The sequence below is a fragment of the Ammospiza caudacuta genome, chromosome Z (genome assembly GCF_027887145.1).
Source record: "Ammospiza caudacuta isolate bAmmCau1 chromosome Z, bAmmCau1.pri, whole genome shotgun sequence".
Taxonomy (NCBI): Eukaryota; Metazoa; Chordata; class Aves; order Passeriformes; family Passerellidae; genus Ammospiza; species Ammospiza caudacuta.
Window position 1 is genome coordinate 74,437,685 of NC_080632.1, and position 144,179 is coordinate 74,581,863.

Genomic DNA, 144,179 nt, shown 5'->3' on the forward strand with positions numbered 1-144,179 from the left:
AATATTTAGCCTTCTTAGCAATTTTCAGAGTAATTTTAACCTGAGGCATATTTAAGATTATTCTTTCTGTCTGATTTCTTTTATGATGTGCCTTTACTTGTCCTTATCTAACACAATTGCTTTTAATTAAGGTAATCTGGATGTGGACTTGGCAGCTGTTGCAGTGGGGTAAATCACATCCAAGTCCTTGAGTGCAGAGCTGCAGAGAGGAAGGAGATGTCAGGGTGCCAATTTACAAATGATGAATAACATTCTGCACTTCTACATTAGTGCTGGGTGTGTTGTCAGCTTCTCCTGAAGCTGACACAGGGGCACATGAGGCCAGATACATCCCATCTAAGCCATGGCACTTATCTGAGACATCTAAACTAGGAGCTTGCTTCACGTTGCCTTCATTTCTAATTGGAGAGTACAAGCACATCTGGAAGGTAATTCAGTAAATTGGGATCTGGCAGATTTCCCGCAGGTGCCCTCAGCTGGCTCCTCTGACTGTGCAGAGGATGGAGGGTGTGCTAGTTTATGTGCCCTACGTTGGTTCATAGTTACATGAGGAAATGCAGGCCACCACCCTCTGCTTCTTGATGGTATTTTCACCTTCAGGTAGGCCCCAAGGCTTTGCATACGTTGAATAGAAACAAATAGGTAGATAGATAAGTAGATAGATAGATAGATAAAGATGGAAACCATAACCAAAGAGCCATCGAGTTTTGGAGAATTGCCTCAGCCAAGGAGAGCAGTGTGCATCAGGGTCATGATACCATTAACACCTTGTGTAGCACAGCACCCACAGCTCTAAACTCACCCACAGTTTCCTACTACTAACAGGACGACAGACAACTTCTTTAGGTCCACTTGTCTTCTTGAAGTCCAGAGAAAAATTCTATGTATGGCCCTGAATCCAAAACAGGGAGAATGTGCCAGGGTTTCTTCTGTATGTGAGAATTTAGACTGTTCTTCCAAGAAGAAGATTTTTATGTATTTATCAGACATAGCAATTTTTTCAGTGTTTCAGAATGCATTACTAATATGCTGCTCTGGGCTTGAGGAGCTGTATAGCAAGTTAGGGCTACATCCAAATGGGAATTCAAGGATTGCAATGCTGAGGCTTGCACAGCTAAGGCATTTAATCTCTGCAGTGCAGTCCAAAGCTGAAAGTAGCCTTTGTTCCCCTCTGCAATGCACAAGGATGAACAGGTGACTAAAAATCAGATTCAGAAGCACATTGAGTAGGCACTCATATGAATCAAAACTAGGAAAGTCTGAGGACCACAGTGTGGCTACAGTCATTTGCTGTTTAACATTAAACCAACCATTATATATGTAGTAGTACTTCAGGATCTGGCAAAGGACTACTTTTCCTTCTGAAATATAAGGAGGCAGAGTACCCTTTCTGTTTCCCTATGTCAGTGTGACACTAGTAACCCTGTTGGCTGAATTCATGACCACCTTATTAACAGAGCCTTTAATTCTTATGTACTTTTAAAGTACTTTAACAGCAGGGGAAAGCCAAAGGGTTCTTCTCAGAAAAATAATAACCAAATGGGATGATGTTGCAAACAAGGCATGAGGAAACAGAAGCTGTGTTTGGTCTGTGTGTGAAGGTGCCGTTTCAATGGCTGCACAATTCCCACAGCAGTTTTGCAGTGCCAGGAAGAGTGAGTGGGCAGCACTTTGGACGGGGGTGCTCACGCAAAGATCACAGGAGAAATGCTGGCAGCACTTCCCCTCTTGTTGTTTAGGGCTGTGACACAAAGTGGATGTGGTAGGATCAGTATTCAAGAGGGAGTACACAAATAATCCCTTGACTGAAAATAGTTCCACCAAGATGTTAGTCATCTGGGGTAGGGCCCAAACCACAGCATACTGATTGAAGAAAGCCTGGGGCCTTGCCTAATCCAAAAGATGCGGCAGAAATAAGAATGGTCTGCTCTGCTGCCATGCACTGTGGGAGCTGCAGCATCTCTAGATTTGCTGTAGTTTATATAGACAATGTTACCTATCAATGGAAAAAAAATTCTATGCTTGTTGCACAGCTTCACAGTCTGGCTTACTGTGCTTCTCCAAGGGAAACAGGAGTGGGCTTTGTCGTAAGTATTTTTGTTATTTTAGTTACAATTTAGATTTAAAAGGGAATCTGACAAGCCAGGATAACCATATTTGGGTTAGAAGCAGCAAAAAAAAAGCCTGAACCTTCAGTTGGAGGTAGAATCACCTTTTGCAATGCTAATGGGGAAAAAAATTGTCATTCAGAATAAAGGAAAAGATTTATTAAAGGCCAAGCTTAAGTGGTTTTGAGAGTCCACTTGACTTCCAAATGTTAACAACAAGCGAGCTGCTTCTCACATGAAATTTTTGCCCTGCTACTCTCAGAGACCCAAACCTAGACTGAAGTCCATATTTGATGCATTTTGGGCAGGTGGTCTATCTAAAATCTCTGCAGCAATTTTCCTTCTTCCACAAAGGGATCTTGTTTGCATGCATGGATTTATACTCAGCATGCCCAAGTACTATTACAGCTAATATAAACTATTTTTGCCATTAGTTATGTTGGGAAATTTGATGTGGAAGAAGAACTTCACTGCATCCCCATGATAGGCACAAAACCTATATCCCCCAAACCAGGCAATAGAAAACATTTAATCTCTATTGTGAACCAGAAACCTATTTCAGAGTCTTCCTTTATTTTTAACTAATGGAAAAAATATAAGCAGGGCATACTTTGTAGTCTTATTTTGGCATTATCCATATTTGTTTTCCCTCAAGAAAACTGGGGAAATGCAATCTAGATTAAATCAACATGTGCATGTGTTCAAGTTGTTGCTCATTTTGATAGTATTAATTAATGTGGTGTTGTCAAACCAGGAGACCATTTCCAATCAGTCCCTGCTTGTCTCCTCTGGGCCAAAAGAATGAATAATTTCCATCCTGAAGCGGCCATGTCCATTCTGCTCAGACAAGTAAACAAGCAGAAAAAGGGCAGAGTATTAACCCCTTGGAGTTATTGCTATGTGTGTTGTCTCTTTCAGAGTGCCTGTGCTGTCATGCATCATTGCAAATGCCTATTCAAGACCTGATGATATCCTGAGTGTCTGCAGCATGAGGAAAATTCTACAAATCAGAGTTCAATTATAAGAACAGCAGTACAGAATATAGGGCCAGCAGAGATATGGGTAGTCTTGCTTTGATTTATTTATAAGCCAAAAAAAAGAGATGCTGATTAAATGATTCCTTTTTTTTTCTTTTGAACATTTCATATATCTGCACCAGTCCCGAGTTTGGAAAAACATTTCAGTTTTTAACAGGAATTAGAAAATATCAGGAGTTTGATCCTTGACTTGGCTTTCACTTTTATTTCAGTCTGGGGAAAGATGATCTCAATTGCTTCTTTGTCTTTCAAAAATTTTTAACTTTTATTGGTGTAAATAAATGAGGTTTTATGAGCAGCGCATATTTCACAATTATTTTAATTGAATCATCCCTTTTTGTAAACAATGATTTTTATGAGAATTAACCAGAGTGACTAGTTTTGAAAAAGTTGTTTTTCAGAAGGAGGTAACAGTCAAATTCTCATGCAAAAAATTCATCCCAAATCTGTGATGATATTTTATATGAACCTTCATAGTTTCTGCAGCTGTGCCAGTAAGTGAAGTCTGTTAAGATGTTGGCTGACACTGATCACATTTGAACATATTTCAAGCTCCTGTTACTTTAGCTCTGATCAGTGGGTTTTGGTGTGGTTTTTTGTTTGTTTGCTTCCTTGGGTTTTTTTTTGTTTGTTTTTAAATGTTACATTACTTTGTCATTGTTTATTTGGTATTTTGTTTTGTTGGTTTTTTTTAAACCTTAAAATTGATTTATATATATCTGACAACTCATCCTGCTTCACATATGCTTAAAAAGTCTAAAAATATATATAATTGTTATGCTGAGGTTATGTTATGCTTTGAAAATAGATTAGAATAAATCAGTATACTGCTCAAAATCCCAATTTAAATATATCAGTAAAACCCCATGATTTATTCAAATAGGTGCAGCTTTCTTTACTGGAAATACTTGCATGAATTTGTCTTGCACATGGTAAGCAACAGTGCTCCAAGGTGGATGGTTTTATACTGAGACAACTCCATCAGGGTTCTCTCAATGTGAACCATTTTTTTCTTGCTCTTCAGCTGAAGTGTGTGTTTTAGTCATATGAATGTTGGAAAAATTTGCTGGTGTCAGAGACTGTGATTTAATGAGCGTAGATTGTTACATTTCCAAAGCCAACCTAATCTGTCTATTTTGCACAATACCATGAGATAATTGTTTTATAATATTATATTTCCTGAAGAATTATGTAGTTCTGAAATTCATTAGAGAGTTATAAAGATTCTAGCTGGGTATATTTGTAGTTTAGCATGGCTGCAATTCACTTATATTTGCGCTAGCGCGTACGCGGCCCTAAGTCCGGCTAGCTGAAGGGGTGAGAGCGGCCGACGCCCCTACGCATCGGAGGCCAGCCCCCCTTGGCGTCTTGGCCTTGGGCTGGGCTGGATCGCGGAATCGGACTGCTTGCGCTACAAGGGACGAATGAGGAGGCGACCACTTGCTAGGGGAAAACACGTCGGTTTATTGGAGAATCCCACAGCAGAGGGCAACCAACAGATGGTAGAACCCCCAGCAAATGGCAAGGAACAGAGGGAACAACAAGGTTTTAAAGTGAAGGGGTGGAGAAGGGAGGGAAACCCGGCAAACCAATCCATGAATAGGTAGGGAGGTACAAAACATAACTGACATGAGGATATAGCCACTAAATGTAAAGCAAAGGAGGGGCCCCGGGACACCAGCCAACCACAACCCCCAGGGGGGAGAAGTTTCTAGAAGCTTGGGAGGAGTGGGGGTGATTGACTGGGCCCAGGGGGGAGGGAAGACTTACTTATAAGGTAAAGCCTGGGAGGGGAAATTACGTAACATAAGAGATTGGCAGTGGAGGGGGAAGGGGTATCCATGGTAACTTAACTGTCAGGTCTAGAGTGGCGGGAAAACTGTGTAGGGAGGAACCATTTAACACAGAACAGAGGGGGAGCATACATAAAATAGGGGAGAAAACTGGGGGACTTTAAAAACACATCACAACAATATTAAATGTCCAATCCAGTCTGTATGAAATGAGTCAGATGTTCTCTGTTTTTTGCCACGATTAAATTCAGTGCATGTAACTGAGTAGAGAAATGGATTGATATTTGGTGAAAAATCTTTTTCTACTAAACTAAGAATAATTCCAATATAAAAGAGGCAAAACTATTTATTATAAACATTTAGGCGTAGCTAAGATAATTATGATATGTGAATACTCCAGACTAATGCAGGTAGTTCTCCTACCCACAATACCCATCTCCTGTGGGTAATTAACATTAACATGTAGAATAATATCCAAATATTTTTGTCGTAAGTATCCTAACTCTGCGATGCAGGTCACCTTACAAATATTTGTTCTGTCTTACAGTTAATTCTTTGAAAAAATACTAACTTTTGTCTTTCTCAAGGCAATATTTCTTTATCTTATTTGGTGAGTATATGAAGTATATTAAGTTATTATGCTACACTGATTTACAACAAGTTTTGTTTGACACAATGAGGAAAGTAATGCAGAGTAAAAAAAGATGCTCAATTAATAAGGTTGTGGTAACTGCTCAGAGATGTGGAACTCTGCTTGGGCACGTACAGGTAAACTGTGGAAATAATTTGTGTGAAGAAACTTCTACACAAGCCCATAAAGTACAGATTTATCATTGAAATCTACCTGGCTTACACTATGATTGGAATGTTATCATCATCAAATATATATACTCCATGCAAACCTATTAAAATACCTGTTGATGCATTTTTCTCAAGTAGAACAAGATTGACCATAGCTGTTATCATTCCCTTAGTCCTGAATTTAAAATATGTGGTGTCAACAGTAATATATCTGGGAGCAGAATCAGGCCTGGTGAGTGCTCTTGTAGAATTCTAAAATTTCTTGATTAAATTAAGGGTCATGCTCTCCCAGCCTCTTGTTTTGATTCACCAGAGAGAGTTATTTGATCTCAAATATTTACCTCAACACTTTCCAAGACACAATGCCATATGAAAGCAAGGGCTCACAAAGTGAGGCTGGTGCCTGGAGGGACTCCTCTTTGTTTAGATTGTAAACACTCTGTGGATTGTATCTTAACACATATTTTTATGTTGATATTGCATATTTATATTTATATAAATAAGTGTTGTGCTTAATTCATCACAGTTATGAGTCATTCCTTCCAGAACTCTATTTGATTCAAGTACTCTGATTCTCTGTGACTGAAATCTTACGCTACTTCTCTCTGTATGGATTGGAATTAGATGGAAGGCAAAAGTAGCCCAGGACATTTAATGATAGAAAATATTGTTCAAAAAATTTTTGGATGTTCTAGAAAAAGGAACCCTTTAGAGTTTGTCTTGATTCTCTAAAGTCTGAAAATTTATGTTTTTAACTTCAATTGGCATAAAACTTGCCCTGAGAAATTTTCATTTTGAGATTTTATGCTACACTGACTTCGCAGAGACTCAAACGGGAGTAGCAATGGAGTGGACTGGAACAGCATCCAGAAAATGCTGTTTTCTGCTGTGTTTACGTTCACCTTTGCTGGGCACATTACATAAAAATCCCTGTTGTAACACACTGGGCTTTCAAATACCACATAATAGTGAAACTTACAAAAGAATATTCAGTGGAATAATCACATCATCTTTTTTTCCCTTAAAGTGTTTTTATTTTTTTTTTTTGTGGCAGGCATAGGCAGGGCAGGTCATGATAGACACAATGAATGACAAAGACAGGCATGACAATTTTTGAATCTGAGGGAAAAGATAAGGGAAAGACTGAAACTTGCAACACCATCAATGTGGACAAGAGAACATTACAGTGAAGGGCAAGTCTGTGACAACTCATAGATATAAAATAAATGTCCTGGGAAACTTGCTTGAAAAGACTCAGTCCCTGTGTATTGCATGCACAGTGGTATAACTGCAGGCCTCAAACAGAAATATGAATGTTCTAAAAATCAGGGAATGTAACAGGATGCCCACAAAAGTCTGCTAAGGGTGATGTAACACCTGAAAAAATTCTAGGTATAGAATAAAATAAGTGTATTGTATTTTCAGAGCTTGGAAATTCCTGTGATTCTAAATCTGCTCTGCTGTTAATAACCAGGATGATGTGGACTCTTTATGAGGGAAATCTAGTTGAACATGACTTTTCTTGGAGAAGGAAAATGTCATGCTCAGTGTTCCGTGTGTTCTCCCAGTCTTTTCCTGACTTAGGAGAAGAGGCTGCTGTGTGCTCTGCTGTGCACACCCCAGGCTGAGGACAGCCCTTAAAGTGTGGGGACACCTTGAGGAAATGTCCTGGTTCTTTCCATGTGCTTGGAGGAGAGCATGGGTGTGTTTGTTTCTGCAGTGTTACACAATTGTAATGAGTCCGTGGCATATACACTTGTGGAAAAAGCTTTAAACACTGCATTCCAGAGTTCTTCAAGTGTAATGCTGATATTTGCTTCCACAAAGAGAAGTTCTTTGTAGGCACATAGAAGCAAATCAGTCACCAGTCAGGCTGTCAAATACAGATTGCTGCTTTAGTTGGATTACTGCATTTAGAATTTCATTCTCTTATTTATATGAAATTGTGAAATTGCTTGTTTTTGAAATACTTGTTCATAAAATTATATTTCCAAGGTCTTTATGGTTTCCCAAAACTCAGTTTAGAGACAGAAGGTGCCTCAGTAAAGCAATGACAACAAATTCAAATAAATACTACTACTACTACTACTATTACTACTAGTAGTAGTAGTAATAATAATAAATGTCACCTGGTCAGAGCAAACAAGTAGCTCACAATCTCAGTGATGGAGAGAACGTGCTCTGGATGAAAGACAGTGCGCCTGTGCGGCACAACACGTCCAGTACAGTTCTCTGCAATACAGGATGGTGAGTGATTATCTGAATGAGGGTTATTAGGTCTGTCCAGTTTGCCTTTGAGCTGCCTGTTCTGCCAGGGACTCTCAGGGCCTTCCCCATCAAATGCATCATAGCCCCATGAGGCAACTTGTGACACGGCAAGAACCACCAAAATAGGAGCAGACACTGCTCACACCCACGTTCCTGGAGTGCTTGCAGTGAGTTTCTATTTATCTTGGGATAGCTCACCTAAGCATTGCTGACCAACAGCTCAGCTTTGAGCTGTGCTGAATCTTGCCATACAGGACCAGGAACAGTTTATAAGGTCTAAGATCTCTTGTTGGGGTGTTTGGTCAAGCTTCTTGATTAGGTTCTCCACCCAAAGGAAGGTAGCGGAGTGGAACACACTCCCCAGGGAAGTGGACATGACATCAAACTGGCCAGAGCTGAAGAAGAGTTTGGAAAATGCTCTCAGGCAACCTTGTGAAAGTCCTGTGGCTGTCCTGTGTCTGTAGTAGAAACTGCATTATGAGTTGGGTAAGAATCATCTCAACTGCAGCCTGCAGCTCCTACTGCCCTGCAGAAGATGCAGTAAACTTAGTCCTAATCAAATGATAAAGATAAAAACATTATTACATAAGTCCCATTGCCTTAACATATCTGTCCATTGTGTCCTTTCTGTATTCTGGGAGTAGCTTTGATGTGGCCACTCCTTTTATTTTGCTGGGCTTAGCACTGTCAGCACATATTTTGATAATATGCATACACATCAAGCAAGGTTTTCTACAGGGTCTCTGAAAGGAGAAGAAGGTGGCATTGAGACTGAATGGATGGAAACTGAAGGATGGAAACCTTATAAGTACCTCTGGAATGAACCAACTTTTCCCTCACTGTAGGGGCATGGATTTTCCTGATTTAGCAATTGTTTACGCTGACCAGAGCACGCAAAAAGGCCTCCTCTGCTTTGGTTGCAGCTACCTTTGATTGCTTCTCTCTTCCTCTCAACATGTTCCTTATGTCATGCATTCTAAGTGAGAAGGCAGAGAATCTGCATTTAGGGAAGTAAGGCAGAAATCAGAAACTTCCTTTAAACAGTGTAGGTTATGCAGATGCCAGGTTACAGTCATTGGTGCATTTTATGCAATCTTCTGGAAGCAGTCTGGTCCTTTTCCTAAGTAGGACAAAGGCAAAGGCAAAAATAGGATCTAAATTACTGACCTAGAAATCCAAGATGGTTACTAGAGCAATCTTTGAAGCAATTGTATACATGTTAACTGGGTCATATAAATTTGTGGTATGACAGCTCATACAAGGAAGTTATAAATAGATGTCAAGAGGAAGCAGCATAAGAAGTGACAAATATGAGGCAATGCAGGCAGAAAGATGACCTTTTGATTCTATTCTTCCCTTTTTAAAAATATTTTTTTTAGCAGAAGACGTTGTTAGGAAGGGTGGTTCGGGGAATTTAATGAAAGCAGCCCTTCCTCAGTCAGGAAAAACGCAACCTCTGACATATGGATTCATCAGATCTCTGCTGGCACCTTGTTTGCTGACCTGGTGACAGGGAATCTGATGTGTGCTAAGGTCCTAGGTGTTCCTGATTCCTACAAGTGACTGGAAGAGAAAAGAATGAGGGTATGACCTTGAAACTTCTCTAATCTCCAGGGACAGTTACATCCTTAGGGATGTTTATTCCTATGCACAAACAAACAAAAATTTGACTTTTGAGGTGTATTCCCACTGTATGCAACGCATAGAAAGAGCTGATTTTAAAATAGGGTAAACATTTCAAATACTCTAGCGATTAAGTTATAAAGTTTCTGCCTCAACGAAAGTTTTTAATTGCTTTATACAGAACAAATTGCTATTTAATTTCCAGCACTGATGGTGAGGGGACTTTTCCTTCTTGTTTGCTGTGGATTTACCAACTTGTGTTCCTGATAGTTTTATCCCACAGGTGGTTGCATGTTAACAGTGACTACCAAGACCTTTCTGACAAAGCATTCACTGGTTGCATTGTCTCTCATCTGCACAATATATGCTACATAATCTAAATATGGTTTTAACCAGCTTGTAACACCACACCAACCAGCAAGATTATCTTCTGTCACAGTATTTTACAGAAGGTTTATATAAGAGATAGTATATTTAATAAAAATACAATGTTTAGCATAATGCTAGGAAGAGTTATGAGTTCCAAGATCACTTCTGAAACTTCAATCTTTTAGAAATTTCAATCTTTCCTGAGCCATGTTGAAAACTGATTTAAAGGTAGCATTGCAAATACTTATTTGAGAATGAGCTATAGAGAAGGTAATACAGCCCAGGTTTCTCATGCTGGTGTAGTTCAAATGTGATATCTCAAAACATTCTGGGATATTGATGATTTAATTTCAACATGTCCTTGGGGATGAAGCTCATCTGGATGCAGTAAGCCAGCACAAGGCCACCTATTACTGAGCTGCATGGTTATTACTGTGTTTTGCACTGGCCTGTTGCAGAACTGACTTATGTCCCCATCTTTTACTAGCTAATCTCCTCAGACTTTTATTAGCTTTCCACAACTGGCCTTCCTTGTTCAAAGTAATCTCTAATCTTCTTCACCTTGTTCTTCCGATACTTGAGAGGTTGCTTTTCTTCACTCGCTTGAATCCTTCATTTTGCACTTGATCCAAAGTGTGACTCTGAGCCTAGCCCTGCATGAAACAGAGCACGTTGCATGCATGCCTGGGCTGCTGGGGCCCTGGAATCTGGAGGAGGGTGGCCGTGTCAGCACGCTGATGCCAAGCTCGTTACTCGGGCGTGGTGTCACACTGCGGCTCTCTCCTGCTTCCACGGCACGCGCGGGTGGCCTGGCGCTCTGCTCTGCCATGCAGACAGACCAGTTTGGGTATGTGCTAGCTCAGGTCCTCGCTTTGCACACCCTTGCACGACGCAGACACGCTTTCCAGTTCTGTTCAAAGGGCTCTGCCCATCCTGAGTTCTACACAGTCTTTATTGTTAAAATCGCGCTGATGTTAACTGTTGCTAATTATCTCATTGTTTGATTGAGTGCAAAGAAGTCTTCACTGGAATACAAGACTTTTTTTCACCTACACATTTTCTCGGTGGAGAACAACATGCTCGGGTGTTCTGGGAATCCTGCCCTCACAGTGTTGCTGGATTATACACACCTTGTAAAAGCATTTATATAACACAATTGCAAAAAAAGAGAACGTTGCTGGATTACACACCAGAGTGACTCATCTCAGGTACAGAACTTCATGTAAAAGCCAAGTCAATTTTGTTATGACATAATTTTTAACATGCAGAAATATTTACATGTTATTACACATCTTCTTGTTACAGCACTGACAATTATCCAGGTTTCCAGGCTGCTATATACGCTGCAGTGCAGAGTAGAGATCTGTCACAAGAACTTCTGTTTCATATGAAATGTGCTGCATTTAGATAGACAATTTCTGTTGGTGTTTCCTGTCTCAGCAGAAAGCAAGCAAGACGGAAAAGTTCATTTGCAGAAACAGCAAAAAATCATCTTCACCTCTCGTAGCCCGAACTGTGTGAGCTTAAGCTGCTCACCATATCCCGGAATCCAAGCCTTGCCCTTTCCTACTTTAAGTGCAAAGAGGCACGTGTGATGAGACAGACCGGTACAGTCATGGGTGTGAATCCACAGGCTGCACTGGTCTGCTCCTTCACACTGCACAGTCACGTCCCTGAGTGATGCACTCTCTACTCTGACACAGGGAGCTGCATGGGCCTGGCCTTGTCTCGCTCCTTGTCCAGGTCAGTGGGAATCACAGGCAGAAGGGATGTACTTCAGCAGTACATGGAGGGCATACAGTGGTAAAAGGAAGGAAAAATCACTGTGACTCAGCCATTTAAATCTGCATGTTTTACCAGCATTGTTAACCCCAGGTGGTTCAGATTTGTCATCTTTCTCTTTATCCTGAATTCTTTTGATATTTTCCCTGCTCTCTTCTCCACCATTCAGTTACCACGCAGCTACATCAGCTCTGGGGAGCTCTGTGCTATAAAATGGAGTATAGTTTGGAAGTGCTCACTTGAACTTTCTTCAGTACAACATATATCTGTTTACGCAGGTAGAAGCTTTTAGACTGACTAATTTTCCTGGAAAAAAAAAAAAAAAGAGACAAGCAGTGAATGAGCTTATGGAGTACTTTCCCAGTTTTCTTCAGGTATGACAGTCAAGAATTTTAAACCAAGCACACCTACCCCTAAGGCAAAACTCTCGAGCATTATAATTACAACTGATGAAATGGATGGCAGTCACTCCTTATCTAGGGTGAAAGATACTGCTAGGCATACCACATGTCTCTAAAGGTCATTTGTGACCTATTCCAATGATGTAAGTCTCAAAGGGGAATAAACTGAAAACCCCAGAGAAGTCTGAGTCCCTGGTGTCCCAGAAAGCCAGCGGTCAGAGAGCAGAGTCATCAACACAAGCCTGAGGACTTCCCCTGCTGCCCTGGAAGACAAATGCTTCAGCAGAAACAATGACTTTCACTTCTTAAAGTAGCACACACATAAGGCAAAGTGCATGACTAGATGCAGTGTGATCATTTTACACTGACAGAAGAAAAACTGGACCTCTCACTAAAGCAGACATCCATCTATGGAGAGTGATATTTTTATTATTATTTCTCCCCAAATGCAGAGAAATAATGACAAAATAAAATAAAATAATGATTTTTTTTTTTTTTCAGTGCTGCTAAACTGCTTCACCATCTTGGAAAAGTGAGAGTATTTTGATTGTTTTTTGGCAGTGTAGAGAAGGTGACAGCTAGACCCTTGTGCTAGCCATGGCTCCTGGGAGACATGACAGTAAAGCTAGAATTGATTTGGCAAGTGTGGACTACATTTATCACTGCATAAAGCATAAAAATCGCAGTAATTGTTTGGATTTTAATGGCAGTGTTAAATAATTGAGAGGAAAAGCCTTACTATAAATACACCTGAAAATGTTCTTTTCAAAGAATTAGAGATTCAAGGTCTATTGAATTCAATGGAAAAACTTTGCTGTCCAAAATATCTAGATGATGTATTGTGGATGTATTAGGACCAGTTCTATAGGTAGTGCTATTCAGCTCAACTCATTTGGCTTTAACCATGCTGAGTTCTTTCACTGCATCTGAGAATTTTGGGTTAGATCCAACATGAAATTGTGATAGCAACGGGTTTGGTGCCAAAGCAGCTAACTCCATCTGACTCCCACAGTGATATCCTGGATGGAGTGATATTTGTGTGGGCTAGCTTCCTGCAGTGTGTGGGAACAGACAGGTGACTGACAATGGTATCCTCAAACCCATAAACTGTTGAGAGAGAGCCCAAAGAAAGAGTTAAGGATGAGAACATGCTCTGGGTGGTTAGGTGGGGAAGTCTAGATTGTAATTTTGTAGTTAATTATGCTGTTCTTCCCCTTTTGTCAAACTGTATGTTGTACTGGCCTATTACCCATCTCCCATACTGAGCTTAAATGATTGTAACCACGTGGATGCTATCCTTTATTTAAAAGAAGAACCTTGTTGAATGTGCAGCAATAATTAGGAAAAGCGTATTATGAATAATTAGGGCCATGAATATGAATAATTTAATTTATTTTTGGAAGTAAATACTCTTTTTTTACTTAAGAGCTCAGAATAAGGGAGAAGTCTGCATGAAGGTGTTAGCTGGTGACTCAAAACTTCTTGGTTTTTTGTTTGTTTCAGTTTTCTCAGCATCAGTCTTCCATCTTGACACCATCTTTAGCACTAACCCACGCCCTCGAATGGCGCGCACACTTACAGACATTGACAGAAGTATGTCAGGGGGACATAACAGATATTGACACTGTGCCTGGCTCAGGCCATTATTAACATTTAATTGCTGATAATTTTTTAAGCTCCTGACAGCAGTGTGGGATGGATGTGGTATGTAGGTAGAACACCTAGCAACACAGCAAACAAGGATATTGGAAGTGCATACCTGAACTGGATGGAGTCACAGGTTCCTGTCCTTAATCCTCTTGCTTTATAAGGTGATTGTGGAAAGGTTCACCCATGAATCACACAATGCTGTCATCCTTACTTATCTGTTGGCAGACTCTCTGAGGGCATGAATGTTATTGTAGCAGGGGCCTTGCATTAAACAGAAGAGGATTCTTTGGCTGTGTGAACCCAACAATACAACCCAGTTTACAAATTTGTAAGAATGCTGAAAAAGGAGCAAGTCCAACAAATGGGAAGGATAGTGAAGTTTGCATCATGCTTAATTCAAACTAATTAACTTTACTGGGAAAAGGGCTATTTGGCAATGTGGCAAAATAGTTTTTGAGGCCTGTGATGGCTTTTCTGCATGGCCTGCAGAAATGAAGGCTACATTGCAACACCATTGATTTCTCCTCTTTGCTCTAGTCTTACCTATATGGCAAAATATTTTCTGAATGCTTCTTAAACTTGAGAGGCCTAGGATGTCTCAATGTTTCTTTCTTCGGGCATCCAAGAGTGGCCTTATGCAAAAGACTCATTTTCCAGTGAATCTATGCTCTCTGAAATCTGGCCAATAGTCTCTTACCTCTTCTGCAGAGTCCTGTTATGGTATGGCAGCAAGAGTTTGCCCCTGAACTTCCTGGGAGCAGCACATTTCAGAATTTAAAAGCAATTGTTGTGGCTGGAGCATGTCACACCAAACTGTTTGCAGTGCATAAAGCAGCACTATAAATAACTATCATGGCAACAAGTGACCAGGGGATCAGGACTGTAGAAGCTGGTAACAAGATGTTTGGAGATCACTTCCTTATGATGCTCAGAGTAACTGCAAGACTGAAAGAGTAGACAATGTTTGGAAGGAAAGTTTTGCAGAATGCCTCTTGTCTGGGATGCCTTAGAAACGTGATCTGCAGACACTGACCTCTGACAGCCACCGATTAAAACGCAAGTTCTAGAATATTTCTGCACTTCAACTTCCCTTAGGAGCTGTTGTACCTTGCACCAGAACTGATTTTGAGACCCTCCCATCTAGTCAGGATCTTGAGCAAAAAGGATCTTTTATTAATTTGTTTTTGAAGGCTGGTAATGTATGGCTTTTGCTCCAGTCACAAGACTCAGCAAACCCCACATTTTGGCGCTTCCCTTTCTGGATAATCGCTGATGACAGAGCTTAGGAGAGAGTTAGGTATGCAGCCCAAAGAAAGAGAATGCTTCTTACCATGCATTGTTGCTTCCTTTTGCTGCCTAGTGAGCTAGAAATGCTTCCAGTCAGTGCTGGGAAGGACCTGGCTGGATGCCTCCTCGGAAGTGTGTGCACAAATACTGCCTAAAGGAGCACTTGGGCAATTGCAGGTAGGTCTCATCTCACCCATTTGATGTGCAAGGTTTCATACTGGAAGAAATTGCAGTGATCAAAATGAATGAGCTTCAAGTTTTCTGGGTTTGGGTGGGAAGCTGTGAGTACAAAGGATGACACCCAGTCCCCCTTTGGCACAGGCAAGGAAAGGCAGTTCCAACAGGTAGCAAAGTGATGCCTGTTCCTCCTGCTTCATGGCTAGTCTGGAAAGTCTTTCAGACTGCAGCCGCATGTTGCTGTGAGTAGTGCCTGGCTGTTACCACCTGTTTTCCCACTGTGGGATCACCACACACCTGTGCAGTCCCTACCTACATCCTTTGGCATGGGAGAGCTCCGCCGGGGGTTTGCTGCTCCTGGAAACCTGTGCATGGCTGCATATGCTGCATGCATCAACTCATGGCGTTCCAGATGAATTTACTATTTTGTTTTGGGGGCTTTACTGTAACTGCAATAGGGGATGCATATCCAAATTCTGCCTCTGTCACACTAATATTTTGTTCCTTGGAGGTTTTGTACATAGTACCTGTGGGTTTTGATACCTAGAGCTTACGTATAAATATCACTAGCATTGTTTTCACTAACCCTTCCCAAGGTGTGCAAAGTTTGCTGGAAGACCTCTGAGCATCATTCCCCAAATGCTTGGAATATCAAAGGCCCATGTTAAAGCAATGCAAAAAATCCTTCAGTTTGACCTTCAAAAACCAGAGTAGCAGGCTTCATTGCTTGAGGCCACAGGAGATGCTATTGTGCAGGTCAGGAGAGACCCGAAATTAGTGTTACCAGATAAACACAACTGCAAAGCCAATCAGTTCAGACAGTTTTCCTTCTTTGAGAAGCTCATTTTTAAGTTCAGAGTACCTCTTGAAAAGCAGTGAACCAGAAAGAGATTAGGAATATTCCTAGTAAGCCTGTCACTCTGATTTTTTGTTATTTTTCTTATTTTACATATAATTTTACATATAATGTTATTTTTCTTATTTTACATATCATGTAAAATACAATGTAGAAATACATATTGACAGCTCCTCTGTGAATATGCACCTCTCCTTAAGTCCCTCATTAGAGAGGGCAGTAGCCCTATGGTTGAAAGACTAGATTTTCCGTATGCCTGACAAGCATGACTAGATACAAATTTTCAGGAGATCAATAAACCCACAGAGTTTTCAGCCTTTTTGTAAAAAAAAAGGAACTGAGTTTTTATGGAATTGCAACCCTGACTGGGGCTGGGCCACAGGGAAAGAGGCAAGATCTGCTGAACACATGGTTTAGGTGGGACTTAATCATATTGCTGTCATATAAATATAAAATGTATGTTTTCTAGATAAGGAGGTCAAAATGCCGTAAGACAATGAAATGACAATGAAAGGCTGACAGTTAGTTATACACAGACATGCATTTACTAATCCAAGAAAGGAGCTTTTCATTGTTTTAGGGCCTAAAATACTTAGATAGACTTTCTCCTTAAAAAGGAGACTTTCTCCTTTCTCCTTGTCAATATCAATCTCTCCTTTCTCTCTTGTCTGTGTCTATATTGTCTGCTAAGGTCAACAGATCCTCAAAATGGGATCTCTCTCATTTTCAATTTGGTTTGCTAATGAATGCCAAGGAATCTTGTCTCATGACTTCAGGCTTTTTGATAATTAGAAGCATTGAAAGCAGTAGTAGAGAGATTCAAAGTGCTGAGGGGAAAAAATAAAGGTTTTTCTTTCTTCAAGGGTCGTTTTGTAGTATTTTTTCATGGCTATCTTTGAAGAAATATCAGCTTTCCAGAGATATGCAAATAGAACATTGTCAATAACAATGATGCTTTATTGCTTGACATTTCCCCTGGTATTTTATTGCTCTACTTTTTTTAAAAAAAGCAGTAATCCCTATCAGAATGTGCTGATAAGGCAGATCTATCTTAAGCAAATACATTGCTTTCACATATGGCCTTTTCTTCAATAAACGTTTAAACTCTCACAAGAGCTTTTGGATATTAATCATTACATAATTCCTGGAGGTTTTCAGTTTAATTTGCCTTTTCAATAGCTTCAGTGTTGGCACTCTGTCCTCCCCAAAATGGTAAAACTGCTTGCTGTCAGACTGTGAAGGCTGTTTTGCTAGAACAGGGTGATAGCAGAAATACTCTTGGCATGGTGTTTCTGTAACCCTTAAGGAATTTCATGATCTTCAAGATGGACAAGATAAATCACCAGTGAAGTGTTGACAGCCCTGAAATATTTAGGGTTGTTAAATCTAGAAAGCAGAGGGCTTGGAAAACTTGAAGGCTGAGAGAGGCAGGCAACGAATTGTATACAATCCCAGTCTTTTCTTGTATTAGAGCATCTTGAAATGTCTCCCTGTGGTAATTTTTGTAAATCATGAAATGTGGCTATGAGATAGATGCAAGGCATAACAAAGGAAACTAAGATTTTTAAAGATTTTTAAACATTTTCTTTAATTTTAAAATTGTAAGTGGTGCTGTGAAACAATTAACACACATGTGTGAATACCAGCGAGGTGAAATTACTGGCATATATGTCCTAATCCTAAAAAATGTTTCAAAGAGTTTTGGTGTTAGTCTATTTTAGGACTGTGGGGTGAGGTTAAAGAAAGATTAACTGGCTAAACCTCGATTTAAACCTAACACAGACACAGTTTATTGCTATTTACCTTGACTTAGTAACAGACAGGGTTTGCTGCTGATTACAACTGACCTCGCAGTGACTTCATATTGTCATCAAACTTGTTTGTAGCAGCTTGTAGAATTTCAAGAAAACCACTTCTGCAGAAGATGAATATCCAGGCTGCTGCCAGCTGCTGTGAAAGCTGACATACAGTGCTGCTGTCTCCTGCAGATTCCTCTGAAGTTTGACTAATGGTTCTTACAGTTGTTGAGGGTAAAACAATAAACAAGTTTTCAGAACTTTTTTCATAACAGGTTGACCCTGAAGCAGGCTGATAGAAGATGATTTGTGAAAGTTTCTGACACTGATTCTGAGCTGCAAAATGTCAGAGCTTCAACTAATATTCATCACACTCGAAAGTTGATGAACTCTGCCAACTCTCAGCTGTGCAGACACCCTTTTACAGTATTCTGTAATTCTTTTCTAGACTTTGATATAAGAGAACCCTCAGAACAGTTTCCATTTTAGGTATCTTGACATATGTTGGAGTTAAATGTAGTGGGGTCACGAAAGTGCTATTCACTTTGACGTTATTTATTTCCATAAGGATACCACAAGAAGCATATGCAAAGTGATAGCTATGACTCAAAATTTTAAGACAGTCACCTCTTTTAAGCTTTGTTTAAAAAGGAAGATTTTCAACATTGTTCAGTAATTACTGGTGAGGGTCTGTATGTACTTCTGGCATTGATGCTGCTGTTCCAAGGCACCTACAGAAACGCTGTATGTAATCCAAGCAATAGAGAAAAAAATCTCTTTGTGTTGTACCACTCTTTTGAGCATCTTTTACCCATAAAAACAACAACTATACTTTTTCTAAAGAACTGGATTCACCCTGGCATTCCCTTCTGTAGCAACAATTTGTGTGAAGTTGCTCTTCTGATTGTCCAGAACTGCTCTAATCTGTGAATTTCATTTAAGATACCTATTATTGGGGAGCAAAAATGATTTTTTAAAATGTTTTCAATAATCTTCACATAGTTATTGTTTTTAATTCAGATTTTCACTTTCAGCAGTGTGTTGAACTAAGCTTCCAGAAAAGTATTCAAAACCTGAGGGCTTGCATTTTTATCAACAGCTTTGAAATGTTTGAAGTGGAAAACCTTATTTCTTCTTCCTCTGTGCTTGTTTCTCTTTTCATGTGGCAAGAAGCTGTGAATCACCCCGTGCGCAGATTCCAATCACTTGTCTCTCCCATGCCTATCTTTATACGGATGGCAAATAAGAGTCAATACTGAGTAAGTGCATGGAAGTGCAAGCCACGTTGGAGTATCAAAATGAAAATTTACCCTACTTTTGGCATCACTTTTCTGATCCTCAGATTTCCCCAGCTTTATGAGTATGATGATACTAACTGACATTTGGAAAGTTTCTTAAGATTTCCAAGTCCAAAGTCCTGGTTAGATAACTGTCATTCCACTCAGAAAACCCCCATACATGGCATCATTGTGCCATTGCAGAGGCAATAGCAGTGGTAACAGTGTTTGTGAGTAAAAAGGGAAGGTTGGTCCTTCTTGAAGGTATCCATTGACAAACGTACTAATAAGGCCAAAGCTGAGATCAAAGACTATCCTAGAATTCATGGCATATTTATGTTTTATATCTTTAAGCTTTGATATGACTTCCTACTAAATTCTTTTACAGCTTAGCCTTGTAGAAGTCCCAGATTTCCTGGTTTACATGCTTTCATTTAAAGTGGATTGCAGTTGATCCGTCTGTTTGATGAGACTATTGTGCTTTTGTCTTACTGGTAATAAAACTTCTGGGGGTAGGACATTGTATGTTTATCTGGCTGTGGCAGGAAACACTATCACTAACTCTTGAACAAAGGGTCCTTCTATTGACTGCATAAATTATTTTTTCCAGAGCAAGAGAACAAAGATTTCAGACAGTTATAAACAGTAAACTGAAGGGCAGTTTGGGGTCAAAGGGCAAAAAGATGACTCAGATTTCTTTTCGTCATGGTTGAGAAAAGGTACAAAAAAGCAGATGAAAACCATTGGTGTTTCCTTCAGAGCATGTATGCCATGTTCTGGTCTGACATCTCCCAGGGACTGCAGACCTCAGAACACATCTCTGCCCTCTCCAGCCAGCATACTGGTCTATGTAACCAAAAGGCCTTGAATTGTAATAATAAGCTAACCTATTTCTGCTAACAAGATATGAATATTAGTCGCCATTCAATGCAGAAAAAACAAGTCTTTGTTTTACAATGCTCCAGTTGGAACTGTGACATTGTACTGGAAGTGACCCCAGAAGTGAGAGTCCATGCCTTGCATGCGGGCATTGGAAAAGTTTCTTGTGCATCACAGCCTTCTGCAGCCCATTATTCACAAAACATTTTCTGAAGCCTTTTAACACGTCAAGACCTTTAGTACTAACCTCCAAAAATCACAGCAAAGCAATTTGGAAAAGGAGGAGAGCAGGAAAGATTACTGCCAAGCCAGTGTTCACAGTCCTGCAAGAGCCAAGGGGTTGTTAGGCGATAATGCCCACGGAAGCCTAGAAAATAAATGAATCCACTTCTACAGAATGATGCACTGCCTTCTCTGCTGCCAGCTGGACTTGGAGGAACAGTTCCTCCAGGAGCTCCACTGGAGGAATAGCTCCTCCAGGCTTACCACTGAGAATATGAAAAGAACTCTCTAATTAGACAGTGAGAAACTTTCAAAAAGCTTTGAATTTCCTTTCAATGAGGTGTGTTTTTCTGGTCCAGGAAATACCTCTTTTATGTTTTAGGTTCAGATCACAGTGGAGATTTTACTTTCACCAAAATGTAAGTTTACATCTAAATGAAGTAAATTTGTAATGTCCTTCTGGGTAGTTCATATCAATGCTAGAGCATAGTAAGATGTAAGTATTTTGAAATGTACATCCTTAACATAATTCCTTAACACAATTCTTCTAAGATCACTCATGTTTAGGCCCTGTGTGAGCTTTGATCCTCACACTATGAAAATCCTACTGGACACCCTAACAATTATTTTCTTAACAGTGCTACTGTTTCCAATGCGTTATGATAACAACAATATTTGGAGCAATAATAATAACTGGTATCAAGACCAAAACCTTCACAAAACATTTCCAAGGAGTTTTGTTGCCTTACATTTTACTGCAAAACAATGGTGTGCTAAAACAATAGCAAAGATTTGGCAGAAAAAAAATTGCTGCAAATTCCATATGTGAGGAGTGGGATAAAGCATAATGCAAGTTCAGGAGGACCATCTTTTCTAGATGCTTTTGATGCATTTTATTTCAATGCCAGCTGGTCTTGGAAAGCATCTATCCATGTAGAAGTATCCTTTGGGAGGACAAACTGCATTAAAAGCATTTCTATTATCAAGAACCTTCCTGAGTGAGGTAATTGTTCAGTACACTGTGCTCTTTTTAGGATGTGATGCATTGGAAACAATGAAGATTGTTTTGAGAAAGCTGGGAAAAGCAGCTTTTTCTTCCTGTGAGAAAATATATAAAACAAGCAAACACACATGTACAAGTAGATATAAAGTCCACATTATTATTACCATTTTAAAACACATTAACTCTTTGAAAATATTTGATATGAGTTTTTGAAATGTGATGGGATGAGGTGAATTCCCTTGAGATGAACCCTCCTAACCTGGCATTAGCTGAGGAACTCCCAACAAGGGCTTTCTAGTGAATCTCTGCCTGGGAAGTTTGAACAAATCTTGGACTATCTGTTTTCAGACCTAAAGGCAAACTCAATTTTTTTTCCCCATGAACTTATTATCAAAGACTTTAAGTGAAAACTGCAAGAAAAGATGACAAATCAGTTTAGAGAAAGAAGGAGAAAAGTTCTTTAAAATTGAGGGCTCAACTGCAAGGAAGATGATACTAGAGCTGATTTTCACTTGACTTTACTCCCTTAAATATATTTCCTGTGGTGCTGAGATACTGATCAGCATACTACAGATACTGTAGTCCTGGTACTGCTGACTGTGGTGGATCTAGAGAGACCCACAGATTTGCTACATGCCATACCAGTGACAGAGCCCTGTGTGGAAAATTTGTCATTTTTTCCTCATGCCTCGCTTTTGCCTGTGGATTTTTCCACAACAGTTAGAGATTCCAAAGGAAATAAGAGCAGAAACAAATAAATGAATGGACTGCGGTTAGAAAAGGAAATGTTTATTCAAACACAAGAATAATGCTGGTTGTAGAAATCTGGATGCTTCTCAATGTGTTGTTGTTTCTGAGGACATCCAAATGGATGCTTACTTATGGTGAGAAGTATCCAAAAAGTCCACAGTCATATATCATATTAATTCATCTGTACTCAAAGTGGTATTGAATTTTCTCATAATTCTGTTGTGCTATAGACTTAGTCTCTCCTTTTCTATTTGCATTCTGGGTTTTTTCAGATACAGAGAATATTTCATTTACAGTTACTAGGAATCCAGCACACATACTTTGTGTTCTCTGTGTACTAGTACTTGTTAGCACATAATAACAACAGCATATTACAGAACTGTGTAGGAATGAAAAAGAAATTCACCCTCTTGTTTAAGTACTTATGTATACAGTGTGTGACTGGAAAGGCATTGTCATTAGGGTAGATTATATGCATTTTGATATGCAAAATTAATCTGTTTTGAGATAAATGGGCTGTAAGATTCATCTGTTTAGTACACTGGAAAGTAACCAGCAGCAATTTAATTTTCAGGGAGTAACTAGAGATCAGCTTGGAATAGAGCAGCAGTTAAGGATATTTCAAAAAACCCCACATCATCCTCTCCCTAAATCAATATTCTTCTTTCCAATTTCTGTCACTTATATTGACCTCAGAAATCATGGCATTGAGGTACACAGCCTGAAAAAAATAAAAATAACAATGATGGTAATAAAAGCACCTGAGAACTGTTACCACCACAACACAAAGCTGAGAACATTAGTCTTTCTTCTCAGTGTTTAGGGTAAACCAGTGACCTCTAAATTTATGGACAGTTGTTTTAGGTTCAAAATTTAGTTCAGAACATATACACAAAAATGTTTTTTTTTCTGTTAACTGATTTTAAAGAATTTCACATTACCTTACTTTGAGATGAGTTTAATTTCTGTCATTACTTACTTTCTGAAATTCTGTAATTATTTTATGTCTGAACGTCCCCTATATTAATTTCTCCTTTTATTTATTTTCCATTCCACACTACAGTTGAGCTGGAAAATTGATGCTGTAAAATTTTTCTGGGTAATTTCCATGATCTTATGTGATGGTGGAAAAGCAGAATGACTTGAGGTCTTCCTCACCTTCAGGGCACTCACAGTCTGTAATTTGAAATCCTGAAGGTCAAACCACCTCCTCTGGATGAGGCCAAGAGAGAAGTATGGCCTTTCAGCACTGCAGATGGTGTCTGAACCATCAGAGAGCCTTCCACACTGCCAAAGGGTTTCTTAAAACATTCTGTATAATGGTGTTGAGTAAAAATGCTCTGAAATCTCAGCTATTTTTGCTAAGTAGAAAGGTATGGTTCAAGTTGAAAGTAGATTGACGTTTTTTCTAATCCTCGCTCCTTATACATTCTCCCCCCAATTTTTCTCATCCATAATGCAGATGAGGTAGCTTTTCTTTTTAAACGCAAATTTTAGTTAATTTTAGTAATTAATTAAATGTCAGCCATCTTGACATCAGGCCCATGGAAGATAATGAATCTTTATAGCTATTTTAGATAATGTTAAACAGTAACATTAGCTAGAAATAAAAAAGAACATTTACAGAGCATGGCTACATCAATTTCAGACCTTTTTATTCTGCTATCTTTATGAGTATGGCAGTACAGTATAATGTATTTTCAGCTTTCAACACACAGCGTGGGAAGAATCCTGTTTCAATGAAAGAGATGTGATCATATATTCTACTGCTTAGCACAGTAAATCAGATTTGTGCAGTACAAGAGCAGAAGTCAACAATGTTGTTTCAATAGTAGTAGTAGTACTACTACTACTACTACTACTACTACTACTACTACCACTACCACTACAAATTTCTAAACTTCTCTATGAAAATCCTTGTCCAAAACCACTTTAAGCAATATGGCCAAAATTACATAGAAGGATTTTTCAGTGAGGTTGCTAAATCTGTATTTAGGTATCTGCTTGACTTTCCACTGCTGATAGCCAGAGTGTGTTGGGTTTATGTCAATTTTTGTACAGAAATCACTAAAATCTGTGGGATAAGAAACACAGAACATCCTGAGTTGGAAAGCACGCACAAGGATCCCACTCCTGGATTGAGTCCAACTCCTGGTCCTGCACAGGACCACCCCAAGAATGTTTTTGTGTCCCTGAGAGTGTTGACCAAATGCTCTCAATTCTGCTAGCCTGAGTGTTCACCAAAAAGATGTAACTCATTGGATCTAGAATTGCCAATGTGTTTTTGTTGATCCTGGTATATGTGCACCTGGGATACTAAATCATGCTGATCTAGAAAAAGCTGTCAGAACTAAAACCATCCCACCCTTCATGCTCATCAGCCCCAGACAAGCAAAGTTGTTAGCTTGCACTTCAGCTTGTCTCTTGGCTGTTCATGAGAATGAACAGCCTGTGGTTTTAAAGTAAAGTGGAACATTTTGTTTTGAGAATCTGTGACTCTGAGAAACTTGTGAGCGGAATGAAGAAGAGCAAGAATAGCCAAATACCATGTCAGTGTCTCATGTTCTCTCAGTGCTGATCCCCAAGGACAAGCTGTCAGTCAGGTTAACCCCTCTGCTCCCAGATCCTCCTGTTCCCTGAGTGGCAGTGAGTGGCAAGATACAGCTCTCTAGAAGTCACCACCATTACTTACTGATGACTCACAGCTGCAAACTTCTTGAGTCCCTCAAGGAGAAGAGAAAGTGAGACTGAGCAAACCCAGGGAAAGGAACAAGAATTACAGGTTTCATGAACCTTCGTGGGAAACCATCACACTGGTTGGGCCCATTGTGACACCCGAGGGTAGATTTTAATACTGAACCCAAGTTATGAAATGGATGACAAAATCTTTTATGATGCAGTTAGGTTCATTCTTCATAGGGAGGAGAAAATTAGAAATAGAAATTATTAGAATTTCATTAGAATTAGCAGGAGCTACATTTAAAAGTACTTCTGCAGAGTATAATCCATTAGTAAGGAATAATATAATGGTTTGTTTTATAACCAAATCATGTATGCAGAGTAAGGTCCCCAGGGTGGTTGATGGGATAGAAGATGTTATTCTGGCTGAAAAATGTGGTTAGTGAAGAACTGAATTTAAGGTTAAATGTTAAAATAAAAGGTTTGAAGGCTTGTCTCACAGCAAAGCAGAGAAAAGACATAAATGTGCCATTAGTGCAGCTGAACAGTTAGAAGAATGTTTGCTGTTCAAATAGTTGTAAAAATGTAATTTCTCTCCAGAGAAGTCTCCCTTGGTCTGGTGAGGCACAGGAGCCAAATGCTGCGATGCAGGCTTTCATACCCTTTAGGAGAGGGAAGGGAAGAAAGGGAGATGCTGTGGTTCCAGTATTGATTGCTGTGCTGTGCATTGTCCCTGAACAACATGGAAGCAAGGAATGAGACTCAGGATTTCTCTCTCGTGGGAGAAAGCACTGTTTGTTAGAATGCAAGGCTGCATGTCCTCCTGCATGGCCTCTTCTACCTTATTAATTATTTCTTGCTGCAAAGATGCTCAGTTTTGCTACTGGGGAAGCAGTTTCCCCAGTGTAGCAGGGCTACCAGCTCGGGCTGAAGCCCTCTGGTGTCTCCTCTGGTGTTTCACAGGCAGGTGCTCACTGCTGCTCACGCCTCTAACCATAAAAGAGAGTTTTAACCTGGCAGGTGCCTGTGATGCCTCATAGGAAAAGGGTTAAAGGGTTCCCTTTGCACATGCCCATTTTCCATGGACACATTTGCATGAGATCTGACATAATTAAGAAAGAGCTTCCATTTAGGTGAAAAGAATCTCCCTCTGGTAAAGAGCCACTTCCATGAAAGGAGATGCATGGAAACAAGAAGGTCTGACAGGGCTGCCAGTTCCTTGACATGCTGCTGAAGAACAACATGCTTCCACTTTTAAAATTTTTTTTGAAAAAACAAATAAAAAGGTTAAGTTTCTGTCAACCCCAAGAATTTTTGGAAACTACATCTGGTCCCAAATACTTCAGGTATAAACAATACCCCACATAAAAACATTGCCTCCTTTGAGGGACATGAGTGTAAGAACAGCTAAATGATTCTTCCTGAACTGCTCAAATATTTATAAATTTTTGGATGTAAAATGGAACCTTAGATAAAAAGAAGGTATGTTTAGTAATTTCAGACTCCTCAGATCAAGACATAATGTAAAAATACGCTTTCACACCTGTAGTATATTAAAACTATTAACATTTTCATTCAAGTGCTCCTAGCTTTGTCAGTGATAAAAAGGTTCAGAAGAGACCTGGAATGTTTTTTACATGGTGTCACGCAAGAAATACATGTGATCTTCTGACACTGGGACGGTCCTTGTAAGTTTTTAGTAAATACTGACTTAATTTTCCCTATGTTTAGCTGGCATAGGCTACGGTAACCCTGGCAATCAGCGCAGCATGGAGTCAGTGGGAAAGATCAAAGAGAAAGATTGCTGTGCAGCACACATGGCCCTGTGCTGGCGCTGACGTCAGTGCTGCCCGTTATCTGTAAATGGGCGCTCGCTGCAGACACGGGCAGATCTCTGTGGCTGCCATGTGAGCGACCTGGGAGTTGGACTTTGCTCTCATCTGAGATTAGGAACTTGAATTCTGAATGGAAAAAGGTCTTTCTTCAAATTCATATGCTATGGCGTATAAAGGAAAATGTCCCTTTGCTGCCTGCTAGTATAAATGTTCAGGTTGTACACTTATAATAGGATGCCAATTGCTAATACTCCTGAAGCCACATTACTTTACCTTTTGTGTACAATGCCTACAGCCATGAAATATATATTGTCATTTAGCAACTGCCTAAGGAATGTGATTTAGATAAAAGAATATGTTGGTATTATCAAAGTAAAAGCAATAGTGCTTGAGAAATTAGTTTTATGGTCCTTCAATGGATGTCTGAATCAATACCTTTAGTTAAGACATCAGATGTTAATTGCTAATGTCTTTTTGTTCCCTTCCATATGTTGTCCTTTCTGATTTATATTACATTATATGACTTAGGCTGTACTTTGCCTGTGGGATGGAGGTACTCAGTGTTTGCTTTCCCTTTCCTTCCTGTAAAAGAGGGGATTGCAATCCACTTGAGACTTTAGGCTGGGAGAATGATGGACAAAATATCCTAAGGAGTAATGCAATTACCTGTGCATCCTTAGAGGGCTCATGTGGAGTTTCAATCTGACTTTGAAATGGGAGCAGGGAAATGAGTTGGGCATGCATGGTGGCAGCTGGAAGGGCAAGGCACTGCAGCGTTTGCTGAAAGCTTTGGAACAACCCAAGCAGAGCCTTTCCAAACTGTCTCTGCCTCTGGATTTTTACTTTTATTGGTGCTGACCCTTACCTCTCAATTACCCTGGAACACCCTGTAATTCCACTGAAGTTATAGTTTTGTGAATTATTTTTAAGGAACTGTACCACTACCTTTGTTCCAGGATAGAGACTAATTCTGCTTATTACAGATTCTAAAAATGTATAAAGAAGTACAAAGTGTTTTAGATATTTGCTCTTTGCATTGAACTTCATGGACTTAAGTTTAATTTAAACGTATTCCTAACATGAAGCATCCTGTTCACTGCGTTATAAAGAAAGGAGTTTTCACCTGAAGTTTTTAATCCAAAATTAATTATCTAAATCCCTGTAAATTAGGTGGCTTTGTTTCTAGAGCTGCTGAGCCCTAGATATACTCACTGACTTCATGCAATGATGAAGCAGCTCATTAATGCCCAAATTCAAAATCCTAATCTCTTAATAACAAATGAAAATGCATTTAATATTTCAATTTCATTGACTTGTGATGTGATATTGCCATAAGATTAATCATGATCCCAAAAGAAAAAAAAAACCAATATTCTGTAAAGAGCAATGGAGCAGGAATAATGAAGATTAGGAAACACTTCTAAAGATATTGTTGTGAAAAATTGCTATCTTAACCTTGCTTTGTAATGTACTCTATGAAGCCAGCATATTGTGGAGTAGCCAGAAGCATTTTCTCTATTTTATTTTTACAAAAGCAGATCTCATTGGAGACTAATTATAGATCCGTAACTTTGTTCTGTACCAGAAAGTTGTGTGGAACATAACAGTGGGTTTCTAAGACTAGTTTCAGTTGCAGCCTTCTGTGTGCTCTGGACTAAAGGCTTTAGTCTAATCACTTCCTGTATCTTTATAGCATTAACTTGTCACATAGGCCTTCAGGAAGTCAGGCTAGAAGAAAATTTCCTTTTCAAAAATATCTAATATTACTCCACCCTGCTAAAAGGCACCAAATTTCTTTTTTTCCCCCCTTCCTTCTTATTTCTAAAGATCCCCCAAGTTTGATTTGGTGCATCTCGTACAACTCCATCCTGTGGATCTGACAAATGTTTGTGATTCCTTCTAATTACTTCAAAGCAGAGATCTTTGAAAAGTTTCAGAAGAAAAAACTTACCTGAATTAAGATGACAGACATCATAGCATTTGGGAATTATACAAAAGTAATAGAGCTGCATAGATATTTTTGCTAAGAGGCAAATATTTGTGTTACAAAGGTCCAGAATCACTGTGGCATTTGAATAGCAAATATCTGGTTTCTTGTGCATCTTGGATTTTCTTACATTTTTACACTGCTGAAATAGAAAAAATTTTTGGTTCTTTAACTGTGAAGTTTAAGGTAAGGAAAAAACCCCTTCGTAATTACCATGTACTTAAGGTGCTGGGCTGCTGCATAGAAGAAAGGTAGCTCCGGGATGGTGAAAAAAGCAAATGACTACTGGTAGTCGCTTTTAAAGAGAACTTGAGCTCAAATTATATTTTGGAATGGTAGAATGGTTACCAGCTGCAGTATTTTCTGCAGTGGACACAGAAGAAAAGCTCTCTGAGAAAAACACCAGAGCCAGGCAATAAAAGGTCATTGTCCTTTTCACAGTCTTACCTGCACGCTTCTGTCCAGTTAACCTCCTGCAGGACAACTTCAGACAGCACCTGAAATTCATGTCTGTCTGTCTGTCCCTCCAGAATTACACAGAATTACAATGCCTCAGGCCTGGGGTGAACAAAATTCAACTCTGCGTAAGCTGCAGCTCTTGTAGTTGTTACTGTGTTACCTTGCTTTACTTACCAGAGAAGTAAAAATACAAAAATATATAAAATGTTTGCAGCGCTATGGTAAAAACTACATCATAGTTTTATCTTGGATGTCTAAGGTGAAGAAGTACAATTTTTATGCTCATGGCTTTATTAGACTCTGCATTTTTGGGTCACTTTTCCTGTCACTGTGGTTTAATTAAACAGCACTGTCTAACAGTGTGCATCAGCGGTGTCAGTGGAAAAGGAAAAAACACTGAGCAATGACGTTGTATTGACGCCGTAAGCCAGACACAAGTGTCTCAATTAGATGCTGATTTGAGGAATGAGAGGTTGTTGACTTCAGGGCCAGAGAATATGTTCTTGTTTTCTTTCTTTTGATGTAGGCTCCCAGCAAACAAAACAGCAATGGTACAGAGGAAGTCTACGGAAAATATTGCCACAATGCTCATAGTAGCTGTAGGAGTTCACTGTGTTCTCTCTGTCAGTGTCATTTGTGGTCCAAGCAGCAAGGAAGTGAGCTGATCAAAAGGAAGATGCAATTGTGGTCTTTGTCATTATACTGGCAGAATAATCTATATGGCACATCTGTGGATATCCTGTCAAATAAAACAAATGCACAAAGGCTTTGCGGCAGCATTGCGGACACGTACGGACTTGAGGACTTGCCTCACAGTTAATCTTCAGGTGCATCTTCTCTGCATCTGTGAAGTTGTCTGGTTTAAAAACAGTTATTATCAGGTATTATGGATTCACACAAAATGTCACACATTTCAGAAGTTCAGGTGTTGATCATACTTTACTGCAATATGAATGCTTTGGTTGCTCCTTACCCAAAAGAAGGCAGGATAAGGATATTTAACACCCATAGATACTCCCACTGCATAGGGTGATAATATGCTTAACACTTCTGAACATTGGACCTTGGAAATTTTAAGGTGATGTCCAGGTGTCCGTCATGCAGTCACATCTAAGACATTCTTCAGAGAAGAAGAGTAGAACAAAAAATGCCCAGGGATCAGATTTTCAGACGCATGCTATTTCTTTTGTTCCAGCGAGCACAGCAAAGTTGGAGAGCAAGTTAGGCTGGCTGTGGGCTACCAGAGACAGCCACAGGTGCACAGAGTAGGCACTGCCAGAGCCCCCATTGCCTTAGGTGTGAAGTGCTTAGCTGAGAGAAGCCTTAAGTGTCTGATTTGAGATGAGTTCTTGTGTAAACCAGGAAAGAGCTAAAGTGGGAGAAATTAGTAATTGAGGTAACACTGTTCAAGCTGGAAAAGAGAAGGCTCTGGGGAGATTTTACTGTGGCCTTTCGGTGCCCAAAACATAGGGACAGACCCTTTAGTAGGACATGGGCTAATAGTTTAAACTAAAAGAGGGTAGATTCAGAGGAGGTACAAGGAAAGCTTTTTCTTCAGTGATAGTAGTGAAACTCTTGAACAGATTTCCCAGAGAAGTGTTGGATGTCCTGTCTCTGGAAACATTCAAGGTCAGCTTGAAATGGACTCTGAGAAACCTGATCTAGTTGAAGATGTTCTGGCTGGTTGCAGGGCGTTGGACTAAGTGACCTTTAAAAGGTCACTTCTAACTCAAAATATTCCATGATTCTGTGAATTTTATGCCTAGGGGCTGCTGTCTAGGTCATTGTTTTATTCTTGCACGGGGAAATGGGAGAAATACAAAATTTGCGCAAATGTGCCAAAAAATGACAGGTAAGCCAATGAGCTACTCTGCGCTGACTTGTCTCTTCTTTCCTCGCCATCAGAGAGGAGTTTGGTTGCCAAGCTAATTTGTCTCTTTAACGCATTTTAAGAGGTCATAAATGAGGTTATTGCCAGGGATACAGCCATCCTAGAGGAACTAGTGCCAGGATCCTTTTATCTATCCGTTGACTGCGTGCTTCTGGAAGAGCCGTCCAGGCCTTGTGCCAGCCTGCCTGTGCGTGGGTGTATGAATGAGGAGCAGGTTGTTGCTTCAGCAGCTGCTGGGAGAGAGCTCTGCCTCCCTCTGAGCCCAAAGGCGTTAACCCTGAAGGGCTCAGTTACTGGAAGTTGCGCACACACGCTGACAAATGCCCCCCTACTCTTTTTTTTTTTTTGTTAGAGTTTTACTGAAAAGGGTTTGTTATTTAAATAAGTATATAAGGGATTTATTTTTGCAGGAAATAATATCTTTGTAGAACATCAAGGAATTCTTTGGCATATGGTGTTAAACCATGAAAAGACCACGATCTTCCAGTGGTCTTATATCCAACATGCAATACATTCCCTTATGTGTTAATCTGGCTATAAGTAAATTAATCAGGGTGGAAGCTGTTCCATTTTTCTTTTAAATAAGGATGTATAATGAATATGTAATAGAGAATTCTAATCTTGAACCAAATGTCAAAGGAAAAATTTGATTTGCATGACACTCACAAGCCCTAGATAAAGTTCCTAAATAGCTGAGCGACTAACTCCTATCCTATTTTTAGGTACTAGTAAACCAAAGATATTAAAAGTTTTTGCCTTGTTTTCTCCTTACAGGTCTGTTTTCTGTAAATAAATCCATAGCAGTACAGAAGCAGAAAACTCCAATATTTAAGAACACAGGTGGCAAAATACCATGTGAAAAAGCATAAATGCTGTTCAGCATGAAGAATAAATCCTGAAAGTATACAGACTAATACTGTAGTCCATAAGCTACCTTGATTTCACATTTACAAGTAGAAAAACACTCCTATCCTAATACCTTATTGTTATCCTAACAACGTACTCTGAACACCTTTAGTTCCCACAGATAGCTGAAAAAAAATTCTGATCATGCAAAAACTGTGAAAAACAAACATCTGCCTAAATCAATTTTAACTGCAACATATATCTGGTGTAAATGGTCAGAATTTAGTCAAGGGTGCCTGGAAGAAATATCTTTATGTTAGCACTTCTTATCCTGTGTCCTTTATCTTATACAACAAGGCACTAGTTTGTAGATTAGAGAAATTAGAGAAGCAAAGTGAAAAATAAACTTGTTGATTGGTATTCATCAGAACAGCCATGTATTAGGAGAACCTGAGCAAGAAACTTTCCTTTCAAAGGAAAGTTTGTTGTCCAAATTCCAGAATTATTTCTATAAATCTAGTTTTTCAAAATGCGTTTTGACAAATGGAACCTTTGTAAGGATTAATTTAATGAGACAGTCAGCTTTTCATGCCTCTCAATTGTGCCTCACAAAAAAAGTTATTTTCAAGCAGACTCCTCTTTATTTCCCACGCAAATACACACGTCAGTCACCTCCACCCAATGTGAGCACATAATTGGGGCCCAGGCAAAATTATTGTCTCTGTGACTGTTTTGGAGGAAGTAGATGGAAATAAACCTACATTTTGAACAAATCTCTGAAATATGCCCCTCACATCAAAGTGGTAGCAGCTATTTTTTTCACCAAAACAATATAAATCTAATTTGATTTTAACCCATCACTTCTTGCAAACTGCTCAATGAAAATTTTCAGATATTCTCATACACAATGATACAAATGTTGATGATAGCTACATTGTGGGGTGAGAAGGAAGAACACATAAATATATATTCATAGGTGAAGGTGTTGCATATAAACTGTTAATATTATTAAGCTGATTTTTCTGTTTAAAGTAATAAATTCAGTCCTATATGCTTTAAATTGCCATAACACTGGAAAGCCTAGTCATGAGGTTAATTCCATGGCTACCTATGCTGAGATCATCTTACATTTTTCTCAATGCATAAAGGTTGTATTGCAATGAATGCAGAGGAGGTACCTGCAGGGGAGTGATTTGCTACAAAAATTTTATAAGATGTTATAGTTGAAGGATGATCTAAATTGTACACAGTAGATCTGCTGTCTCCTTTGAGTGCAGAGGGAGCTTCAGCAGCTGCTCAGGTCCTGTGATGGCTCTCCAGTGATGCAGAGCCAGCACCAGCAAAGGTGCACCTCATTTTGAATGACCAGAATCCAGCAGGGGTGGCCACCTCTCACACAGACTGAGCAACAGGAAAATACTGAGGTGAAAGAGGAAGAGACATCTCTGTGCGCTCGGGTGTGTGTGTAAAGCAATGAGGCTTTACATTTAGTATACAATTCTGCTGGTGAAATGTGTTAATCAAGGTAACTGCAGAAGAGGAAAGGGAAAAATGAAATTGGACTAACCCTTTCAGACAAAAGAGGTTATTTCTGGATGTTTTAAAAACAGAAGGCTCCATGCAACACATCTGGTTTTTGTGGATCTCCTGTTGACTCTAGAGTGAGTGCCACACTGTTAGTGGCTACAGAGAAGCTGAGATGAAATTAATATGCTAATTATAGGGGTCTGGTGTGTCTTTCCACTTTGATGTATATTCTCCTTTGTGACGTTTCTTACTATTTTGCCTATGGAGTGAATTCTGTCATAATCATGTGGAAACAAAGTGGAACAGCTGGAAAATGAGAGCCTGTACACTGCATGAACCTGGATGGGCAAAGAGAATGTGCCATTATAACCTAGGAAAGTTGGAAACAATTTCCTGCTAGACAGCACAGAAACAGCTACTACAGAATGCTGATATCTAGTTTCTGTTCTTTACAGTAAGAACCTGTCATGTTTAGGAGAGTTATGCAGGTTGTGTGAAACTGCAGTAGGGTCCAATATATAAATTATTAATCACATTTAACAGAAAAAAATCTCACCAGTTTCCTTGTTTTTTACAACTTCTACCTCTGTACTCTCAAATGAAATTATTTGAAGAACACATTTGTGAAGAACAAACTCCCACTTCAACGTTACGTATGTTTATATAGTCAAATTTGGTAACTATGGGAGTAGGTGGTGATATTACCAGATCTTGTCCATTAATTTTATTTTAAGGATGAGAAATATCAGAGAAGCTAAGGCCAGCATTTTCAAAGTACAAAAGTTTATCTACTTCTGTGATTTTCAGTTAAGTCCCTTTCATAAAAAAAAAAAAAAAAAGTGAAACAACTTACTCTATGGAGTGTTAGAGTCTCTAAGTTCAGTTGACAACCCTTCTAACTTTCAAACCAGTTGAAGGTCCACAATGACTCTATATTTCCAGTGCCTTTAAAATTGTTCTCAGAATAGCTGCATGGTAGATACCTAATATTAAATTTCTCCAAATCCGGATGCTTCTAAAATAGATTTATGTGAGTCTTTTGAAACCAGCCTGTGGAAAAAATCAGGTTTTTCTTGTTGTCCGGTCTGCTACTAAACCCACTGACCTGTTTCCTCAGAAGTCTGGTACAGATTTCTGTTTTACAGTACATGGAGATAGTGATTTTTCATCAGCCAAGAAGCAAATGCCAAAGTGTAAGAACGTACGTCTCTATGCTGGCTTAGAAAACAGTGCCAGATTATGAACTGAGTAATCATGCTTTATGTAGCTCACTTGTTCAACAAGTATTTTGGAACTAGTGCTCCAGTCTGGTTTAGAAAATATTTCTTTTACCTACATCTTTTTCTCAAACACAAAAGCTCGTTTTTATCAAGAAACTTGGGCATTTTTTTTGGTTCATTTTCATTATAGACAATGTTGTACCTAACAATCCAGCTTGCATTTCATAGAATCTAAAGCTGTAGAATCAATCATAGAATCACAGAATCATAGAATCACAGAACTATTGAATCATAGAATGGCCTGGACAGAAAGGAACCTTATATAATGACCATGTAATTCTGCCCATGTAATTCTGTAGTTCTGAACAGGAACACCTTCCACAACACCAGGCTTCTCACACCCCCATCCAACCTGGCCTTGAACACTTCTGGGGATGGGACATTCACAAACTCTCTGAGCAACCTGGTCCAGTGCTTCACCACATTCTTAGTAGAAAGTTTCTGCTTTCTTTCAGTTTAATAACCTCTTTCTTTCAGTTTAAAACCCTCTTTCAGCTTCTTGTCCTGCTCTTGCAAAAGTATCTCTCCATAATCCCTTCAGGTACAGTTGTGGCTCAGCATAAACAAACACTGAGCCAAGTTTAAAACAAAGATTTTAGAGTGAAAATTTCTCTTGTTCCCATAATCACCTTAACTTTCTCTGAATTATTTAATTACTGTGTTCAAGTCTAATTTTTGTGTAAGAATCAGATTATTCTTCATGAATGGAGCAATGTGGACCTATCTGCAGTATTTTACATCTTGAATGGTTGTGTATAAAATAATTATTTCAATGCCAAAGATCAGTAAATGCAAGTCTTCTATATATATCCACATATGTTAACAGCAAGTGTGTTTCCCGATAGGAAACTCTGCCATGGAAAATTTTGTGATATATGTATGGGAATTCATGAGGTTTATGTGTTAAAATCCTTAGGGTCAATTAAAAGACTGTCACTCACTGTTAGCACAACAAGGTCGTGTGCTTCAGAGGAAGCAGCTGCTCATGAGAAGATATTTCATCTTCTAGAGGAATTCAGTTCATTTGTGTAGGTGCTGCTGCTGTTTCCACTTTTATGGACTATGTAGCCGTTGGGATTTAAAAGCCCTGGTAGCCAGCCTTGTGCAGCCCACAGAGCTGAACTGGCTGTGCAGACTGCGTGTCCTGCTTGGCTCCAGCCTCCCCATGTTGCAGCCTGCATCTTGCACCAGGAAGCAAAATGAATATAAATAAAGGCTGTGGAGAAGAACTGGAGTCAGGACATTACCAAGCAACACGGGGACACAAAACTGTAGGGAATCAAGTTTCATCCGTGCTGTTATTGCTCATAGAGCTGTTTGTTTTCAGAGAGCAATCCATGTGCCATGAAGGTCAGAGATAGCCTTTTTTTTTTTTTCTTTTTAAGATAATCTTTATCTTTCCTTTCTGGAGGTTTTGGTTTGTGTTCAGAATGAGAAAAGAGAAACAGATTTGTATAACAAACTGGCTGATGCGCATCTGCACTTGAGCTCCAAGGCTAAGCAGCTATTTATTCTAGCATAGTCTAGAGCCAAACAAATGGGACTAATTCTTATTCCCATCCTGGCCAAGCCCAGATTGCTGAGTTTGGTGCCAGAGGGCTCCTGCAGGAACGAGTGTCAACTTCACCTGGGTCACCGACAATCCTTATCTAGGCACAGTGTGGTCCTGGGGCTGTCACTGCCCTTCCTGCCTTTGTGCTCCTGTGGAGTTAAAATAGCAGATAGTCCATGTAGCATCTCTGGTACTCCTCAGCTTGTCTGCTCCCATATATCCATACACTCTCCAGCTCATTATTCTTCACCTATCTGAATGGTCAAAGGGATCTCTGGGGATTTTTAGGAAGGGACTGATTTCTTTAGGGCTAATTGCTGAAGTGTAAATGTGCCCATCGTGGTGAGAAGGCTGAGGAGAGCAGAGAAGCCACGCTGCTCACAGCCCTCTGTAGTGCTGGGGTGAGGGTGATCTTGTGGTTAAGATGTGGAAAAGCAAACAATGGCTATGATACAGACTCTATTCAGGTATCATCAGCCTCTATCTCAGTGTTTCTGAGGGAGCAGCTGTGACAGTGGCATGTCCCTACCTTTTACATCTCTGGTAAGAAGTAGGACAGCGTGGGAATGTGGATGAATGTTTCTAGGTGAATGAAACCTGCAGAAACACATCTCCATTTAATTTTTATCTGCATTATTAGAGATTGGAGTGATCTGAGCATCTCACTGAGCTCACACTTGGGCCCTGATTTGAATCCTATTGTACATATTGCCAGGAACAGAGCAACTTATTGCATTTCTTTTCAGAAGAGTAGAAGTCTGAATGCTGTCCCCTCATAATTAGTTGATCTGGTTTTAATTTGCTCTGACCAAATCCCACATTTTTCTGTGAATGATTTGCATCCTGGAGGAACTATTCCTCCGCCCCCTCAAATGATGTTGCAACTGGAACAATGCTTAGAACATTTATAGTGCTTTTCTCTCTCTCTCTCTCTCTCTTTTTTTTCCTTAGTTTGTTTTGGTTTTTTGCTTGTTGGGATTTTTTCTTTATTTTCTTTTTTTTTCTTTTTATAAATGGTCTGTGAACTGCTTTTTATTTTATAGTTTCACTGTCTATTCACTATTTTTAAGGCATACATGGGGACACTTTCAGCTATAGCTATTTAATTTTCTTTGAAAGTGATCTAAGTTTGATTTTTTTTTCCAAAAGCATGTAGGGTTTTTCAAAGGAAATTATTCCCTTTTCTAAATATTAGCTCAAAATCAGGTCATAATTAACCAAAGCTGTAAGTCATATTCAGTGGGACAGCTATCAGAGCAAAACTCAAGTCAGCTTCTTCTCCCTAGCCCAAATTTATTCTGTCCAAGATAAAAGACTTCAAAAGAGTTTACATCGGCTTAAGGGTAGTGTAGGATTAGGTCCACAGTCCTACATTTACTGAAGGCATTGCAGGTGAACTTGGAGAGCACCTTCTTCCTCAATCATATCCTTCAGGCACAGAAAGTTACCTCAAGCTGCATGTTAAGTATTTAATTATGTTTCAGTGGGAACATATGATTATTCTATATTATTGCTTCTCATTGCACAGCTGTCACTGCTACCTTCTGCTGCTGTCACTGGTAAGATTTATACCATTATTTGAGAACTAAGCTTGCAAAATTCTGTGGCCAGGCTCCTCATGAAGGGGTTGTGCAAATTTTACCCTTAATGACTGTATACATATGTATACAAATACTTTATATACATATAAAATGTTTGAAATTGTTGAATTATAGCTTGAAAAGCCTTATAAATAGATTTAAATCAAGCACAGTGGAAACGATAGCACAAGAATTTGTGTTTGCTGAATAGATTCTTAACAATTCCACAGTTCTGGTGCTGAATTTATTTAAGAGATTCTCCTCTTCTAGACTTTGCTGTTGTAAAGAGGTGGACACAGAGGGAGCTTAGATAACAACATTGACAAAAGAAATAAATGTGGTAGCAACTCCATTCCAGATCAGGAATCAAGTTCCACAATACAGCAAAAACCAGAGGAGAAAGAACACTGCTAGAATGAAGGAAAGAGTTGCACAAATATATTATGAGAAGATAATCTGTGTTCATGATATGGTGTCATATGGTTTTTTTTTTTTTTTTTTGTAAGCCTGTAATGTTAATTTCCCATGACCCCTTTTTTTTTTCTTGGTAAGACTATATAAAGAATATAAATTTTAATCTGATATACAGGTTTACTAGAGCACTATTGAATTTGCTTGCCAAAATCTGCTAGCTTCTTGTTGCTCAGTTAAATAAACCAGATAGCCCCTGAAAAAATTAATGTAGTGTGGGTGTGAAACAGAAGGAAATATAGCTGCAATGTATATGTATATTCACCTGCAAACCCCTTATAGACTTGTGAATTCTCTGTTCTACCCACTCAAACACAGAAACAAATAGATTTAACATCCCTGGTTTTCTTTCCAGCAGCATCCATACTGCCAGCTGTCTGGAATCTCATAGTGTAGATGAGGGTGTTTTATGTTGCTACTTCTCCTTGGAAAAGATATTTATGTGGGTGGACAAAACCTTTTTCATGATGTACAATCCACTTTTTGCAGCATATCATCTGGTGTACTCTGAAAAAACTTCATGGAAAAAAAGGGATTTCTCTAGTTTTTGGACTTTTACCTGCAGGTTATTGAAATTATTTTACAAATAATTAAATTCCTCTTCAGAGACAACAAAAATCTTCTCCAATAGAAAATGTGAGGTAGCTGAAACTTGGGTATGTGCCAGATGTCCACTAACAAAGTAATCTGAAGGACAAATAGAACAAAAGTAAATAACCATTCAAATGCTTACTTTGCACAATGGTGAGTCACTGCACAAATGCTTTCGACATACATCCTTTTTCTGAAGCTGCCCAATTTAACTACACATTGTTTCCCAAGTGTCTAGGATATGCATAGCTGGGAGAGATCTTAAGAAAACCACTGGAGAAATTGTATTGCTTGGAAGGGAATTGGCTATATTGACACCAACTATAAAACTATCTGTCTTAAAATCCACCAGTGAAGGACTTTGACAACCATAGCTAGCTTTTTTACCAAGTGGTAGATGGCCTTTATTATTGCAATAAACATTCTTGAAAGCTGCATGTTTTAACAGAACAAATGAAATTGAATATTTTTCCTGCACCAGTGGGCAAGAAAGACAATTGAACAATTTCTTTTTGCTTTCCTAACCTAAGCAGCCCAACTGTTTCAAGCTACTCATCTTGCCCTGAGAAAGTCCTTGGAAAGTAAACCAAATTTGCTTTCTCAGCTATTGTGCAGTTTCTGGCATAGTTGGTGTTAGGACTGAAGCTGTTTTTGCAACACAAAGAAATTAAAAGAGCAACAACTGATTTGCGAGAGAATCTTGCAGAACTAGGTTCATCATGCATTGACGTAAAACACACACATAGTTTCACAGTATGTGAATATCCCCATCTGCCTATTTCATCACACTGAACTTTGGGGCCTTCAAAAATGGGCTACTTATATCCTGTTTCTTTCTACTTTACAGAAATTAAACCAAAACCATCACAGTGAATTTCATCAATCCCCAAAGTAAGTGCAACAAACGAAATTGAGCTCTTCAGTTATCTCATAGGCCCAATAGTCTCAGGGTAATGGAATCCATAGCATGGTTTGTGTTGGAAGGGACCTTAAAGATCACCTGGTTCCAGCCCCTGGTGGGGACAGGGACGACTCGCACTAGACAAGGTTGCTCTTTCCAGACTCTAATCAATTTGGTGACCCTCTCTGGAACTTGCTCCAGCCGGTCCCTGTCCCTCCTGTTCAGAGGACCCCAGCTCTGGATGCAGTGCTCCAGGTGGGTCTCAGCAGAGCAGAGCAGAGGGGCAGAATCCCCTCCCTGCCCTGCTGCCCACGGGGCTCTGGGTGCAGCCCAGGACACGTTTGGCTCTCTGTGCTGGGAGTGCCATGGCTGGGCCATGTGCAGCCTCTCACCCACAGCACCCCCAAGCCCTTCTGGGCACGGCTGCTCTGGGGCTGCTCATGCCCAGCCTGGGCTGGCACCAGGGGCTGTCCTAGCCCAGGGGCAGCACCAGCACTTGGCCTTGTTAAACCTCTTCCTGTAGGCCACTACTTAGCTTGTCCAGGTGCCTCTGGATGGCATCCCATTCTTCACGAGTGTCAAGTTGGTGTCATCTGCTAATTTTCTGAGAGTGCATTTTATCCCTTTATCTACGTCATTAATGAAGTTATTAAATAACATAGCTCAAAAATGGACCCCTGAGAGACTCCACTTGTCACTGATTTCCATCAGGACTCCAAGCAATTCATCATTCTCCTCTGGATGTGACTGTGCAGCCCCTTTCCTATCCATCTAACAGTCCACCCATCATACCCATCTCTAATTTTGAGAGAGGGATGTTGTAGGTGACCATGCAAAAGGCTTTACAGGAATTGAGAAAAATTATATATTTAGTCCTTCCCTTGTCCACAAATGTGGTCACTTCGTCACAGAAAGTCAGTAGGTTGGTTATGCAGGACTTGGTGAAGACATGCTAGCTGTCCTAAATCACCCCCTGTCCTCCATGTTTCTTAGCACAGCTTCTAGGAGTATGGTCCATGGTCTTCCCAGGCATAGAAGTGAGGTTGATAGGTTGGTAGGTCCCGGAGTCATGGTTTCTACCTTTTTTACAGCTGTGTACTATGTTTTTCTTTTTCCAGTCTCCTGAGACTTCACCTGACTGCCATGACTTTTTAAATATGGACAGCTAAAGCCACACAGAGGAATAAAAATTCAACCTGAAATTGGCAGTGGAAAATAAAAACGTAAAATATTAAAAATAAGGTTGGGCTGTATTTTACTTCAGCTGGTATGAAAAACAAATTCCAACCAATTTCTATAGAATTGGCTCTAGCCAATGTACAGTTGTATGAGTTAGCCACAGAATATAACCACGAAAATTCAGCATTCCCTTTAGAAACATACTTGTTGCTGTATTTGAACTCACCGAGCTTTCTCTGCTGCTCCATGGAGTCTGTGCAATCAGTGCCGTGCCTTGATGCAGGACAATGGGTGTCTGGTCTCCTTTCTGGAGATCAGGGGTTGCAGGGACACCACAGGTTAGCAGGGTGTGCAGAGGGCCCCACGACTGCTGTGTGTGGTCTGGGCTCCTCCAGTCCTTACCCTGCTGCAGTCTCACTCAAGTCTGAAAGCAGGGGGAAGGCAAGAGCATAAAACATTACTGGGACACCTTAAATGCATTAATGTCATATTCTTTTGCCATGTCCTTTAATTCTCTCTAAGAACTTTGCATGCAATCAGTTCCTCTGAAGTAGTTCATACAAATCTGAGTAAACAGACAATATGTCAACAGAAAAAGGGCTGTATTAAATAATTCACTTGAGAACATCCACAGCCTACTATTATGAGCATTAGCTTTGGGTCAGCACAGTGTGTTGAAATGGTTTGCATCTGTAGGAGTTTGGCACCCTGCAGTTTGCTAATCTCCAGGCATGCCTTTATCTTACAAAATAGTTCATCTTCCTCTGCAAAAAAGAATTACCATTCATTCTTTAAATCAGGAATTCCTAATATTTAAAAGTGCTTTTATGATGTGACATCTGAGTTGCAGTTGAAAGAAGAAAAACTTGTACTAGGAGCCAAACAGCTGCCAGAATTAAGCCAAGTGTATTTAATTTGAAAGATGTAGCAAGTCTGTAAAGCTGTAATTTCACAAGATTTAGAATCCCATCTCTTGAAATCAGACAGCAACATTGACAGCTTCACATTTTTTTAACTTTTAAAAAAGTATCCTTTCTTAGATCTACGTATAACTGTCAGCCACCGTCCTTTTAGTTCATGATTTTCCAACAAAGACATAACAAATATTTTGCACCCCTATTATGTGATTTATCTCTATAAATATTTTTTGTGTGTAAACTGAATTTTTAAATCTTTGATTTCAGTTTGTAAAGCATGAAATAAACCATTAGTTTTATTTGTATCAACCTCCATAATAACATCTGTGCTGTGCTTGCCAAAAGCCCCATTAAAGACATATGTGTTTTGACACAGCAGTTCCTGTGACAGAATCTGTACCAGTCACTAGCAGCTGCAGCTACAGTGGTTGCTGAAAATTAAACTAAACAAACAGAAAGCTACTTAAAAAATGTGGTGTTGATACTCGTCTAGAGTTTTGCAAAGTAAAATTTCAAGATTTATCTCAAAAATAACACTCCTTAAATCCTATTTTCAATCAGATTGAACCCACAGTTTGCTAATTTGTGTGAGAAGGAGGACACATTATTCAAATCCAGCTTGTTCTGGTGATTTTGGAATCCCTCCATACATAATTGTAATACATAATAATTTGTAAAGGATGTTTATTTTGAAGCAACAATTCTCTTGGAACAGAGGTTATATGATTCATGCATTGAAAGCAGAAGAGAGAGAAAAGAGAAGAGAAGAGAGAAGAGAAGAGAAGAGAAGAGAAGAGAAGAGAAGAGAAGAGAAGAGAAGAGAAGAGAAGAGAAGAGAAGAGAAGAGAAGAGAAGAGAAGAGAAGAGAAGAGAAGAGAAGAGAAGAGAAGAGAAGAGAAGAGAAGAGAAGAGAAGAGAGAAGAGAAGAGAAGAGAAGAGAAGAGAAGAGAAGAGAAGAGAAGAGAAGAGAAGAGAAGAGAAGAGAAGAGAAGAGAGAGAAGAGAAGAGAAGAGAAGAGAAGAGAAGAGAAGAGAAGAGAAGAGAAGAGAAGAGAAGAGAAGAGAAGGGGCTGGCTCTTTTTCTCTTTTTGCAATAGCAGCCTCACTATTTACCCACCCTAATAATATGTGTTTGAGAGACTGGATTTTTAATCAGATAAAACCTCTGGCCTTGTATTTAATATTTTTAATATATGAAGACATTAGCTGAGCAAGCTGATGGAGGCTGCTAAGCAAAATTCACTTGATTTACACAAAAAGTTTCAATGAGTCTAGTAAAATTCTTCAAAAGTGTAGGGGAACCTTGGGAAAAGTGAGATTAAATGAACAGGAATACAGTTCATGAACAGTTTAGATAATTTAGTGAGGACAAGGAAAAGAGGACAGTAGAGTGACTTCACAATATTATCTAAAAAGAAGAATTGAAACCACAGCTCTGCTTAGAGAGAAATCTTGGTAATATCACAGGGGTCTTCTGAAAAATAATAAAAAAAAGTCTTTTTAGTCTTTTTCAGAAGACATACTTCTTTTCTTTCTGTCCTAAGCACTAACATTTATATTTTCATAGCACATATTATATTTTCATTACCTGTTGTATATGAGTCAATACATTTATGCAAATCATAATAGAATAACACACAACATAGAATGAGAAATAAGAGGTTTTTTTGCTCAGTTTGTCTCTAGATTCAACACATTTGCCAAACACACTCTTATTAGGGGAGGAAAGAAAATCTGATGCAGCCAAATCACAAATTATTCACTAAAATTTAGTCATACATTGTAAAATGTTCACCTAATTGCCAACTTGAAAACCATTGTGATGAAGCAAATAAACCTTCAGGTCCACGTTTTATTTCTATTATTACACTTAAGTATTGTTTCTCAGTGTGTGCAGTGTGTAACATTGCTTTTATCAGGGAACTGCAGCTATTCTGGACATGAGAGGATAACTTCAGTAGCAGAGTAAAATTTTGATGAACCAGAAAATGTTTTGTGATCAGAGGAGAGTTTGCTTCTACTTTTGTGTTCTGGATGATAAATAATGAATTTCTGGCTGGTCCTTGCCTCATCTGGACAGGTTCATTTTTACAAATACTCTATTATCACTTTACCATGTTTCAGAATGCAGCAACCCAAAAAAGAGCATACCTATATAATTTAAAGACAGTGTGCTGTGGAAATAAATCTCATGGGTTTGTGAGAAAAAAACATGTGCATCACGCCCCAGGCTTCAAGGTGAAGTGGAAATGCTGAGAGAAGCTTTCCCTATCATCCCCTGTGGAAGAATGGAATTGCAGCTACATGACCTGCATTATATTTTCCAAGTGGCCAAAAATAAAGATGGGATGTAGCCAGTATGAAGAGGGAACAAAACCCACGAGATACGTGCTAGCTCCAGGTCATTGTCTTGGTTATATCTATTGCCTGAAATATTAAGAATAATATGCTGTCTACCAAAAGTTCTTCTATTTTCTTCTCTAAGGTACAATTGAGTAAATGAAGTTTTTATGGAGAACAGTTATTTTCAGTTATCTTACTCAGAAAAGTCAACTTTATTTTTCCATTTTGCTTTTTTGGGCAGCGTAACAGTGAGTCACAAAACAATCCAAGATACTTTTGTAAATGGAATACTGTATAATGGCATCCTGATATGACATCCAGCCCAGAAAATCTCAAGATAAAGTGAGATTGTTTAGCAGAACACAAGTGGGAACTGTGTACTTCTAATTTAAAAAAAAAAATAATTCTTCTTCAGAATAGGCTTTTTCAGGAAAATTCTGATAGTTGCAATAGAATTGCTGCTTTCTATAGACCTTCTCCACCCTACTTCAGTTGTTGTAAGACTGAGTGATTCCTCTAAAGTAAGAAATTGGCAGACTTCACTTTAATTTGGACTTCTTTCTTACTTTTTATTTGTCCCCCAGAAATGAAAAATTACTACCTAGGATGTATCAGATATAAAACCTCAAAAATGTGACTAGGTGTGCCAATGAGGGTCATATTCTGAGAAGATATTTCCAGAGAAACTCTTCAAAAGCTAATGAGTTCTGTACATGACTTAGGCAAGAGAAACATTCCTAGACCCTAGCTGCTGGTAACAGCTCAAGGATCAGCATTCCTGAGGTACAGGGAAAAGCCTTCTGTGCTCCTGTATTTGGCTGTCTTGGTCTGAAAAATAGGTGCCTGCCACGGGAGGAGGGAACCTTCCTTGGAACGGAGAATATGACCTCCTCCCTTCTGAATTATTATAGCTTTGAAAACATACGGGAAAAGGAATAACAATTTTTTGTTAGTGTGTATAAGAAGGCAAACAAACAACACTGGCAGCAACAACAGCAACCAGAACCACAAATCCGCACAGCCGCCGGCCGCAGGTGTGCTCCCCTTCGGTGCAGCTCCGGCCGCCGCCAGCAGGGGCGCTGCTGGCTCCTGGCCGGCGAGTGCCATGATTCCTCCATGCCTGCAGGCGGCGCTGTGGCTTGGGGGCTTGGCCACCTCTTTGCCAGGGGTGATGGTGGCTGGGCCAAGGTGGGAAGGGATGGGAAAAGTTTGCTTTACAAACCCCCAGGGGTCCCAGTGACCCTCTGGATGGCAAAGAGAGCTGCAGCAGGGACCTTGGAAGAAGCAAGCTGGATCTGCTTGGATGACAAGATCCCAGGGCTGTAGATGAGATGTATCAGAAACTCTGTGGCTGTAGCAAGAGCACAGCCAGCAGCCAGCACTGGGAGAGGATCCCTTGGAGGTGATCCCTAGAACAGAGTCTAGAGAGAGTTAGAAAATAAAGAAAGTTAGAAAATAAAAGCCTTTATTAAAAGGCCTTCAGAAGGTACACCTTGGGCAGTGTAGGAGCCTCACAGTGGCTACCCCCAAGAAGGACAACAGTCACTAGTTTTCTCAGACAGATATAATTTTGGTCTGTTTGCATATCAGAGGTTAATTGTCCAGTTATAGCTCCAGACAGTGAAGTCACTTTCAGTTTGCTTCCACCATCCTGATTCACTCTTGTTTTATACCTTCCAGGGCCTGAGGCAAATGATGTGACCTTGGTTCCCAGGCCCAGAAGGATTGTTTAGTCTGACCAAAATGTGAAGAAAGCTAACTAGCATTCTGTATAGAGTTCAAAGTTGTACACTAATGCAGTAGAGAATCTGAAAACTATAAAAGCTAAAATCTTGAGGCATCAGATGGGGAAGGGTCTCAGGATCCCGGGGTTTGCCCTGAGACACCCTGAGAAGCTGAAGGGTCCCCCTTGGGGAGGTCGGGTGTGGATGAGGTCCCACAGCAGCGGCTGCTGCTGTGAGCAGAGCTCCGCTGGCGGGAGGAGAAAGGCGACGGAGCCAGAGCCCCGCAGTGGGGGCGAATCGTCCCCAGAGCGGCCGTGGCCTCTGGCACCCCGAACACCAAAGGGAGAGCCAGAGCGAGCCAGGAGCTGCACCCAGCCCCAGCCCAAATCCCGCCATATCTCCTCCTTTCCCAGGAGAATGTCCCTCAGCTAGGATGGTAAAGCCTGCCGCACTCCTCCTCCCCTCTGTGGTTACTTTTGTTTCTCTTCATTATTGTTTCTTTGCAACAAATGCGAGAAAATTCCCTAAGATAAAAAAAGGAAAAATCCTAGCCTCCAGCACTGGTGCTCACCTCTTCAAGCTTCAGCTCATCAACCGCAAGCCAGGTTGGCAACAATAAACATTGATGATTTTTCTCACATACTCTAAGGACCTCCTTTTACTTCCGGTTTATACCAGTGCTAGGAGCTGCAATCTGTAATTTGGGAAAAAATTCAGTAAATGGCCCTATAATTGGTGATGTTGAAGTGTGATGTGATCTGTGAGGAACTCAGGTAACTTCAGGCACCACTCCATCTCTCAGAGGGGCCAGGCAAGGGGCAGGGCCAGGACAAGCTTTATCTGCTTCATGTTCATTTGTTTCTGTGCATGCACCTTAACCCAAAGGCCATCTTGAAACAGTGCGGCATCATGGAAGGGCTCTTGCCTGACCTAAAATCACATCACCATTTTTATTTTCCTGAGATACTCAGGAAAATTTCTGAGTGCCTTCTGTAAAAGCAACACAATTTGGAGTAATGGGAAAATGCAACCACGTTACTTCTGACTTTTGCTGCCATCACTGTTAGTAGATGCCTCAATTAAAATTTGTATCTTACACAAGAAAAGCTATGATACAAAAACATCACTGTCCGGACTTTTAACAGTGTATTTTTTCTTTGTCTTTTGCTCGGAAATGGTTGAGTCATGTTGGCTACACTTTTCACAAAAAAATTTCACTGGAGGCAGATAAGCAGATAAGAAAGTTGATGAAATGTTGTGCTAGACAACATGATAAGTGATTAAAAAAAGATTTTTAAAGCAGGCATAAGATATTGTAGCTTTCATGTGTCAGAAAATGTAGTAAAACTGTAAGATAGTAGGAAAACCCAAAATATTATTTAAATCTTAAAATGATGCAAGGGAATGATTTTTTCTTTCCTGAAGCTGGAACGGAATGGGGGGATCTGGGGGCCCCTGTCCTGAGACTGGCAGCAGGAAGGGCCACTTGCCCCTGGAAGACAGTTCGATGTGGTTCATGGCAAGATGGCAGAAGGTGCAACCTATATTTCATAGTTTGGCTCTGAGATCACCTGGATCCTTGTGCCCATCTCTTCCCTTGCAGCAGCATGAACCACTGCTGCATGGTGACATTTGCTAATTCAGTGCATGTCAGCAGGTGGATTTTAGCTGATATCCTAGAAAAAGAACGTTGACAACTGGCCACAGTGGCCCTCTGACACAGCTGAGGTGTGACTCATGCTGGAGTCAGAAGTCTGGAAGTGGCTCCTTCCCTGAGACAGGATGTTCTCTAATGCCAGATTTCTCTGTGAACTATTCATTTGTCTTCTGAATAGAATTACTCGTCCAATTTTTCTGACTTTGACTTTATAGTGAATATTCTAGGAAAATAACTTTTCATCAGGCATCTCTCAAAACCCAGTTGTTTTCAACAGACAAAAGGACTGAACGATGGTGCTAGGCAAGAGAGATGTTCAAATCGCACAGCCCTTTTTTTTCGCACTCATCAGGTCATTCATGGCAATAGCCATAGAGGGTAAGAAAATGGACCTCAGAATCCAAATACTCTGCCTCTGTAGCTGTGCAAATATGTACAGATGTTGTCTATTCTCCTCCTCAAGTGATGGTGATGATCAGTGCATGCAGACTCTCAAACTGGTTTAGAAGTGTTTCATTGTGTTAAATCTGGCAGTGAAAGTGGTGTATCTGCTTATCCTATTTGCTGTAGAGAAGGAGGACTCCTGGCTTTTCTGAGTCTTTTCTGGCCTGAAGCTTTGTGTGTGCCAGATCTCAGGCTTCTCTTCAACAGCCCAACCCACTGCGTTTCCTTTAGCATGTTCCCACAATTCATGTGTTTTGGTTCTCATGTTTTTGGATGCCTGACTGCTCTCCTATGCACTCTTCTCATTAACACCAAGCTAGTGAAGCTTCCCAAACAGCACAAAGTGCTGGGGCTCTGCCAGTGCTAAGTAGAGCAGAAGGATTTCTTCTTTGGTGGGGTATATTCCTCCAGCTGGAAATTTGAATTTTCTTTGCAGTATCACCATGGGAGCTCTTGTTCTTCATAAGGATGAATAGCCTGTACTTCATAAGGATGTTGAGATCCTTTTCTTCAGCTTGTTGTTCTTGTTCCTGTGCAGTTGACACTTTTCTGCATATGCAGTTTTCTGGTTTGTCTGACCTGTTTTGATTTCTCCTTATCTGCTTCAATGTGACAACTGTCAGTTTGTGCAATAAACCTCCTGTCTGTTCTCCTGCCCAGTTACCAGTAAGAATACTCAACAGGACAGGACCTTTGACAACTCTCTGTTGCTCAACTTGCTGTTATCTTCTTTAGGAATATATATCTATATCTACTTCTTCATCTATGTATATATCTACATATATATAACAATCCAGTAACTGTTGTTAAATCAGATGGTCTGCAATGCCTTCATTCTAACTTTTATGAAAAAGCACATTAATGCTCTTTTCATTGTTTTAGTTTGAGAATTTTGAATTTTCAGTATTAACTACTCACCAGTTCTGAGGTTGTTTTGGTCAGGGTTTTGGATTTTTAAGATGTTACTGTTTTTCTGTTTGGATTTGTTTGTTTGTGGGTTTTTGTTGTTGTTTGGTTTTGTCCTTTTTTTCCTTTTTTTAAATGCTAGTTTGGCAGATTTATGTGGTTAAAAAAATTAAATCTCTAGAAGGATGGGCTCTTTAATTTGCTCCTAATGTTTCTAGTTTGGAATATCATCCTTTTGTCTTTGGTATTAGACAGATGGTTCTACTGAATCTTCTTAGTGAATATTGATATAAAGAAGACAGTAAAGGCTTTGGCTTTCTCCATCTCATTTGGCAATAGCTTTCCTTCCTGCTGAACATGTGGCCACTGCTCATACTGGTTTTCATTCAGCTTCCTGAACAAATTTCTTCAAGTCTCTCATTAGCTGCGTCTCTTTCAGGTTTCTACCATAAATACTTATTTACACATGTCCTCAGCAATCTGTCCTAGCTACCCCTTCCTGCATATTTGTTTTTTGTGTTTGGCCTTGGGGAAAGGCCCCTCTGCTCCTGTGTCCCACCTGTGTAATGGGGAATTTGTTACGGCCCCCACTTCTTCAGAAGATTAATAACTCATTGTAACTTCTTTATTCACTTGCAATTGTTTCTCAGCTCTGGTGCCTGAAATTTTTGAACTTAGTTCTTGGAAATCAAGAATTAATTTTTTTCCCCTTTTCTACTCCTGTTTCTTTTTCATTTCCAAAAACTACAATTTGATTATTTTTCACTCAGTCTTGCCCTGGTTTTCTTCTTCTACTCTGTTAGGATACATACTTGGATACTGTTTTTGCCATCTTTGACAAAATACTCATGCATGTTCCAAGTACTCTTTGGATATTTCATGTTTTACTGTATTTTTCTGACAAATGTTCTTTTCAGATGTCTTATATTACATTTATCACCTGTATGACCGTGCAGCAGTACAAGAGGGAACATCTGTTATATTTGGCAGCCATGATATACAGCAAGTAAATTTCTTATGAACAATGCCATAAATTCAGGCAAATTCAGCTGGAAGTATCAAGACTTCTCAAGTAAATATTGCAGAATAAGTCTGGACAGAGTAATAAAAATTCCAAAATGAGACAGAGCTTGAGCTAAGGGGGAATAGGGTGAAATACACTGCTTTTCATGGTCTGTACTTTTCAGGATAAAGCTTCTGACCCACTGAAATAAAGGCCATAGAAAGAAGGAAACTAGGCAGAGACAATGTACAAGTACACTGAGTAGCTATGGGGAAGTTCTGAGCAAAGAATTGAATCATGAATTTGTCTGGTGTCACATGCCTGCTATTAAATACTAGTGTATCAGATAGCTAAAATTAGAAAAGAAAGTAGTTTTGCAATGCCTCTTCAGTAGGTCATGCATTTGTTTCATTTGTTGACTGACACTGTAACCCAGTTAGTGGTGTGTGACAGCTGCTGGTTTCTGGTCTTACAGTTAATTGTGCTAAGGCAGCACCACAGGTTTCAGTTCATGCAACCTCTCCACCTCACATGGCTTGCTTTTAAGGTTTTAAACTCCATGAAAACTACTCATGGAGAGGAATTATTAATTTCATTAATGGTAGATATGATGTAAAAAAGATGCATAAATTGGAGGGAGGTATAAGACTATAAAAGAATACTCTTCAAAGATTTGTATTAATATTTGCAAAACATTTTAGATTCATCAAAATATTCCCTTTGATCTTGGTCATATCTAATCTGAAACTATTGAGCAATAATTACAGCCACATGATTTTGTGAAGCATTTATTGTGAAGTGCAAATTTGGGTAAATTTTATTCATATGTCCATCCCCCAAGCTGGCCAAATATTTATGACTTTTAAATTTGAATAAATGATGTATGGAAAAATTTCAAGGTGCCTAAAGAGGGAGGGAGATTGTGAAGGGAAGGGTCTAATTTCTCATATTCAAGAGCCAGCCTGCAAACTTTCCACTATTCCATTTATCCTAGTTCATCTGGGCAAGAAGATATATGTGCTCAGAAAAATATTTTTATGTCCTAATTTCAGAACAGCCTGACTCATTTTTAGCAAGTGTCTCTAGCTACATTCCCAGTTTAACAGTATTTGTATTTATTTAATTATGTCCACTTTAATACACCAGAAGGATACATTTGTTTTTAAAGATGACTTGATCTGGAATACCTAAGTATTAGAAGTCGGTTTCTTACCAGGTAAAGTATGAAAAAATAGTCATCTGACATTGATTTTAAATTAAATTACATAAAGTACATATAAAACACTGGAAAAGTATTTCCTGTTATCTCCTCACATATATTTAAATATTTATGCACAGTCATCTGCACATATGGAACCTGACAGCAATGTCAGCAGCAGTTTTCCATAGCCAGTGCAGAAAGGCAACATTTTTAAGGGAAGTACATATGAAGGGAAAAAAAGGTTAATTTAAAGGGGATTTTCAGAAATCCCTCATAGGAATCAGTAACACAATGTTCACTTGTAGCTGCTAATAAAACTTGCTGTACTATCCCTGAAGCCAATACAGTCTTGAATGATTTCTACCCATGTTTACTGTTCTCATGAGCTAAGAACTGTAAGTTCAATTAAAGATAAGGACTTGAGAAAAATCTTCATTCAGTGTTCTTTTTTTTTTTGTTATGTGGTTTTGCAATATTTGGTATTTTCCTGGAAAAGTCCCTGGAAACAACATTAAAAAGATTATAAGTAAGAACTTGAAGAACTTGATCACGCTGTGTGATGCAAAAAAAAAAAAAAAAAAAAAAAAGAAAAAAGAAAAAGAAAAAAGGAAAAGCCTCAACCATCATAAAATCCCAGAAGACAAATAAGAAACAATCTTTTCTTTTTTATTTCCTTACTTATTTTTAAGGGAATACAAAATTATATTCGTGCATTTAGAATGCTTTGATGAGGCATCTCTTATGATTGAAAGGAAAGATCAGTAAGAAAAAGTCCCAATTTCAAGTTCTTGCCTTTTTTTTCCTCAGGTCTGTTGAGGCCCTGAAATAACATTGTGTTTTACAATCCCAATTTCTAATGAAATTATGTGGTCATGGAGCAACTCCAGGTTCCAGAGGTCTCTAATCAGTCTGTCCACTCAAAACAAGACCATCTTCTAAGTGAGCTGAGGTTTTTTCAGATGAGTATTGAATATTGTCAAGGATGGAGATTGCACGGCATCCTGGGCAACCCGCTCATGCCCAGCCATCTTCTCTGTTAAAGTGGTTTTGGTTTTCATTGCTGCCAGGTGCAGTTTTTGCCCTTTGCCTGCACCTGAGAGAAGAATCAGCGGCAGTCATCACTGTAATCACCCCTTTGGTCTGAAGACAGCAGTGAGGCTCCTCCTTGGGAGAAGTTATCTCGGCTGCCTTGTCTCTGCTGGCCTGGCACGTCCTCACTGCCGTGGAGCTCCCACTGGAGTTCCTCTTTGTTTCTTGGGGGCCAGAAATAGACAGTGCTCTGGGCAGGCTGCAAAGGTGAGGTGATGGGAATTTCCTGTCTATCTCTTTACCAGATGTGGGCTCACTAGTATGGTCTGCATGCAGGATCAGGTTCTTTAAAGCTTATGAATTTCCATTTGTGTTTGGAACCAATATGTTGTTTGCAGAATTGTGTCTTCTCCATAAGTTCTAAGCAACATCTAACATTCTTCATTTGATTTTATAAAGTATGTTTAGCTTTACAGCTTCATTTCTGTCCTTATTTGCTTCCCTTGGAGACTGATGAGGACTATTCAGGTAGTTTGAATCTACATGAAATGAAACAAATGTTGGTTTTAGTACAGATGCGTTCATACCGACAATATCTAAAAATCGAACCACACTAAAACTGCAGGTTTCACTCCTTACCTTAAACACAAATCATTCACCCATGAAAACTGAAAGATACTAAAAGTTTTTCATTGAATTGCTACATCTCAGACACCACAGAGCATCATGGCAAGAGGCTACTCCTTGTCTAGCTGAAAGTAGGTTCAATGATAAAAACTATAGAGTATGGCTGGGAAAACTGGACATGTATGCCAGAAAAGAAATATAAAAATGTCTGGACAAGTCAAGAGCACATGCCCCCCTAAAAGTTCTCTGTCTAAATGATGCAAGAGTTTTACACTAGAAATATGGAAATAAAGCTTATGAGATAAGCATAATAATTTTGATTATGTTATTAATGTTATACCATTAACCATTCATTGAGTTCAACCAAAAATTTATTCTTTCCTGTAGTTTTTAACCTGCACATCTTTTTAGATCTTCATTTACTATCAAAACAGCCAAAACAATGGCAGAAAGATGTTTCATATATTTCTGAATTTGCGAAAGCGGGAAACACTGAAATTGCAGGTTCAAGTATCTCATGAAATCTCCACTTTGGCTGACCAGAGAGCCGGGTTGATTGTAGAGTCTGAATCACTAAACGGAGTGTGATTATCAGTCATTGTTAGTAACAAGTTGCTCTCTCGTCAAACAATCATTGACTCACTTAGTTGACACAGCTAGAGACTTTAAATAGTTCTAGTTGTGCCAGTTGCACCTCCATGGTTATGAAATTGTTTGTGACTTGCTCTGCTTGACTGCTTGTTTTTCATTGCTTGAGCTGGGTCATTTTTTACTGGAGGCAAGCTGGTACTGTTTGCTCCTTTTATCTGAATGACTGAAAGTTTGAGATTTCTGAATGGGAGTTTCACTTGCACTAAATATTATGAGATTCACAGTAGGCTGTTCTAAAGCTGATGAAAATTCTCGAATGTATTAGCATTTTAATTGTGAGCCCATAAACCACAGACAATTAATGTCTGTGATTAGAGTTCTTCCAGTTTTCATTTTCTAGACAGTCTTTGGACACACCACCAGCACCAGAACTTATCTCTGGTTATCTGAATTGCAAAGCTCATCCTATACCTTAATGGAAATAGTTTGTGCTTCCATTTTAGATATCTTGGAGAAATGGATTGGAGCACTTCACTCTGCAGGAGTGAGCCAGCACCAGATAAGAAGGCCTGTGTGTTGTCTGGATGGTGTGCTTTGATGTTTGCCAGATGCTTTGACCTGGTCAGGTTAGGGTGAAAGCAAGTAAAAGTATTTTATTTACAAAATCCAAACACAGCCAACATGGTTACAGAAGTACCAAGGATTACTAGAAAATAAAAGTAAAGCATGCATGTATTTTCTTGCTGGGGCTTTCCTTGAAGTCTGGTTGCTGCTAGCAAGCTGTTTAGTCAGTCTCCAAACCTCTGGCACACATTGCAATCTTTAAATTTTAATCAGAATATCGCAGTTTCAATGGCAGAGGGACCTTTTCTATCCAGTGACTTCCTGGGTTAATCAAGGATTAATTCAAACTCACATCTTTTGTTCTTCCGAACATTTTTCTTCTCAAGTGAAAATATAAACATTTTCTTACTTGAGAGACAGGTTTGACATACTTATGCTGGGATTCTTAACCACCTTTGTTGTTAATTAAACAACCAATAAATTATCCACCTCTATAATCCATTAACTTTTCACTGTGGCCAGTGGATATTAATAAACTTTTCACAGCATTTCAAATGTAGTTCTTTATGAAAAACGCATAACTTAACAACACTTCCATGCAAACACCAAAATGCATTTAATGCCTGTGGCTCACTGCAGGCCCATGTTTGTGATATGAACAGATGGTATCTGCCAATAATCAATAATATTAGGAAGATAATTTGAGGTGTCTGACCCTCTAGGATTTTTCTGTGCTTACTTGCAAGCTGGCCTCATTCCACCATGGTTCTCAATTCTGTCTTTGTTATAAACTAGGCAATTCCTTCTTGGGATTGAGCCTTTTTACTCCTTCTTGGAGTAAAAAACTGCCACCCATGGCACCACAAGCAATTCAGGAACCTGACAGAGCTTCCCACAGAGCTCAGAAAGCAAGGCCTTGCCCAAGGAAGCTGGTGCTTAGTGGATGTGAGGCCATGGTATCCAGAGGCAGGCAGTAACTGATCAACTGGGAGTCACCAGACTACCATAACCAGCGGTGAGGCAGCTTCAGGGGGATGTTCAGAACCTCATAGCTGGCTCTAAAGAACCAGCTATGCCAGTTGGCTCTAAAGTTCAAGCACAGAAACCCTAGTAGATTTGTAGTCTATGTTCTCCCAAATTCAGGATGAAAGGAATATAAATAATAAAATACGTATACCTTGTCATTTATGGATATGGGTTTTTTTGATTGTGGAAAGGACTAGCTAATGACAGCCAAATTATTGTGTTTTTGAGTGTCTTTGTTACTCAATCATTTGCACTTCAGCTGTCTTTGTGAAATGGTATGCTCTTTCTTTTTGCAGACTATGTACAGAAGGGACCTTAAGGAAACTGATGCCTTTCATTTGTGCCTCTTGCCAGCATTTAAAATGCAATTATTCACCTGATGGATCATTTAAACTGATTTCAATAAACAGAAATTTCCAGTAAAACATGGAAATAGAAAGGGGAAAGCTCAATCTACAGCTTAGAGTTTTCCAAAAAGGAAGAATATGTTTTAATGTGTTTTCACCTGTTGCATAGCATCTCCTGGAAATATCAGGAGATACAACAGTAGAAAAGTTGCAGATCATATCTTTATTCTGACTTTCTCATATGTAAGAGTTACATCACTATAATTTTCAGTCAAAATAGGACAGAGAAGGGAATTTGCCTGGATAATTGGCCCTGTCTCTCCTATAGAGATATGGTGGGGTTTTTGTTTTGGTTTTGGGGGTTTTTTGGTTTTGTTTCTATAACTTATGTAACTATTAACAGCTGAACATCAAGTATGTTCAGAGTATAAATTCTTAACATCAAGAGGACCATTAAATTGTGATTTATTTTTTACTATCAGATATTAAAACCTTCAGCTCACTTAAACTTACAGCAGGATATGGACTTGCATTCATCACTAGTGTCCTCCCTGCTGTGCTGGACAGAGAAACTGCCCAGGACTGATCTCCTGAGCAAGAACATTTCCTTGTCCCTCCCCATCATGTGATAATCCAGTCAAAGAAGTCAGCCTGTGCTCTGTCAATGTGTCATCCAATATCAGATACAGTGAATATGCCTGATTGTTGTGCCACATGTTTTGCAGATTCTGCTTGTTCTTCAGTTCATCCAACTCCAGCATTAAACATTTGGACAACTTCTGATTTACTTACTCAAAGACCTATGAATTCAGTTATATTGACTGTGAAAATTTCTCCCTCAGCTCTCTGACAATGTACAGCAGCTCATTTTTCAGTTGCATTACAGTGGCATGTGAATGCACAGAGGGTGACCAGGGAAACTGGGACCTACAGATTCCAGAGCAGCTCCCTGCAGATGGTGCTCTCTGGCATATTAGCTAGCCTGTATTATTGACTGGAAGGTGTATTTTATATAAATTCAGTCAAAATGACCTCAGAAACATTCTGTTGGTTCTTGCAGTTCTTGTGCAGAACTGGTTGCTGTTGTCAGGATTTGGTGTTGTCCTGAGTGTGTTAGATGCAAAAATGAGCTGGTTACACATGCAGCACCTCCATTGCTGCATTTTTTGTGTGCTTGGGAAAGGGCAGCATGCTCAAGAATACTGCAGCACATCCATGCAGGCAGTGGCCAAGCCTTTCACCACATATTACTGCATTAGATTTGAGGCACATTGTCAGATACTTTTTTCTCTGTGGTCAAGGTCATTTTCATCTACTAAGTTTAGTCTTACTTAGGTAACAGTGGAAAAAACAAAGAAAGAAACCTTTTTTTTTCCCCTGGCCATATAAAATGAATATAGAGGGCCAAATTATCAGCAAGGACAAGACCAGCAAAGACAATTAAGCTAAGAGTTTGAGTTAATACACCTAATAGAAACTTGATCCTGGAAAGTGGATAATGTTGATACTGCTTAAGGGGAGGAAATGAATAATTAGAATCATATTTTGTACCAAAATAATGTGGTTCAATAAAGGAAAAAAAGAGGTTATGTTATTAAATCAACTGAATTATTTGTAAGGAGGTTAACTGAATAGTGTATTGTAGCTCAGTTTCAGCTGATCAGATTTCAGGGTTAGGCAGGCTGTATTTCCATACAGTCTTTCACACAGCCCAGCCTGCATTTTTTGATAAGGACAATCTGCATTAGGTCTGCCTAGCTGAGTTTTAGCTACTGGTGTCTCCTCTCTCACCTGTGGGAAGTGGCTCTGCCCCTTAGTGGGAGCTGTTCCCCAAACACATGGACAAATCCTCTTTTCCCAGCACAGGTCAGAGGTGGGAATGACCCCAGAGGGACACCAGCAGGGCTGCCCTGTCCCTGTGCCGTGGCATTTTGCAGTCTCATGGGCTCATCCTGCGCTGCCTGTATCCCTGCAGCTGCTGCAGCGACCATCCCCAGCACAGCCCCACCAGCAGAGAAATGCCTTGTCCTGTTTCCTCCAAAGCAGGAGTGAGATATGGAGGTGTGAGGTGACACCTCCTTTTCTCTTCACATGCCCAGTCTGAGAGTCTCTGACTATCTGATCACAGTTTCCTTCATCCCTTGTTTTGTGAAATACATGCAGTAGTGCCTGTACAAGAGCCACAAGGTCTTGCTTCCTTCTGCTTTTCAGTTCCGAGCAAGATGCAAGTTCAAAGGTTAAGCATGTGGAGTATTTTTAAAGTAAATGTTTCAGAAAGGATTTTAGCCGCATGGGCCATCCAGCCCTTCTAGGTAAATATTTCATAAACCAATAACATGAAATTTATGCAGAGGCTTCAAGTTTTTTAAAAACTAAAATACTAAAATATTTGGACTACACCAACTTTTGGAAAATTAAAAAATGGGATATTTTTATAATTCAGCTTAATGGTTTTTAGCACTTATGGACCTCTTTTAAATGGTGGGTGACTTCACTTTGAAAATCTATGATCATATATATTTCTAGATATTTTTAGACAATGTCTTCCTATTAAACAACTTGTGATCACACCAGAAACTGTAGTAATGGTAGCTCTTCATAGAAAGAATACTCAATTTTTTTATTTCCTTTAGCAAAATAGTGATTAAATCAAAGGATCTTTTTCATTTAAAAAAAGAAATCATAGTTTTCAGAAATGCAAAGCAACCACCCATTCTGTCTTCCAGAATATTAGATGACTTTTCTTTTTTATGGATAAAAACACAGTTTGGGAGGCAGGATCTGCTGCTTCAAAGTGGATTTGAAAGGGACTTTGAAAGTGTCCCTTTTTTGCCATTTTATGAACACTGAGAAACATCGTATCTGGTGCTTTTCTTTGGAAGTACAAGGATTGGTTAATGTTTTCTTACCTGATATTAATTTTTACTTAAATGGACTCCCATCCAGTTAGATCACTGTTACATACTGAATTGAATCAACAAACCATTTGGACACTCAATTTTATTGTTCTTCTTTACCCTGGGAGAAACTCTAAGGAGTTTTTTAGGAATTTTACTGTGACCCATTATGCCTTAGTGGAAATGGCAAAAATATCACGTATTGTATTAGAGTGGTTAAACAGTCAAAAACAAAGGACTGAGCATAGTCCAACAAAAAGTCAGGTTTCCTGTCAAATTGCTCAATTGTATTCTCTTTAGTCTATCATGACATCATCATTCAGCAGAGCCCCTGTCATCACACAATCTTGGAAGAAAGACAGAACCTGAATTTATATTGCAAAAACCCCCAAGCCAAGTAAAAGGAAGACTTGAGTTTGTTTGAAAAAAAAAAAGAAAAAACAAAAACAAACCAGTCATGTTTCAGAACAGCTTTATCTGTTAAAAAGCCACAAAAGGCTGCGTGGGTCCAATTCTTGCTTTTTTTCCACCACTGGAGAATTCCAAATGGCACGCAGTTTTTCCCATCTGAAGTGCCCTCACTGCGGAATGAAATCCATATATCCTGCATGGGCAGAGGCACAGTGCAGTCAGTGAGCTCTGTGTGGGTGTGCAGTAGATCACAGCCCAAAGAGCCCTACTGCAGGGCCTGCTCAGGGACTGTGTCGCAGCGAGGTCTGGGGCTGAGGGAGTGCTGGGTGCTTCCTGCCTTTGATCACTGCAGATGGGCTCTGGCTGCCAAGCCTGAGCAAAGAGGCAGAGCTGAGGCAGGGCAAAGTCTCGGAGGCCAGCTGCAGAGACCAGGATTATGAAAATTTGGGAGTTCTCAGCATTTCTGTCTTTAGGCATAGGAACTAGGCAAATAAAACTAGCAGCTTCTCTGACAGTAGAAGGCCAAAAGACAGAAGATGCAAATAAAAAAACACCCTGGCTACCAGAGCTGGGCTAGTTTTCTGGCTGAAATTGGAAAAGTATAAAAACTAAGGAATGTGTACCACAGAAGAAAACGCTTGAAAACTATGATCATATCTGGAGCTCATGGTGAGTTTTGAACGGACATCTGAATACGTGGTAAGGCCAAAGGGAAAATTCCACAGAGACACAGTAAAATTGCAACATCTCTTGATTTAAAGCACCTAAGAGTACATCCTGAAGGGGGGTATTGTATTTTAGCAATACAAAAGAGTTTTGGCCCGCTGCTCCAGGAATTACCTTTTTTGAATTTACCATCACTTTTTTTTTTTTTTTAATTTACAGTTTTCAGCAAAAATATCTAGATAGCCAATTTAAATACTTGGCTCCTGTGTCAGTATTTTCCTGTAATATAAGTAGCTCTTTTCTCTTCTAATGTAACCCTCATCAGAAAGTTATGGACAGCAAACACAGTCCCTTCAGCCATATTTATTCAGCCTTCATTTTCCTACAGTAGTGAAGTCTTTTTCAGGTGTCTTCATCTGAGAGTTGCATACCTTTGACTACCTTAACAGTCAGCCTCTTAGTTTGCTCTTTTTGAAACTTTATTGAACATGGCTGCCAGAAGCACAAATAAGCAAACTGTTACCAAAATATTTCACAATTAAAAAAAATAATCTGGGTAAATCCTGACTAATATCTTGCTTGTCATAAGTCCATTATTTTGACATTTCACTGCTATTCTATGGTCAACTCATATCTGAGCCTTTTCTTCTCTCAACACATTCCTAGTTCACAAGCCTCTCTTCTTTGGTCGTGTATTGTATCTCCAGATCTTGCATGTCCTGGAAATAATTAATTTCCACCCATATGTTACTGTACTAGAGTATGCAGCTTGTTCTTTGCATGATCCCACTTTTTGAGTTGAGTTTGTTAATGCAAATATTTAACAACCTTTGTTATGTGGCTGAGCACAAAAACCTCTGCTAGCATTCAGACAAGTATCTTCTCTTTGATATTTCCAGTCCCATATGTCTGCTAAAAATTACAGCCTCTAACTCTTTTCTCTTGTTCTCCACACTCCTCCCTTCAAATCAACTTCCTACCCAGAAGCACTCTTTAGTGTTGCTTTGGTTTCTTTACCACAAATTCTTGTTCTCCTGCCCTTCCTGTAACCAGAAGCTCTATTCCCCCTCATTGTTATGGCACCTTCCCATACGGCTTTGTTGCAGTTGTGTTGGGTGGAAATCCTCTCCTGCCCTACTTTTAATGATCCCTGTGTTATGGTGTTCCTGTTGTTGGCATCAACCAGCACCTGAAATACCTGAAATTTGTTTTTGAACGACTTTCAGCATATCCACCACCCATTTCTCATCATGTTGACAGTTCCAAAGATGACAAATTATGATATCGCCCGTCAGATGAGCTGCTTATCCATGAACAGCTGTCTTATCCTTTCCCCATCAGTAGAGTGTTTTTCATTTTTCTGCACTTCTAGTCCACTTCCTTACCTAGTGATCCCTTTTTGTCCCTTTTCTTTTTCATTTCAAGCAAGTTTTGGTAGGGTCCTTTAGGCAGAAATCATGCCATACATTTCTATTCCCTGCCACCCTGAAGTTGCTCTTATGCAGCTTTGGTACACTCACAGGGTTTCAGAAGATGCTGTGGGCTATGAGTACGTCTGTCCTGGCAGAGGGCAGCTCGCCTGGGATGTCTGGCTCAGTCTAGCAGCTCTTGGAGCAAATTACCCTCTGTGACCAGGGCAGTGCAAAGGCCATTTACCAACTCCTCCCCAGCCAGCAGGACTGGGCAAAGGTGCTGTGAAATTGTGCTGCTGGTTTTTGAGATCCTGGCAGGAGAGTTTGGGAACAAAGAGCCTCAACACCACCACACAGACATGATTTTTACCTGCACACTTGTGACAATTCTGACATGTCTTCCGCTTCACTGCTGCCATACAATGGGATTAAAAATGTACTCTTTCAGTGAAGTTCAGCACTGAAACCACATTAACACTTTTTCTCTTCTTAAAAACAGATGCTTTAACAATCTGATCTTTATAGGAGTCTTTTCTATAGTTTTCTTGTGTTTGATCTTAATACTATTTACATTATGAGGAACCAGGGTAAATATTCCATCATGGTCACCACCAATTTTTGTAGGATTTTTTTCTTTTCTCTCCTCTTGGTAAATTGATATTATTTGTCTTTGTTATGAGTCAGAGGATCAGTTAGCTGTCCAGAGAATACTGATGGCTTCTCTTTGCTTTATCGTTATGACTTCAGAAAAGCAGCATAGTAACACTGAGGACAACTAAAACACTTGAACACTCAAGGTAAATCTTCAACATGCATTGTAAGTGAATGGCAATAAATCTCCAATTCAATATTTTTGCAAGTTAGATCACTTTCTTTTCACAGCTCATTATCATTTTTGTCTTTTTAATAAAAAAGTCTGGACCAAAACAAGCTTTTGTGAAACTCTGAAGTGTTAGCATCTGAGCAAAATCAGTCAAAAGAGACTGAGGTCAGGCTCTCGGAATCAGAGGGAATGTCTTCATTAGTATTTCTGTAAGTGAGAAAAATATGAACCCAAGCATTGTCTCCAGACCACTGAGACAGCAGCCTAAGTCATAATATCCCAGTGGCAAACTAAGAAACCTATGAAGCTGTAAATACAAGCTTCTAAAGAACATGTGACTCAGAGCTGATGCAAAGATTTCTAATTTCCTGGGTGAATAGGCAGTGTGGTTGCAGCCACATTCCTTCTAGATCCACTTCAAGTTTAGGGCTCTCCAAACTAGAAATGCCACTGGGAGAGAAATAATAAATCTGCATGCAGTAAAATACACATTTAAGTGTACCTTTCAAGAGGCACTGTCTTTTTCAATATGGCAAACTATTCCATTACCTTGAATAATGTCGCCCTATTCTTCTTTCTTTGACATGCTGTCATGTTTTGTGTCACTCTGGAGAGTTTGATTTTAAAATACAGATTGTATTTTTTAATTAAAACAAATTATCATTACATGAAGGATATCTACTTAAGGACTATCTTTTTAGGAAGAGAAAGTGCTGTGGTTTATACCTTTATTAACATTTCATCTCAGTCTAGAAATCTTGATGTTGGAGCTGTAAAAAACACCCAGATAAGGCAGTAATTCAGCTGGCAAAGTTTCCATAGGACCTGGGCTGTGATATCCTCAGACAAGAATAATAATTCTGAAATAAATATTAAAAAAATAACAACAAAAACCCCACTGCATACATTAATTGTTATTTAGCTAAAATTTCTGATTTTTCATGTGATCAAGGCTGCTCATGCCTTAAAAAAAGAATTGTGTACCTCCTTCAGAGGAGCTCGAACTTCACTCACAAAAAAAAATTAATCTAACTTATGGAATTGCTAACACTTACCTCAATTCTGCACTAGGCCAAATCAAACTGAAGCAATTTATATTTGTGCTGTGGTATGTATCCTGGAATTGTGCTATCTTTCACACTTCTGGAGTAAATTGTTTTATAAAAAGGTATATTTGAAAAGCAAAAGCGTGGATATTTTCTCTGGCTCTGAAATTTGATTGAAGAGGACACTTTTTGGCAGAAATTACATTTCTGTGAAAAAGCCAAAAATTCAGCCTTTCAGTAGGTCAGCATTTGTTGAAAGTGCACAGGACACCATCTTTATGTCCTTCCTTAGCACCTCCATGATTGATGTGACTGGAGATAGTGCTTGGAAATGACAGTGGGTGATGGGGCTTATGTTGGCTGCCACCCCTTGTCCTGCCACAAGCATGTGGAAACCGAGGCAAAAGAAAAAACCTAATCAGCAAGAAGTTAAAAAAGGAGCCAAGAAAATACTCAAAACAAAAGATGGCCTCTGCTCTAGGTCCCAAAGGTTATGGTTGTTAGCATGATGGAAGTAGAGGTAATTTGCTTCATTAATCCTTGTCCCTCATTGAAAATTGATTCTAAATACATCTGTTCCTCAAAGAAAGAAAAAAAAAAGTATTTTTAGTGATTTCAAAACTATTAAGCTTCAGTCAAACATATCAAGGCACTGCTAATATCTTTTACAGAGTTCTGTATATTAAAACTACTATCAGGACTACAGAGTTCTGATATTCAAAAAATAAATGTTTGTGACCTCTCTTTTTTACTTCTAGGGCTAAGGATGAGCTTTGAAGTTCTTTTCTTTAATAAAACACAAATATTACACCAGTACATAATTATTTTGTTCATGCTAAACGACCATTTTCAACTCTGTTGAGTACTTTACATTGCTCGAGGCATTGTTTCTAGTTTGTGTGGAGGGAGCACGTTGTCTTTTGTTTCATTACAATGCAGACACAGACAGAGCGTGCTGGCTGTGGGGCTGCAGCCCGTGGTGGGCAATTCATGCAGTGCAGCTAAACCCTGCTCACACTTGTGTAACAGATCTCAGACAACACTGGCAGGAACTTAGGGATCTGTCCAGAGGTTTTGGACAAAAAAGCAGAACCAGTAATAGAAGTATAATAGTATAGAATAGTAGTAGTAATGGAAGGAGTAATAGAAGTAATAGAAGTCGTAATAGATGTAATAGAAGTCAGAACAGAAGTAATAGAACTCTGGGGCAGTATAATAAACCTCTGTGCAAACTTAACTCTCCAGCTCCTGCATCTGAACACAGTCAGTCGAGCCAGTTCAGGTATTTCTGCCTGTGTCTGTGTCCATGTCCTGTCGCTGGGGTGACTCAAGGATCAAAGCTCCAGGATGGAAGCGTCGCCCAGCCCAAGTGACGAAAGCGCCGGGTTATTGGCAGTGCTGAGGTGTCTCAGACGCTGTCAGTGCCGGGAAACAGCCCCTGCTCCTCCTCATCACTCAGGACACAATCACTGGAGGCCTCAGCCTGAAGTGGCTGACAGACGTGTAGTTTCCTTCTTTTTAATTAAAGATGTTTTAAGGGACCATGGCAATGAAATTCACGCTTATGCAATCGCTAGATTTAATTTATGCAAAGAACCTCTCCGTCAGGAAAAATGTGGTGAATAAAATAGCAACAATAGGAGGGCTTTTTGCAAGGTGTAATAGGTCTGGATTAGAGGCTTCAAACAAGAAACAACCGGGAGCTTCTTTTTCTTGTTTTGGAAAATATCCTCAGGAATTGTACAGGTCGGTGTGTGGACTTGCAAATGGAGTTCTTTGGCAAATGACAAGAGTCTCAAAATATCTCCATGTCTGCCTCGGGAAGATTTCTTGCAAGTTCTTGTATTCAAAGCAGAAGGCAGCCAAAAGAAGGGGAAGGAGCACAGTGCTGGAAACTGCACTCTAATTATGGAGGTTTTTCCAAAGGGACCTCTCGGTGAGCCATGTCTGAGCCAGGCAAGAGGGGAGACAGATTGCTTCATACTTCATCTGTCAGGAGCCAGCCAATGTCCTAGGGATAAAAGCAGGAAAACTTTAAGCAACCAACAGTAGCTCTCCAGGGCTTAGCCAGATAAACCAAGCTAGCAGGGACTGCTAGCCCTGCTCCAGTAATTAGGTGTTACAGACAATAGTAGCGGCATTAAGCACATGGTTTCCTAGTCCTCTCCTATCCCACTTCTCTGAGGTCCAGCTCAGACCTGGTGTGACCTCAGACAAAGTCCATCCTGGCCAGGTCTCAGCTCTGTTGATTGCAATCAGCCCAGCTTTTAAATCCCTACACAGTCAGTAAATGTGAGAGCAGCCACCGAGGGTGCCAAAGAAATTTGCTTTTCCTAAGGAAGGAAGAAAGGAAGAAAGGAAGAAGGGAAAGAACACAACTCAGAGTGATACCTTTGCTTGGGCACCAGAGCCTATGACCCAGAAGGTACCCTGTTTCCAAGTGCTGAATGCCACCTTCGGAAACCTAGTGCACAGCAAATGGCATCAGTGTGGGCAACTCCAGCAAACAGGTCTCTGGTGCTTCCTTTGAACTTCTGTTTGCTGTGGTGGACAGCATCACAGAGAAAAAATAGTATCAGCTAAAGCTATTTTCTTGGCTTCCTTCCAGCTATGCTAACCTTAATGCTGAGTTGTATTATTGTTATGTATTACTGTTTCCTTAACCAGAATGGCACCAAAGTAACCTTCTGTTCCCTGCTATCACAGCGGAGTGTTTCCAGAGGCCAGAATGAAACCTTTTATTCCCAGGACAATTATCTGAGGATGTTTTCAGTGGAAGTATGGAAGCAGGGAGCTGACACTACTCTCCATAGCAGAGTCAGGCCTGATACCATGTTAGATCTCAGTGCTCATCAGCCCCACACACCTTATTGCTATTTTCTTGCTGTGCAGGATAACTTCAGCTGTTTGATATGTAAGCTATATTTTGCAGCATTTATCCAAGTCCAAGCACATTTGCATTTACCAATCTAGCTATTTTCCCACTGAAAACTCTGCCTTTGAGCCTGCTATATTTACCAAAGTCTGAGATAACGCTGCATCTAACACAGGCCTATAAATTATCTAGGCTGATTTAAGAAAACAACCTAAATCTGGTTTTACTACAAACCAAAGCACACAAAAACAACAAGTGTTACAAAATAAAGAAATCCCAGAGGGAAGTACTGCAGCAAGTAGTGGATTTCTCCAGTCGAGAGCTCTTTACTGTGAAACCTAACATGGTGTGCTCCTGGAAAGGTGCTCTTTCACACTAATCTAAGCTATGCTGTGTCTATGAGGTCAACTTAAAAAAAAAAAAAATATTTTAAAAAACCAACCAACTAAATAAAAACCCAAAAAAACCCCAACCAACCAATTAAACAAACACCACCCTGAAAGCATATTTACTTTTTCTCCATCATTGATATTTTTTACAACCCAAATTGTTTCTGTAGTTTTGATTAGTATAGTTAGTTAGTTAGTTAGCTAGTTAGTTAGCAAACAGATCTACATGTTTACACAAGTATTTTTGCTGCAAAATTAAAACCAATGGGTTTTTTATAAATGCAATTTGCATTTGTGCAAAATACTTTAATCCATACAAGAAAAAACAAAAAATCAAATGCATCATGGTATGCAAGAAATTGATTTACATTGCTCAATCACAAAAGAAGCTGATGCATTAGAACAGATCTCATGTAAAATTTTTTTGAGTCAAGGGATTCCTAATGACTTTGGTGAGCTTAGTGGACACCTCAAATAGAATGGTTTATGAATTTTGGACAATTTCCAGGTGACACCAGAGCAATACCTTCTACACTTGCTTTCATCAAAGTGCAAGCATTTCAGCTGTACTGGCACAGAGACAAAGAGTATTTCATTGTTAGTATGAACACCATTTCTTGGACCCCTGCATTTCCTTCAGACAGGTAGGTGCTTTTTACATAAGAGGTGCTACACATTTTGCAGGCAGGTGGGGTGGGATAGCTTGATGGCCTGGCGAGCATTTCAGCTCTCCACAAAGTCCCCACTGGTGCCAGCCCAGCAGAACATGGTGACATGGTAGACAAATGGCAAATGTCCCAGCCAGCTGATTTTTGACACTGCAGATCTGAAACAAACCTGCAAGTGCATAGTCATAACCTTTTGCAGTTGCAAAGACATATTTGGAGGTTGGGGATCAACAGCACCCTCTATCCTACATATACAATGTACCAAAATGCTGCTCTTGTTTTAGCAGCAGTTGCAGGATGTTCTCATTTTTGTAACTTCTCTGAATTTATTGCTCTAGTATTCAAGGAATAGTTACCCTCAAAATGCACAGCTTAGCCAATATCAGTTTAGGATCCACATTATATTATTCTTAGAGCACAAGGCACCAAATTTGTGCAGCTTGATATGATCTGCTTTTAGATACAGAATACCTCTTGCTCCGTGTCTTCTCGTTTACTTTCCAAACATGTTTTCTTGCTGAGAAAGGGGCTGGAATGGCATGTGCCAAGGAGCAAACTCTGTTCATTGCTATAGAAGGAAGGAGATACAAAAAAAAACCCCCCAAAACCAACAAAGTGACAAGGTGACATAAAGGAGAAGCAGGAAAAGAACCCAAAAAAGTAATGGAAAACAGAACTGGCCAGCACCCCACATTCCCTATCTCTGCAACATGCAGTTCACAAACACATGCAGGCACTCCACACAAACAAGGAGGGACCCAAAATAGAGATGCTGTAAACAGGGTAAACAGCATCCCACTCACAGTGCTCTTGGGGACAGCTGCCATAAGAGCAGCTCCCAGTGAGTTCAGGGACATTTGTCTGTCTGTGCACATTGGTGTGTGTCTGGAGTCCCAGAAGGAGAAAAGTGGTGGGGAGAAAGTGTCAGTCATAACTGCTCCAGTTGTGCAGCAAAAATGTCTATCCAAAAACATGCCAGGCTGCCTGGAACCTCTCTCCTCACTCCCCTTGTTCTTGGAATACCCAGCAACATCACTCACACCCTGTTGGGCTCCCTCTGGGGCAGGAGACCACAGAAACAGGCCTGCCTCCAAAACAGCTGCTTTTGGTATGCATTGTGGCTCTTTTACAGGAAGATGCCCTAATTAAAGCCACCACAGGAGAGGAATAATCTGAGAAAGCTCCACTTGTGCAGGCATGACCTTATGAACCAGTTGTGTTGGGATGCTGGGACTGGTACCAGATCTTCACTCCATTCCATTAATTACGGCCACAAACTTCATTAAAAATCCCGCTCCTTAAATTTCTTATCACATCAGTTCCCTTTTTGAAAGCCTAGCTTGTCTGTTTTGCTTGATTACCAAAAATAAGTGCAACTGAAGGAAAATTCAGGGCTAATGCCTCTCCTGCCCTGACCATCCATGCCTTGTCTGACTTGTGTTACTTGCAGGGGGTTACTTGCAGGTAGTTTTGTCTCCAGCAGACTCAGGAGAAAAACAATATTGGCCTAAGAATGAGACCAGCTATTCCATTCCTTGGTCTAATAAAAAAATGTAAAATCTAAATAATTTTACATAATTGTTCTTGTTTGTTTTAAAGAATGATAAAAAAATTCTTTTTCTTTTTCTTTTTCTCTTTCTTTTTCTCTTTCTTTTTCTCTTTCTTTTTCTCTTTCTTTTTCTTTCTTTCCCTTTCCCTTTCCCTTTCCCTTTCCCTTTCCCTTTCCCTTTCCCTTTCCCTTTCCCTTTCCCTTTCCCTTTCCCTTTCCCTTTCCCTTTCCCTTTCCCCTTTTTTCCTCTTTTTGGGGATTTGCTTGTTTGTTTGTTTTCTTTTTTCTCCACTCTTTCCACTTCAATTTTTCTTTTTGTTCCTTCGTCTTTCTCTTTTCTATTCCTTAAAAATTAAGATAATATTCTTCTCCTGGAATATTCCCCTGTGCAGATCCAGTGACACCCTGATTATTTCACCCAGCTCCAAGATGCTGTGGAGGAGCCCCACAGTCAGGATTCGTTTGGCAGAAAGGCTGATGCTGTTCCAGAGTTGAGTACAGGACAGGACGGAGGGTGCAGTTATGGTGAATTGTCCTGTGGTATTCAGCAGCAAGACAGCAAGAAGATGCTGGATTGACTCGTGATAAGGAAGAGGGGGAGGTGGATTCCTCAGTAAGGTATCCAGAGCAAAAAAAATCTCCTTGTTACAGAGTCACTGATGTATTTGAAACCCAGCTCACTTATTGATCTCAGGCTTTGCTTGCAGGTGTGCTATTTCACTGGCAAACCAACAACAAACCTCTGTATTTCCCCATACTTGCAGGTAAGTGTTTATAACCTTGAGAAGAGATTCAGCCTTGAAAATGAGTCTGTACTTGAGAAGTCTTTTCAGGAGCCCCTCACAGAGGACAGGTGCTTTCTGTAACATTCTCATTCCTTCCAGCTTTCTGCAAGACCCTGTTTGTATTAAGTGGGTCTTCCAGTGATAAATGACTCATATTGATCTGAACTGGAAGTAGCTGGCCTTTCTTCTGTGCAGCTCCTGAAAAAGTGCCAAAGAACCTCATTGCTCCACTTTACATAGCTTGGCTATATTTAGTATGTGCCATACCACAAGCCCTAACATGGCCTGTGAATTATGTCTTTTGCTCAAGAGATGCAGATTATTTTCTCAATCAGAGGCACACTTAACATGCATTCACATCTGGATTTCTATTTCATCTCTTTCTTCCAAAACCTTCAAGTACTGTGTCTGACATAACAGCAAGGTCACCAGTTCATGCACTGTTTGAAATACAGGAGAAAACTCTAATAAGTCTTACTTATTAAAAGGTATATTAAGTATAAGAATCATCTTGGCAGTCCTCTTCTCCAGCTTTTTTGTTTATTCAGAGAAGATAAGTGAATGGTTAAGATGAGAATTACATTCTTCATTGAACTGGGATAGTTTTTGAGGGCAATCACTACTTGCTGGTTTACCACTTGCTTTTTGTGGTGTTACATAATAAGGAGATTTCATTTTTGAAAAATGAAGCAAAAAAATGTGCTTGAAAGCATGAAAATTGAGGTTTTTTTCACCATAATACTTTTATTTACAATTACATTGACATTTATTGGCAAAAAAATGAATCATTTTGTGGGAAGATGTTCAGACTCTAATGGAACTCCGGTGGAAAGCAGGCAGTCTTTCTGTTTATTTAATATCTGAAGTGGACATACTTCCTGGTGTGTTTTGGAAATGTTGGCATGGTCATTTTGCTACTAAGCATTGACAAGTTCTCTTGGTTCTAGGTGGTCTCAGAACCCAGTGATCCCAAATTAACAAATTAGCGTTTCAACGGCCTTGTAGATGTGGTCTGGGAATTCACAGTTTTTTATGATTTAGTCTTAGGCTTTTAATGTTTTAAATGTTTTAAAAATATGAAAGTTTTTTCAATTTCTGGAATCTGGAAATTTTCAAATGGCAGTTCAGTCATGCTTGCATGAACTTTAGTAGGGCTGCTCATAGAATATAGAGTGGTTTGGGTTGGAAGGAACTTTAAAAATCATCTAGTTCTTATTGCCCCACCACAGGCAAGGACACCTTCTGCTAGACCAGGGTGCTCAATGTCCCATCCAACATGGCACTGAATACTTCCTGGGATGAGACATCCATTGTCTATCTAGGGAATCTGTTCCACTGCCTCACCACCCTCTCAGTAAAAACTTCCTCTTAATATCCAACCTAAATCCACCCTCTTTCAGTTTAAAGCCACGTCTCCTTGTCCTGTTAGTACATGCCTCTGTAAAAGGCCCCTCTTTGGCTTTTCTGTGAGATTTACATAGCTTTAGGTGCTGGAAGGCTGCTCTGAGGTCACCCTGGAGCCTTCTCTTCTCCAGGCTGAACAAACCCAACTTTCTCAGCCTTCCACGTACAAGTGCTCCAGCGTTCTCATCTTCTTGGCCTTCCTCTGCCCTTGGTGCATGTCCTGTGCTGCAGAGCTGGGTGCAGTGCTGCAGGTGGGCTCTCATGTGGGCAGGGAAGAGGGGCAGCATCCTGCTGCTCACACTGCTCTGGACCCAGCTCAGGATGCAGCTTGGCTCCCTGGGCAGGGCTCACATTCCCAGGTTGTGCCCAGCCTCTCATCCCCAAGAAGGGATCAGATTTATTGAACTCTCCTTCCATGCTAGAAAGTTAGGTTCCCATTGACTCATCTTAAGATCTCATGCTAATTTGTAGATTCCAAGACTAAGCAATAAATGTTCATGTGTTGCAATCTACATTTTTCAAAACCTGTCTCTGAAGTGTTTACTTTAAATGCCTAAGAAAATCAGGTGTTCAGAGAACATCTGAAGGCTGAAGAAAATCCCTTATAGAAACATTGAACTGTTATATTCTATCAAAGTGACAAGCTGAGGTGCATGGCTTCAAAAGGCATCATCTTATGTAACTTTTTACAGTCATACATTAGCTATGAGCAAGAGAAGGTCTGGAAAGGTGGACCATATGGTGCAATAATTTTGGATTCAACTTGCTGTTTTTTTGTATTAAGGGAGAGAGCTAGTACAATTTCACACATTTTACAGTTTTTACTGTTTGTGTATGGAATTTGTGAAAGGTCTTCCCAGAAATGGCTTCACAGACACAAATTCCCAAAGTGGCACATTTGGAGAACACCTTAAAGATAATTACTGTGACAAAATTAGAAGCTCTGCTAAGAAACTTACCAGCATATTTCAGCAACTGGCACTGTCTTCTGATATATTGGAAGTTGAAAACCTCAACATTATACTCACAGTGGGAAGCTGATCCATTCCAGTTGCTCCCAACTTCTCTCTCTAAAGCATTACCATTAAAAGAACTGTGGCAGTTTCAGCACATCTGTGCTTATGATTTAACACCAAAATCTCTCTATTCAAATTTTATCTTTATAAGCTGAGGAAATGCAAAAATAGAAGCAGATGTCCTGTGTGAAATAATATTACCAGAAACTTAGGAACCAGTCCAGATTCTTCGGGAATCCATGTTTTCTCTGTTGAGTTTGGATGGTCCTGCTTTTTGCACAGTACTATTCAAGGGAAATCGTGCTTGCTTTTGAACCAGAAAATGTTATTGAATTTGGAACCAATGCAAAAATGATGCTGCATTCAGGAGGCACACACTCCCATCTTAGAAAGTGAGATCTTTGTCTCTGGAGAGAAGGGAGTGTTGGGTTGCTGCTGCCTGGGAGAGGGACAGCTTAGACCTGCCAAAGAGCCAACTCTTTGCATGGCTCAGGAATTTCAGTGATGGGTTTGGGACAAAGCCATGCTCATTCTTTGGCTTGTGGCAGAGCCCACATGATACATGAAACTACTGAAGATGAGGAAGATAAAATGGAAAAGGCAAGGCCATTTAAGAGCCTACGAGTAAACATTCCGGTAATCATCAAATAAATGTGAAGTGTCAGAAGTTACAGAAGCTGAGAGGAAGATATTAGAGATTTACATTCTTCAAAGAAGAATGACATACATTTTCCAAAATTTTATTCTGTTCCTTGGTCTGTATGGAGCTCAGCATTCATTCTTCCTCCCACTCTGTCTCACCTCTTTCCTAATTTCTCACTGTATGTAAAAAGCATTGAAAAGTTAGGAGTTCCTGGAAATTACAGGAGAATGAATCTATGGGGAAGCTCTTTCTATGGAATTCTAGTGCTATGTACAATCGTGCCATCTTAGTGATACATGAGTTATTCTGATTTACATTAATCAGAATGAGTCACAAGTGTTTGCAAAGTGATGTTGAGCCTCTCTGTACACACAGGGCAGTGACCCGAGAGGGAAACTCAATTTTCCAACAGCCTTTAAATCAATGTGAAAATGGAAAGCGAGGAACTCTACAGACTAAAGATTGGTTGATCATTAACATTTTGTTATTAATGTATTTCATAGAAATATTAATTTATTTTTAACTATGTAGTCAGGGATTTCTTTTTCGCTCGTGTATAGTCATGCTTATGCAGATTGTCAGCTTTGTCTTGCATTTCTTGTTCAATTGCCTGTATAACGAGCTGTGTGCAAAACTCTGGTGAACTTCCTAACCTCCCTTATTCACAATGATGAGATGCTTTGAGAGATTAAATAGAATTCCTTTTTTTTTAGCACTAATCATAATGAAATGCAGATGTTTGATATTTTTATCAGTAACTCCATTTCACAAAGTTAGATCCAGCACTAGAGCTGTTATTACAAGTATGAATATGTTCCCAAGGGCAATCCATTCCAAGTGTATTTGGTCTGGAAAAAAAAGTTTGTTTCCAGTTTGCTCACTAAAAACCATGCTGATGGAAAACTGTTCATATTTGTGTTATATGATCATTTGACCTTTCCCACCCATGCTTAACTAGAGTATCATTTTAAAATAAAAACCATTTTTGCCTCATGTTACTAATCGCAGAGCTGTGAACAAAACAATAACATTTCAGCCCCTCAGAAATGGGGAGCTCACTCTTTATGGTCCTGAGAACAAAATACTCAGCTTTAACTGACCTTGATGAAAATGGTTAAGTGCTTCGCTTGCAGTCAAGTTAAATGGCTGTCATGTTAAGTAACAAATTAAATGACATTTAGGCCCCTGATGCTACTCCTATAAAGCTCCTGATGTTTTGGTAATGGGCAGGAAGAGGAACTGGATCAGGCTGATCTGGTAAAGCACTTTCTTTTATAGGGAAAATGACATATAATTAAAAAACAATTATAATAGCAATTTGATTCTAAAGAGGAAGGACTCAAACACATTCTTGCGCATCAACGGTGTCAGAGCAATGTCCACATGTGTGCTACTTGTCTGTGGCAATGCATAGGAATTTATACGAGCTTGGCATTCTTTCACTAAGGCTGAGCTAATTGGGATTACTTCACCTCAGCCTGAGGCAGGGAGCATCCACATACATAGTTACCCCAACCCAGCTGGCAAACAGCAGCTTTCTGATGAGTGCCACTGAATTGTGACTGCTGATGGCTGTTTTTCTGTGCAGAGCCACAACTGAGCCAAAGTGTCCTTCCACTATGAGACTTTACTTCTGAATAGACCCTTAGAAAGAGAACAGAACATCTGCCATAGGAGCCTGATGTGACCTGAACTATAAAATACCTTATAACCAGGTTATAGCGGTGGCTTTGGCCTGGGCTGCAGTGTCTTTATACAAAATAACTTCCTTTTATTGCATACGATTTTATTTATAAACTAAAAAACCACAAAACCCAAGCCACCTTTGCATTAAACAGCACTTATCTGGCAGAGCTCATCTGAGCTTGATTAGCAGCTTATGGCAGCAGTTAAGGCACATCTATGACTGGTGACAGATAAAAACACAAATGAGTTAGCATGAAGATATTCCTGATCTCCCTACAATGTGTCTGTGTGGAGGTGGGTTGAGCAGGATCTTAGATGTGCCTTGTAAACCTCAGCAAGTCCCTGGAGCAGCCTTCTTCCCTGGGCTTGCTGGTGGAGTGCTGCGGGCACAGAGTTTCCCTGTCCCGGCGCACAAGAAGGCTCCGTGCTGCTGCTGCTGCTGCTCCTCAGGGCCCTGCTCCACCACGGGAGCGGCACCAGGAGCAGCACTGCCAGGAAATCACAGCGCTGAACTCTCTGGGAAATGTGAACCTCATGCTCCCAACACAAAATTTACAATTTCCAGAGCCATGAGCAAAACTGCCTCTGTCACACGTGTTTAAGGGCACTTTCAGGTGGTGGACAGATCCACAATGGCCAGTGTGTCAGTGGAGACAGCAGCTAAGTAATCTCATAACAAATCTGTTGCAGATGAAGCACAAAAGAAATCAAAGTGTTTTGTTATGTAAACCTGGAATTTTTCCTGCTTGTTGCCGGCCTGCTGTTACCCAGCTACTGCCTGGTGAGAGAAACAATCACAGGTGAGTGTGATTTCTTCCAGCACATTAATTCATTATGCTTACAATAAATATCATTCTTCATTTAGATTCTGGGAAGCTGGTTTTGGAATTGAAAACTCATGATGTTTTCCTATCACCCATACCTAGATACCCATGACCCAACCCAAACATGCACACTGTTTAGGTGAATTACTTGTCTTAAAAAGGATTCCTTTTAGCACACATCTGCTGGTGCTTTTTCCTTACATCTGTTAAATCAAAGATTATGCATCCTTGCTTTGGAAGGCAAATCACATTTTTCCTTAATGTCTTTCTTTCCTTCTTGCCACAATGGCTGGTGTTAAGGAGCTACAACACATATGCAGGAGGAATTTTGGGTTTCTTGATGTTTAATAGACACTTTAATTTGGAGTTTGCATAGGATTTTTTTCTCTGTTGATTTCCCATGGTTTCTTGTACTTGTGGTATTGTTAATCTTGCCAATATTAGAAATGACTGGTACTGAAAATGTTGAAAAATTGGAAGCAAAATCAAAAAGTCTATAAATACACTTGAAGGCATGCTGATGATTTTCATATCTCAAAATTCAAATCAAAATAAATCCAGGTATTTTCCAGCATGAGATGAAATTAAAAGTAGGAACACTCATCCTGAGTTTTTATGGTAACAAGAAATTTGTTCCACATATTGCATTACTATCTCAAGCATGTTGGCTGAACTCACTAAAATATATGCTGTCAGATGGAGATTTTCATTAGATTATTTTTCTCTCTCCCCTTTTCCAGTGTCATTTTAGAGTCTCTTTAAGACTCTGGTTTCCCTCAGTTCAGCCAAGTCAGAAAAACTAATGCAGCTTTTTATCTGTCATTGGTATACAGAACACCCTAAAACATTTATTACACATCTAAGTTATGTAAAAATTACCTCATATTCAAGACTTGAGTGTGTCTTGGATTTTTGATTAAACTCTGTTTGCTAAGTAGTAGATTCAATTTACTTCCTAGACCAAACTCTGGGGGGAAAAAGTCCATGTTTAAATTGAATGAAATTTGTAAATTTGCAGAATTCTCACATTGAAAGGCATGCTGCAAAATCTGTGGCTCTTCCACAGAGAGAGAAACCCAAGAATACACTCTGTGATCTTCACAAAATATTTTCTTCTTGTAAGATAGAAAGTGAGAAACAAAGTAATGTCAGGCACTTGAGAAGTGTTGCAGTACCTTGGCAATGTAAGCCTCAAAGTGCTCTAATATAGTTAAAAAAATAGATCCATGTATCTATAAAAAGAATAAGTAAAAAAGATAAAACATCACTGAATAATTTCCAAGTCTGCATCACAATGAACTTATGTAATTCACTATAACTCAAAGACATAATCAAAGAATAATGATTCACCATAGGCCATCAGAGTTCTTGAGTTTACAGGGCAGTTAGCAAGTGAATAAATAACAGAGGAATTCAGGGACTGCCCCACAAGAAAAAAAATTCCTCCTTCTTATCAAATGTTTTGGGTCATGGACTTTATAGTGCATCATACTTCAAAATCTCACCTACACTTCGTGTTAAAGGAAATATATATTATACTAAACAATTTTATTCTGACTCAGAAAGTTTTATAGATGAGTAAAACACTGCTCATTCTTATTCTTCAATATGCATGGTAATTTTTTCAGTAGCAGAAGTCTTTTATCCCAGAAAACATTGCATGTTTCAGCACTTTGCAGGAAAGCTTATGAGCTGATCTGTTCAACTTCTACTTCATCATTGGTATACCATCTCTGAGTCTTCTCATCCCTTTTTAGAATAAATACTGTGTCTGAAAAATCTCCCTGGTGTATACTTACTGTAATCTCTCAGGCCTTTCTCAAGGCTTTCTGGTTGGTTTTTTTTTTTCCTTGAATAAAACCTTTCCACTTATTTCCAGTGAATGACCGTTTCCCATTCCACTCATGTAATCTCTTTGATGCATTTGAGGCACATACATTTTTCAGACACTTCATTCTTGAAATCAATTTGCTGCCTGTTTAGTTTAATTGCTAATGATCCCTGTAATGCATGAAATAAAATTTTCTCTCATTTTAAAGAAGTAAAAAAAAGTTTGAAGTGCAAATTGAGATATTTGGTGCCAAAGTCCTTCTCTAGACACCTTAATCACAACTGGTTGTAGAGTTGAACTTAATCGAAACTGAAACCACTGCAGACTTTTCAGAGTAGAAGAATCACTGCAGCGATGGCTGTGGACAATTAGCATAAACACATGTGCTCCCTCTTGCCAAATGGCACATTTGCTTCTGCACAGTAACATCATTGCTCAACCTCACAACGAGATTTCTTAGCTCCCTTTCTGCAATGCCACATCTACCATTATGAAGAAGTACTGAAATGTCAGTCTGCTTTCAGGGGACTAAAGCTCTTGTATGATCAGTCATTGGGGACAAGCAGGGGGAAGAATTTCAAGACCCCTCTCCTCTTCAGTTAGAGCTGCTGAACTGAGAATGCCCTTAACTGATCTGGTAATCCACCATCTGTTACTTTAATGTTTCTGATAGTATTCTTCTTATCAAAGAGGACAATTAAAGCCTTCAAAATAACTGGACACAATTCATATTTTTCCGGCTCATGATCCGTTAACTGAAGAGACAGCTGGCCATTGTAATTTTAATTTCCTTCTGAGAGAAGCCATCAAACCAGACCTACTGCCACTGTAAATCATTCTAAATGGGTGGTTGTCTTTTTCTTCTGCTCAGTGCAGTGTCTGGTGTGTAGGAGGCAATGGCTCTTAACTGCTGTCAGTTACACTGAGTCACCAAAAAGGCTTTTTGGTAGGAAGGGTGGGGCATCAGGTAATATGAGTGGTCCCACAATGGGGATAGGGCATAAACAAGAGGGCTATCCCTATATTCTGATTAATCCTCTGTGACTAGGGCACTGGAAGGAAGGTGATGCCAGGCTGCAGCTCAGTCTGTGGTTCCACATGCCTGAGGTGGAAGGAGCCAAATGGAAGGCACAGAGGAAATCTGGTGTGGTTGTAGCTGTGCTGGATATCCATGCCAGGAAGCACATGTAGCCACCCACACGTAAGGAGGCTTCTGGCATTTTTTATAGTGGGGTCTATAAATAAGAGGGTTGAAAGAGATTTACTTATTTTTGTATATGGCCAGGAACATACTAAATATGTTACATTCCTGTGATGATTCTGATCATTGCCCAAAATTTCCCAGTTGTCTTGAGAAGGGGAAGACTACTACTCCCAATGTTAATAGCAGGAATATCTTCTAACCAGTATGACAGCCATGAGCAGAAGATGAAAGGAAAATACATTAAGAAATCGAGAGCTGACTTCAGGAGGTAGAATGAGTCAACCATATGAGAAATTAAGGTCATGAAATGCTTGCCTGCATCTTACTCAGGGCATGGCCTAGAAGGTTAGCAGTGAAACCTGAAACTGCTTGAAACTGACTTGGTTTTATACGGCATTGCAACTCTGAAAATCACAGCAGATTTCTCAAAACAGGCCACAAAAAGCCTGCAGGAGAGCTGTGTGGTGCCGTGACTCTCTGGGCAGCAGAGAGCACAGCTGTGGCTCCTTGGCAGCACGGTGTGGCTCTGCTGGCCCCCACAGAGCTGTGTCTGCACAGCCTGGGCCAGGAGCCCTGCTGATGGACCACACTGCTGAGTGCTGCTGTCCGCACCAGCCGTGAAAAGGGAGCCAGCAAACAGGCAAAAATACAGAGCTGTGAAAGGCTTGCACAAATTTGGGTGTGAGGCAATATGACAACCTCAATAATTTTTCTTTTCATGAGGTCCTACAACAGCATCTTCCAGTAACCTGCATCTGCTTTCTGGCACAGCTTTTTGGCACACTCTGTTTCCCTTTCTATTAATGTGGGATTTCTTTCTGCTGAGACCAAAAGGCTCTACCTTTGCTGAGACACTGATAACTGAAGTAATGTCAGTCCTTTCTCTTCCATGGTCAGAACAATCCTTGAAACTTTTCCTTGTAATAGCATGTCTCTTTGAGACTCATGTCTATTGCCTTCTTCAAAAATCTTTATTATCTCAACAAAAACCTGTATGATCTCAACTAATTCTGAGAAGATGGAGAGGAAAGGGTTATTTTCCATATGCTGGTAGTTCCCAGCAAAGCTGTGTACCTCTAAATCTGTTTAGACTGTGGTCAGCAGAAAATCAGGCACTTTAATTTGGTAAAAAAACAATTAATCCTAAAATAAGTAATCTGAAATAGGACAAGCGAATTGTGGGGTAGAAAGTGAATTGTGGGGTAGAAGCATCTGTTTTGTTCAGTTCACTACTGAGGGTTGCTTGCCTCTTCAATCTGAGAGATATTTGCAAGCAAAACCCACTTACTCTCATTTCCTCTGGATGCATCTGTATTAGAAGTGTAGGGAAACATAACGTCTCCATGGAAGCCACATTTGATTTGAAATAGTGTAGATTGTGTTTCTATATCTTGTGTTTCTATGCCTGTTGTTTAAAGGGTGGGTAATTACCTCTGAGTATTCCACTGGCCCTGAATTTATTTGGTTGAGCACAGAACTGCACAGATTGACTTTGTTGCAGATGTACATAAACTGGGATTCTGTACCACTCAGGGAAAACTTACCTGCACAGGTTGGAAGTAGATTGAGAAATCTTTTCCAAGCATTTCACATGTAAGACATCAACCTAAATAACCTCTCACTCCCTTCATTAACTGTTCATTCTCTGTTGGTAAGTTAGAGGAACATATTTGATTATTTTGATTCTCCCAAACCACCTTTTTTGATCAGGTGTTTGCTTCTATCCTTCAAACTGAGATCAGGAGTTTGTTGGTGGTAGATTTCAGGCTTTTCACAAATATCAGCTGTTTTTGCAAGAGGAAAAGGACCATTCTGAGCACTCCTTGAAATCAGTGACACTATTTTGGTTTTCATTTTTAAGCAGACTACTTTCTTTTGTTCTCTTTTATTGTTGCAGTAGTCAATTTCTTCATAAATAATGTGTAAAGGACATGGTATCAGTCATTCCAGAAGGCTCTGGTGAACAAACCATAGTAAAATAAAGTATAGATCAGTTATTTTCTGAAGAGCAGCTAAGATCTCAGTTATCAGTACAGGCACTGGGATTGCTTTCTACAGAAACTGAATGTACATAGTCAGTTCCTGAAGGTTCAAATTGTTTAATGCAAACATTAAATCTAGTCCTCTAAAACAACATCTATTATTCCATATTTTAAGGAAGAAAGGTTAATACTTAAAAACTTTCATCCATTCTCAATCTTTAATTTCTTTAATATGATTTGAACAAGAGTTCAGAACCTGATTCCCAGTACTGACCTCAGCATTTCTTGTTCTGCCAGCCACAGAAAGGAAATAAAAGTGCCTACTATTAGCACTCGTCTCTTCAACTCTTCACCTTCTAACACTGGAGAGAAGCACCATTTCAGATTATGCACATCATTGCATTTCCCCTCTGTCATTAGAACAGAAATTTCCTGCAGCAGGTGTTGACCAATATCCGAGTATTGCTTACACATCAAGACCTTCCTTGCAAATGAATTTCTATAGCAGTTCATATAAAGAAGAAGAAAATGTATAATCACACTCCCTGGTGGTAACCAACTTACCAGAAAATATCATTTTTTTCAGTAACAATTCATCTTGTTGGTAGTTTTGTGTCAAATGTTTGGTGTTCAGTTGCAGAAGGCCCTTATGGCCTTCCCTGATTCCTTTTTGTTCCTTCATTTTCAGAAAAAAATCATTATGAAAAGCATTTTGAACATTTTTTTGGCTGTAAGTTTAGCCAATGAAACATTACACACAAAAATTCTGCAGAGTTCTGCCCTTTGTTCACATGTTTAGCTGTGAAGGATTTGATTCCAGCATGGGGAAGCATAAGATCATATGATGTTTATAGAGCACAATGGCATAAAATGTAGGAAATCATCTAGTTATTTCCTTTACTAAGTAGAAACTACTGTATTTGTTAGTCATTTAATTATGATTTCAGAAATGAATTTTTAATGATGGAGGGAGGACAACATTAAATAGTAATTAGGGAAATGAGAGACCTGTATTTATTCAAATAAGCCCAGCCCTTCTGTTTCCTGGATGACAAACGTTATGGAAATATGATTTCAAAAGATATGCTAATTAATTTTGGAAATATGGGAAAGAATTTTCCAACCAAACATGAAAAAAAATTTGGCATTTTAGTGGGGCTGCATTATTCCACTTACAGAAATTCTTCATCCTGAAAAACACCTGCTGTTTCAATTCTGAGCATGATTAACTAGAGTGCAGACTTTCTTTTTTACCTATAATGTTAACAGCACACAGACAATGAAACAAAAGGAATGTAAAATAAAAGTGAACATTTAATTGAATTAAACTTTTTGAACAGATAGCTAAGGTTATATATTTTCTTGTAAACTAAACAATGCATTAGAATAACGTAGTTTCACTTCAGAGAGCTTTTGGTTAATATCTCAATGGAATATATTCTAGTGAATTTTACAACTTTTAAAACCCAGATCTTTTCAGTTAAATGTCATCTTCATTGTTTTAGTTTATGACACTGTTAATAATTACATTGTGAAATTATTTTTTTTATCTGATTCTAGTACCTAATGCTCACAAGATGTATTTTATTTTGGTTTAGTTCCTGTTGATCTAAAGTCCCCATTGTTTATAATCCTTGATTCTACAAAATTCATGGTTATCCTAATTCCTAATAAAGTTAAAAAACAAAACGAATTTAAAATTTTCTTGCTGCTATTGTTCTTACTCAAATCAGATGATAAAAATTATGTTACAGATAACTAAATGTGTCATTTTTCTACAAGAAGTTATTCCCATAAAATGAGTACAGTGCTGAGCTATAATTGTCTGCAAATATGCATGAGGAAAATCTACATAACCAAATCCATTCATTGGCAATCGCAAGAAAGAGTCCAAGCTGAGCAGTCTCAAGAGCTTCATTATTTCTACACTGAATACAGAAACAGGAAACGAATGGGGTGGTTATATAAATGAGCGTAATACTTTGGACAGAATGAAATTCACATGATTAGGCTGAACATTATACAAGTAGATTTACTGACTTCATAAATGACATACAGACGTAATTAGGATTTCCCAATCCTTGTTTATTAAACTGCCCACAAACTAGAGATCTGTAAAACAAAACCCCAAGTGGTAAGATGCAGTTTGGTAATGTGATTATGCAGTTTTATGCGCATATTATAAAAAGTTATGTTCAAATTTGGGTTATAGGAGGCACATTTTAGACATTCTAGAAGAACTAAAACATTTTGAAACCTCCACACATTATGATTTTATGTATGTTTAATTATATCACCTACACAAAATCTTCAAGTATAGTTTATTACCATATTTTCATCATGCTGAAATCTTAAGGCACAAATATAAAAAGTACAAAATTAAGCAAATTGTAATTAACACTCTCTTTGTTAAACTACTTTCTTTTCCATTTTTCATTTGTTTGGGTTTTGGGGTTTTTTTGGTTGTTTTTTTTTTTTTTTTTTTTTTTTTTGTGTGTTTTTTTTGGGGGGGGTGGGGGGAGGGGGTGGAGGGAGGGTGGAGTGGTTTTTGTAATTGTGAGATTTTTTGAAAATCCCAAAACTGTATTTTGGTAATCCAATCCACAGAAGAGTTTCTCCCATATATGAGCTCCACAGAAAATGCCTATAAAGAAATACATAAATGAAAGAGTAGTCAGATTTTCTGTCACGTCTGACTTGGGAACAAACAGTACAAAGTGCTTTCTCATTATGTGGAACACAAGGATTCAATAAAAAGTGGAGCTGGCCAGTGGGTAACAGTTCCAGTACATAAGATGTTGATGTTTCAAAATTTGTTTTTATTCTGGGTTAGAATAGAAAAGAAATCATGCAAGCATTTTGAAGAGTAATTCTGTTGAAACACTCCTTTTAAAATTGAAAAGGACTGCTTTCTTAATTTCTTTTTCAAAGAAAATGAGCCTTAAGTTGAAAACTGTAGTGATCCACTGGCACCTCTGCAAAGTGTAGGCTTTGGCAAAACATTATATTCCATCAAAAAATGAAATGCAAAAGTGTGTTATTGAATTTTCTGTTGATTTCTAAGACAAAGAAATCAGCAGAAGCTCAGTGATTATGCTTGTCATTATAGCAATCATTACATATTACATGATATTAAATTAATGACTAAAAATTATAAACTTTGAAACATTTCTTACCTTAAGAAAAGAGCAGACACCATCCAGGTAGCACAAACATAGTCCATAACTTCCATTCAACTATTTGGCCACAATATGAATGCTTTTGCCATCAACTTTTTTCACATGGGGATGATACTACTCAAATATAATGGCAGCTTGATGAGAAGATGTTTCTTTTATGACTTTCTTTAGCACTGCCATCCTTTTTAATGGACCAGATGCTGTTAGCCACATGAAGTTGGTCACTTAGACCTGTCCACCATCAGGTACATTTGCTCCACGCCCTCCTGCAGAAAAGAAAGCTTTCTGCTAATATGTCCCTACAGACTGAATGCTCTTCACAGTCATACAACTTTAGTCAGGAAACATATGTAATTTTTTGTGTTTCTGATAATTTTAAAATTCTTCTCAGTATAACCTGAGCAGCGTGGTGTCTCTGTTGGTGGATTCAGCTGTAAGAGCCACAGTCTGGTGCAGTCCTGTGGTGTTTGATGCTCATGGTGGCTCTGGGCCTCATGCCAGAGGCCAGGGGCCAGGTGTCATCATGTAAATGGGCAATTCCATGGCATTGTGGTGAAACTCCAGGTGAAGATTTCATAGTGGGAATGTGACTGTCCTCAAGTACACCATGATATTCCATGAACAGAAAAGACCTGGTTCAACAGCACATTCAGGAATCTGGCAAGACTTCCTCCTAGCCTGCAAGTCTAAATTAGGTGCCTAAACCTAGGTCAGATACTAAATTTCTGTGATTCCTAGAACTCGGTTCCCCTCACTCCCCTCAAAAACCCCCAAACCCCACAACAGAAAGACTGCATATTTCCTTTTTTGTACTTTTTCAGGGGCAACAACTGTTGGCCTCTGACTGAAACAGCAGAAATGTAAATAAGACTTGGCAGACCCCATGCAGCTACCTTCGTGCTCTTTGCTGATGGATGTATCTGCCTTCAATGCAGGGGCACAGGGAGTCAATATTCAAAATGCACAGAGATCTGAGTAAATTGTCATGTTTGCATGCCTCAGCTACCAAGTTTCAGAACTGCAAGGCTCCCTGCTATTACAAAATTTTTCATCCTTACTTTTCTAAGGAAAACCGGCCTTACACTGTCAGGTATAGTAGGTGATGGCTTTTGAAATTATTTTTTGTTTAATGAATCTCCTCAACTGATGTTGATGTTCAGATCTTGGGTACAAATCATTGCTCTTTCTTTGAATCCCATTGAATCTGTTTGTCTTAGTCACAATATCAAAGAAAGATACCTGAAGGGGAATACTGTGTGTGATCACAGCTATGGCTAATTCAGTGTGATCACAGCTATGGCTAGCAGTCTCATCAGCGAACCCACAGAGCATTTTACAAGAAGCAGAACATCAGAATAATTTCCTTTTTATCCTCCAGTTCAAAGTCATTAAAAGAATCAAACCTCAGAGGTTCTTTCCAACCACATACTCTTAGGGGCTACTTTGAGACTTAATGTTTCCCTCTGTAATTTGTAGCCATCTCTGTATGTATTTATGTAATTTGTAGCAGTGGTTAGACTTCACATTTTTCAAGACGATGTTACTTTGAAATGGATCTGCATCAAGTATGCAACATGTTTGAATACATGTTGTGAATTTCAGAGCCCTTTCCAGCACTCAGCCAGGGAACTGTAAGGTGGGTACTTGGTGGTTCTCTTTCAGGATAGGTGTTGTAGGTGTTGTGCCTGTATAAACCCCCAAAAGTATTTGATTTTGTCCATCCTACAGAACAGGAAGATATGATTTCCATCTATGAAGGGCTGAGATGAGCCACTAGCCATTGTGAGCTAACTGGTGCAAGACAAAAAATGTATGTGGGGGGCAGCTGGCCAGTGGAAATATATTTGGGAGCTGCTGCCGCCCATGTGAGCTGGAAGACAGTTTCTGGTAAGGGTAAGACATTGAGCAGGACTGTACAAAGGATAATATGTTGTTATCTGACTAAATTATGCTTTTGGAAAGATGTTGGTGTCTAGTGAAGGTCATATTCTAGGGAATTCCATAACTAAACTGGATTTAGACTAATTTCTGCATTTAGTTGTGGCTGACAACAGTTAGCCATTCTTTTCAGCCAATGACATTGTTGACAGTGTTGTATGTCATTTCGCTGCATATTTATGTTCATAAAATTATGATAAGGCAATTATCACTGGTAATTTATAGTGCATTTCAAAACAAGCATATACCCCATGTTCAGGAATTACATGTTACCAAGAACCAGCTCCATTACAGTGAAAATACCAAGGCCCAGGTAAGAGATTTAGGGTTTTACCATGAAGCCCAGAATCTCATTTCTGAAGGCAGTCTCTTCTTGTTTACAGTTCTGTTACAGAACAGAAGTATGAACTGCCATAAATGCAAATGAATTACAAGTATAATGGCTGTTCTAACCCAGGCCAGGCTTTAAAGCAAGGTAGTGCCAAGATGCTCTTTGAAAAAATATCTGTAAAGGAGAGAAGTCTTCCTGATCTTGAGGAAAAGATAAGTGAATATCACAAATGCTGTGGTTCATCCTGGAAAGAGACGCAGTTTGCAGTTGTTCCTCTCACTGCCTCATGCTCAAGCATATAAAAAAGGGTATTGGTCCTGGAAAAGGAGGGAAAGAATCCCCAGGAATATGAAGAATGCAATATTAACAGAATGAGTGGATTAAAATTAAACATTCTGAATTTAAACATGCCATTTCAGCTTCCACCACCTGGTCTTCAAATAATTTTTTCCAAATATCATGTCATGAAGTCATTGTCTACATACTCAGAAATTTTAATCTATGTAAACAAACCCCAGCCCATGCCGTATTGTCAGCTCAGTAAGGGTTCAGTTTATCCTTCTTTTCCAGGTGATATTTGGTTTGACTTCATTTATGGTGGCTCTAGTTCAGGGTGGGAAAGAGAAAGTTCCAAATCAAAGATATGACTGTATAATGAAAACCATTCCCTTGTGCATTTGTCTTACAACTGCCTAATACTTTTGGGGACGGAGGGCTGTTCTGAGGGCCAAGTGGTGTCTGAGGATGACACGGGTTGTAGGCAGGATGTGGCACAGGTCAGCAGCTCTCTGTGCTGCTGTGCCAGCCCTGCACCCTGGCTCAGAGGGGTCGTGGTTTCTGAGTCACAAGGAGCTGCTGGGCAGTGTGACTGTGCTGCTCAAGCCAGGGTTACCCCAAAAGACAAATGGTGGGGCTGGCACGGAAGCTGCTGAGGAATCAGAACTCTTGGCAGTGGCAGAAGGATGCTCCCACCAGATCTGCTGAGGCAAACAGGGCTGGGTTTCTCTGGGGATGAGCTGTCAGGTCCCCTGCATCATCCCCCCTCCAGAGAGCAGGGCTTGCTGAGAGATGTTGTCAGCAACACCAACAGTGACCTCCTCCTACAAACACGGAGGACAAAATTTTGTCATGGATTCACAGCCATTAAGGCATGACTTAGTAGAGTTATAGCTTCCTTTTGGGTATATGGGACATTTAAACATGTGCCAGAACAAGGGAGCTAACTGTGGTCAGGAGCTGCCTAAATATTATGCAGGCTTTTAAAATCAAGACCATTTGTTTTGAATGTAACCATTCAAAATTTGTGGTAGTTTTAAGCCCTGCTTATTGCAGTACATGACTGTGTGATGTTGTAGGCTATGATCTACATAAATTGTAAAAGAGGAACTACATGATCAACATTACAGTGTCTAGAGTATAGAAATTACACTTATGTTTCTGTACATGAATATAAACCATATAGGACTGTGCATATACCAAAAGAATGAAAGAACAAGTTATATAAGCCCTTTTTTGTACCCACTCACTGTTCAGGAATGTCACACAGCACTAGGCAAGGACAGTAGCTGTGTAAATGATTTTCATAGCTTAGTTTAGAATTATTTTGTAATGTGTGAACAAAGAGCTAATTACAATGATGTTAATAGACACATAAATGTCTGTTTAATCCCATAGCTGTTGCAATCTTTTGGGTAATCAACTTAATCTGTGATCATTGCAAATGGAACTTGAAATGTGGTTAGCTCCTAATAAGGTTATGGATTCAGCTCCACATCTGGAAGCAAAGCCAACATGTTGCTCCCTTGAAGGCATTTGATTGAGCAAGGCTCTGGTTTTCTGCCTATGCATGCTGCTAAGCTTCCCCCCTGACCCTCTGTATGTATATCCTTCTTTAAATTCCCAAAGAAATTATTTAAAGCACGTCTTTCATGAATGCGAAATCCTTTTTCCAAGAAATATAAATGACATCTTTAAAGCACTTTTCCCATTCACTTTCCATGAATTCCAAAATTAACTTGGACACTAAATTATATAGTGCCAAAAAAGACATAAATTCCCAAAGCAGAACTAAAACAGAATTATATGCCAACATATGGCATCATGGTCTGGAAATTCTATATTCAATTGTCATCTAAATTAATTTTTTTAACTCTGCAGTTTCTTTGGTTTTGACTTTAATATTTTTTAGTTGCTTAGAATTGCAGCTCTGTTAATTTCTAGCATCACAGTTGTGTCCACAGCACTAAAGTACTTGGAACCTAATGTCCAAGCTTAACAGGCATCCCAAAGTGAAATGTTGCTCTTCTTTGAGGCCTTGAATAGATTTATCTAGCAGATATTGGGCCAGCAGCAGAACTGGGCACCTTACAAAGATTTCTGAGACAGTCACTCTAAGACCTCACTGTGTTTCATATTCAGGATTTCTGCTCTTTACTGAGTGCTCTGTTTAGCAAGACAGTCCCTCTTGCTCTCACACACATACACACATAATGTTTTAAAGTTACACTGGGATATAATTTTTTTTCAGGTTTGTACAACATCACCAGAAAGTGTCCTTTTCTTGTGTGCCAGAAGAAATTGATAGGCTCTGGTTAGGGCATATTCACAGGCAGATGAGTACGTAGAGCTGAAGAATGCCAGATAACACCATAATGTTTCAGACCCATGTTTTATCTATTCCTAGAATGTTAAGTAAAAATGGTAGGTAGGAGAAACAATGAACAAAACCTATATAAGTTGCAATGCTGTTAGATTGATTGGTCAATAAAATTCAGTGTGTCCGGTTTCAGTGTCTGCTTTATTTATGTTACCACTTATGTATCCCGTGTGACAATGTGGACAATTTATTAATGTGTGAATGAAAGCATGTAAGAATTTTTCTTAATGTTGTGCTGGTAAATAGCAAAATACAGTAAATACTGATTGACTTCTGGAAAAAAATGCTAATGATGCCAACACTGGGAGGGCATGTGGGCTGTGAATATGCATGGGTTGGGACACTCCTAAGCAAATCTGCTGAGGAGCATCTTTCCCCACAGCAGTTTTCATCACATGCTCAATCAGGGCAATTGTTCTTTGAGAATAAAATTCAGTATATTGCCTGCTATGAATTAAAGTTTTAGGCATCAATTTTTCTCAGATGTCTTGCAACAATGGAAAAAGTTCTGTGTTTCATGAAGAATTGAATTTCTCTTTAGAAAATCTGAATTTTTTTGGTTTGTTGGTCGGTGTGGTTTTTTTTTTTTTTCTTTCACTACATTTCATTTTTACATCACTTGCAGTGAGAAAAAACCTGAGCTTCTTTTTACTTGCAGTCTTAGAGCCATAAAATTGTTTAAGTTGGAAGGGACCTCTGGAGGTTGTCTGGTGCAACATCCTTTCCAAAGTCATCGAAATCAGACCGGACTGTCCCACCTCCAGCCCCTCAAAGGGTTTCAGTCCCTGAAGAACTTAGCAGCCCTTTGCTGAAATTTGTCTGTTTTTCCTGGTCTATCAGTATCTACTGGGAAAACCAAAGCTGGACAGGTATTCCAGGTGTGGCCTGAAGAGTGTTACATGAAGGTGGATAATCGCCTCCCTTGATCTGCCTGCTGGTTCCTTGCTCACACAGCTCTGTGTGCAGCTCTTCCATCCTCCAATGGCACACTGCTGTCCCATCCTAAACCTGTTGTCTATTAGGGTTTCCCAGATTCCTTTCTTCAAAGCTCCTTTCCAGCCAGGTGACCTCCAGAGTGCACAGCTGCATAGGGTTGATTCATGCCAAGGATAGGACTTGGCTTTTGTTTTGATGAACATCATGAGCTTTTGGCTTGTCCATTTTTCCAGCCTGAGATCCCTCTGAAAGACAGTTCTGCCCTCCATTGTGTTGACCATGGTATTCTTTCTGGTGCCCTCTCCACCTTGCCTTGGTTGTGTTCTGTTCTTAGGCCCAAGTGGTTCTTAAAATCTCAAAAATATTGTGCTGCCCATGAGCCCCTAAGCAAGATCAGTCCAAGGGGTGAGTGGTGAGTCAGCACCTGGACATCAAATCACTAATCACGACCCTTTGAGTCTCATTGTTCAGATAATTTTCAACCCACCTGGGTAGTCCACCCATCTGGTTCATATGTCCCCAGTTTGACAACAAGGATATTCCTGAAAAACCAGTTAAAAGTTTTCCTAAACTTCAGCTAATTGATGTCCACTGCTCTCCCCTTGTTCAAAGCACCTCCTGTATGAAGGCTCAGGTTAACCAGGCAGAATTTGTCTTTTTCAGTTCACCTTGCTGGGTTAGCCAGGCATTTGTCCTTGGAAAATTCATCCTAGTTGTTCTTGTTCACCACCCTCTTCCTCTTGCTCTCAATTCAGTGAAAGATATCTTTGTATTAACTGAATGTCTAGAATCTGGTTTGTCACTTGAAGACTTCAGTTAAAGATTCCCTTCCAATTAACTAATTTCTCTGTCTCAGACAAATCTAAGTGGGAATCAGGACTCTGTATGAGAAAACTCACAGGACACAGCTGCACAGGCTGCTTTAACAGAGAAAGGTGTGAGGCACATGAGACTACAAGATATTATCTGACCAGAATGGATTTATTTTGCTTATGATGTAAATAAATGTGTAAGGTAAAGAACGTGAAAATACGACGCATAAAACAATTTGCGTCTCTATTTAATGTTCAAAAAGCAAAAATTGATAAAAAAGCTTGCTAGGACCAATATAATTACCGATTCAGATCTATTTATATGCAAATTTGCAGGCTGCAAAGCAAAGCTTGAAGACTTTTCTGAAGGAAAATCATGAGCAATAGGACCTGAGCAGGCTGAGGAAGTTCAGCTTTGTTCTGATAACTGCCCTGAAAAGTGCTCTTCCAACAGTGGCCAGGCTGGAAACACTTTAAAGATATCAGTAGTGTAGATTGGCTGCAAATCAAACCATTTTGTTGCTCATTACCTTTACTAAATCACTGAGATATGTGCTAAGTAAATCTGTTGCTAGCAGTAAATGATTTATGAGGCAGAGGGAAGAAGGCTAATAGGACTAAATCCCTCTTAGTACAACTGCACGGAATAATCTGTCATCGCAAAGTGGAGGAGAAGCTCCGCAAGTCCTTCCCTAATCAGCACTGAAGCCGTGCCCAGACTGCCTGACATACAACTTTAGGCATCTTTCTTGGTTTTTGTTATGAGGAAAACAGATATTTTCCAATTATTTTTCTCATGCAGTCATTAATAATTTGTAATTGACATTGGTAATTTGTAGTCATTGATAATTTTATTCTCTCCCTTACAAATTAAGCCTTTATTTTATATATTTTCATAGTCTTAATCTATTTGAACCACTCATCTGCAATATGCCATGCTCTACAGTGGAATTAATGATAAAATATAAATGCATTACATGTGTAAAGGTTTCAAGGTTTGCTCAAGTTAATAGCTGATGAAATAGCTAAGATCTAACTGTTGACTTTTCTTCAACTTCACACCTTTCATCCTTCCTCTAATTTGATGTTCCTTCTGAAGATGAAAAGAGTTTGAAAATAATTTTACTATGTGATTGTATTTTGCCCCTTAGCAAAAGAGAAGAGTACCAGGCTTGCTGGGAAAAAAAAGCTGCATTCTGACAAAGGTGCGCACAGATCTGGCAAATACTCTTACTTTACTGCTGAGGAAGGTATGAATGCAATTCCTTTTATTGTTTTATAATATTAGGGAAGAGGCCAGTGTGACAGGAGATGTGAATGTTCTGTGTTCACATGATGAATGGGAAGTTTTAATTCAATGTGATTGTCTTTACATATCATTATGAAACTTGATTTGATGGTATAGGATAACAAGGTCAGTTTAGGAGGGCCTGGATTTATTAAGAGTTATTTATATTGCCAAATTATTTGGGCATATATATTATCTTTAGATGGACTGAAGCTATGGTTTAACCATGTTTTCTATTGCCAGAAAATCTGATAATTCAGTACTGGATCAAATTAAACATTTAAAAATCCAAGAACAGACTTTGGTTGACCTGAATCGTCCCATGAAATACCACCCAGTCCCCCTCTGCTCAGTGGACACCCAACAGTCCCAGGACCCAAGATCACAAAGTGCTTCGTTTTACAACTTGACCCTTCCCAAAGTGTCTGCAGGGCTGCTCCTGAGCCTGTGTGTGGCTCTGCCACACTGGACAGGCCGGTGCCTAGGCCTAAGGGAGATTCAAAATATAGTGGAAAGGCAATTGTCCATCCTGTGCCCTTGTGAAGAGTGAGTGGGCTCAGAATCCATGAGCCTTTAGGCTGTCAGCTTCAACACGCAGCGGGAGGTGAGAAAATGAGTTTTGGTGCTTCCCAGCTGGCTTCTGTAACATGCCATGGCTACTGAACTCAGCAGAAATTACAGGAGTGGCTGCCCTGATCAGATAAAGGAGAGAGACCTGGTCCTGAATCTTCCCTGGCTGGGAAGGCAATTGGATCAGGCTTCTCAGTTCTCCAGGAGCTGTTATCACATGGAGCAAAGGGTATTTCTGACTGCCCACAAACATGAGAGCACATCCCATCAAGTCATGTGAAGGAAAAACAGCACAAGCCTTCACAAGGGGATTTGGGGCCGCAGCCCCGGAGTGGCTGAACCTGCAGCCTCTGCCAAATGTTTCAGACTGGGGCAGGGGCGGCGCTGGATGGATCCCTGTGCTCAGTGACTCCTGGGGCCAGTCCTGGCACAGCCTGGCTCAGTGTGCAGGGATTGTGTTTCCAAATCTTCCAGCTTTGCCTGTGCCCGGCAGCAGCTGGGCACCTCGCAGAGCTGCTGGTCATGGTACTTAAAGCTACCCCACCTATTTATTTATTTTGCTTAACTGGACAAAGCCTTTATGACCTCTGAGAATCTAAATTGCTTCATCCAGTAAACTGCTGTTCATTTGAGAGCATTAGGACTTTTAATTATAAAACAACATTGCCACAGGGTAATGGTACTACAGACAGGGACGAGGAAGCTTTGATGATTCTTCTGCTTGCTTCATATGTAGGGATAGTCCTGATTCAGCAGGTGGTGGTGTCAAAGACTCATTTACATGAACTTCAATATATTAAATATCCTTTCTTGTAATTTTCCCAAATATTATCTGACCAACATGAGAGATTGCTTGTTTTTCTTTCTCTCTCTGTAAAGCTGTGTTTGCTCTTTGCCCATTAAGAGGCATGTCCATTTGTTTGGGGCATGTCCACACAGAGCTACAAACATCCTTGATTTGAGTGTTAGTCAGTAAAAACTAGGTAAGAACTTGAAACTTTTCTCATGAAGGGCCAGGAATTGTAGCTACATTACAGTATTGTCTGACCTGATTATAGTTTTTTTAATATTGTGACCATGGGTATAAGCGATGAGTAACAATTACTGCAGGTGAATGCAGTCATTGTTATATGAAATTTAAATTAGAGAATATTGAGTATTTTTACCGCTGCTAAATTATCCCTTGCAATTCTTTGGAACAAAAAAGCAGAAGACTGTTTTTAAAACATTTTTATTATAATTTTTCCAGACAGAAAATGGTGGTCCATTATTAAAAAAATGAGTTAGTAAAGATAATTTTGAACAGATGTTACCCCAGGACAGAGCTATGACACTCAAAAAATGTCAAATAATGTAAAAAATGTGAGAGAAGAAGAGAGGATGGCAGGTGTCAATTAACTCCTTGCTATCACTGTTACCTTCCTTGCTGCATTTGATGTTGAAATACAGAGTAAGTGGCTGCCTATGAACCACTGAATATGCACTGAATGTGACCCAGTCCCCAGCTAATGCAGCTGATTTGGCATTGACATTCTGTCAGCCATAACTCAGCTATGACAACACATTTCCCAAGTCACAAGATGGCTTACAGATCACAAGATTATTTTTGAAGGATAAAATTTTATTATTATTTTTCTTCTCACCCATGGCATCACAAAGTTGACTCTAGCTGCAGAGACACATTTTTCATTTTTATAGGTAAACCCTGAGACAGTAACAGAGTTTTGTGTGGAGATGGGCCAGGTGAAACAACAATGGTCAAGCTATCTATATCTTGTGCTAATTTTCTAATGAAGACAATCACAGTCTGAAAACACACTGATTGTTGTTCTGACCATACAAAACAGTGTAATGCTTATGATTAGGGAAAGTTTTTGTTTTGATCAGTGAAAATCAGGGTGGTCTTCCTCCCTGGACAGGGGTTTGGAGTTGTCCTGCTGTCCTCAACCTCCTAGGCAGAGTGAGTGAAGGGTGGGTAATGGACAATAAAGGAGATGTGCTCCAAGTCCATGCTTCTTATAGAACCTGGAGGAAAGGTCTTAGTCACTGACACAAATCTTGGGTGGGACAGAATTGTGGGAAAGGAGAAGAAAAAGGAGACAACCAGCTTGGCCAAGAGAGGTGCACACATCAATCTAGGATAATGTTAGAATTGCTCAGTTTAAATTAGAAGCAAACCAGGAGTGAGTGAAAGGAAGAGGACATGAGGCATCATGGATGAGGCCGTGCACGGACAGAGGTGCTGATGACTCAGCTGAGGACGTGACTCAGGTGCTGGGAACTCTGACTTTGACTCTTCACCATGGTTCTGGGCGAGTCCCAGTTTTTCTGTGAGTTCATGTCTAACCTCTGAGTAAGCAGATTGAATTCCCACCATGCTCAATGCAGCTATGTTTACAGATGTTGGCTTCATATGTCACAGAATGTTTCACACACATCTGTAAATGTCTGGTTTGTTTGAAGAGGTGCCAAAATATCTCCTTCTATTACAAATTTTAAGCTGGAAATTCCAAGGCCAGAAGGGAGTAGGAGTGAATTGTGCAAATAAATGTCACTATCAGAACAAGCTACAGGACTCTTAATCCTGGTTAAGATCGCTGATCCTGTTTTTGAATATACTGAGCATCAGTTTCCTACTCTGAAGTGCCTCAGGAACTCAGCACCTCTGTCCATCAGACCACACGCTCCGCTTCTGGGATGTTAAGAGGTTATTAAACTCCACTGTGTAGTCTCAGATCAGCCAGCTGTTCTGCTTTAATTAGCTAGCTCCCTTGAACAGAGAAAACAATTTTCTTTCAGTTTATGTTTTGGCTGACTTTTCTACCTTCTGATGATAAACCACAATTTTATTTTTCTCCTCCTCAATTGCTCTTTCCCTTCTGAGGATTATTCCTCTTACACATATTGCCCTTGGGCCTCTGAATCTGTCTGGATGTCCAAGACAGCACCGATCTCAGCAGAAACCTGAATTTATGTACGCATGACAGAGCTCATAGTGGGACTATTTCCTGAATTGCTGGGATAGTGATGTGTTGCTGTCTTATTCTTCAAAACCAATATTTATTTGCTTGTGCCAACCAGAGCATTTCCATGTAATTAATTCCTTTCTGTAACTGGAAATTAAAAAAGAAACAAAATTCTCAGTCTGTCCAACTCTATACCTATATCTTATAGCTTTTGGGACTTAAATGTCATTAGCAGTGGTGGATATGGTTCCCCGCATGTGACTCTGTCTGGTGTGTGACTGTTCAGATAGTTGTGGACATGACCAGGTATTCTCCAGTCCTCCATCCTAAAATATATGATTAGCTCAAATTATTGTTTTGGTGGTGGTGTTTTTTTTTTAAGTGCATATCACATCCTAAATATTAGAAATAGGTAAACTCCTAGTTTTCTGCACTTAATTGATTTAAATACAAATACTTCCCAATCCAGGGCACAATTCCACAGATATCTTAACTTGTCTGTGTTGCAGAAGCAGAAACAAACATTACCTTGTGAAAATAGAGATTAAGTAAAAAAATAAACTAAAATAGAAATCAAACTCCAACTTTAAGAAGTTACTGTGCTGAAAAGCTAAGATGACTGTATTCCCACAAACTTGGTTCACATAGTTATAGGAGTGCCACGACAGAGGTGACTAAGTGCTATCTCAGTATGTGAACACCACACAGTAGTAATTGCCAAACTGACCACCAGGGAATAAAGGATATCAGAAAAGGGAAATTTGACAAAATAGGAAAGCATGTAAAGTAGTGAACTGATATGTTTGAGTCAATGAAATACTGAACACAGCTGACTACCATGCCCAAGAGACTATCAGGAGTCTGGACAGTTCTGGTGACTCACTCTGCATATGTAGATGATTGGCTTAGGTGAATATCCAAGATCACTTTTCTTTTTTCCTAATACTTAAATTTGCGATTTTTCATTGCCTGCTGTCTCCGTTTATCACTCTGTAAACTTCAAGTACCAAATCCTAAAGACAGTAAAAGCTAATATTTGTGAAATTTTTCTTATTCAATAAACTTCCCAATTTACAATAGACATTAGCATATGCAATATTAATATGAACTGAAATGCTGTGCTTTCAAAGGATTCAAGATATCACACATTAAAATAGATCATGAATTTTTTACTTTAAAAACAAGTCTTGCCTTCTTTCAATTTTGATTTGATTCAGAAAAAACTGAAATTTGATTGAGACTGTCTCAGATGTGCAGTTCTTATTTGTTTACGATGAATAAGCACTTCTTAGAAAACTTTGAAGAGAACAGTGTTTCTAGGATGCATAAACTAACTCGCAGGTTTTAACAATTAGCACATTAAATTTACTGGTTTTATAGAGGTTAATCTGAAACAAAGAAAGACTTGGAATTTGGAATTTGGAACCTTGGAATTTGTCTGACTTTTGAACTAAAACTTTTTTCAATCAGTTTCACATTTGCATCAATCAGAAAAACAGCTGGACTTCTATGGAAAAAGCACTATGTGTACTAGTGGATAATGTAGTGCTGCATGAAATGACAATGTAAATTTAATACTGTTTTCTTCTAAAACCACAGTAAGGAGACCAGACTTTTTCCTGAGATTGTACGCAAGCATTTTCAGGTTACATTTACCACTTGGTTCCTGTTGCAATCCTATTTTTGTTCTTCAGAAAATACATTTTTTGACTTGCATACCAAAACTTGGCAGTGCCTCAGAGAGAGAGATGGAGAGAAACAGGTGAGATTTTCTAAAGTATAGAAAGCCAATGCAAAACATGCTAAAAATTCCACAGAGCACGTTTCTGGTTCTGACAAAGAGACAGCAGCCCTTGTATTGATGGAAAGAGTGAAGAGGTCAACAGAACGTGACAAGTTTATTTGTGCAAATGTTTTAGGAGCATAAAAATCTTGCTGTAACACAGTGAAATTACTTTATTTCACCTTGTAACATTATCCATTAAAATTGAATTGAAAGTTTTTTCCTCTATAAGGACATAAGTCCTTGAGTTTTGTGGTTTTTTGCTGGTAATCATTCAAGACAGTGATTCACCTCTACAGATGCCCTAAGAGCAGTGTCTTTTACATGACTTTCTGCTCTTCAGATAATTACCTTAGTGGCTAAGGTGTAAATTGGAAAAAAACCCCACAAGAACAACAAATCAGTCAACCAATAGTGCTCATCTAACGTTAGTCTAAAAGATTTCTGGTAGTTTTGGGAGCCATTTGAATACCACACTTCAAAGATAACTGTAGTAATGGAGTTCTTGAATTGAATACATTAGTCTGAAACAGTGTACATGCTTTTGCCATTGTGTTTACTTAGGAAGAACTTTGAGGATTAAAAGAGTGACTGACGCACTCACAGCCAGAATTGTATGTTGAATTTGACCAGTCATTTGACAGCACCCATCATGACAGAGCAGAGTCAGCCTTCCAAAATTTGTGGCTAACTGAGAAGGATGGCACTTGTTTTAGGCATAAAAGAAATCACACTACCCTGAGAGAAGACATGGGTGATCACAAAGCAAACTGCAGAAAGGTCTCCAGAAAATCTTACTGTAGAGCCCTTTCTCCTCTCAGGTTTCTTTATCTTCTCCGACTGAAGCCACCAACAAGAATAATTTTCTGGACTTTACTCCCTGTACAATAACACCATGTCCAAAGGGCATTTCCCTAGTAGTGTCCATCTTGTCTGTGTCCTTAGATTTTACCTAGGACCCCCTTGGTGACAAAGTGGTCCAGGACAGGCCACCTCAAAAGTCTTGGAATTGATTAAAGAAACATAGGTCAGTGTTCAGGTCACTTTCCGAACCTCCTTAAATTTTATCATAAATATCTTAGAGTGTCCTGTAGATCATGTGGGGCCATGCCAGAGCATTTCACAATAATGACAGATATGCCACAACAGTTTTAGGATTTCTTAGTTGGAACATTATTAAGGTTAGAAGCAAAATCAGAAATGAGTGAACCAGAAATTTCAGTTAAAATGCAAAGAAAAATTCATCAGACTGAAACTGGATTTGAATGCTATTCAATGTTTTAAAGAAGTTCAAACTCCAACAATCAATTTGCACTCCTCAAATTCTTGGAATAGACAGTGTCTTATTTCCAGGATCAATGAAATACAATTTTAAGATAATTTACCTGTTTGTAACACTTCTACCTTAACATTATAAGAACTTCTCCTCTGTAGAACATTCCTGTAAAAATGGCTGAGAGGAGAAAAATGCAAAGATACTTGTCACAAGACCTGTGTAAAATTGTGAAGGTTATAGCAGCTGTGTGCTTTGATTTTCTTCTTGTGTGGAAAAATAAGAAAGTAAGAACTAAATTTTGACACTCTATAAATGCTGAAAGTCTGGTTTTGCCTTTTTCTTCAGCTCTATATTTCCTATTGAAGATATACTATAATTCAATCCAACATTGAGGTGACAAAGGCCCATTATCTCCTGTGGCTCAGGATATCTCATGGTTCATACCCATGGGATTTAACATCTAATTTTATTTTTATTATTCCATGATTCAGTGTGGTACAGATGGAAGCTAAAGTTGTTCCAAATGCATGCCAAAAACCCTACAATGAATGTGTCAAAGTATTTTCTAAAGGTTTTGAAAGGAAATTAATTTTGGAAGTAGGGTAGAGTGACAGAGTGGATGAACTTTTTCAGGAAACTTTTAAATGAAAATGACATATTTTGTTTTGGCATTCAGTTTTAAACTTTTCATTCCTTCTCATTTGCTGTATCTTGTATTTTCCTTTCTTTTTCCTTTGTCCCCTCATGTCATGCAAAAGTAGAAAGGTTGGAGAAGGGAGGCCAGCAAGAATTGGCAGAAAAATTAAAGATGTCTACGGAAACAAACTGGAGCTGTTGAGTGAATATTTTCAGTAGATCACTGCAGTTATGGTTAATTACGTAGTGAGAAATTCAACTTTGTAAAAGTCCTGCATGTTCCTGCCCATAAGATGTGCAGTCCTTGTGTGTTCAGCTTTGGAAAATCATCTCACTGCAAGTGTGACAGAGTTTCACTTTGCAATGTCTGTTCCTCTTTTTTTGCATCTCTGTTTTCCGTGGGACAAATTTCAATTTTCAAAAGAACAGAGAGTAGTCAAACTCATGCAAGTTTTTGTTTTTTAGCTTCTCTCAAAAACCAGACACCAGACTCTGTTCTTATTTTTGATATTTGAGGGTTCCTTGTTCTTATTTCCTTGTTCTTATTCTTGATATTTGAGGGTTCCTTTTGGCATGACTTTATATTGGGACTATTGATGGTTAATGTTCTACTAATTCTGAATCCAGCAAGAGACGTCATTTATTTGTAAGATGCTCTGTACTATTTGGCTTGGTAATTTATTAGTCAGCTTACTGTAGGCTTCAGCCTTATGTAAGAGCCATAAATTTTAATTGAGTTCTATTTCCTGTACACTTTCTCATGCTTGTTTATGAAAGGAAGATTCCTATTAAGTGCAGAAACATCCCTTGATCTGGGAGAAAGCTGCACAGAAAGCTGCAGGTAAGCAGATTGCAGACTCAGAAATTATAATTTGTCATAGTTTTTACCCTTATTTACTTCCATAAATTATTTTGTGCTATCTCTTTTGCTTTCTGGAAGTTGAAAATGATCATATGTAAATTAGCCAAGCAACCAAAAATGTACTATTTTACAATCATGATTGAGACACATTGTAATTGCAGTATAAATGAGGATCTCCTACACAGAATTCACCAAAACATCCAAATGGAGGCACAGGAACCTTCACTGACTTGCATAGTGTTAACAGTGCAAACACAGTCTAAAACAGGTTTGCATAAGGATTTGTCAATAAGTAAAGGTGCTGCCACACTTGGAGCAATAGATTGTCTTTCAAAAAATCAGAAATTATGAAGGATGCCTTGGAAAGATTCTGAATGGAGCAAAATCTGCTAAATCTGCCCATGTAGTCACTTGAACATGTTTGGCTTTCCAAAGGTACCTGGGATAACAATGAGACAAAAGCTCCCCAGGTAAATAGAGAGATTTTGTCTCACAGGGGATGATAAAATACAGGAGAAGGCAGTGTGATGTAGTTAGACACTGCTAGACAAGAGTGCCTGAGTAAATTAAGGTCTAGAACAGCACAAATCCTCTTGACACATTTTGTGTATCTAAAGACTGCACTGAAGTCTGTGCTGCATCCATCTGTCCAGGCAGTCTCTGGCCTCCTTCACTCCTGTTGTCACAGCTGCATGGCTGCCAGAATGTCAAATCTACTTTATTTTCCTTGTGGTTAATGGAAATACCTCCTCTGCTAGGGTTTCAGAAGGTCAGCTGTCCAGCGAGAGGGAGCAGTCTCCTTGACCCTGCCACCTCTGGTGCGACCCTGGCTGCCCCTCCACTGCTATCATTATTCCTGATTTCTCAAAGGAGCAATAGGCCACTTGTAGAACAGTCTGTCTGTTGGCTTCAAGCTCCTTGGGGTGAGAAAGGGTGAAGGGGCATGTTCAGCAGAGGACTGACAAACAATTCCAGACAAACAATATCTCACTGACAGGAAAAAAAATATGTTTATGGGCAATAAGTCTGTGTCTTAGATAATGTATGAACCCTTTTCCTCATACCTATTCCCAGCACTGCTCACTTTAGGTCTAGATTATGATTGCTTTACAGTAACTCCATGTTCAATGATTTATTTTCATGAAATGCTCAGGGAATTCCTCAAGAAAATAAATATTTCACAGTCAGTGTGGAACCTGCTGTGAGTCTTTTGGTCTGAAAGTACACGTGTTGCTTACAACTGACCAAAGCAGTATTGGAAGAAAAAAGTGAATAGTGAAAATTATTAGCTGTCATATTTCATTAGGCTGAGAAGATTTGTGTTTACAGTGGTTCTCACTGTTCACACCTCTAAGCCTGGCATGAAGCTTGGGGTAAGAAGAGATTATGTGTTCAGGTTATAGGAGGTTGCTAAAGCTGCTTCTACATGCCTCCTGTTTGTTCACGTGGAAAATAAACAGGGTTTTATCTACCATATAATAACATTTGATAAATTCTCTGAGGCATGGTACCATAATAAAGACTGATTTTTTTCCCACTGCATTTTTAAAACAAATATCTGTTATTTAGGGGGAAACCCCAGTAGTCCAAAGTGACAGATTGTTGATGTTTTATAATGTTTTGAAGAATTTTTCCTAATCTCGATGGTTATTTTGTCTTTACAGATGATCCTGGGTTGGAAACAGTTCTACTTAGAGCAGGAGGTTGGACTAAATGTTCTGCAGAGCTCCCTGCCAAGAAACATTTCTACAACTGTAATTTTTTGCTCTCCCAAAACCACTGAGATCTGTGCCATGCTGTCTCGCACCAGCTGTGCCAGCTCTCTTGGCTGTGAAGAGGAAATCAAACATCGACTCCTTACCCAATAGGCGCATGGCGAGGAGGAGAATGTTTACCCCATGGTATGAAAATGTAAATTAGGTGTCAGAGGATGACTCTGTGACGTTACCTTTGCATTTTGAGGAGTGATGTGTGAGAAAAATAATTTGTCTCCTTCTTTCTCTGCACAAGGCCCTGTGATAAGTATGACTGAACAATTTATTTGTTTGGGCAAAAGGTGATTTGCAACCTGAGAAACTGCCAGAGCACTTCTTTCCAGCTGTCCTAAGTCCAACCCACAGATGACATGAAATAAAATGGAGGGATCCTACTGTGTGGATTGAAGTGCAAGTTGGTGGGTGAAAACAAATCCAATTCTAAAGCAGTCAGCCACATGTCCACTGTAGATTTTGGAGAGCTCTGTCAGGCCTCCTGCAGGGAGCAGACTGTGAAATGCAAGGGGTGTTTCAATAAAGTTGATGGTGTGGTCTGCCTGCAAAGATTATTCAAGACTGCTCAGAGCAAAGTCAAGTGTTTCTTTTCCCATGGGATCTTCATTAGGAGAGGGGCCCTGTTTGGTGTCAGGGGGACTCTGGAAGCGGGAGCCTTAGTGCTTGGCTGTGCTGTGCCACTGTGCTCAGCTCAGGTCTCTGGCCCGTGGGGCTCTTTAGGCTGGGCACAGGCAGAGCTACGCAGGGAATCCAGGAGCAAGAGTATGGTGCCAACAAGTATATTTCCAAGTATTCTATTTTGAAATCTTGAACCTCATTCACAGGGCTCTGGTTCCCCCATTCAGTTTTCCAAAGTAACTGAACAAACTCACTGTGGTCCCATTTGCTTTATCCCTTGCAGATGAATGTTTCCCTGTGTCCACGAGGTTTGGCCCTGCAGGGGACTGCCAAACAGGACAAGAGGATGAGACAGGTGGGGGGTTTTGAGACCAATTCTCATTGTGTCCAACAAGGAAATTTAATGAATGCTCAGAACACAAAATTTAGTACTAGGTATGAGGAAACATTGTTCCAATAAATTCCAGCCTTTAAACCCTTCTTGACTCTGCTGTTTCTCATGATGGTTGTTTATTGCTTTTTAGACTGAAGGGCAAGCTCACACCATAAATATGTTCCTGGAGTCTCCTCAGCGAAAAGCAAGCTTCTCAGCCTAATTTTGTTTTAGTTCCCTCCCGAAGCAAGACCAGCCATAAGGATGATTACTCCTCTGCACTAAATTTTTCTGAGGGAATGTCTATATTCCCACCAGGATTATTTTTTTGCTGGAAGCAGAGAACATTACCTTTGCATACAGAATGTCTATAGAAACTTCCTATGGCACTTCACTCCCCTTCTTCCCATTTTTTTATATTGCAGCAGCACCCACAGGCCTTAACTGAGGAGAAGTCTCCATGGCACTAGACAGCATACAAACATAGAGGAAGATCCCAAAGACCTTGCAATCAAATAAAGCAATATTATGGTGCCTTTTCTTTAGCTACAGGAGAAGAGACTTAGGGCCTAATTAAATTAAGATCATTCTTAGCCCAAATCTATGAGATTACATTTGCAGTCTCTTCCTGACACTCTATCTCTTAGAGAGCACTTGCATGAAATAAACCATATTATGGATTATGAGACAATATCAACTATGTTAATTCAAGTGGAAAAAAATCAATATGAGAACTAAACAAAACATTATGATTGTCTCTGCCTTTTGATAAATCCAGTTATTTGCTTAATATTTTCTGTGTTTGAAGGCTGTTTATTATAGGTTTTCCTCATGTAGATATACTTTCACAAAAAAATAAGATTAACTGGAATCAGCTGAAATGAGGTGGGGCCTGTTCTTGGCTCTGATGCAGAAAAAATAATGAATTTTTTCAGTTATATGACAACTGTTTTGGCTACATGTGCATCTGAGCTGGTATCAATAACACAAAAGCAATTCAAATAATGCACTTTAAATGTGTCTCATAATCAAAGCGCACAATTAGAAAAAGGACTAGGTGATCAGATATCTGTGAGGAAGGGCACACGCTGTACTTTAATTCACAGTAAACTTACCTTTGAAGAAACAATCATAAAATCAATGATGCCTGGTTTTGGCACACATACTATTAAGGATGGCACTATATTAAGAATGACTATTGTGTATGAATGAAAAACAATTATCTATTTTTTACCAGAAGTCCCAATAACAGAGAAAAATCTGTTCTGTGTAAGTGAAGTGGAAGAGCTGTCATAGAGGCATTTTTATTACACACATTCACCAAAACTAAAACATGTAGAAAACCAAGCGTAGTAAAACACAATATGCCCTGAAGCTACAGTTAAATATATTTCCAGTTAAGTATGGACCTTAGAATCTTTGTTCATAAAAATTCAAGGTATTCTTAGCAACCTTTTCCATCAATTAGTATGAAACAGGTTAAGAGAGGTATAAAGACACATTCTAAACTTGGTGTGTGTCAATGAATAATACAAGAAAACTCTGTTATTCCAAAAACTTAAGAGAACTAAGAATGAACAAACTCTGCCTCACCTTCTCAAATGAAAATAGAGGCTTTCAAGGTTTCGCTAAATTGCCAGAACTGGGAATAAGGGAGTTCATTTATTGTTAAAGGAATTTAATTAAGCTTAACCTTTTAATTTTTCTCGCACATTTAGAGGCCCACCCAGTGCACAATCTGTGGTCTCCATCAAAGCTGATGGAGAGCCAGCAGAGACACATCCTACTCACCGAGCCTCTCCTCTGTTCCCATCTGCAGCATCAATATTTGCCTGCAGGAGTTCTTCAGCTGCTTCTGTGACACAAATTGTCCCAAGCCTGCAACAGTGCCACAAGCAGAATGGCCACTGCTGTTAGTCAGGAGTGGAAATTATTTTTACAGCAATGTTGAAGAGAGACATCTAATGTTCCCATCCCTGTTAACAGTGACACAACCTGTGAACAATTGCAATCCTATTACTAGGACTTTCAGTATATTCAGACAATTTTTTGTTGGTTCTATACAAAGCAGATACCTTCACCTGCCCCAGCTGGAGCACACTGGTCTGTGGGCTCTGATGGTGCTCATCCCAGGGTACTAAAAGGTCAGGACAACCTTTGTTATAGGACCTCCCTACATTATTTGGCAATGTCCTTTAGAGCCTAGAGAGCACAGAGTTGACTGAAAACTGTCCAATGTTGTCCTTACTGTCAAGAAGGTTCAGAAGAAAGATCCTGGTAATTACAAGACTGTCAGTCTCATTTCTGTGCCTGGTGAAACTATACAGAAAGTTTTTCTGGGAGTTCCTGAAAAACACATGAGACATAAGGCAACCTTTGGTCATAGCCAGCACAGGTTCATGAGCAGGAATTCCTGCTTAACCAACTTAATTTTCTTTTATGACAGGGATCAGCCATTTAATTTAAAGTTAAACCAGTAGTTCTGAGGTCTTGGATTTAGCAAAATTTTCTCTCCCATCTCTCACTGTAGCCTTCTGGACAAACTGTCTTGCACATGGCTAGACATGCCCATAAAGCATTGGGAGAACAACAGGGTGATGGTGTTATGTCAAGTGGGGTTTACTTAGGCTGGTGGGCAGTCAGTGGCCAGTGGGTGGCCCAGGGCTCAGGGTTAGTGCTGGTGCTCTTTAGTGTTTTTGGAAATGGTCTGGACAGAGAAATCAAATGCACATCATGTAACTTTCTACTTAGTGTACAAAGTTAAGTAACTTTGCTGACATTACTAAATGAGGAGGAGCTCAGGACTCCCTTGAGGATAAAGAGGCCTTACAGAGAGACCTATAGAGGCTACAGACCTGGGCAGTTACCAACCATATCAATTTCAGCAGGAGCAAGTGCAGTTTTGGGCACCACATTAGAGGACAGACATCAAACTATTGGGGTATAACCAGAGGAGGGTCACCCACATGGATAAAGGTCTCAAGGGCAAGTCTAATGAGGAGAGGCCAAGCTCAGTTGCCTTGTTCAGCTTGGAGAAGGCTGAGGAGGGACTTCACAGCAGGGTACAGCTTCCTCTTGGGGGGTATTAAAAGAGCTGATCTCCTCTCCCTGAGGGTGAGCTGCAGGACACAACCAAGTGGAATGAAGCTGCACTGGAAAGTTCAGGATGGCTATTAGGAAAATGTTCTTCACTGGAGTATTACCTGGAACAGCCTCCCCAGGGAGGTGGTCATGATACCAAGCCTGTCAGAATCCAAGGAGCATCTGGACAATGCTTTCAGTGAAACTCCTAGTTTCACCTCTTCCAGCTCAAGATATTCTGTCATTATATCATTCTGCCTTTCTGTTTGGGAAGCTTACAGCTCAGTGGCACCTTCAAGAAGATCTTGGGGGCAGTGATGGGCACGAAGCAGATTGGAGGAGGAAATCCCTCCCTGACCCCCAAAGAGACCCTCTGCAGTTTCCCCCTGAAGGATGTGGGGCTGGCTGTCTTGGCCTCTGCTCTGTCCTGTCCTCTCACCATCTCCTTGCAGGTTTGCTGCTGTCCCTTGAGCTTCCTCCAGTGCTCCATAACCTTTGCAGCTTCTGCCAGTGCTGCCCACACTGGGAAAATAGAAGGGACAAAGGGGACCATGGCTAAGGAGGTGAAGAGGTGAGGGAAGGGACTGCAGGTTATGCTGCTGAAGCAGACAAACAGGGGGCACAAATGTTTTTCTTACTCTTGGCCAAAGAACGCTCTTGCCTGTGATGTGTTCTCTAGACATATGCTAGGAGGCCTAGGGGGGACACCAGCTCTCAAAATGTCTTGCTAGGTGAGCACACATCCTACTTCTACCATTCTCTCAGTGTCACATTTGCAAATTTGTGTGCCCATGGGAATCTGGCTGGACTATAACTTGTAAAGTTGTCACAGATGTCTCTGCCTTTGCATGATAAGGCTACGCTTGGAGAAAGTAGGGTGACTTTAGGTTTCTCTGTGTGGTTATCAAACAGCTGGTTTAGATCCTGTTTTCATGATACCCCACACTGGAATTTCTGGAGTGGCATGACTCAGCAAATGCTGTCACTTTTTTTCTTGTGTATGCAAATAAATAAAGCAAAATCAAGTTTCACCAGGGAGTGAAATTTGTGCTGAAGTCTGTAACACCTCTGAGTCTATTCCAGTTTTGCTACTGGCTTCAATTCCTAAAAAAGTTTTTGAAAAGGTGTATCAAAAATAGAGGATGATGGTGTCACTCAGATTACATTGGCTCTGGAAAAAATACTATTTATCATATTTTTAAAAAAACAATTTTATTTTTCTATTTAATGTTTGCTTTTTTGACTAGAAATTATGTACACAATCAGAATGTTAATATACTACATAACTAGTTATAATGTCAAAGTGCATGATGGATTTGTTGTGGAAGAGTCAGGTCAAAGCCAATCAGTAGGTAGAAAGGGATTTGATTCATTTGCAAGATGTATCAGCAAACTTTAATTAATCCGGAAGTCAATGAATAGCTGTTAATTCACACGCTCCATTTTTTTCAGTGTTTCTCTGATAACCTAAAGTTTAGCTGTCATAGGCATCTAGGTATGAACAACCTATGGTAAATTGCAGCATGAATTACAAAATTATAGGGAACTTCATCAATAGGAAGTATATTAATCTTGTATGTGTGTCTGTGTGGTGTGAAAACACAACCAAATGAATGATTATGTGTAAATTAGTCATTACAATCTCAATTTATGTGTTGGGCATCCTGAGCTAATGTCGCAGACATCTTTTATGAAAAATCCTTTCCTTAGGATTTTTCCTCCTGAGAAGCTGAGAGGCCTCAGGAACAAAATATAAACAATGGTTATCTGCTGTTGTGGAATGCAACAGGTAGATCTGTGATTGGTCTCATGGAGTTGTTTCTAATTAATGACCAATCACAGTCAGCTAGCGTGGACTCTGTCTGAGACAGAAGATTTTGTGATCATTCTTTTCGATTCTATTCTTAGCTAGCCTTCTGATGAAACCTTTTCTTCTATTCTTATACTATAGTTTTAATGTAATATATATCATAAAATAATAAATCAAGCTTTCTGAAACATGGAGTCAGATCCTTGTCTCTTCCCTGATCCAAGAACCCCTGTGAACACCGTCACAAGCCAAGATCAATATAAAAGGTACAGGTGAAATCCAAAGCAGAACACAAGCACCCCTAGCTTAGATACAATGTTCTTGGTGTACAGTCTAATCCCCCAGGTTCAGCACCTGTTGTTTACAGCAAGAATGAGCTGCATCAGGATGTCAATACAAAAATCTCTGTGTGTTTGGAAGAGAGAGCTGCCCAGAGCTGGCCCAGAGCAGGAAGGTGCCAGGTCATCCCACCATGCTAAACATGAACCCCTGGTGTCCAAAGTGGCTGTACAGTCCTGGACCTTCCTCTCTGTGGGTTGCAGACCACAGCAGTATCTGCCGGGAAAACGCCTACAGGCATTCTTTGAAAACAGGACACCAATCTTTCCTGGAACTGGAGGCTGCCCAAGGATATCCAGCCTGTCAGAAGACCCACAGGCCTGTTTTTCTGCACCCGAGAGGAATATCCTCCATCTCACCGCCTTGGGGCTGCCTTGGCCAGGGTGTTTTCTGTGCACCTGCAGGTGCCTGCTGTGCTGCTGAGCAAATGGCTCATGGGGTGCAGAAGGGAATATTTGGAAGGAACCAAGGGGGCCTCTGCAGGAAGGTGATGAATCCCACACATCCTCCAGCTTAACAAATCTGGTTTTAAACAGAGGGCTGGAAATAGGCACTGGCGCTGTTTTTCAGCTGCCCCTTTTGGATTATGGCTACTGCAGCTGCTGAGTTCTGCACATAAAGTGTGCGTGAGAAAAGCAACACCTAGGGCTCTCACTGCTCAGATGAGTGTCTCAGGGACCTGAATTACATTTATTTTGCCTTTGTTTATATGACCTATTATCATTAGCTCTTATTAAATATATTCAGAACCCCATTCTCAGAGACTGAATTGTGCTTGCGAACTTATCTTGGTCCCAAAAACTTAGTGTACTATTTCTTAGAGAGAAGGGGTAATCACTTTGTGATTGTAAAAACAAAATTTAAATATCTGTTTATTTTTGGCTGATGAAGACAAATTTGACAAAATTTCACTAACATTCCTTCTCTACACAAAAATGCACATTTTCATAAATGAAATTTTCTTTTGAGTCTTCCACTGATTTAGTTTTCCCTGGAAAACTTGAGGAAATGAATATGACTCTTCTGAAGTATGAAGATTACAGCCTAAAGTAGAACAAAACATGCATTGCAACTTATCATCTAGATAAGAGATGAGATCAAATATGAGGAAGGTAGTGAAGATCCTTTCAATCTGTTGACATCTGATAGAAATGAAGATTAAATATTATCAATGGTCAAGGTTGCGACATGTTTGTTTAATTTACTGTTTGGTTTGGATGTTTTTTTGTTAAAAAAGATGTATATCAGAAATTGGAGAGATGTTTCCAGTTGTAATAGGCTACAGAAAATTGGACCAATATAGCCACTATAAAATGTATCATGATATTTATACAAATTAGTAGCTGTTAGCAGAAAAGCTGCAAAGAAAGAGATGAGAAGCAGAAAAAATACACAAGACTTTGTGTCTTGTAACATCTGAGAAACAAAAATCTTTTTGTAAGTCTCATGAGAGCAAAGATTCACAAGAATTTAACAAGGTCATCCTGTGTGCAATGAAGTGTTTTAGTTCACAATGTTACATTCTTTCTAAGAGCTGAAATAACAGAACTGTGAGGAAAGCTTGAATAGTTTGTCAGAGCTGCCTTTGGAGCAAAGATCACCCAGCTGCAGGGGAGCATGCTGAGAATGGCAGCACAAGGAACCCACAAACCTGGCACAGGATTGCAGGCTAATACACAAAATCAGGATTATTAGAACCTGGCTAAGGATGATTGTAACTCTTGACTCTGTGTGATCAAATAAAATGCAAACATTTTTTGCCATATTTGAGGCTTAAAAAAGAGGAGCTATATTTGACGCTTGAATCTTCAGTAATAAGGTTTATTTAAAACTCAAATATGTCTGCTAAAACAATAAGGATCTCTGAAGGAACCAGGCCTGAGTTTTGTCTAGAAGCTTCTTTTCATTAAATGCAGCGATGACTGGCCGGAGACCCTGTGACCTGGCTAGCTGAGAAGGTGGCCAACAGTCCCACTGCAGCAGGGGGTGTCAGCCCCGGTGGCAAGGCCCCAGGACTGGCAGCTTCAAGCACCCCTCGGCGGTAATAGCCTTGGGCTGTGCCTGCAGGACGAGGTCTCGGGGTAGAGCTGCTGAATAGGGCGGAGCAGAAAAGAGCCGGACACTCTCTGGGGTCAAACGAGTTTAATGTCCCGGGGGGCGACCAGCAGGGAGTGACCACACGCGAAAAAAAAAAATTGGGCATCGGATTATAAAGGGAGGTGGTAACTGGAGGTGGGATTTACAAAAAACCAATCAGGGGAAGTCAGGGGACGTGCTTAACATAATAGACTGTAAGGGAGAACTAATCGATACATTATAAAGGAGGGGCCCCGGGACCTCAGCCAATCACTACTCCCACTGAGAGGAACATTCTGGAAGACTGGGAGTGGTGGGGAGTGATTGACTGGGCCCAGGGAGGAGGGAAAATAATACATATTAGGAGATACAGGGTGGGGAAATTACATGACATGGGGGCAACCATAGCAACTAAGTAATAGACAGAAACTAGGGTGGGGAAAACTGGGAGGACAGAACCATCGTAACAAAGGGGGGGAAGAAACAGAACATACCAACACACCACAACATCTCCCCGTTTTTTGTTAAATAAAATTGAAAAGAACGGAAAAATCTGTACTAAAAGGTTCAAAAGGCTGGATTCCGGGGCTGATCAGTCCAGGCGTCTTCTTCTTCGAAACACAGCTCCTGGTGGTATAAGGGAGGCGCAGCGAGCTCTTCTTCATCTGCGGTTTCCTCTGCCTCCGAAGGATAGGTGTCTCCCTCTGCAGATTCTCCCGCTACCACCTGGTTGACACTTGGAGCTGTGATCTTATTAACGAGTCTTTGGACCAGCCCACGGACCAGCGAAAAGCAAATCAAAAGTAAAAATAAAACTAAAACAACTTTCATAACCGATTCTAGAACAGAACTGGCCCAACTGCCCAAGCCCCAGCCCTTAAAAATGTCCCTCAGCCAATCTGATGTTTCTTGCTCCATCTGATGGACTTGGTCTTTCATTTTCAGGATGGTGTGTCTGACGTTCTCAGCTCTTGATGACAAATTCATGCAGCAGAGGCCCTCAAACTCCTCACATTGATGATGATGGAGCAGCAATAGGAAATCTATTGCTGCCCTGTTCTGGAGTGTCGCCTTCCTTGTTATTTCCTCGTCTGTGAGGAGGTCGTATATAGCAGCCGAAGTCAAATTGGCTTGCTTAACCACCCAACACTCTAGGCGGCCCAATTCACCTAGAGACTTCGCCACTGATACCCACGGCAACAGAATGGTAAAAGCGACGGTTTTGGAATGGGACCAATGTGTAATTTCATCATCACAGTCTTCTGGGAGATCTTTAAGATCTCTTTTGGACCTGGCCAATTCTGCTGTGATGTTAGTCTTCTTCCAATTCACAATTTGAGTCATGTTGGGGGTAAACAGCGTCAGCTTGCCTAATGTGCACGGCCCTCCAATCAGACCAGAGGGGATGCCTGCCCACGCTCGGTCGCCACAAATTAAGAATGCTCCCCTGGGAAGGGCGTATGGGGTGCGGCCCGTGGTGGTGGGGCCGCTGATCTTTAAAATGGCCTTGCACCACTGGTAGGCTTGATATTCAGCTTTATTCTGTTGCACCACCTCACTGCCCTTCTCAATAGAGGAAAAAGTATACTCAAATTGAAAACAAATAGAGGAATTGGCGGAACCGAGCAGGTGGAGTTCAGTGGGCTCGGAGGGCAAAGGATCCAGCTTTACCACTCCGTCTCTCCAAGCGTTGCTGGAATCAAAACTAGGAAGGATAGTAAGACTCCGTGCCAAAATCGGGGAAAGGGCTGACTGAAAAGCGGAGGGGAATTCACCTGGAGAGAAAGGGATCCCCACAAGGCACGACGACATCGGGTCCTCTGCTGATGCTGCGTCGAGGCAGATATGATCTTGCCCTAACGCCTGAGCCAAGGTACGCCAGACATTCACCTTTGGCTGAGGGACGATCCACGCTGCCCAGGGTGGAAGGAGGAGGCAGAAAATCAGGAGATGTAAAGGAGCGCTTGGGCGCTGCCACAGTTGAGGGCTGAGCTGGGCCATTCTGGCGTGGTGTGGGCCAGGCAAAGGGAGACAAACTGAAAAAACAAAACAAGCATGGTTATAACTTAAATATTTTCTTAAAGAGATGGTTCTGTCTCAAAAAGTAAATTAAGTTCGGGGGAAGAATCTGAGACAGGGGAGGAAGGTCGGGAATCAAGAACGACTCGAAAAGGGGCGCGAATCAATGGTGGAGAGGAAGGGGACCCGGTCGGAGGGAACCTGTGGAGAAAATAAAGGTGAGAGAAAGTGAGAGGTTTCCTCCTCCGCCGCCAACATGCCTCCTGCACCTGTGGCACAGTCTCGGATGTTTTTGCCTGCTTGGGGAGGAAGGGCTTGACCCATTTTGATGGTATCCATTTCGGCCCTGAGGGAGTGGACACGCAAGCGTATCCCCTCCCCCAGGTAACCAGGTCATATGGCCCTTCCATCCGCCAGGTCTCTGGATCCCTTATCAGAACCGGAGGCCTGGCCTTCGGCTGCAGCTGTTGGTGACTGCCGAAGTGCCGGACAACTGGAGGATTCAGGTTGTCAAAAGAACAGTTTAGGAAGTTTAAGGTGTACAAAGCTCTCGACAACCGGACGTGGGGGGTCTCCACCTTCACTGCCGCACGTTGTTTCTCCAAGATCCTTTTCAGGCTCTGGTGGGCCCTCTCCACCATGGCTTGGCCTGTCGGGGAATAGGGGATGCCGGTCTTATGCTCTATTCCCCATTGTTGCAGGAAGCTCCGCAGCTCCTTGGAGGTATACGCTGGGCCGTTGTCAGTTTTTAAAGCCCTAGGGATGCCCAGGACAGCGAATGCCAGAAGCAAGTGCTTCTGGACATCCGCCGCCCTCTCACCTGTGTGGGCAGAGGCAAAGATAGCTCCTGAGAAGGTATCGATGGAGACATGGACGTAACACAACCTCCCAAAGGATGGGATGTGTGTCACGTCCATCTGCCACACTTCACAGCTCGCCAAGCCCCTGGGGTTTGCCCCAGCTGCGATGGTAGGCATTTGATGGGCTTGGCATTGGGGACATGTGGCCACAATCGCCTTGGCCTGATCCTGCGTGAGATGGAATTGCCTGACCAGGCCTGGTGCATTTTGGTGAAAGAGCTGATGGCTGATCTTAGCCTGGCCAAACACATCTGGGAGCGGGCCCACCGTGACAGCAGCCGCAGCCAAAGAATCAGCCCGACGGTTGCCCTCAGCGATGAACCCTGGCAGATCAGTGTGTGATCTTACATGCATTATAAAAAACGGATGCTCTCGGTGGGAGACTAATTCTACGAGTTTTGAGAGCAAATTAAACAATTTTTGGTTAGAGACCTCCTGCAGAACTGCTGATTCCGCTCTAGATACTACACCAGCCACATATGCGGAATCTGTGACCAAATTGAAGGGACCAGGAAACCTCTCAAATGCTCGGACGACTGCGTCTAATTCAGCTACTTGTGGAGAGGCCTCCACAATGGCAACATCAGCCTTCCACCGCTGAGTCTGAGGATCCCTCCAAGTCATTACAGACTTGTGGGATGCCCTGGACGCGTCGGTAAATATTGTCAGAGCATCTAGAGGCTTCTTACTCTGAATTCCCTTGATTGATAATTTAAACTCCGAATTAAAAAGTTTATGGGCCGGCCGATCGACCGCAACGCGGCCAGTGTAGCTGTCTAATGCGAATTGAAGCATTTCATTGGTTTCCAGCAGTTCATTAAAGGTCTTTAATTTGAGTTGGCCCGAAACCAATTGAATTGGAAGGTGAATGCATGCAAAATCACAGCCTGCCAGCTCCCTGATCCGAGATCTTGCCTTTCGGATCAGTTCGGCCATCAGCTCTTGTGGCCTTGTCATCCTTTTGGACCTGTGGTGGCTGAGGAACACCCACTCTATGATTAAGAGGGGGTCGCCCAGACCCTGGTCCTTTAAACTCTTGTCCCACTGATGGATCAAGCCGTGAAGATGTGGCAGCTTCCCCAGAATAATGAATTTAAATGGCAGGCCCGGATGGTAGCGGTGGGCCTGCCTGGCCGAAATGATTTTCTGAACCTTCTCCAGGGCTACCTGAGCCTCTGGGGTGAGTTCCCTAGGAGAACTCAGCTCCTCTCCCCCTTTCAATAAATTGAAAAGGGGGGCTAGGTCTTCTGTTGGTATACCTAACCAGGGTCTCACCCAATTTAAAGACCCACACAGTTGGTGAACATCCGCTAGGGTCTGGATTTTCGTCCGGATGGCCAATTTCTGCGGAACAATGGTCCGCTTGGTGATTTCAAGGCCCAGGTACCTCCAAGGTGGCATCCTTTGAATTTTTTCTGCTTGGAGCTCGAACCCTGCAGCAACCAACGCACTGGTTGTCAGGTCAAGCGCATGGGCAAGTAGATCATCTGTTGGGGCACAGATGAGGATGTCATCCATATAGTGATGTAACAGGACGACATCCCCGAGGGCTGTACGGACAGGAGACAGCAGCGAAGCAACATACCACTGGCAGATCACAGGACTATTCTTTAATCCTTGCGGAAGAACTCTCCAGTGATAGCGCTTGGCCGGGGACTCACGGTTGATGGAGGGAACCGTGAACGCAAAACGCGGGGCATCATCAGGATGCAGAGGAATTTGGAAAAAACAATCTTTTATGTCGATTATAACCAAATTCCAATTTTGGGGGAGCATTGTAGGGGATGGCATCCCTGGTTGGAGGGGACCCATGTCAATTATTTGTTCATTAATTTGGCGGAGATCGGTCAGGAGCCGCCACTTGTCTTTATTAGGTTTTTTGATAACAAACACTGGGGAGTTCCAAGGTGACATGGTCTCCACCAGGTTGCCTTTGAGCAGCTGCTCCTGAATGAGCTCATTGAGCGCCTTCAATTTTTGTTTATTAAGTGGCCACTGCACTACCTGTACTGGCTCATCTGATCGCCAGTCCAGCTTCCAGGTAGGGCGCTCCTCAGTGGCCACTGCCCGAAAAACCTGGGGAGCCTTTGGGAGGTCAATTCTGGCTCCCCATTGGGCTAGCAGGTCCCTTCCCCACAGGGGCTCGGTGTAATCTAAAACAAATGGGCGTACAGAAGCCAATTGCCCATCTGGCCCCGTAATTTGTACAATGCTCTTTGACTGCTTCGCCAATTTTAGACCCCCTACACCTTGTATGTGTCCGGCTGCGTTTTGCAAATCCCAATGTGACGGCCAATCCCTAGAGGGAATGATCGTCACATCTGCCCCTGTGTCCAGTAACCCCCGCACGATTTTACGGTCTGAGCCCAGGGACAGTTGACATGTCAGCCTGGGCTTTTCTCTTCCCACAACTTGGGCCCAAGCAACCGTTGGAGGTGAGGACCCCTTAGATGACTGGGAATCCTGTACCTCCTCCGGCACTGGAATGGCTTGGGCGATGATTTGGCCCTTGGGGAGAGAAAGCGGGGGCTGGACGCAGTACAGCCCTAATGCAAATCTGTCCCGGTCAGTTGTTACTAACCCCGGGACTATGTGAAGATTGAATGGTGTGTGTTTGGTGTCCCCAACAATGATCCACCTGCTACGTCCAAGTCTCCTCCAGCTGCCGGGATGTTGAATGTCGGCAGTCACCAGGTGGAAATCAGTGTCCGGGAGATGTATTTCGCGGGTCAGCTGCAGCCTAAAGGGAGAAAACGAAGAGGTGGTGGTTAAAGCAGGTTGAGGCTGAAGCCAACAGGTACAGTAAGTCAAGTCCGGTAAGGAAAAGTCAAGTCCAGTAGAGGCATGTGGCGGGCTTCTCCCTGTTCCCTCCTCCCTGCCTGGTGCAACCTTGCCCGCCTTATTTGTATCATGGCGCAGGGAGGGGCTGCGCTCGCTTTCTAGTTTTTTTGTTGTTTTACTTCCTGCTTCCCAGCAGGACACTCCTTCCTTTTAAATGTTAAAAATTCTTGCCGCAGTGGGCAGTCAGGCATCCAGTGCCCCGTTTTTCCACATAGATGACACGGGTGGGTCTCTGGATGTCTCCTTGCAGCTCCTGGGGTAGACGTTCCAGCTGCTGCCGCGCTGTAATCCTCCTCATCGGCGCTGGAGGTCGACGCGAACGCCACTGAGTTCCTCTTGTTCTTCAGCTTGGAGTCAGGCGCTCCTGGCAGTGGGACTTCTCGTGCCACGACCTCCATCATTTGCTCGATGGTAGGTCGTGGACTACGGGGGAGGGTTCGGATGGCTCTCCGGCATTCAGAGTTTGCGTTCTTGAACGCCATCCGCCGCAACAGGTTTTCTCTTTCTCCCTCCTCGGAAGCTTGAGTCTCCACGTATCTGTAAAGTCTTTCTAAAAAACGTAAATAGGACTCGTGTGGCCCCTGCTGGGGCTCTTCCTCGTCTTGCTGAGAGAAGACCGCTGGGAGCTTGAAAAAGGCCCTCTCTGCAGCCCGACAGGACTCGGTGATCTGCGTCGGGAAGAGCACCCGCGCCTGAATCGCCCCACTGGCCCATGCCCCTGTACCCACCAGATGATTCGTGGATATCAGTTGGCCATCTGCGTCATGTGCAGTCGCTTGGTTCTCCCAGAGAGCTGGGAGAACTTCCGCGACTTCCCTCCCCCACTCTACCGCCCAGGCCCTAAACTCCATAGGTCCTAAAAGGCTGGAAAAGAGAGCTCTCAGGTCAGCAGGGATCAGATCTCCCGGTGCAAGGGCCGAACAGAGAAGTCCCCGGAAATACTCCGATTCCCGGGAGTACTCTCTCTGGGCCTTGCACAGATCTTTGATCCGATCTTGTGCAATTGGCACCCACTGAGCCTGGGAGCTCCCCTCCCCGCTCAGGCGGTAGGTAACCGGGGCAGCTTCAAAAACAGGGGCTCGCCCTGGCTTCCAGTTACCCACACCCCCCCCCCCGGAACACAAAGCGTGGGAACCGGAAGGGAAGGCGTGGGAACCGGAAAGGAGGGAGGCAGAGGCGGGGCCTGGCATCTGGGAGGGGCCAGCTGATGGGCATGGTGGAACTGGAGGTGGCAGCTGGGTTTTCTCCGCCTCCAAAGTGGAGTCCGGAGGCGGGGCGGAGACAGGAGGCAGGGTGAAGGAGGAGCTATTGAGGGGTGGAGCGCAGGGAGGAACAGAGGGTGGAGGCAGGGGAGGAAAGGGTGGATCTTGGGATAGGAAAGGATTTGACTGAGGGGTGAAGGGATTATGGGAAGGAGAAGAAAAATCGGCGGGAAAATGCACGTGGCCGCCCCCATCTTGGGCTCCATAGGAGCCATCTTGTGGAGGCGGTGGGACATTAACCGGGGGGACATTAAACAGAACACTCTTGGGAATGTCAACCGGGTACTGGGGAGGTTGGGAAAAGGGGTAGGAAAACCTGCTCCGAGGAGTCTGGCCAGGATCTCCTCGGAGTCCTCCTTTTGGAGGGCCAGGTCGGACCGATCGAGAGGGGGCAGAGGGAAGATGGAGCCTCTGCTGTGGGTTGGCCTTGAGGACCCCCCTCAAGGGCTCCGACCGAGGGACACGGGGTGAGGTAGACGGGGTAGGGACAACAGAACCGGGAGAACTGGGATTCAACCGCGACACTGATGAATTTTTTCGCAGTTCCCTCTGCTGAGACAACAATTGCAAAACTTTACCCGCCCAGTAAGCGGCCGGGTAAAGCTTTGCCTCCCCAGAGCTGACCTCTTGATCTAATTTTGCTAAAACAGCTTTCCAATAGAGAGGGTCTCTAATTTGCTCTGGGGTAGTGTTGGGGAACTGAGAAAAAATCCACTTTACTAAACTCTTTAAAGCAACCTTCGGGGGATCTAAACCTCCCCCAAGCAACAAACTTCTAACCTGGTGAAAGGCTCTTTTTAGAGGGGAGCTCTGACGCGCACCCATCGCGTAAATTAAAAGAAAACGACAGAGAAAGTAAAGAAAAGAGCACTCCTCTGATGACACTGACTGCCTAAACCGAAGTAAAAAAAACAACTAAAACAAGAACTGCCCGTCCGCCCGCTCCCACGCTGCCGCTTGCCTAGAAGACTGGTCCCAGAGCAGGCATGAGCCCCCAACAGCAAGACAGCAGGAAAGTGAAGGAAAAGAGGGGTTGGGAGCTGTCCCCAAAGCAGGGCTCAGGTCCCGGGAAGATTAAAAAGGTGGGAGGGAAGACCCCCAAGGCAGGGGCTTACCAATCAGACGAACGGCGAAAAGAAGATCCGGTAGAGGCAGAACTCCGCCCTCGGAGCTCTCCTTGGGTGAGAGGAGTTGTAGCTCCGGGTCCACCGGGAGCGCTGCTCCTATAATGGAGCCTGCTGCGACCAGTGGTAGATTAGTGTCCAGAGGTCCGATGACCTCGTCCACGGGGTCCGAGCAAGGGCCACGCGGTGGGCGCCAATCTGCAGCGATGACTGGCCGGAGACCCTGTGACCTGGCTAGCTGAGAAGGTGGCCAACAGTCCCACTGCAGCAGGGGGTGTCAGCCCCGGTGGCAAGGCCCCAGGACTGGCAGCTTCAAGCACCCCTCGGCGGTAATAGCCTTGGGCTGTGCCTGCAGGACGAGGTCTCGGGGTAGAGCTGCTGAATAGGGCGGAGCAGAAAAGAGCCGGACACTCTCTGGGGTCAAACGAGTTTAATGTCCCGGGGGGCGACCAGCAGGGAGTGACCACACGCGAAAAAAAAAAATTGGGCATCGGATTATAAAGGGAGGTGGTAACTGGAGGTGGGATTTACAAAAAACCAATCAGGGGAAGTCAGGGGACGTGCTTAACATAATAGACTGTAAGGGAGAACTAATCGATACATTATAAAGGAGGGGCCCCGGGACCTCAGCCAATCACTACTCCCACTGAGAGGAACATTCTGGAAGACTGGGAGTGGTGGGGAGTGATTGACTGGGCCCAGGGAGGAGGGAAAATAATACATATTAGGAGATACAGGGTGGGGAAATTACATGACATGGGGGCAACCATAGCAACTAAGTAATAGACAGAAACTAGGGTGGGGAAAACTGGGAGGACAGAACCATCGTAACAAAGGGGGGGAAGAAACAGAACATACCAACACACCACAACAATTAAAGACATTACAATGGAAGACTCAGCTCCATGGCTCTCTGACATTTTTCAGTAAATTGTGATAGTAAAACTAGGGCAGGTGCTAGAAAGGCTCAATAAGTGTATGAAATGGTTCTATTTGAATGGTTGTGTTCACTTTCCCAAACTACTCCACTGTAGAAATTCTTGTAGATATGAATTAGTCTCGGTAGCTGCACGCAAATGTAATTTAAAAATGCACTTTTAAAAGGGACAACATTCAGCTATTCAGAAATCACTGTGAAGCAGAAAAAAAAAAAGCAAACAAAAAAGCAAAACAGTGAAGTACAGCCAAGTACAGAATTCCTCACTACCATATTTGACTACCTTTACTATGAAATGTGAGGAATGGAATACTTCTAACAGAGGAATTGGTACTATAGAGCTAAATCTGTTTCATGGATTGATCCAAAGCAATTGATCCTTCTTTACAAACAGAAAAGAGTAGTTTTAAATTAGTTTATTCCATGAGCTTTTAAGCAACAGAGAAATAGGCAAATGTAAGAGTACACAAATGCATCTCATGCACAAAAGATGTGGATGTAGCTCAGAGTATATGTTTTGTTTGTTCAAAATTGACCTGTAGGACCACTTTCCTGATAAGACTAGTGAGGACATTTTAGACAAGCTGATGAAGAAAAAGAACTTATCCTGCATGCAAAGTAATAGGTTTCCTGAGACTGAATGTTCTGATGGTAATAGAGAAATCAAAGCTCATGCACATTTTTCCCCCAAATTAATTAGTTTGAAAAGTAGTGCTTTTAAACAACACTGGGATCCTCAACTCTACCTGAGTGGCAAAAAGCAGCTGGTGAGAGCCATTGCATGAACAGGTTAGTCAGGTTCCCCAGAGGGACATCAGCTGGCACATCTCTTCTGCAGGGAGCAGAGGTTCACAAAGGCCAAGGAGCAGTGTGGGGAAACCTGCACAAAAGCTGCTGCCTGTGCCAATTTTCTAGAAAATACAACTCTAATCCTTATAGTCATCAACCTAGTATATCTTTTGGAGAAGTTCCCTCTTTCATTATTGTTTATGCCCTTCCCTTGGTCTAAACTATGCCACTCTGGCTTTGTCACATTCATTCATACATTTTTCCAGTGGCAAACCCACTATTAACCCCCAAATTATTAAGCCATTTCTTCTTCACGAACTGAACAATCTCTTCTGTTAGATTTTAGTATCTCTTAAAATTGTGCAGCTAAATTGTTGAGGTATGACAGCTGAATTTTACTACAGTCCCACAAGCTTCAGGATAGCAATTCTCAGTTCTCTGGGGAGGAATTCCTCACTGGGGGAATGCCTGCCCAGTGACGTTACCTGAGAACACTGCCAGAACAAAAAAGAGAGAGTGGCTTGTACAAATGCACCCCTGCTTGTGAAGTATCCCCACTGCCCTTCAGGCCCTAAGTTCTGCTTCAGCACATGAGGATTCAGTGCCTGGCTGGAAACATGGGAATCCCATCAAATGAAATCAACTTGCTCTAGTGGAGCAGTGAGGGCGACCTGAATCTGAGATCTTCAGCTAGTGTAAACCACCCAGTGGCTTCATACTGGATTGTCTTTATTCAAAATTTGGCACATGGTCTTTGTAACTTTAAAGAAAAAATTACACTGAAAAGCAGTCCAATGAAAATAACAAAAACAAAAAACTGTACAGACATGGAATAACATAATAAACTGAAAGAGAGAAGTTGCAAAAGAGGAAATCTGAATTCCGGATATTTTGCAAGTGGTGATTTCCCTTCCCCTCCCTGCCCTTTGGTCCCAACACACAGGCTCAAGCACCCTCCTTTTCACTTTCCCCTAGAAGGAACAGATTTTGCAATACTTCCCTGCTGTAGTGAATTCTTACTGACACAAAGGATCCCACTAAGATCTCACAGATACAAGGAAACTTCACACAAAAAGGGAGCAGGAGAAGCAAATGAATGGAGCTAAAAAATGTTTGGGGCCATTGAGTGTCTTTGCTCTGAGTGCATAAATACTTCATTTGCCTTCATTTTCCATGTTTAACTTGTTTCAGAATGCTTTTCTGAACAGGACATTGATGGCTATTTGGGCTCTATATCTCCATGTGTGACCTCACAGGGAAAGTGCCACTTGACATAGCTGATATGATGATAGACACTAAGCAATCTGTAGAACACATTTTTAAACCTTTAGAGATTTTGACCCATTGTCCTGACAAGACTCATCAAAAACCCCAGAAGAACATCCCTTATTTCTTCTGATCCATGTAGTCGTGTGATGAAAGGTAATCAAAAATGTGCAGTGACCACAAGACCAGACGAATTTGGCATTTTGGAACTGAATTTGAGAAAGCTGTTCTGGTGAAAAACAAGCCCAAAACAAATGAAATCATCAAAGAGGCACTTTTTGATTTTATGCTAACTGGTAACAGCTGTCCATAAAAAAAGAAAAAAACAAATGAATTGACCAGACTAGGAATGTGCTAGACTGACAGAAATTTGAAGGAATATGTCAGTATCTGCTGATAAAAATATTATTCACAGATATGCATAATTCTAAAATTAATTTATTCAACTAAACATTAAATCTGTATTATAATGTTATACATATTTGCTCCAGTTTCTGGACAATACATTTTCTCAAGGGCACTCTGTTTAAAGATGGGTTATGTAATCAATAGCTATGACTTCCCTAAATTATTTCTCAAAAATTCTAGTTAAATTAACTCAAAAATTTAGTATAAGAAAACAATGTGAAGGAAGAATTTCATAGTTGAAGCTGTTTTGTTTCCTAATCATTTAGTGATGTGAAAGATTTTTAGTTGTTTTTATGAAGGAAGTTGGAAAGCATCACATGCTCTTCCCAGATGTATAATAACTCTCTCCTGCCAGACAGCCCTGGCAGTCCAGCTCATGAGAACCTACAGTGGGATTTCCTGAGGTTTAGAGGTTTGGTTTCCCCCAAGAAGCTCTACAAAGTCTTTCCTAAATTCTCTGAATTCTACAAATAGATAAAACTAATGTGCTAATCTCATCATCCTGAGTCCCCCAAACATTTTTGATATTTCCTGTATTTTACTGGCTTGAAAATATTGTCATGGCATCTTCCTTCAGAGTTTTTAACCACATCTATGTCCAGCTCTTGCTGCAAATACGTACAATATATACTTAGGATAACAAAGTTGCATTTATTTAATTTTGGAAATTATTCCCCCAAATACTTTGATTCCTCAAAACTCTCATTTGGTTCAGGCTCACAGAAAACACAAGACTGAAGCTTTGGAAAGCTGTTACCAAAGCCAAGCTGTCCCTTGTCCCTTTGCAAGTGGGCAGAAGTAGCTGAGGCTGGGGGATGTGTGGCGCATCCTGCCCAGGGGCAGATGTGGGCTGGGCCCACAGTGCAGGGATGTGTCTGGATGTGTCTGGATGTCTCTGGATGTCTCCAGATGTGTCTGCTGCTCCACTCGGGATGTTTCACTGCCTGGCAGCAGCACTGCTCAGGGCACTGGAGAGCACAACCTCTGCTTGGAAGTGTGAGGGCATTTCTTTCCACACCAGGACCCCAGGTGTCCTGGTTTCATGGATCTTTCACTGTGAGAAATATGGTCACGTCCTTGGCTTTGCAGCTGGAGAGGTACTTCAAGGTGCTCACAAAGTAGGTGGCTGGGGTAGGAGTTCCCTCCCAGAATTACAACAGGCAACACAAAATAGCTGTACCCCAAAATAACCTCTCCTAGCTTTAATTTCTATCTCTTCAACTCAGAATTTCCCATAACATTTTAAAAAAATTACTATTAGACTGATTTTGTTGCATCTGTACATAATTATGCTTTTAAAGCTGCAGGATTCAATCTTTGATTCCTCTGTTAGAGATACAGATGGTCTGGTTTTAACTTTGTTGCATCTAGTGCCTTACAGACATGAATCATATCCCTCACCACTTGCCATACAATTGTAAGGCCATATAGTACATCCTCATTCACCTTTGTTGCATGATGCTTACATAACTTGTACTATGTACTTCATGTAAAGAAAATCATGTCTGCAGCCAGCCCTGACAAGAACCAATCATACTGCATCAAAAAGTTGATTAATCACTTTCAATTCTAAAAAAAATCCATTTATTTTTGTTGTGGTTTGTTCACTCCAAAGAGAAAACAGCAGTCCTTTAGAATGACTAGAAGTCATTAAAAACAGAGGAGCTGGTTGTTTTCCATACTTTTTTGTTCATAAAAGGATATATTGATCCATTGAAATTAAACAGTGATCATTAATAGCTGTGATCTACAAAAAGTCTAAGCCCTAAAGGCTTAGTCCTGAGGTTCTCACACATGTAATATATTCCTGTTATGTGGAATGAGCGCACAGATTGTATTTACACAGCAATAGCTGAATCTGGCCTGGGGGATCATGCAGGCTTGAAAAACTCCACTTAATTCAGTTTACGTATAAACCCCAGCCGCGCTCAGAGCAGGGGGCACTGGTGCTCTTTGCGGATGGAGTCACGGCCAGCTCACTGTGCTGTCCTGTTACTGTAGGGCTGGCACACGCGTGGGAGGGCTGGCACACGTGTGGGGGGGCTGGCACACGCGTGGGAGGGCTGGCACACGCGTGGGAGGGCTGGCACATGCGTGGGAGGGCTGAAGTGCTTCAGGCAGCCCCTATAGGACAGGCTGCAGTGCCACATCTGCTCACCCTGATCCCCCAAGTGGGCTGCCAGCCCCACACTGCCAGCCCCACACTGCCAGCCCCACACTGCCAGCCCCACACTGCCAGCCCCACACTGCCAGCCCCACACTGCCAGCCCCGCACGCTTTTCTTTCTCCGACACTTTGAGCCACCAGGCCTTTGCTCACTATGACACATTTTCAAGGGGAGTGAGAGGCAACAAATAATTCTGACCACTGTCCAACATCTCTCCCAGGGCAGATGAAGGCAATGGATTTAAATTCCCATAGATAATGACCAAAGCTGAAGAAGTGAAGCTGGATCTTCCCCACTGCAATATGAAGGCAGTAATGCCTTGTTCTTTTTTAAAATATTAAAGCACTGTCGCTACTTTTCCCTCCCTTTTTAAAAAAATTAATCCTTTGTGCTTTTAGAGTAAAGATATTGCCTTGGGATCAGTTTACGAAATCCCAGGTAATAAGAGCTCCTGACTTGGCCTAGGGCATGCAGGTGCCCTCAGTTGCCACTGGGCAGCATAAGCTCATCCTTTCCCATTTCCTGTGGTTTTTATCCTTGTGATAAAACAGCTTTTGAAAACCCATTTGGACACCTAACACTAGAATGTACGAGTGTAATACTGTTTCAGAAGACTGCCATATTATTTACTTGTAAAATTCTGATGAGAAGTGTGGGGTTTTCTTCTTCAGAATAATTTCTTGCATTTTGCTTTAAACTATGCTGAAGCAAAGAAACTGCTGCAATAGGAGGCTGAAAGCTTCGGGGACAGACTGTCGTTATTCATACTGATACCTTACCGTAAATAATTAACATATTTTAATGGTTTAAAAAGAATGCAGAAGCATCAGTTTTCATTCATCTGTAATAATAAAGAAGGAGGAGGAGGAGTGAGCTGACAGGAGGATATGAGATAGTATGAATTAAAGTTAATAAATAATGCCTACAGTGTTAGTCATCAGTTTTGCCTTTCACATCTCAACATACCATATGCTGCACATTGCAACGTCTTACAAGCATTTTGAAATAGGCTTGTTTTATGTGGAGGAAAAATAATGGATTGTATTTAAGCAGATGTTCAAAGAAGTCATTTTAGATGGGAATTAAACAGAGGGAAATGAATCTAAACATTATTTTCTCTCACAGTTTCTTTTTTTTTTCTATTTTTATTTAATGTGATATGATTCATAAATATTTGATGGGCTATGACTCAGTAAATGTCATTTTCTTGGCTCTGAAGGGAATTTTGAGAGTTTATCAAAATGATATACAGTCTCTCTGGAACAAGTACTGTATATCTGAAGGCCAGGTCTGTCAAGATAAATCACAAAGCCTCAATTGTATTCCAGGATTAAAAGGGGAAAGTTGTTGGGAAAATCTAGGCTAAAATTTTGGCCATGCTGTTACACTAGGATATTTTCTCTGACTTTTCTTTAGCTCTTCACTTGTTGACACTGTAGAAGCAGTAACTTCTGTAAACTATAAAGGTGTGCCCAACATTATGAAAATTAGTTAAAATGACTATGGCATTTTTCATGGTTGTTCTCAAACTTCCTCTTGCCTAAGAAACAAATTTGTTTCCTCTGACCTCACTGATGTGCTGCCTGTAAACCAGGATGAATCTTCTTCCATATTTCCTTCCCTGGACCATACTCAAAAGGTGAGAATCAGCTCTGACCTGAAATGGGAGATAGGCACAAACTGCATGTGTTTTATCAAGCTCTCTCTGAGTTTTGGTGAGCTGTGCAGCAAGCACTGAATAGCAGAAGCTGGAATTGAGAGGCTGGTGCAGGCTGTTTCCAGAGTTTTGTGGTGAAACACTCCACCTCTCTATAGAGTTTGGAAAGGCAACAGAGGAGGACGCAAGAAGATGCATTTATTACCTCTTTTGTTGCTTTCTTGTGTTTATTTGAATAAAAGTAAGCTTTATCCCCTTCCCTCCCAAGAGATGCATAAGTCCTCAAGTCCGTGGGACAAGTAGATTACTTGAGCAACAGCTGGGCAGCCTTCCCAAACAGAAATTATTGGTTTTCCGTGAAAATATTTTTGCCTTAAAATTTTCACTTTCCAAAATAACAAAACACTGATGAAGCCTTTTCCCATACAACTACAACTCCCTCACTAAGACAAACAATATGAGAATTCAGTAAAAGCAGAGGAAGAATAATAATGTCAGAGATACCAGCTCCTACATACTTAAGTATAATTTTTCTTTGATGACTTTTGCTTTCATTCTATGAGAAATGACAGTAATTATCAAGGAAATAGATTTATTTTCAAGCGCTTAATCTGGCTCCTTAAGACAAGAAATTGCCCCTACAAATGGGTAATTACTACAAAAATTTTTGATTCATGTTTCCTGGAAACTGTGGCTGATACTCTGATACAATTGGAAATGCTGTTTCTTGCATTTACTTTCTACAAATGGCTTCTCAAACCATGTGTCCTGACATACTTGGAGACGTGGATTTAACACTTTCACCCTGTGTGGTTGAATCTACGTCTGACCACTCCTTCTTGTATGAATTCTTTGATTGCTATACTGTTATCTTATGGAAGAATGAAAAAAAGGGGGAAAAACCTCCAAAAATAGAGGAAGGCATTCAAGAATACTTCTCCTTTGCAAGGACAAAAAAGGGGAAAAAAACAGAGGAAAGAAAATTACTGCCTTCAACAGGTTTTGTAGCAGAGCCTGATGGCCTCAGTGCATCTTTGGTGCCACCTTGGAAAGCTGCCTGGGTTTGAGCCTGTGGGGAGCTCAGCAGGAAAGAGGCCAAGTTTGGGATGTGGCTGGGATGCAGTGTGATGGCTGTGCCAGCCTCCTCAGCCCTGTCAAGATGCAAGGCAGTTCTGGACATGCTCAGAGGCACCACAAATGCTGAGTGGGTTGGCTATTAAAATCACAGGTTAAAGTTATGGGGCTTAAATTTTGCTGAAAACCCATTTTAGAGCCATAAAGCTTTCTGGGAGTGGCAGGGAAGGAGAAGAAAAGGAAGATTTAATCCTCATTTTCCATAGCTTTTGGTTAGCCAAAGACTCTACTATCAAATTTATTGGTTGTTTTGCTTGGCTTTATGAAGCAATACCAGTTGGATTGGTACACTCCTGCCAAATTCTTCATGAATAGGCGACGACATGAGAAAAAATTTGGAAAGTTTTGTGTTAAAGGAAGGTGATTTTTCAAAACTAATTTCCTTGTGGTCTTGTCCCAGCCACTGGGACCAGACAAAGGCCATTTCCATCCACTCTCATGCCATTGGCAGCAGATAAACACATCAGTATTTCAAAAGGGTTTAGCAAGCTCCAGAAGCTGTTTTGTTCAGTCATTAAACTTCAGGAGAAAACTTTTATCCCTGGAAGCACAGAGACAGACAGCTGTAACTAGATTAAAGAGAATGTCATTAACATTGATTAAATGCACAATATTTTTGAAATGTCTTTTTAGCTTTTGTATGGAGGGATCATATATAAGAGTGCACTTTGTGATACTGGAACCTGCTCAAAAAGAACCATCATTTCTTGTAGCCTTTGGCAGCCATTCAATGCTTCATTATCCTCTGCTGTCCTAAGGACACTAAACAATCCCATATACTTACATTACCTGGAAGTGCCCTATGGCTGGTTTTGTTCCTTTTGGTAAGCTGAACTCTGAGTTTTGGGTGGCATTAGCAGGTAATGAAGAGCAGTTGCAGCCCTCTTACACAACCCTGGTCACACCAGCCTTTACTGCCAGCACCAGAAATGCAGCACAAAGGATCAGTCTCTTCACGACCTCAGCCTCCCCACACAAGGCAGAAGAATAAAAAAAATAATAGAAGGAACCCTAAAATCCCATCTCTTATGAGAAGGATATGTTAGTGCAAGCCACACGGAAGGCTGCCACGATCCGGCCTGCCAGTGGAGACCTCTCAGCCCAGGCACAGGGTGTGTGCAGTGAGTGCTGGGGCAAGGCGTGACAGAGGCAGGATGAATTCACACAGCACCACAGAAACCCTGGGCTGCCTTGAAACCTGCAAGGCAAGGCAAGGAGACAGCACAGCTCCAGTGAGGAGAGAGATGTGATGGGCATGCAGAATGCACACAAAATTTCTCTAAAGGTCACCAGTAATGTAACCAAGGAAACGGGTGGTGTGGGGCTGGGGTGGAAGAGAAATACAAAACCTAAATGGCTGGTGATAACCTCTGACCTAAGAGAGGTGTAGATCAGATCATCAGAGGTTACTTGAAAGGGATCACAGAACTCAGTGGCATGATATGAACTAGCATCAGCAGAGTGTTTGGTTTCACATGTACACTATAAAAGTGCCTTAAGTATGTCCATGAAAGATATGTTAATTACCCCTGAAAAGGGGTAATGGTGTAAGGGGTAGCTGTAAAATAGGACTTATGCTGTGCATTCATATCCCCAACATATTTTATGCATTGCCTTTATTGGAGTCATATGTGCAAGGCAGTCTTGTTATCAGGATCATCCTCTCACTTGTGTGTCAGAGCATGTATTTGTATTTATTTTAAGGCAAAAGCCATAGTTGAAGGGTATGCTATGCTATTAGAAGAAAATTTATGAGGAGAATGGAAGGACAAGCTGAAGCTAATGTATACCTGACAGAGAGGTGCTGTAAAGAGCCATGTGTGAGTTGTTTATCTCCGTGGAAGTGATAGCAGGTCAAGAGAAGGGGGATTTATCCCAAACTTGCAAGTAAATTATAGTGGATAGCTAAGAGAGATAGTCACCTTTTACTGGTTTTTGCCCTTCTCTGACTGGACATTAGGTGAAGAAAGGAAATTTTGTTTAACGAAGCTGTGAAGTTATTTCAAACAGTTACTGGTCATAAGAGAACTGAGAAGAAAGACTTACAGGAGACTGTAAACACTGTCCTGGTTAGTGACCAGGAATGGGTGAAAATAAGAGGACTTGAGGAGCCCTTCAGGACAAGGGAAAGAGCAACAGAACCTCCAGTGCCTCAACTCTGACAGGCATGCCAGCAGAGCAAGCAGCTTCTTCAGTGGCATATGAGGACACTACAATTACTGCCTTTTGAAGAGACACTGGAACAAAATTTCTAGTTCAGACCTGCTCTCATGCTCTCAAGCCTGAAGGAATTCTTTAGTTTAATTATATAAATTGTTTTGTAAAACAGAACACAAGAAGTGGTATACAAATGGCTGACAGAGTATGAATGGCCATGTTGTTTTGATGGATTAAAGGAAAAGGAAAGTTTATTTTGGATTACATTTTGAGAAGACCTGTCACTCAATTTCAGACAAATAAGGAAAGATGTGACTGCATCTTATTTCAGCACTCTTTTGTAAATCAGTCAAAAGATTACAGACTTAATCCAGATCACCCCAAAAATGATTCCTCTCCTGATTCAAATGCTTAAGAGAAGTTACCATGTCAGCACTATGCAGTGTGGTGGAGGAACATGCATTATTGTGCCATGGATTATTTTCAGGTAGCACATAGTAGTTATGGCTTATGAATCGTCCTGAGCTCAGGACAAATATGAGTTGTTCAAAGTCTATGCCAGATTATGGAATCTTCTTACAGATTTATGCTTTAATGCTTTATTTTTATAAAAAATTATAATGATTTATGCTTTATTTTTATAAAAATATTTAGAGGGAGACCAGAAATGTCAAAATTTCATTTCTCTGGGTGATCCTCTTCAGTTGTGATATGTCTTATTCATATCAAGCTTGGAAGGTGCACTGCTTGCAATTTCAGTTTTGGAATTATAATGCTGAAGGATTTTAGCTCTAGCATTTTAAAAACAGAATCTTTAAGAGTGGAGGAGTTGATAAAAATAACTTTTTGGGCTGTCCCAAACCTCCCCCAAGAGGGAATGATTGTAGGAAAGGTCTAGGTCCATTTTTAGATGAATCATAAATTATACACTCTATCTAGTAGTTAAAGAGGGAGAAATGCAGAAAAATGTAACCTTTGGACCCTTCCTTCCCCAAACAGCTAAAGTTCTCAAGAAAACATGAACTACTATAAATATTAGTCACTCCCCTTAGAGCTTAATTTGCTGCTTGAAATCCTGTTACAGAGCCTGCTCTTTGTGCATGAAAAAGAGTATATGCCACTTTGAGATCAGGATTTGGGGAAGATATCCATAGTATGGAAGGCAGTCCTTGCTATAGATGATCACACTCAGAGGTAGGAGAGATGGCTTAATTTTTAATTTAGATATTGACCCAAGAGATGGAGTGGCAAGTTAGTACCAGAAATGAAGTGCAAAGAAAGAATAAATCCTCTTACAACCTCATGGTTTTATTCAGAGTTCATAAAAGGAGCTTGGTGGGAGAAGAGCGAAGGAAGAGAATCTCAGTTATGATGTAGGAGTGTTTTAAATCAGATTGAGCCATGCAACACACTTTACATTTACAGCTGAGACAAAGCCTCAAGTTAGAATTAATGTTGCTCCTAATGACCGTTCTCACATTTGCATAGAAATCAAAGAGAAAATTCCCACCAGGCAGATGAGGGTCCGAGCTCTGGGATGAAGTCCCTGATGGCTTGACTGTGATGCTGGCAGCTGAAAACATGCCACAGGTGTGCCCAGACAAACGGGGGAAGATTTCCCCTGTGCGGGCTGCCCTGGCACAAGGGCACCAGCCTGAACTGCTGACATTCTGGAGGACATTTCTCAGAGCACTTGAACTGGCAGCATGTCAGCTGTCTTTTTATGAACTACAGATCTCATTAATAGAGAGGGACTTGTCTTAACACAGGTCTGGTAGAGTTTCTTAAAACAAAGGTAGCCATGTAACACGTACCAGATGCCAGACATGTACGTATTCCATCCAGATAATTTTGTAGCTTAAAAATACATGCTCCTCCTTAACATTGTGCATTTTTTCATTCAGACACTGCATATGCTCACACCCACTACAGTTTCCATCTGTGTCTTTACCTTACTGACTTGTCTCAATATAATCTTATATTTGCTATCGGAATTGATTTTACACTAGTGAAATTCACTGTATCTTTGTTCTTAGCAAAGTATTCCTTAGTAAAGTATTTCTTTCTAACAAATAGGGAAATGAACTGCTTTTAGATCTGTTCTGTTCTGCTCCTGTAACAAGTTACAGGTATGACAGTTTTGTTGTTTGACCCTAGCAAACACCCAGATCCTTCTTTTCTCAATGAGCTGATCCCTTCCAAAGCACAGTAGGGCACGTTGTTAATTGAAGTGTCAAATTTCTTGGAAATAGTATTGTCACACATCTCTCAGAGAAATAGATTCTGTCAACCTGCTCTCAATTAACTATGTCCCATATAGTTAAATCTATTTTAAATATTCTTGGAAAGAAACCATTGGAAAAAATATTTAATAAATGGGCATTCAACACAAAGCAGAAAGCTACTGGCATGCATTTATTATTGTTTGGAATAACTTAACTTGTCAAGGAGTTGGCAAAGAATTTAAGTAATATTTATCTTTAGGGAGTATGCATAATAAAGCTGTTCCACATTTTTCATTGCTTGGCTTTTTTTTAATTGGAAATGCTCAAATATAAACTTCTCATAATATTTAGTCTTAACATGTTGCTAAGACTGAGATGCAGGTTGACACAGCAAAAGATGTATTAAAACATGAATCTGACAGTATTTACATAAAATATTTGGATTTTAAATATTTTTGAAGCTGAAAATGATGATTCATGTCTCTGTCTTTGACTAAAAATATGATTATAAAGGCCTTTTGATTCAATGGTGGGAAGAAATGAGTCCATTATTTTGCATATCATTTTCTGGGGGTATTCTAGGGGACAAGCTTCATGTTCCTTCTTCCATGGAAAAGCTTCCTTAAAGTATTTCAAATACTTCCTCCCAGTATTAAAACACCAGATCCATAGATACTTTTTCTGATACAACATGTTTGCTCTAATCCTAAGAATGATCCACAAAGAGGTGGAAACCAGTGCTTAAATGTTTCAGAGGAAGCATCCTGGAGCCATTTTCAGCTGATAAATAACAGCACATAGATTAGATATCTTTTCAGAAACTATTCCATTTGAATAGTTCCAAGTTGCAGGAGCAGACATGGACACAAACCACAGGCAAAAGGAAGGAGTTAATGTCATACCTTTCCACTAGCAGTGATATACTCAAATCTGAAACCAAAACCAGATTCTAATTCTCAGTTTCAGATGTTCAAAGTAGAGAGCTTAGTTCAGGTACATTGGTAACGTATATAATGTTCTTAAATCTTCTTGCTTGAGGAGGTTTGTACTATTCAGCCCATTATTTCATGTTATGTCTGTCCTTTCAGTCAGGCACAGCTGGAGACTTGCAGCTAGGCTGCCAGCCTGAGGTGAGGCGTGTGCTGGATGGAACAAACAGGGCAAAGTGTCACCTACACAACGGCACTGGCTGGGGGACATCCCTGCTGCTGTTCTTGGCTTAGTGCATTTGGTATTTAGGCAAACTCACAAAATTCAAACTATCTGACAAAACCTTTTTTCAAGAAATTTCATACATTTTTAACAGAGGAGTTTAAATAAATGGGATGGTTTGGCTGGTAAAATTAAATTAATTCATCAGAATTGAAGATAAGGAGTGTGGTGATGAAAGATCATTACAGTAAAAGGCACAGGATAGATTTTCATTCAATAGTTTATTTGAAAATATCAACTAGCACATAAACAATTATTCATGAAGTAGCGTTCAAAAGCTTAACAAACCTAGCCAGGTATTTACAGATTAATAAAAGGTTTGTGGTGTCCCCTGATCAAACCCCTGCAGCGAGGTGGAACACCAAGTTAGCCTGTAAACTGAACTCTACCCCTTATTGCAGAAATAATAACAAAAAGAAAATACAGAATATAGCAAAACCAGGGGCTCCACAGGCTGAAAAAACAGCGTGGAGCTGAACCACACTCTGAGCATCTCACTCCTTCAGACTGGTGGCTTATGGTCAGACCTGCAGGTGCTGACCTGAGCCACCAGCCCTTGAGGCTGGCCCTGACAAATGTCAGTCACGGGTTATTAAAGTAAATAAAAGGGACTCTACAAAATAAGAGAAAGCAGCAAAAGTATTTTAGATTTTCCTGGGATCAAAAGCTTAGAATTGTCAGAGAATAAAAAGGCTAGCAAGCCAATTTTTATTTTCTCTGTCTGGTCTGATGAAGAAAAAAGTAAAAATTTGTACAAAACATACTACTTTTTTTCTCTCTGCAGACTTTTCTGCAGCAGTTTTCAGAGGGTATTCATGTTAAATATGCTGGCAGGCCCACCACTTTCTCTGGTAAAGAGAGATAAGGCTGTCCACTCCCATTGCCCACCCTTTCAAAGGGATGCCTTCACCATCCCCTGTTCACAGAGACGGTCTGGAACCAGACACCTGGCAGGAGATAGCTGCTGGAATAAAGTTCTATAATTGTCCTAGTCTACATATTTGCTTTCTTTAGGGCCCTCAATCTGTTTTGGAGAACAATTAAATAACATATTCTGACAAATCTGTAACCTAATCTGGTCTGATGACAAGGGCAATGCTTTTCCCAGTTCTGTCAAAAGGCAACAAATTCAAGTCCCAGAGACAGGATTAATGGCTATTCCTAAGCATAGAGCAGAAATTTGATTTATCTAAAAACCTATTGGCCAGCTGGCCCATCCATTGCCCTTCTCTCTCCCTGCCATTCCTAACAGACAGAATACTTTTGCTTTTTCCTCCGAGCTCCAGACAAAACCCTCTGAGGTTGCAGGACTGCATACTGCTGCTCTGAGAATAGATGGAGGGACCTAGAGTCAGAATATACACACTGTCAACTGACTGCACTGGAAAGAGCTTTGTGTCACAGCACTATATATGTGCATGCACATGCATACCCTGTTTGAGCAGCCTGTGTCCAGAAATGAAGTGAGTATAAAAGGGAAAATGCAGTGGAAGCCTAGACGCATACGTATTTGTCTGGCTCCAAATTTTCCTGAGTTTATTAGCACAGGGTTGAAAAAAAGTTTTCCACTACAAATTGCCTGCAATGAAAAAAAGTTTTTAAAATGTCAAATCATTTCTTTTTAACTGACTCTTTCAGGGGCTAAATTCAATCCTATTTTTTTTCCACATGGAAAGAGAAAGGGAAATGGAGGTTAGGGGATGCTCCAGACATTGTCACTGGCAATGAGGCCTGGCAGGATACATCCCAGACATCCTGGCCCCAGTGCAGCCAACAGAGCATCCTTGTCCAGCAAATTAGATGCAAAATGCTTTATTTCAGTGGTGAGAGACTGAAGGCCTGAGCACCCAAAGTACCGCTCCACTTCAGCCCATGCCTTTGCAAATGGTGGGAGACCATGCTTACAATTCCCATGCTTGTATCTGTGCTCAAGCATGTAAAATTGACAATGCCACCGGAGTCACAAAGTTTAGACCTCAAAATTACAGATAACTGTGCTAAGCTTAAGGTCACTGACAAGACACTCTGGCAGCCAGCAGAAAAATACCAATATGCTTGTAAAGAATATGAAGAATATTTCAACCGTATCTCCAGACTTTGAATTTGATATAATTTCATAAAGGCCACAAAATCTTGGGCTTTTGGAAGAGTAGAGGCGAATGGCCAGATGGAATGTGCCCTATCAGAGCTGTGCTACTGGCCTTATTCTACATGATGGTCAAAGAGGAAAGAAATGGAAACAAACCGCAGATTCAGTAATCCTAATCTTTTATACCTGGCAAATTCTTAGGAATTTAGAAGAAATCTGACAACTACTCTAAGCATGCTAAATAAATTAAAGCAGTGGAGATAATAAAGTGTGTCAGCAGCATCATTACAAACAGGAACATATCCCTTCCACTGCCTACAGAAGCAGCCATGATAATTTTACATCTCTTAATGATGGAATCCCTCTTCCTCCTCCTCTCTGCAGAAAGGGAGGGAGTTTCTCACAAAGCCAAGAGGGATAATCTCTTGCCTGCAGTGCTATCACATTCACTTATCTTGAAATCAGAGATGAAAATTTACGCCCCTACTGACTTTTTAGGTACCACTAACTGGAAAACAAATGCACAAACAAACAGCAAACATCTTTGTTATGAGTCATTGATTTAACAGATTTAATTTGCACGTACTTCTGTATTTTGAGGTAAATTACAAGTGTCAACACAGGTGTGCAAATAAACTAGTCATCCTAACTGTGTATACACGATGAGAATCAGAGTTAAGAGAGTAATTTATATAGTTTTGTTTTCTTTCATTTAATTAATATCTAAGATACAAATGCAAAAATATCACTACACATTCGCTTAAAATTATTTAGTACCTTGTTCCTGTTCTACATGTTTTTATACTCATTTATTGGTTACAAAGGACACCATAGTAAGTGTCTACATATTTGCATTTTGCTTGTCATGCTGTCTGTGGTACAACTATTGTGTTGAGGTTCCTTTCCACTTAATTGTGCATTGAAGTAGCTCTGGGGGTTATAACAAAAACAAACTGCATCCAATTATTAGTGCATCAGAATTAATGTTCCAGACTAAAGTAAACTTTTCATGCCTCAGATATCATTTACAATTGTCTCCAAGAGAGACATGTAGAAACGTCTGTCTGTTTGGATGCTTTTTTCATTTCTGAAAATCACAATGGACAAACGAAACTTCACCTGGGAAACAAAAGAAACTGCTGATGAGCTCAAATGGGCACGTGGTTTATTTCGTATTAAAGTGGCTGCTGATACAGATTTAGAAACACAATGAACTTAATGCACAGTTTAGCAATCTTGCCTGAAGTTTAGCCTGGCCCAGATTAGGACACACCTTTCCTGCTGTGAACATTTTCTCTTTTTTTTTCCTGGTGAAGGATTCCCTCTCTCTAATGAAGGTGGGATAAAGACCAGGCAGCTGTGAGCAGTGGAAGAAGCAAGGTAAAAAAGAAGGAACTGACAAAACTGATTCCTACAGGTTTCTCGCCTTTCAGACAAAAAAAAGCTTGCATCTATCATGTAAAATGTTCTGCGAATTTGTCTTCTGTGAGGGCACAAAAAGCCCCTTAACATAAGCAGGGCCCTGATGAGAAGCAGAATATGAGAAGCACTGTGCATTCTAGTCAATGTTTGCCACGGTCTGCTTTAGTTTCAGTGAAATAAAAGTCCACTTGTTTACTGGAATGACCAAAAAATGTGGAAAAGCTGTACTATATTGTGTTAATGGCATATTTAATGCTTTATATATAGCCTCCTGGACTAATCCTGCTTTGAGAGAATTAAAATATTTAATTTTAAAATAAAATCCAGAGCAGCTTCTGTAAATTATTAACGTGTTAAGAAAGTTATTAAAGTGTTTAGAGCAGCATGGAAGAAAAAAAAGAGTCAACTGTGAATTTTATTTTAATATTTGTTTTTTAGCTTTAGAGCCTGACTCACATTTTTAATAACGTGAGTCTTATCCAGCACGTTGCTGTCTCTTGATTACTTTACAAGTAAGTAGCAGAGGTGGAGAGAGACCACATTGTTTTATTTGAGAAAGAAACCAAAGCATGAGTCTCCAGACAGAAACAAAACAATAGAAACTACAATCAAAAATGGCAGCAGCATGATCCTGAGAGAGTAAAAAATTAATTTATTGGTATGCACCAGCACTTTTTGACTTCCTAAAGAACAAAAATGCAGAAGCCAAATTCAACTCTTGACCCTGGTCAGTGTTTCTTCCCCTCCAGACTATGTTCCTATTCTGTAGGTGTATGTGTGAACTGTTTGAGTAAATAGCATAAGCTACATTTCATGTGATCGTTGCAGAACTCCCTGTATGCCATGTAGGTAAAAACAGTTATTTCACAGTAACACCCAGAGAAACTGAAACAATTCATCACCCGAGCAAACCAAGAGGAAACACTTAGAACTGAATGATCCAACCACCCAGAGCAGGCCAGGCTGCAGATAAGCTCCAAGCAATCAACCAGACCCTGGAAAATCCTCCCACGTGGAGCAAAGCACAGACATCCGGGCAGGCTTGCATGCACTCTGAGGGCATGACTGCCCTTACTGCCCATCCTTTCAGTTGAGTGCGGGTCCCTTTGCTGTACTGTGCTCTTTTGTTCTTTTTATCCACTCTGTAAACTTCAATATCCTGGCCTACGTCCCAAAATTAGGTAACGGAGGAAACTCGGTCTCACATAATGGGGAAGCATACAGGTGATAGTCTCTGTCTGGTCAAAAGGCTGAATTTACATATCATACAGAGGGTATGGAGAGGTACCTCTACATTTTCCCACTGTCCTGGTGGATGTGCAGTAGCATCCTGATGAAAACTTTATTTTCACCCCTACTGTGGCAGAATTAGGTTCCTTCAGTTTTTCCTGTTGAACTTGCTACATGTTCTGTCTAGAAAAGAAATTTTAGTTGACCCAAAATGAAAAATAATCACTTATATCACAATTGTAAAGGCATTAATTTAAGAGAAAAACAGTTGGACTTGAATTCATAGTGAGAGGAGATTATTAATAGTTGCTTACAATCAGGCATTTCACTGCCTGGACGCCTGGCTAGTCCTCCTGCAAAATATGGTTCCTCAGCATCAGAGTTCTTCAATGCCTAGGTCTCTGGAAATAAAGAGTATTTCGAAGAGGAATAAAATAATAAAATATCATTTATGCAGAAAACACTGAACAATCCTGCTGTAAAAATTGTAAGTGTGGAGTTCACAAATACCCACGCACTGAAATGTGTAGGAGAGCTGGAATTTGTCAGCCCTCCCTGTCAGCCCCAGAGAGCTTGCAGGTGGTTTTGGCTGAGACCACTGGATATTATCCACCATCACCTCTACTTTTTTTTAGAGGTGGAGCTTTCCAGAAATCTGTTCTCCAAAAGATTAGCCAAACAACACGAGCCATGAAATCCTGCATGAACTCCTGGATGTGGGTGTGTGATGACCGAGATTGTTGGTGGTTGTGCTTCAAGCTCAGCCTAGTCAAATTTTCTGTGATACCCATTGCATTGCACACTCATGAAGGGAACTAGCTGAGGCTGCCCACAGTTCATGGTGACTCTCAAAATCTGTAATCTTGAATGCACTTTCAAAATACCGTGCTTGATTAGTGGTATTTTCAGAACCTACTTTGGCCCTGGTCACTGTGGGGGCAGGTGGATGATAAAGCCTTCTGCATAGCCTACAAATACATGTTTATGTACAAGTAATACAAATAAATGCTGCCTTGTTTAGCCTATAGGTGTTTGCACAAACTGAAATTTCCTAGGGTAGGCTCCAGGACAAGAAGCCGGATAAACACTGCAGCTCTCTGTCTCTAATGAGCTAGCAAACATCAGCCTTGGAGATTACAGAACTGCCCTGCTGGTGCCAAGCACAGTACAGAGGGTTCATGCCCAATCTTGTACTGCATTTAATGTTTTGATGAATGATTGGTCACAAGGGAGAGAAGAAAGATTATGCTGCCCTTCAACAGACAAATGCTAACATAATGTTTCAGAAATAAGTGGGACATCTAGTAGTAACAATGCATCCAGCCAGCTACAAAAAAGTAGAAACCACTCTTTCTGAATGGGCTTGGAGTTCAGCCCTTTCCTGGTACAGACTCTTGAACAACAGGAACATTTTCTCTGTGTGATGCTACTCTGCATATGTGCTGTACTTGGGATCAGTGAGGCATTCAGCAGGAGTAATCTTTCTCCTTGTAACTTTCAGTAAGACTTTGGCCCTATTTTTAAATCACTCACTCAGGAAAACCTTAGGCTCAGATTGAAACTGAAATGAAGTTTACTGCTTTACATCAGCAGGCAGGTGGAATTCCCATCTACACAGTCAAAACAGAGCTCTCCAAGAGAGTCTTGATGACTCCCTTCGAAGACAAGTGTCAGTGCTTATGGACCTGCACACAGCAGGGAGGGTGCCATCAGTTTTCAGATGCCTGGGTAACACCTTAACATTTGCCGAACAGCTAACAAAATCAATTCCAGTCAATTAAACAGAGAACCAGAAAAGAGGGACTTTTTCTGTCCCCAGCCAGTGGGACTTGCTACTGTGACAATTGCACTATTCTGGTACAAATCTGTGTGGAATGAAGATTACCATCTTAGATGACCCCCAGATCTGTAGCTAACAGAGAGTTAGGTGCAATACACACACAGTTTGGATGCATGTACTGTGTGCTGTAGTTTAGTGATATGGAGTCTGTCTGGTTGGCATTGATAGGCAAAAGTCCTGAGTGTGTTTTATTTATTCATATTGCTGAGAAAAGCAACCCCCAAAGAATTTAATGCTGTGCTCTACTTATAAATTATTCTGTTCTTTTCCAGATCTTGTAAAGCCCAGAGCACAATGGCTGTATATACAGCCACAGGGGACTACCAGTGCATGTAAGGACAGTCTTAGAATGCAAAATTGTTTCAGTAAATTAAAGCACTGTGTCCTGAGTGTGGGGAGAAAGGGAAAATACCAACCAAACAGAAGCCAGATAAAATGAACTTAGCCCAATTACAAGATTTCCTTTGTCAAGGACAACCAGCTGTACCAGTTCAAGGTGGAGCACAGGAGTCTAGAGAACAGTCTAGAAAAAAAGGGTCTGGAATATAAGTGCAAAAATAGATGTGAATTAATGGTGTCATGATCTTGTGAAAAAGGTAAACAGTGGTTCTATGAAAAGGAACAATTTTACTTGGCCTTAGTAAAACCGCATTAAATTGTTAAATACTTTATCTGTGTTGGGGAAATCAAGGGAATTTCCTTCTTCCTTCTCATTCCTCCCCTTTCCAAATCACTATGAAGCAAGTGAAGAAAATGCAAAGAAAAAAAGAAATACAAGAACAGAAAAATATCTAGAAATATTACCTCTGTAGAGAAATTGAAATTGTTGACAGTATTCAGCCTAGACACCAGAGGACCATGTCTTCAGATACGAAAAAGCCAGCAGGAGAGAAATAATCTCTTTTCCACATTGACTTTAGATAGGATTAAATGTCACAAACTTTCTGCGACAGCAAACTTTGTTTTCACCTGAATCTGAATATGTGCTGAGGGGAGGAGGATGCCCATATTAAGAACAGGCTGGGCAGTAGATGTAAGGAGCAGCACGAGCACACTGGTGGGTGATCTCTTGAAAAATCATGCTTTGTTTTTTGTGATTTCCATATATATTTCCATCCCATTGGATATGTTTGAAATCCTGCTAGAACTAATATGTGGCTCTTTACTCACACTTGGAGTATGTCTCAGTCAGTGGTGATTTCTTAACATTTTTTTTACTCTCAATTAACTAATTAATTGAATTCTTAGCGTTAACATTTCCTGGTAGTGCATATTACGTGGCACTTTAAGTCACACCCACATTACAAAATCTCTGGTATATAGTATTCATATTGTCACATTGGTTTGGTTCCCAAGACAGGGCAGTCAATTCTACAGGCTAGATTCTTCCTTAATCCTTCAGCAATCAGAACTTTTCCTTCATGGGAATGTAAGGCTTTTTCCCTCTTCAGTGCTTAGTTGCCAGCGTATATTTTGGCCCTAATCCACCAGGGATTTATCAATTGCCTTTTGTCAGGTAAAAAGGGTTTAAAAATGGTGGGAAAATCCTCAATAATGAAATGTGAGAAAAGCAATAGCATCAGTATCTCTCTCTCATTCAAATGTACAGAACAATTCTTAACCCATGATTTCCATAACACTCTCAGCAAAATCACCAGAGAAGAGATAAATATGCTGTGTTGCTTTGGCACTTTGAAAATCAGGTTTCAGTTTGTGTTTCATAAAGACAGGAAGGACTGAGAATTCCTGAGAGGCAGGGAGAGATATGTTCTCCCTCTGTCTCTGTCTCTATGCAACACCTCCCTCCCCGCACTGGAAATGGGGAGTCGTGAGCAGCCACGACCAGAATGAGCTGCACAGATTTCAGCTATGCCCCAGGCAGAAACCAGTGTCCCCCTTGCTCTGGGATTTTTTTCTGCAAGTGCTACATAGGGTCAATAATACAAAGGAAACTGCCCACAAATAGATGCGCTGAAGTAACAACTTTTATTAACCATATTGCAGTTGTTCATTTGTTACTATTCTGACTGGCTGCTGCCAATTTCCAAAAAAATAAACCATTCACTTGTAAAATAATAAAACTGCAGTCTGCTTTTGCATAGCAGACTAGCTACCAGATTAGCTGCTAGATGTAAATGTCACATGGATCAGTCTCCAGTGCAAGAAACTCATTGCATTGCAGATACAGAGACTCAATTTGCAGGTCCTCATGTTTCAGTGCCCACTCTATGGCTTTCATAAATATTAGTGTATTTTTTCAAGAGTGCTGTGTGCTATTACAGTACTTTTCAAGCAAACCTTTTGCACTGAGAAAGAGTAGAATGACTGATTTATGTCAAAATGCTCGGGAGGGACAGCAAGGCTCTCAGAATTTGCCTCTTGATAACCTCCACACATGATGCATGAGTTGGGCTGTATCATGTAATCTGTGACATGTGTAAAACAAGGCAAATACTATAATTTATTGCCAAACTCTGTTTTGGGGGATAATTTTATTACCATGATGAAGTTCTGAGACTACAGAGGTCACAACAGTATGATTATCTAGACAGAAATTTTGCAATAGAAACCACACAACTCCCCAGGTAAACTGATTCTTGTCTTAAGTAAAGGGCAGAACTGTGTTTTTGTTTGCTAAAAAAATGGTCTTTTAAGCCAAGCAGCAACAAAGTTGAACGCTTTTGCTAAATTGTGTTTCTTCCTTTATTCTCTCTAGTTTTTAAATTTTCAGCAAGTTTATCTACCTTTCTTTACACCTGCATTCTAATTTTTTAAAAATATATTTTCTAACAAAAGAGGCAGGTAGCATTTTGCGCAAACCAGGCATATCCCCCTGTTAACAGTGCTGCTCATTAGGTTAAAAATAACAGCTTTGGTTTTCAGCTGAAGAGGAAGTGTTCTCAAGAAACGCCCACAGGTCTCTGAAAACACCACTTATTTTTACTTAGCGTGCCTGATTCTGATATTATCTTGATCAAAAAGGACAGACAGAGCAAACCACAGAAAAGCTTTCAAAATTGTCTGTCTTTGCTTTATAAGTAGGCTCAGAATAAGAGTCATCATTGTTACATCACCAGTACTTCCTCTGATCTCTTCACCCAACAGGAGCTTTGCTCATTACTTCTTTATACCTCCTGCAAAATGTCCATGAAAAATGAGCAGATATCAATCTCTGCTCCAGGTAAAGCCCTTCTCAAAACCGACTTTCCCACATTTGGCACTAGAGAAGGCTTGATTGGCATGTGAAATGCAACCCAGTCTGGTTTCACTAAGTGCCAAATGGGATGAAGGGAGTTTTTGACAAAGCCTTAGGGGAATGGAAGGGAGATGGCCAAGGTCACTTTGTTTGAGTCATTGCACAATCCTTACATGGTAGCTACTTCAAATATATCCTTAATGTAACAGGAGAACATCAGACACCCGACACTCTGATAAACAGACCTCACCACATCCTGATTTGCATCCAGACTTTACAGTTGAGCTCTGTTCATTCCTTTTAGCTGTGGTTTCTTCACACATTTCTTGGAGGCAAAAAAAGAGTTGTTCAATTCACAAGATATTTTGCAAGACAAGTCCCCAAATTACAAGAAGTTGAGCAACATTTTGGCAAAGATTTTGGTATTTTCTTTCTTTCTATCATGCATTTATCTCTCAAAGTAGATCCTCTCTGTGACTCTCCTGTCTGCACAAATGACTCTGCTGAAGGAGTCTTCACCTACTTTTAATCCATCCTGAACTTTGCAGCTTCCTTTTTCTTTAATCTTCTGTACTAGATGATGTCTTTTCCCTTTTTTCCCTCCCCAATGATTTTCTTCTGCCTTTTGAAGTTTTTCCTCTTTTATTTTTTTTTCCTCAAGACATGCCATGGTTCCTCTAACCCTCCAAAGGCTTTAGCAATTTTTAAATTATTATTATTATTAATTTTTTCTTCTTAGCATGTCTCCTCAGACAGACCTTTATGAGTAAATTTCTGTGTTAATGAAAAGACAAGCAAGTATGGACAAAAGCCTACAAACTAAAACCACAAAACTATTTTCCAGTTTTTCCATTTCCAGTAGATTTTTTGCATTATTGATAGTTCTAAGAGTGCAAAGGATGATTTCCTGATGCGTTATCCTTTGAGAATTACATCAGTGAGCAGCAATCTAAATTTCTCAGAAATTCTGTTGGAGAAGTGCAGATGGAAGCAGGAATAGGAATATTATAGTTATCCCGATCTTGTTCAGTACAAGCGGAAATGTTTTGGGGTGAATTCATGCCACAGACAATGGAAACCATTAAGTGACACCTGAGTTTAAAGAATATAAGGAACAGGACTACACACTAAGAACTCTTTTTCAGCATGTTTGGATAGCATGAATAATGGCCACTGTTGAAAAGGCAGCTTATGAGAAAAGAACACAATCACTTTTCCAAAGCAGTTAACTATCTCTCTTCATTTCCAGCAGGAAAGAAGCAAAATGTTATTTGAAACAGAAAACGAGCTGGAAGCCTACATAACCAGATTTATAGAAATGATGCAGAAATCCTTGTTTGAGAGTAATGTTAAACAAAGTCCTACACTTCCATGAGAATTCTTTGTGTTTGCAGGTGTGCATGTTCACACATAATTTTGATCGTGTCACTGTCTTCAGTGACATACCAGCAGTCAAGGTAGCAATTCTCAGAAATATATTCTCTTTTTAACAATTTGCCTTGATATCTAATATGGTCATCAAAAAAATTACGAGGCAGAGCAGGATTGGGTTTTATTATATCAGACAGATGCTTTAACTAATAACATTTAGTTTGATAAGATCAGAAACATTTTATATTTTATGCACTTTTTATACATATCTTTAGGCAGAGGATGAGTAATGAAATATCTACTCTCTTCACTGTTTTTGATATGATGTAAAAACTTTTAATTAATTATTTCTTCAGATTGCTATTTGCTTGTGAGGGATTATAGATGGTACAACTATAATTGAGCATTTTTATTATTCTCTCAAGCCTTTGTGGTGACTTTTAAAAACAAGACCATGGCATGAGTAAACAATTCCAACTACTATTCTTATTTCAATTTTCAGTTTAATTGTACTGTTGTGTATGTGTCTAAAATGCTATTTTCTCAAAAAACGTGAAATTGCTTTTATTTTTTGTAGAATTTTCCATAAATGTGACCCAAATGAGCATTTGGAATAATCAGTAATAGTAGTAAAATCAAAATCATGTGCTTTGATCTTACTCAAACACTAAGTTTCACAATTAAAAAAAAAAAGAGAAAAGTAAATTAATCATGAAAATATTAGATTTATACTCATTTGCTTCAGTAGGGAATTTCTAATTCCAAGCTTTGTCTATTTTTTACCAAGCCATTAGAATCATATAGACACTCAGTAGTCCCATATTTCAAAAACTTGTAGTACAGAGCAGCTTAGGTGACAGGCTTTAATTAAGCAAATTTCCATGGCTTTTATAGAGGAAGTTCACCATCTTTACCCTTTATTTTCTTGAAATCCAGTGCATTCTATGCAATGCCTGCACAGATATTACTGGGTATTTACTCCTAATATAAAGTCCTGGCAGCACATGGTTCATAACCCCTCCCGACTCAGAGCTCCAGGACATACAGCACACACCCTGAGGGGCCAAAAGCCCAGGCAGTGGGAGTGAGGGATGTGGAGGATATCCAGGAGGATAACAGTCCTCCTGGAGGTTCCACCACACCAGGGGTGGGCTAAATGGGAGCCGAGGAAACCTTGGCTCTAACCTTGGCTCTGGATCGGGGCTCTAACAGCCCTTAGTCGCTCTTTTTTTTTCCTCAGCAAGGGCTATGGATTACAGGGATTACATGACTGCTCCCCTGAGGGAGCAATCTAATGCTTGAGGCTTCCTGAAAGACAGAAGTTGCACTCAATCTGCTCCTAAGCCATGAGGGGTGCCCCAATGAGCACTCTTTGGCAGTGGTTACGTGTATTTATCTGCTTGTGCATGTGTGTTCTGCCCTGTATGGAGTTGCAGAGTGTGACTGTGTTCACAGGGGTTCTTGGATGAGGGAAGAGATGAGAATGTTGACTCCATGTTTCAGAAGGCTTGGTTTATCATTTTATCATATATATATTACATTGTAACTATACTAAAGAATAGAAAGAAGAATCTCCTCTCAGAAGTCTAGCTAAGCTAAGAATAGAATAGAAAAGAATGATAACAAAAGGCAGCTCTCTCAGACTCTGTCCAAGATAGCTCGGCCTTGATTGGCCATTAATTATAAAGATCCAAGATGGGCCAATCAAAAATCCACCTGATGCATTCCACAGCAGCAGATAACCATTGTTTACATTTTGTTTCTGAGGCCTCAGCTTCTCAGAAGGGAAAAAATTCCTAAGAAAGAATTTTCACAAAAAGATGTCTACGACAGCAGAGTCTGAGTTGTGAGGTAACAGAAGAACCAGAGGATCTGTGAAATATCCTAATTCATGTCTGGGGCAGTATTCAGCCAAAGCATCTTCCTGCAGCACCTGAGAGCTCTGCTGAAGGAAAATGACACTGTGTAATCTGTCTCTCGGATCTACTCATCAATAGTCATTAATATTTATATAAAATGTTTTAACCTACCATCAAGTAAATTAATCACAGAATCACAAACCACCTGACTGAAGGGCATTTTTAGTCTTCAATGGAGGAACAAGAAGGACAATATTTCTGAGAAGTGCCACAGAGGTTTGCCCTCATTGTCCTTCCAGGTGCTAGCTACCAGCTCGTAGTACACTGTCACTCAATATAAAACACGACTCTCTGACTCTCCACTTAACCTGACCTTGGTTCTGACATAATGCCAGGAAGATGCCTTTTTAAAGCACAGCACCTCTCATTTAACAAAAGCAATCTTCATCACCAGTACTTCTGCTCAAAT